The following is a 144,179-nucleotide window of genomic DNA, read 5'->3' on the forward strand; positions in this document are numbered from 1 at the left end:
ATAAAAAAGAGCAGTGCACGAAAAGGGGACGGGAAGGATGTTTAGGAAGGGTTCAATGTGACACAAGGCAGACTGTTGAAAACTGAGACTATTATTTTGGGACAGGGTCACCCGGGCTTCCTCAACTCGCATCACCATGCCTTATACTCACTAGTCAGCTACTGAAACCCCATAATTGTCTGTTCCACTGTCTTTTTTTATGAATTCATCATATCGTGACCTCTTTTTTTTTTTGCCTTTTCCTGTATCGCCTATCATTCATCAGCAGTAAGATGCCTGTCATCCCTTTCAACGCTCTTTCCATAGCAACCTCGTGCATCTTAGCAAAAATTCACCTAGTTCCACACAAGGCCATATTCTTTACCAAGAGAGGGTTGAGCATCGGGATATTTTTTTCCACAGCTCCTCGAGCTGGCTGGCAAAGCACAAGAGTTGGTCTGTATGTCTGTGGCTGCCCCGGCAGCACCGCTTCCCCGGCAGAAATGACTTTTTATAGACTTGGAGACGAGAATGACTGAATGGTAACGCATCTTCATTAACTGAGGCATGGAAGTGACTCTCCGGAAGCAGTCACAACCCGACAGAGTGGTCTCCAAGGGTTCAGGGATCTTTCAAGTCCTTACAAAAATGTTCGGCCCTGACTTAACATCTTACAAATGAACAAGCAAAGGCCCTTGACAGATCAAGTGATATTCCGATCCATCTAAACTATTTTACTCAAGTGGAAATTGTGTATTAGGTTACTGAATGCATCAAAGCAACACACAACGCGTTTTGATATTTACATTATTTGCATATCGAATAGTCTGAAGAGGTTGTGTTTACAAGCCTATTAGATGTGTAAATATGGCCTACCTGTTATTTTTATATGATGAAATCCAAGGTAGAAAGGATTATGGCTTTATTTGACATTTAATCAGTCACTGAGCTGTAGCCTATAACACTGCTATTATTATGTTATTAATGAAAACAGACATTTCGACAACAACTAATATTGCATCATTCTATTGGAATACATTCTAAAATATTTCACTGAATATTTTGTACGTTATGAAATAAAAATTCCAGAAGTTCCTCTGTAACCTTTTAATGATTTCTAAATTACACCTGACCGACTCTTGGGAATTGTCTCCCGTTAGTCGAACAAAACGAAATATATAAAGGTTGGATGGGAAAAACCACGCCTTTCAAGAGATGGTGACGAGCACCTGTGACCCCAAGAGCATCTTAACCACACACGCACTATATTCTTCAGTGTCGTGTCGTGCCAGAGTGAAGTAAGGACACACGTAGCAGAAAAGAGAGCAAACTTACCGTTAAATCGTGCTCTAGTCCAGGGATTCAAATGAATAAATAGTACAGTGCGTCCCACTGTAGCCTACAAACAGAGAGCAGTGTCGTGTGAGAGACGAGAACAACATAAACACGCGCGTGAGATAAAAAAAAAATTCATTCAGGTAAATAATTAAAATAAAGAGTGATGCCTGAAAAAGCTTACAAAAAGCTTCGGTTTTAGAAGGAGTGGAACATGCGCCTGATTGCGGACTTTTAGGCGACTGGAACTGGAGAGATGTAAGATTTGTTTAAAGCCCCGCATTTCCATTTAAGAACGTGATTGTGTTTGCAAAGATCCCTTTCAATCTTCGCATCTCCCCCTCTCTACCCCTCAGCGTCTCCGAGGCTGCTTTGCAATTCATAGAATTGGTAATTTGCTATTGGGACAAAACGTGAAGGGAAAACTAATCAGATCAACCGGGAGAGGAGTGTGGAAGAAGCCAAGAGGGAAAAACAGGATTTTCCCTCTAAGTTGCTGTTTAGTAAAATGCTTCGAGAGAAACGCTATAAAATACCTTCTGCTTTTCATCAGCTTTGCATATAGGTCCACATTGTCACGGGTGGTCAAATTTAACGTGATATTTGGAGATCATTTTATTTGACAACCATAACTTTTTAAGAAGGTACTCTTATAGTACTCTTATACAGTTTAGACATTGTATTCATTTAGCAGACGCTCTTACGCAGAGCGATTTACGGTTACACTTATAACCACAATTTGAATCCTGACACACATTATCATCCATGGCCTTGTTAATTCAGCATAATACAAAAATGTGCAGATTCATGTTACAATTTTCCAAAGCCCAATCCAATGACAAAAGTATAAGTTCGTGTGTGTGTGTGTGTGTGTGTGTGTGTGTGTGTGTGTGTGTGTGTGTGTGTGTGTGTGTGTGTGTGTGTGTGTGAGAGAGAGAGAGAATGATAAGCCTTGATGAGGAGATCATAAACTCGAATAAAAGGTTCTCGATAGAACCACAAAGGGTTCTATGCTTGCTTCATATATGGCACCCTTAAGGTTCTATACAGAACCGAAATAGGTTTAATATTGAACCCTATATGGAACCCAAAGTGAAGAAGAACCCCTGGTGTTCTGATCAAATAACCATACAAAAGGGTTCTATATAGAACCTTTAGGTGTGACATATATGAAGCAAGCAATAGAACCATTTTTGGTTCTATCCAGAACCTTTTTTTCTAAGTGGTTAACATTGGAAATGTCATAAACAATTGGGATAAAGCATTAAAGGGTAGCCGTTATTGTTAAAGAAAACGCGTTGAGATTTGTCACACCTCACCATATTCAAAGAAATATCTACATCACACAGTGCTTATTCACATGCATCTCTTTTTGTGGGTGGTTGTAATTCTGGAACACCACACTATAAGAATACGAATCTACTTAAATAGGGGAGCGCTGCAGTTAGTCATCACTGACTAAAAGGATATCAAGGTGGAGGGGGGATTTTGTCACCCCATCAAAAAGATCCCCGTACTCCCCCACGTGGTTATTTGCAAAACAACCCGAACGAACCCAACGAAACCCAATCATTTCCTACTTTTATCCAACCCTCTCCGCCCTGGCTTGGAGAGAGAGGACGGATGAAAGAATGAGAAAGGGGCGACCAATTGCGAGTGACTGGGTTCTGTGCGCCTGCGACATGCAAACAAGCAGCCCACGAGAGAGGGATAACAGAAACCTAGGTCATATCCAGAGACCGTGAAGTTACCAATACCCTAAAACATAAATGTAATATATAGAATTAACATGTTTCTATATATAGTATATGTGAAACAGAGCCCTATTCGTTATGTGCGTAAAATGCGCTCTGCAACGTAGTCTATGCCTCTTGTGGGCTTGAATCCGTAAGGAGCCAATACAAGCGAAGAGGAGGCGTGTCTTAGCTCTTCCCCAAGACCTCCCAGAGCAGGTTGTTGCGTTTTTAGCTCTAAAGCCTCCAGACCTCTGAAGTACTCGTCAGTTTTCGAAGTCGGAGCCATGGCTACAACAGCTCAGTATATTCCGCGGAATAACTCATTACCGTCCAACCCGCTCATGCATCCGGATTCGGACAGGATGCACCAGGGGACGACCTACAGAGAGGTGCAGAAAATGATGCACCACGAGTACTTGCAAGGGCTAGCGGCGACCAACACCGGACATCCGATGAGCCTGACGCACCACCAGTGGCTGCCCACCTCCAACACCGACTGGACCAGCGGCACCCATATCGGGCAACAGGAGCACAACAAAGCCAGCGTTCAGGCGAGCCGAGAGGACCTGAGCAGCGGCTTCCACCATAGATCTCACCTGGTGCACCAGCAAACGCAGAGTAGCCACCATGGGTCGTGGGCGCCAACCACGACGCACCACTTGTCCCCGCTGTCCCCTGCCTCCAACGGTCACCAGTCGCTAGTCTACTCGCAGCCGGGATACACGAACCTCAACGCCATGCTAAGTCCCCAGCCCGCCTCTCTGCACCACGGCATGCGGGACCCGCTCCACGACGACACAGGTAGCCATGACAACCAGATGGAGTCCCCCCAGCAGGCGTTCAGCCACCACCAGGACCACTCAGACGAGGATGCGCCCAGCTCCGACGACCTGGAGCAGTTCGCCAAGCAGTTTAAGCAGCGAAGGATCAAACTGGGCTTTACACAGGCGGACGTGGGCTTGGCCTTGGGTACCCTGTACGGAAACGTCTTTTCTCAGACCACTATCTGCAGGTTCGAGGCACTGCAGCTCAGCTTCAAGAACATGTGCAAACTTAAGCCACTGCTAAACAAGTGGCTGGAGGAGACAGACTCAAACACGGGCAGTCCCACCAATCTGGACAAGATTGCTGCGCAGGGCAGGAAACGAAAGAAGAGGACCTCGATTGAAGTTGGGGTGAAAGGGGCGCTGGAAAATCATTTCTTAAAATGTCCCAAGCCCTCTGCCCATGAAATCACCAGCTTAGCCGGCTCTCTTCAATTAGAAAAAGAGGTTGTCCGTGTTTGGTTTTGCAACAGAAGACAAAAAGAGAAAAGAATGACGCCGATAGGGGTCCCTCATCCGAATATGGAGGACGTATATTCTCAAGCGGAGACACCCCCTCTTCACCACACATTACAGAGTCCTGTGCAGTGACTGTTTTCATGAACAATCCTACAATTTCGGGGGAAACAAGAAAAAAAAGGGAAAGGACTATGGAGTTAACAGTATTTCATTTTGTTTTACTGAGAGAGAACAGAGACATGGCAAAGTTGGACAGACAGATGAGTTTTGTCCCAGTAACCGGAGCTTGTGTTACAACAACAAATAGGTAGAATGGAAAATGGTTGAAAAGAAAAACATACACTATTACTGAATTGATTTCGTTCACATTTTAAATGAAACAAATATCTTTATTTACCAAAATTCTATGGAGGAGATAAAGTAAATTCGATGTTTCGTGGCTGTTCAAAGGGAAACGATTAAATGTTGCAAGTGGTGTCTTGAACTGATGGCGCTCACCACAGTGCGAGGTGGTTGCCTGAAAATGATCAACAAAGGAGACACACACACACACAATGAACATTTTGCTTTTCAGGCTTAAAACCGATTAACCAATATTTCTAATTATTAGCCTATTCTTTCGCTTTGTTCTATTAATTGTGATGTTTGATTTGTTTGGAATATTTTAACTTCAGTGTCTGTTCTGTTCTGAAGACTGTTTTTATTGTTTCTCATTTTATTAGTGTACCGTAACTCATCAGAAACGCCTCCCTTACGCCTACTGTTGACACAACGTCATCTGGCCAGAGGAGTTTGTGAAAAGAGGATGGAAATTACGGCACCCGTTGATGACAAAAATCCCCACACTTAAATGTCAGATGCATTTCAAAATTGACGAATGCAACAGGACAGCTTACGTCTGGCAGCCTTAAAACATGTACGCTTTGCAGATAGCAACAGACGCTAAAAAGGGCAATATGGATGAATACTTTATGAAACACGTGTTTCTTGTCGGTTTTTGGTGTTTGTTTTGATTATTATTTTTCCTTTTGTATGGAGCACTTATTCTTTCGTTGAACTGATCATTGCAATTTTATATTAGTTTTGTTTTCAGAATTTGTTTTGAGGTAGGCCTTTACTCACTATTTTCATGTTTACAGGTTCCTAAAATCACTCCAGGGCGCCGTCAGCAACTTGCATTGCTAACTGCCAAGCTATTCCAACCACCTTTAGAACGAGATTGGTTTAATACGAAATGAAAGTGATATTCTCAGGTAACTTCAGTGCCCCAGGTCGAAGTGTCACGCTGTTCTCATTCTTTATATCATAATAAAAAGTAGAACTCGAATTCTGTACCTTCTGTATTGATCTGAAAGGTAGCCTGTGCTACACCCCATTCATTTATACCATTCCTATTATTGTATTATAACCACTATATACGGAGAAATTCAGAACATTCTCGAACGAAAAGTGATGAAGGGACCTGTTTTAGATATATTTATTTTTTTCGGATATGGAGAAGAAAGGAAAAACTGATTAACTAGCCTACTCGTGCGTTGCGTGTCATTTCTCAAGGGTCTGGTACATTCTGATGGACAGTAGCCTATAGTGCAATTGCATACTGCAGACAGTGCTATTCGATACAGCGGGGAAAAAACTTTCTTCAAAAAAATATTTGAAATAAAATGTTGCCAGGATTATTTCCGATGTGTAAATATGTCGAATATGTAAACATGTATTTGTTCTGAGATACATTTTTTTGGTTTGTTTTGTTTTTCCGGCAGTTTTGTACACTTACTAATTCCAAGAAGATATTTTAATATGATTTCATTTATGAATCTGACCATTTATATATATATTTATTTCCTAAATGTGTTTGGAGCTTTTTGTTTGGCTCGGTTAATGGTTATGTTGCAGTGGATTTCAATATGTTTTGTTTACTACATTGGTTGTATGTTGATTGCTAAATGTAGACTGCAAAGTCACATTTCTCCTATTTATGTTATAGTAATATTTTATTACTTACATAAAACGTATATACAAGAAAAGGTATTTTGTCTTCATTCAAAAACCAAACCGTTTTCCTTTGTTGCTAACTATTGTGAAACCACCAGATGAGAAGAAAAAAAAGATACAAATGTATGTGGTAAACAAAAATCCAATGCACTAAAATAGTGTGTTGTTCTTAACCCCTCTGATTTAAGCCGTCAGAAAGTGTTGACGACAACATGTGTTCACTTTAAACCAGTATTCCGTTATGTAATTGGGATTCATTTAAATCAGAGGCTGTGTACATGTGCTGTTTTAAAGGGAATAGACACAACAGTATGTTTACCTCGGGCATTCATATCCGCATCAAGTCCACACAATCCCTGACGTTGTTCACATCTCTGTGTAATCGCAGTATTAAATTGTGCAATATTATTACGAAAATAGTGTCTTTTATTGACTGATGTACCAATTACTATTAATATTATTATGATTATTAGTTAATAGTGTCATATGGTAATAACAATGTATTGCCAGGTAAATAATAGTATGCTACATAGCAGCAATGTATCAGACTTGCTCTTGGTGCGCACCAACATGCCGATTGTAATCTTATTTAAAACTAGTAGCCTACAGTGTTGAGGTACTTATAAAATATGTCCTAAAATAACACCGTCTCTTGTATCTTAAACTTCTGCTTTGAGAACAAATAAAGTGCCTGCGAGGGATTTCTGAGTGTCTATAATCATACTAATAATGACCAAATTATGGGTTGTTAGGATATTAACTAGATATTAACAGTCCAAGACCACACACACACACACACACACACACACACACACACACCTCTCCAAGTGTTCAGAATAAGTATAGGCTATAATACAAATTGGTTTTTCGTTTTAAACATCACGCTGATGTTATTAAATAACCTGTGAAAGGCTAGGTTGAAGTAGATCAAAATGCAAAGAAATAGGCTCGCTAGCATTTGGATCACATAAACACACCAGCTCCATTAAAACACGCACAGTAGACTATGTGGCGCTATAGGCTACAGCTAACGCAGGCCTACCGATAGCCATGTAAGAATAATTATCAATCTGGACACAATTAGTTTGTATTATCTTTTGATATTGATATTAATAAGATAAAGACGACGCAACTTTACTTTCTGGGAAGAAAACGAGATGCGGGTGGACATTATGCTACGGGGAAAATTGTTAGATGACAAGCCGTTCTGATTCAGCAAATGTAGGCCTAATGTTGCAACTCATTCGCCAATGTCATTGCATCTCACCAGTTTCAATGCCGCAAATTACAGAGAAGTCAACAACAATTTGCTTTAAAAACAGTCAAACTTGTCCAAAATTTCAGAGTTAGTCAAAAGTTCAAGGAAGCGTTTAACATCAAACTATATGAATTCAGCGCGAAGTATTGTTATGTTTAGCCTAATATGTTCAGTTATAGCTCTAGAACTTAATCAAGATACTGTACATCTGTGGTGTCCATATTTGACATTAGCACAATAAGAAATGTCGATTTACGTCTTCTGTGATTTACTCCACATTATATTAAGACTGTTTTACTTTAGCCTAATCCTAGCCAGCGATAGGCCTATTTTTAACAATGCATCGCATAAACAAATGCTATGGATTGAAAACATTTATTTTAGCCTTCAATAAAACCGAAAAGGATCATTTACATTACTTGTTTGAATAAACCCTAACAAAAGCACGAACAATTGTTTTGAACAGCATATAGGTTATCGATATCAACTTGAGTGAAGGCAAACTTTTTGTCAGATAGGAATTCTTGAAGTGATGTTTAGAGACGTTAAAAGTTGTCCTTCAGGTAGAAAACCTGAGAACATAAGATTCACTCTCTCTCTGTTGGTGGGCCTATACAATGTCCTTTTATACACATGTCATCAAGGATATCCTTTTGTTTCCCTCCCACTCTTTGATACAATTTCATAATGCCAAGCGATTATGCATATTGACATTTCCACGTATTTCAGTCATCCAAATGTAGCTAATGATCTTTAGGCGCTCCTTGTAAAGTCATAAAAGCGCTCGGATTCTATCATCCAATAATAAATATTATATTGGAGATTAATACAAAACTGATCAATTAGACGCACACATAGGTCCCTATAACTTCACATACGAATATATATAAGATACTGTAGGCTTTGAGAAGTGTCAGCTCAAACTGTTGTAAATGAGCCCAAATATGGCTTTACGATATTGAAGCATTTTGAAGAGAACGGCGAGTCTCAAGCGCCCCCAAATGGTACAACTCTGTTCCTACAACTGTAAGAGCTCAGGCGAGTCACTGAGCAATTTGTTTAAAATATATTGGAAGAATAATACACAATATTATATCTGCATCAGTGGAGGCTGATGTCAAGTTCTACCACATCAATCTCGACAAACCATTTCTGTATGGACATCACTTTGTGCGGGGATAATGTCATGATGAAACAGGAAAGGGCCTTCCCCAAACTGTTGCCACAAAGTTGGAAGCACAGAATCATCTAGAATGTCATTGTATGCTGTAGCGTTAAGATTTCCCTTCACTGGAACTAAGGGGCCAAGCACGAGCCATGAAAAATAGCCCCAGACAATTATTCTTCCTCCACCAAACTTTACAGTTGTCACTATGCATTGAGGCAGGTAGTGTTCTCCTGGCATCCGCCAAAACCCAGATTCGTCCTTCAGACTTCCAGATGATGAAGCGTGATTCATCACTCCAGAGAACGCATTTCCACTGCTCCAGAGTCCAATGGCGGCGAACTTTACACCACTCCAGCAGACGCTTGGCATTGCGCATGGTGATCTTATGCTTGTTTGCGACTGCTCGGCCATGGAAACCCATTTCATGAAGCTCCCGACAAACAGTTATTGTGCTGACGTTGCTTCCAGAGGCAGTTTGGAACTCGGTAGTGAGTGTTGCAACTGAGGACAGACGATTTTTACTTGCCACACGCTTCACCACTCTGTGGTCCCGTTCTGTGAGCTTGTGTGGCCACTTCACAATAACAGCACTTACAGTTGACCGGGGAAGCTCTCGCATGGGCAGAAATTTGCCGAACTGACTTGTTGGAAAAGTGGCATCCTATGACGGCGCTACGTTGAAAGGCCATTCTACTGCCAATGTTTGTCTATGGAAATTGCATGGCTGTGTGCTCAATTTTATACACCTGTCAGCAATGGGTGTGGCTGAAATATCCGATTCCACTAATTTAAGGGGTATCCACATACTTTTGTATATATAGTGTACATGGTACACAACAAAATAAATTCAATCTATAATCAGCATTTGACTGATAGGTCCTAAACATGTCGTGAGGTGGTTCTGTAGCAGAAGATTCTTTGTGCATCCCAAATGGTGTCCTATTCCCTATATAGTGCACTCCTTTTGACCAGCTCTGGTAAAATGTAGTGCACTATGTAAGGAATAGGGTGCCATTTTGGACACTGGATGTGCTCAAAACCCAACTAAACGGCCTGTCTGAATCACATATCCACATTGGATCCACACTAGACACCTGGGATTTGTGAGTTATTCGTTTCATAGGGAAGACACAGTCCTTAGAGAACTCTCCCGCCAGCATCACTCATTATCTGTTGGGGAACTTAAAATGGTGCCACGTTTGGACCTAAACCATGCAATACTGATCATACTTTTGTACTGGAATATGACTTTCAAAATCCCCACAAAAATCATGAAGCACAGCCGGGATGATGATAAAAACTCCCCCATCAGTCGTCATCCAATAAGCCAGATTCAACTGATGCAAACAGAGAAAGTGTATTAAGCATACAACAAACACAGTACGACCTTTGGAACATCGTCATCTGTCCATATGGCTAAAGTGCATGCTGAACATGCTGGACCTGAACTAAATGAGATGCACCATCAGTAATGCCACATAGGCCCGTATTGAAGTGCAGTTGCGTGGACCCAGGAAGTGGAATTCAAACCAGCCCACAGCTGATGCAGTAGGAAGGTCAACGATGACATAATATGACTAATTACCTTTCACTAGTTCCCCATTTGCTATTTAGCTCTGCTGTGTGGCATGGCACAGGATGGACATCACCAGCACTAAGGACTTCCTGACACTATGCCTGACACTATAGGGAATAGGATGCCATTTGGGAACTTTACGTAATAACGTAAACATTTTTTTTTTTTTACTTGGTCAATGATGGTGGTGTGTCCATTGGAAGGAAATTCAAGAGACATTTCACTCCTACATGACAGTTTGTCAGATGTTTTCAGATGTCGTGGGACATGGTTTCATCTTGACATTAGACTACTTTATAGAGGTGTGAAAACATCTGGTAAACTACTATTTGAAAGTTTAATGTGCCTGGTACTTTTCGGACCGGGCTAGTAGATGATGTGCCAAACTAGCCCACCAGGCGAGTAACATTTCATATTTTCATAACATTTCATATTGCAAAGATTTTGGACCTTTGGCTTGGTTGAATACCATCCGGGCTAGTAGAAATTGTGGAGTAGTTACCTATTTGGGTCATACAATAATCACCACCATTTTGTCTCATTAGTCAAGTCAGAAGTTAACTCTCTCTCCTAGCCTGGTCCCAGATCTGTTTGACAATGACCATAGGTTCGATTTAGAAAGACAGCACAAATATATCTAGGACCAGGCCCATTCTCTCCCTGTCCTCTCCTTCCCATAACATACAGTACAGACTGACTGGTGCCAAGCACCATTTCGAGAGTAGTGCTGGAGCCAGCACTAGGCATTTGAACACAGCACACAGATGCCTGCCTGCTTGTCTGCCTGCCTAGCTCCTTCATCAGGGAAGTATCATCAAACACAGGAGATGTGGATTAGCGATGATTAGCAGGGATTAAAGCTGGTTAATGGTGGAAAAATACATTAGAAACCAGCGGCTCAGGGGGGGATTTTGCTCGCACTAGAGGATTTGCATTGATCCGCAGCAAATGAATGAGGATTAGCCGCATCTATCTGCCAACAGATAAATAACATTAAGCGTATTATACGGCGTCGCCTGTTATTAACAACGTTACAAACAAGCACAACAATGCCGGCAATTATGGAAATAATGGGCTTGAATAATGCTCTTCAGTGCGATTCTCTCCCAACTCGCTGAGGAGGAGATACAGTAGCTAAGAGGATGCTGAAGACCTATGCTCCTGAGAAGGCTAAGACCCCCAATACTAGATTGATACTACAACAAGGCCCTCAGGTATTCATTGTATGTTATTGCTTGGTACAGTAAAGTGTTTTTCACATTACTGAGCCAAGCTGAACCGAGCTGATGTGGCCTGGTTAGGCATACACTATATCTGGAATCATGCCGGAAAGGACAACGTGAAAAGAAAATATCAGAGCCAACACAGTTCGGTTGGGGATGCTAGTGTGAAAAGGATATTAGAGTATTATGGGGTGTTCAAGTGTCCATTGTACAGTCTCTTTGGTGCACTAAGTTAGCTAAATTGATCATTCAGGAAGACAGTCACTATAGATGTAAATTCGATATTATTCACTCTGAACTACACTAACAGCCATTTACAATTTTTTTTATTAAAAATAAAAACTATAATTTCTTTAGTCTCTCTGTGTTTCATAATTTTCCTTCAATTCGCAAGAGGCCGAATGTATCTCACAGGAGAACGCATCCGAGCGAGCAAAACAGAGCCCCTCTGTCTCTCTACGTGTAGACCATCTATCTGATGCTGTCCGGTCCAAACGAGTATGACATTGTTGCCGCCCGTAGCATTAAGGCAAGGGAAGCCAAGAAGCATTTGGCCTCCCTTGTTAAAAAAGTATAAAAAATTGGTCATCCAGTTTTGAGTTAAACTGAGCGAGCTCAACATTGAATGGTTCTGGTGCACCCAAAAAAAGTGTCAAGGGATTTTGGCATCACACCTATCAAATCCTATTGAGAGCATACATCATTGACAGAAACATTTGAATTGTTTCATCTTGTTGTATTGTTTTCCTCCAGTGGCTAGCTAGATTAGGAAATAGAGATTTGGACTTGTGGTTTTACTTAATTCTCCGTACTGGCCAATGATTATAACGGCGATTCTGATCCAACCATTAATTCATACATTGTTGTGCCCCTGGCCTGAGAGGATGGAAGTTAAATATGTAGCTAGATGTAGAAGGCTAATGTTAACTAGCTAACGTTGCCCATGAATGGAAGTTAGGCTAGCGAGCAAGCATTTTAGCCAGGTAGCCTAGGACAACAAGAAATAAAAGTGTGTACTGTATGACAGAGTGATAGACCATTTCATCAACATGAAAGACAGGAGGATGACAATGGCGTTTCTCTCAAGGAGGGTAAGTCAACATGTGTTTCTGCTTGCACAAACGCACACACACACACGCGCACACACACACACACACACACACACACACACACACACACACACACACACACACACACACACACACACACACACACACACACACACACACACACACACACACACACACACACACACACACACACACACACAGAAATCAGAACCATGGACAGCCACATCAATTTAGCTTAAATTGTTTTTGGTATCTTTTAGTTGTCACTGTACTAGACTAAGCAGAGGTAATTTGATGATGTTGAAAAGTTGAAATGGTGCTGGAATAGTGGAGGCAGCTCCTGTTTTCTTTGAGACTTGTGGTAACTCTCCGTGGTTCTAAATCAATAGTTGTTTAGTGATCCGAAAATGTGGGAAACATAAACTTGCTTGACCATGCTGTAGCTCATGTAACTGTCTGTTACAGGCAATATGTTTTGTGGACTTCACTTGACAGAGGTTACTATCTGGTTTTGTGACAAAACAAAGATATAGTTTAATTTATTCTGCCACTGTGTCTTCTTATTGTCTCGGCCTTTATAGGCCTATATATCACGGTCGCATGGCATATGAATTAACAGGTTAAAGAGCAAACAATGAAATTATCACAACACATAGGTTGTAATATGGCTTATTTTTTGGTCACAGTTAAGAGATTGAGTGGGTAAAATGCTCCATATAACCTTATCCTCTAGCCCAGGCAGGTGAGAGTTCCAGTGGGTCCCCCTCTCTCTTATCCTCCAACAGTTCTCTTCCCCCTTTCTCGCAGTTTATGTAATAAATACTGCACTCCCACTTTGAGATCCAAAGATGGGGGGTGGGTTTGGAGGCAGAAAGATGGAACAATACATTTTTTTCATTAAAAAACCCCGATTTTTCTCGCACCTCATGGTTTCTTCTCCTCTGAGCAACTTGAAAGATTGGCAACAATGTGGCTACACAGTGAAACCCTAGTTACCATATGAAACGCTCCACAGACCCAGTGGTGAATCGGAGGAAAGAGTAAGGGAGGAAAAGTGCTGTGTTATTTATGATGTCGGGCCTATAGCAGTGGAGGCTTCTCAGAGGAGGAAGGGAGGACCATCCTACTCTGTAAATTTCCGAAAAATGTAAAATAATAACTTTTATATAAAACTATACTAAGTATTCAAGTCACCAAATACCTGATTAAAACACATTGTTTTGCAATTAAATTGTTTTGCAATTAAATTCTACAGTAGTCTACAGTAGTACAGCACCCTCTAGCATAGCACCATGGTGTAGCTGGAGGACAGCTATTTTCTGTCCTACTCTGTCAACATTAACTTCAACACCAAACCAAGACACTCGTGCTCCTCACCCCTTTGCTTAGACCTACATGGCAATTATGACAACTTCCGGAGGACATCCTCCAACTAATCAAAGCTTTTGCACTATGAACCAGCATGTTGTCCATCCAATCAAAGGATCAGATAATTAATCTAGTACTATGCATGTGTGATTTAGAAGCTTGGTGAGTTGGTGACATTGTTGGATAGATTGAGAGATTGAAATAGTGAATAGTGATAGTTGAGCATTTTTAGTATATTATCCAATTCAAATGAGTTTCATCAAACTACTGGAGACGGAGGAAGTAGATTATACAGTGTATATAGAGTATTCAGACCCCTTGGATTTTTCCACATTTTGCTAAATTTTCCCCTCATCAATCTACATACAATACTCCATAACGACAAGGCAAAATAAGGTTTTTAGACATTTTTGCAAAAAAAATATACAAATAAAATACCTTATTTACATAAGCATTCAGACCCTTTGCTATGGGTCTTCACATTGAGCTCAGGTCCATCCTGTTTCCATTGATCATCCTTGAGATGTTTCTACAGCTTATTTGGACATGATTTAGAAAGGCACACACCTGTCTATATAAGGTCCCACAGTTGACAGTGCATGTCAGAGTAAAAAACCAAGCCATGAGGTTGAAGGAATTGTCTTTAGAGCTCAGAGACAGAATTGTGTCGAGGCACAGATCTGGGGAAGGGTACCAAAACATTTCTGCAGCATTGAAGGTCCCCAAGAACACAGTGTCCTCCAATATTCTTAAATGGAAGAAGTTTGGAACCAACAAACCACTCTTCCTAGAGCTGGCTGCCCGGCCTAACTGAGCAATCAGGGGAGAAGGACCTTGGTCAGGGAGGTGACCAAGAACCCGATGGTCACTTTGACAGAGTTCCAGAGTTCCTCTGTGGAGATGGGAGAACATTCCAGAAGGACAACCATCTCTGCAGCACTCTACCAATCAGGCCTTCATAGTATAGTAGCCAGACAGAAGACACTCCTCAGTAAAAAGCACATGACAGCACGCTTGGAGTTTGCCAAAAGTCACCTAAAGACTCTCAGACCATGAGAAACAAGACTCTCTGGTCTGATGAAACCAAGATTGAACTTTTGGCCAGAATGCCGAGAGTCACGTCTGGGCGAAACCTGGCACCATCCCTATGGTGAAGCATGGTGGTCGCAGCATCATGCTGTGGAGTTGTTTTTAGCGGCAGGTGATTGGGAGACTAGTCAAGATCAAGGGAAAGATGAACGGAGCAAAGTACAGAGAGATCCTTGATGAAAACCTGCTCCAGAGCGCTCATGACCTCAGACTGAGGCGAAGGTTCAACTTCCAACAGGAAAACAACCCTAAGACAAAGTAGGCATGGCTTCGGGACAAGTCTCTGAATGTCCTTAAGAGCCCCGCCAAAGCCCGGACTTGAACCCGACATTTCTGGAGAGAGCTACAAAATAGCTGTGCAGCAACAATCCCCATCCAACCTGGCAGAGATTGAGAGGATCTGCAGAGAAGAATGGGAGAAACTCCCCAAATACAGGTGAGCCAAGCTTGTAGCGTCATACCCAAGAAGCTGCCAAAAAATATGCCAAAGGTGCTTCAACTAGGTACTGAGTAAAGGGTCTGAATACTTATGTAAATGTAATATTTCTTTTTTTTTATACATTTGCAAAGATGTCTAAAAACCTGTTTTCATTATGGGTTATTGTGAGTAGATGGATGAATGTAATAAGAATGTAATTCATTTAAGAATAAGGCTGTAATGTAACAAAATGTGGAAAAGTCAAGGGGTCTGAATTCTTTCCGAATGCACTGTATATTCTTTTCTTGGTTTTCTAACTTTATTTTTGTGTCCATTTATTCAATTTATTTATAGCTAGCTACCAGAGTGCAGTTTTATCCGCCAGAATGGCTAGTTAACGCTAACGACAATGTAGTGGATTTTTTGTTGAAGACCCCTTTAATTGTCCACATCAGATTGAAGCTTCTGGGAAAAAACTGCATCGATCCTGTGTTGGACAAAGTTCTGTGAATTCAAACTGCGCAACACAACCAGAAGGTAAGAAGAAACAAGGATGTTCTCAAGTGGCTTATCGACGCTACTGCATTTTTGGACATGTAAGAGTTGTCTTTTAGGGGGCACGATGAGAGGGAACATTCTGCTAACAACGGCAACTACAAGGAGCTTGCAGAGGTAATTGCACGTTACGATGCTTTACTTGTTGAACATATGGAATTTTCTACTGTCGTCTCTGGGATGTCGAAATCAATTAAGAATGATTTGATAGCTGCCATGGCATCATCCATAAGCTTCAAATCAAATCAAATCAAATGTATTTGTCACATACACATGGTTAGCAGGTGTTAATGCAAGTGTAGCGAAATGCTTGTGCTTCTAGTTCCGACCATGCAGTAATATCTAACAAGTAATCTACCAATTCCACAACAACTACCTTGTACACACAAGTGTAAAGGAATGAATACGAATATGTACATAAAAATATATAAATGAGTGATGGCCGAATGGCATAGGCAAGATGTAATAGATGGTATGGAGCACAGTATATACATATGAGATGAGTATTGTAGGGTATGAAAACATATAAAGCAGGTGGCTAGTGATACATTACATCAGGATGGCAAGATGCAGTAGATGGTATAGAGTACAGTATATACATATGAGATGAGTAATGTAGGTTATGAAAACATTATATAAAATGGCATTGTTTAAAGTGGCTAGTGATACATCTAATTACATCAAGATGGCAAGATGCAGTAGATGGTATGGCGTACAGTATATACATATGAGATGAATAATGTAGGTTATGTAAACATGATCTAATATAAATAATATAAAGTGGCAAGTGATAAATTGATTACATCAATTTTCCCATTATTAAAGTGGCTAGAGTTGAGTCAGTATGTTGGCAGCAGCCACTCAATGTTAGTGATGGCTGTTTAACAGTCTGATGGCCTTGAGATAGAAGCTGTTTTTCAGTCTCTCGGTTCCAGCTTTGATGCACCTGTACTGACCTTGCCTTCTGGATGATAGCGGGGTGAACAGACAGTGGCTCGGGTGGTTGCTGTCCTTGATGATCTTTTTGGCCTTCCTGTGACATCGGGTGGTGTAGGTGTCCTGGAGGGCAGGTCGTTTGCACCCGGTGATGCGTTGTGCAGACCTCACTACCCTCTGGAGAGCCTTCCGGTTATGGGCAGAGCAGCTGCCGTACCAGGCGGTGATACAGCCCGACAGGATGCTCTTGATTGTGCATCTGTAAAAGTTTGTGAGTGTTTTTGGTGACAAGCCGAATTTCTGCACCTTCTTCACCACGCTGTCTGTGTGGGTGGACCATTTCAGTTTGTCCGTGATGTGTACGCCGAGGAACTTAAAACTCTCGACCCTCTCCACTACTGTCCCGTCAATGTAGATAGGGGGCTGCTCCCTCTGCTGTTTCCTGAAATCCACGATCATCTCATCATCCATCATCCAGTGCATTTTTTCGCATGCCAAATGGGTGAATCCACAGAAATCAGCTGTCGCTTGCAGTTGTCAGTTGTTGTCAGGTATGTGAATGATCAACGCTTTATTCAGGACAGTTTCTTGGGATGCTTTGATGTGTCAAGTGGTCAAGATGCGAGTGTGAGTTTAACTTCATGGAGAAACGTGTTGTCGAAACCTATGAAGACTCTACTGTAATAGAATGTCTCTGCTATTTGTATTTACATCTAAGTCCCCTCCTGTTCCCTGATTAAGAGGTGATGACCACTCCACTCACGTTACCAGTGTCAACTCTCTCCTGACATGAACTAAAGCCATGTCTCATGTGTTCTTTCATCCACTGGCGCATTGAATGTTTCCTCTCCAAGCCACGTGGCCCTGTCAATTTTCTCTCATTAATGTATGTAGAGTCAACCACATACACAAATACAATCACATTATTACACATCAATGTGATTTAAATCCTTGCTTGGACTAACTCATTCTTAGCTCTTTTTTCAAACTGTGTTGTGTTGTAGTTTTTTGTCTTCCCAGTCAAATCCTGTTCTGCCCTCAGTGGAAGAGTTCAGCCTCCGAACACCTCAACCACTGTCCTCCACCAAAGCCAAGCCTCTGAACACCTCAACTCGTGCCTCGTACCCTCACTCAATCACTGCTGTGATCGCTTCCCAACACTGAATAAGTAGTCCTCTCATTCCCATTCCCCATAATATTTTACTATAAATGCCTTCAAGAAATGTTTTAGGTTAAAATAATTTGTCTTTGATGATTTTTTTAAACACCCTTTGCTGTCTCCGTGTGGTCCATGCCTATACCATGGGTCTCCCATCCTCCTCAATTTTTCAAGTCACCAGCCTCTGTTGGCCTGTAGCTATATGGTTCATCCTTCATGCAGACTCCCAAGGTATAGATCTATAGAGAGAGGGGTATAAGTGCAGGTTTAAAAAGTTCCTCTCCCCCCTACCTCCCATCTCTCTTTTGATTTTCTCTGGGTTTTGAAGAAGAAGAGAAGACGGTATCCGGGCTTCATGACTGTGAGGGGTGCCTTTCAACCGCAGAGCTGTCTTTCAGTGTGAGAAACAATTGAAAGGAGAGGTCACAGCTATTACCAACCCTCCTATAGCCTGCAGGCTATGCTGTAGATACAAGAAGATATTCACAACTAGAGGAATGTTTGAAGCATTCAAAGCCACCATTTTGACTAATTCAGCTTGATGTTTGGAGAATAGTAGTACTGTCCTGCCCTACAAAGGCAAAGTGCACTAACTGCAAATTCGGTCCTAAATATTTGATCTGTTGTAAGGTCCAGGTGTAATATCTGATTAAAGTGGTATTTCGTTTCCTGACACAAGAACAAGCCAGACAATCAGAATGAATCCTAAAGTACTAAATATTGCTCTCTGTCTGGACAGAAACAGACCTTGAAGTCAGATTTTGCAGTTCAATATTTTACGTAGTTCCTGCACTTTCCATTTGTAGGGCAGTGTAGGGCAGTGCCCTACAACTGGATCTATAAGAATAAGGAAGAAGTGTAGAGAAAGTCCTATTGTTATACACTGAGTGTCCAAAACATTAAGAACACCTTCCTAAAATTGAGTTGCACCCCCCTTTGCCCTCAAAGCAGCCACAATTTGTCGGGGCGTGGTCTCTACAAGGTGTCGAAAGCATTCTGCAGGGATGCTGGCTCATGTTGACTCCAATGCTTCCCACAGTCGTGTCAAGTTGGCTGGATGTCCCTTGGGTGGTGGACCATTGTTGATACACACGGGAAACCGTACCCCGTTCAAAAGCACTTAAATATTTTGTCTTGCATGTTCACCATCTAAATGGCTCACATACACAATCTGTCTCAATTGTCTCAAGGCATAAGAATCCTTCTTTAAAACGGTCTCCTCCCCTTCATCAACACTGATTGAAGTGGTTCCAAGAAGTGAGATCAATAAGGGATCATAGCTTTCACCTGGATTCACCTGCTCAGTCTATGTTATGGAAAGAGCGGGTGTTACTAATGTTTTGAACACTCAGTATCTAGTCTTACTAAAGAGCAATAGTAGAGAATATTTGCTTTCATTACCCTGAAATTTCTCCCTGACCCATTGCCCCCTCTCTATTCACACATGCTGTGGAGGCCATTAAGACCGAAGTCCAAGGTTGCAAAATGAATAGTTTGCCTATAAGGCCTTTCTCCCCTAAGAGCTGCTTGAGTCGGGCGTTAAAGGTTGCCCCCGTACTTTCCCTTCAAGCGTGCCTTTTTCCCACGGCCATGAAGGAGTGACTTTAACCACAAGATTAGCTGTGGAAAAGAAGAGAAGAAAGAAAGCAATGAAAGAGGGGCTTCTTTGAAAAGATACGGCAGTAAACAATAAGGTCATCCGTGCATTCTCAGGGCCGATCCCCATCAAGGATATTCATAAACATGGCAATTCAGATTTGTCAAATATATAGGCAGCCACGACAAAAAGAAAAGTTACACACGCTACATCTGGGCAATGTGTGTCAAAGGCCTTTCAGATGTTCTATCGGAGGAATCATGCAATATAACCTGAGTACATAGAATTCACACAAAATTATAATACACACATCTGAATGAAAGGTCTGAAGGAAATAACAAAAGCTACAGAGCATGTTTAAAGTTCATAACCCAAATATTTGGCATATTATATACCCCTAGAGTCTATTTACGCACCGGTGCGTCAATTGAAGTAATAAAATAAAAAATCCCTATCAATATCCGTCAGTTTAAGCTACAGATATCTGTTTTCTTTGCATTGGCTTTCGTCTCAATCCACTGCATCCGCCTATGGCAGCCTTCCGCATCTGCGGTGGAAGGTGGCCGAGCTACAGCTGTGTTTGTCCGACCATGGGACATCCCGAAAATCGTTCTTCTCACGAAAATGTCTGTAGCGTCTGAACTGTCTGAGCAACAAACTAATGTGACGCCACAAGTGTCACAGGACTTGTCTGAGGTAACCGGTACCAATTTAACAAATGACTGGCTTTCGTCATAATCCACCGCATTCGCCTATGGCAGCCTTCCGCAGCCTTACATACACTAAGTTGACTGTGCCTTTAAACAGCTTGGAAAATTCCAGAAAATGATGTCATGGCTTTAGAAGATTCTGATAGGCTAATTGACATCATTTGAGTCAATTGGAGGTGCACCTGTGGATGTATTTCAAGGCCTACCTTCAAACTCAGTGCCTCTTTGCATGACATCATAGGAAAATCAAAAACAATCAGCCAAGACATCAGAAAAATAATTTTCGACCTCCACAAGTCTGGTTCATCCTTGGGAGCAATTTCCAAACTCCTGAAGGTACCACGTTCATCTGTACAAACAATAGTACGCAAGTATAAACACCATGGGACCACGCAGCCGTCATACCGCTCAGGAAGGAGACGCGTTCTGTCTCCTAGAGATAAACGTTCTTTGTTGAGAAAAGTGCAAATCAATACCAGAACAACAGCAAAGGACCTTGTGAAGATGCTGGAGGAAACAGGTACAAAGTATCTATATTCACAGTAAAACGAGTCCTATATCGACATAACCTGAAAGGCCGCTCAACAAGGAAGAAGCCACTGCTCCAAAACCGCCATTTAAAAGCCAGACTATGGTTTGCAACTGCACATGGGGACAAAGATTGTACTTTTTTTTTTTTAAATGTCCTCTGGTCTGATGAAACAAAAATAGAACTGTTTGAACATAATGACAATCGTTATGTTTGGAGGAAAAAGCGGGAGGCTTGCAAGCCAAAGTACACCATCCCAACCGTGAAGCACGGGGGTGGCAGCATCATGTTGTGGGGGTGCTTTGCTGCAGGAGGGACTGGTGCACTTCACAAAATAGATGGCATCATGAGAAGTATAATTATGTGGATATATTGAAGCAACATCTCAAGTCATCAGTCAGGAAGTTAAAGCTTGGTCGCAAATGGGTCTTCCAAATGGACAATGACACCAAGCATACTTCCAAAGTTGTGGCAAAATGGCTTAAGGACAACAAAGTCAAGGTATTGGAGTGGCCATCACAAAGCCCTGACCTCAATCCTATGGATAATTTGTGGGCGGAACTGAAAAAGCATGTGTGAGCAAGCAGGCCTACAAACCTGACTCAGTTACACCAGCTCTGTCAGGAGGAATGGGCCAAAATTCACCCAACTTATTGTGGGAAGCTTGTGGATGGCTACCCAAAACGTTTGACCCAAGTTAAACAATTTCAAGGCAATGCTACCAAATACTAATTGAGTGTATGTAAACTTCTGACCCACTAGGAATGTCATGAAAGAAATAAAAGCTGAAATAAATCATTCTCTCTGCTATTATTCTGACATTTCACATTCTTAAAATAAAGTGGTGATCCTAACTGACCTAAGACAGGGAATTTTTACTAGGATTAAATGTCAGGAATTGTGAAAAACTGAGTTTAAACGTATTTGGCTAAGGTGTATGTATACTTCCGACTTCAACTGTATATATGTATATACACTGCTCCAAAAAATAAAGGGAACACTAAAATAACACATCCTAGATCTGAATGAATGAAATAATCTTATTAAATACTTTTTTCTTTACATAGTTGAATGTGCTGACAACAAAATCACACAAAAATAATCAATGGAAACCCAATTTATCAACGCATGGAGGTCTGGATTTGGAGTCACACTCAAAATTAAAGTGGAAAACCACACTACAGGCTGATCCAACTTTGATGTAATGTCCTTAAAACAAGTCAAAATGAGGCTCAGTAGTGTGTGTGGCCTCCACATGCCTGTATGACCTCCCTACAACGCCTGGGCATGCTCCTGATGAGGTGGCGGATGGTCTCCTGAGGGATCTCCTCCCAGACCTGGACTAAAGCATCCGCCAACTCCTGGACAGTCTGTGGTGCAACGTGGCGTTGGTGGATGGAGCGAGACATGATGTCCCAGATGTGCTCAATTGGATTCAGGTCTGGGGAACGGGCGGGCCAGTCCATAGCATCAATGCCTTCCTCTTGCAGGAACTGCTGACACACTCCAGCCACATGAGGTCTAGCATTGTCTTGCATTAGGAGGAACCCAGGGCCAACCGCACCAGCATATGGTCTCACAAGGGGTCTGAGGATCTCATCTCGGTACCTAATGGCAGTCAGGCTACCTCTGGCGAGCACATGGAGGGCTGTGCGGCCCCCCAAAGAAATGCCACCCCACACCATGACTGACCCACCGCCAAACCGGTCATGCTGGAGGATGTTGCAGGCAGCAGAACGTTCTCCACGGCGTCTCCAGACTCTTTCACGTCTGTCACATGTGCTCAGTGTGAACCTGCTTTCATCTGTGAAGAGCACAGGGCGCCAGTGGCGAATTTGGCGATCTTGGTGTTCTCTGGCAAATGCCAAACGTCCTGCACGGTGTTGGGCTGTAAGCACAACCCCCACCTGTGGACGTCGGGCCCTCATACCACCCTCATGGAGTCTGTTTCTGACCGTTTGAGCAGACACATGCACATTTGTGGCCTGCTTGAGGTCATTTTGCAGGGCTCTTGCAGTGCTCCTCCTGCTCCTCCTTGCACAAAGGTGGAGGTAGCGGTCCTGCTGCTGGGTTGTTGCCCTCCTACGGCCTCCTCCACGTCTCCTGATGTACTGGCTTGTCTCCTGGTAGCGCCTCCATGCTCTGGACACTACGCTGACAGACACAGCAAACCTTCTTGCCACAGCTCGCATTGATGTGCCATCCTGGATGTGCTGCACTACCTGAGCCACTTGTGTGGGTTGTAGACTCCGTCTCATGCTACCACTAGAGTGAAAGCACCGCCAGCATTCAAAAGTGACCAAAACATCAGCCAGGAAGCATAGGAACTGAGAAGTGGTCTGTGGTCAGCACCTGCAGAACCACTCCTTTATTGGGGGTGTCTGTTGTCTATTCCATGTTGTCTATTCCATTTGCACAACAGCATGTGAAATTTATTGTCAATCAGTGTTGCTTCCTAAGTGGACAGTTTGAATTCGCAGAAGTGTGATTGACTTGGAGTTACATTGTGTTGTTTAAGTGTTCCCTTTATTTTTTTGAGCAGTATATATATCCAGTAGTACAATCATTTTCAACCCATTGCCTATATTCATATACTGTATAATGTTGTTCACGGTACGGGTGTGAAAAACCACAAATTGTAAATGGACCTTAAAGAGGCATCCCAAAGATGATCCGGAATACCGTGCTGTGCCAACCTATTCACGAGTGCTGTGTATTCAATTATTGACGTGTGAATTCAATAATGCTTGTCCCATATTGTCATGAGTGCTACACATATGCATGTCCTAAATTATCACTTGTGCTATCTATTAAGCTTGTTTACCAATGATATGCTCAGGGTTGAAAGTAAGGAGGTACAGTCCGGTACGGTGTCCCGGCAAAATAAATAGGGGGGTACACCAGTAAAAACTTGAGTGTATCACAATAATGAACACAAAATGCCAACAGAACTATAGGCTATTTCACCATCATTTAACATTACTGCATGTCAGCCACATAAACATTTTTTAAAAATGTACTTGCAACCGGGTGGTACACACTCTAAATTGAATTGTGGTTCAACGAGAACAGTTACATTTTGCCAAAGTGGAGATGAGTGGCCAAGACTGAGACGTGCGTGGACAGCAGTGGACGCATCAATTCGGGTGTAGGCCTAATGACTATCCCAGAATGTTATTAAAATACATGTTTAGGTGTTTTGTAACAGTTGTCTCTTTCTATTCATCAAATTGCGGGTGTGCAGTGTTTTGATGCTGGAATAATTTTGTGAGTAGACGAACATGCACAGGTAGCTTACAAGACTGCGTTGAAGAGATTGTTTTACAGTCAGATGAAAACATCATGAACGGTTGTGTTATGCCATATTAAAAGGTAATAAACTCAGCAAAAAAAGAAATGTCCTCTCACTGTCAACTGCGTTTATTTTCTGCAAACTTAACATGTGTAAATATTTGTATGAACATAACAAGATTCAACAACTGAGACCTAAACTGAACAAGTTCCACAGACATGTGTCTAACAGAAATGGAATAATGTGTCCCTGAACAAAGGGGGGGTCAAAATCAAAAGTAACAGTCAGTATCTGGTGTGGCCACCAGCTGCATTAAGTACTGCAGTGCATCTCCTCCTCATGGACTGCACCAGATTTGCCAGTTCTTGCTGTGAGATGTTACCCCACTCTTCCACCAAGGCACCTACATGTTCCCGGACATTTCTAGGGGGAATGGCCCTAGCCCTCACCCTCCGATCCAACAGGTCCCAGACATGCTCAATGGAATTGAGATCCGGGCTCTTCGCTGGCCATGGCAGATCACAGGAATTGCAGGAAATCACGCACAGAACAAGTAATATGGCTGGTGGCATTGTCATGCTGGAGAGTCATGTCAGGATGAGCCAGCATGCAGGAAGGGTACCACATGAGGGAGGAGGATGTCTTCCCTGTAATGCACAGTGTTGAGATTGCAGGCAATGACAACAAGCTCAGTCCAATGATGCTGTGACCCACCGCCCCAGACCATGACGGACCCTCCACCTCCAAATCGATCCCGCTCCAGAGTACAGGCCTCGGTGTAACACTCATTCCTTCGACGATAAACGCGAATCCGACCATCACCCCGGTGAGACAAAACCGCGACTCGTCAGTGAAGAGCACTTTTTGCCAGTCCTGTCTGGACCAGCGACGGTGGGTTTGTGCCCATAGGTGACGTTGTTGCCAGTGATGTCTGGTGAGGACCTGCCTTACAACAGGCCTACAAGCCCTCAGTCCAGCCTTTCGCAGCCTATTGTGGACAGTCTGAGCACTGATGGAGGGATTGTACGTTTCTGATGTAACTCGGGCAGTTGTTGTTGCCATCCTGTACCTGTCCCGCAGGTGTGATGTTCGGATGTACCGATCCTGTGCAGGTATTGTTACATGTGGTATGCCACTGCGATGACGATCAGCTCTCCGTCCTGTCTCCCTGTAGCGCTTTCTTAGGCGTCTCACAGTACGAACAATGCAATTTATTGCCCTGGCCACATATGCAGTCCTCATGCCTCTTTGCAGCATGCCTAAGGCACGTTCACGCAGATAAGCAGGGACCCTGGGCATCTTTCTTTTGGTGTTTTTCAGAGTCAGTAGAAAGGCCTCTTTAGTGTCCTAAGTTTTCATAACTGTGACCTTAATTGCCTACCGTCTGTAAGCTGTTAGTGTTTTAACGACCGTTCCACAGGTGCATGTTCATTAATTGTTTATGGTTCATTGAACAAGCATGGGAAACAGTGTTTAAACCCTTTACAATGAAGATCTGTGAAGTTATTTGGATTTTTACAAATTATCTTTGAAAGACAGGGTCCTGAAAAAGGGACGTTTATTTTTTACATGTTAAAAGTTATTTGACAAATCTTTATTGGGCCTACTTTGCCCACAGAGATCATATGAAATTAATAGGGGTTCTATATGTGATTCTATGATTACACCTATGTCACACCCTGACCTGAGAGAGACGGTTTATTTCTCTATTTTGTTAGGTCAGGGTGTGGGGTGGGCATTCTATGTTTTGTATTTCTTTGTTTTGGGCCGAGTATGGTTCCTAATCAGAGGCAGCTGTCTATTGTTGTCTCTGATTAGGAATCATACTTAGGCAGCCTTTCCCACCTGTGTTTGTGGGTAGTTGTTTTCTGTTTTGTGTTTCTGTACCTGACAGAACTGTGTGCTTTCGTTTCCCTTTGTTATTTTTCTTCGAGTGTTTGTTTGATTTAAATAAATAATAATGAACACGTGCCATGCTGCATCTTGGTCACCTCTCTACGACGATTGTTACAGAACTACCCACCACAACTGGACCAAGCAGCGTGCCCGGGAGCAGATGGATTCCTGGTCTCTGGAGGAGTTGGAGGAGAGGATAGACTGGACTTGGGGCCAAGTATTGGAGAGATACAGAAGCCTGCCGGGGAAGCAGGTGAAGGCAGCGAGAGAGGAACTAGCACGGCAAGGACAAAAGCACGAGAGGCAGCCCCCTCCAAAAAAATCGGGGGGGGGGGGGCACACGGGTAGATTGGCGGAGTCAGGGTTGAGACCTGAGCCAACTGCTCATGCTTATCGTGGTGAGCATGTGCCTGCTCCTCGCACTCTCCCTCCAGTGCGCCTCCACAGCCCAGTACGTCCTGTGCCTGCTCCTCGCACTCTCCCTCCAGTGTGCCTCCATAACCTAGTACGTACTGTGCCTGCTCCTCGCACTCTCCCTCTAGTGAATCTATTCAGCCTGGTATGCCCTGTGCCTGCTCCACGTACCAGGCTGTCAGTACGTCTCCTCAGTCCTGTGAGACCAGTTCCGGCTCCACGTAAGAAGCCTCCAGTGATGATCCATGGTCCGAAGCCTCCAGTGATGATCCATGGCACAAAGCCTCCAGTGATGATTCATGGCCCGGAGCCTGTAGGGATTATCCATGGCACGAAGCCTCCAGTGATAACCCATGGCCCGGAGCCTCAAGTGATAATCCATGGCAAGAAGCCTGTAGGGATGATCCATGGCCCGGAGCCTGTAGGCATAATCCATGGCAAGAAGCCTGTAGGGATGATCCATGGCACGGAGCCTGTAGGGATAATCCATGGCAAGAAGCCTGTAGGGATGATCCATGGCCCGGAGCCTGTAGAGATGATCCATGGCACGAAGGCTCCAGTGATAATCCATGGCCCGGAGCCTCCAGTGATGATCCATGGCACAAAGCCTCCAGTGATGATCCATAGACCCTCCCCTATAGGTTCAGGTTTGCGGCCGGGAGTCCGCACCTTTGGGGGGGGGGGGGTACTGTCATGCCCTGACCTGAGAGAGACAGTTTATTTCTCTATTTTGTTAGGTCAGGGTGTGGGGTGGGCGTTCTATATTTTGTAATTCTTTGTTTTGGGCCGAGTATGGTTCCTAATCAGAGGCAGCTGTCTATCGTTGTCTCTGATTAGGAATCATACTTAGGCAGCCTTTCCCACCTGTGTTTGTGGGTAGTTGTTTTGTGTTTTGTGTTTCTGTACCTGACAGAACTGTGTGCTTTCGTTTCCCTTTGTTATTTTTCTTCGAGTGTTTGTTTGATTTAAATAAATAGTCATGAACACATGCCACGCTGCATCTTGGTCACCTCTCTACGACGATCATTACAACCTATGCCAATCCGGATCGCGGAAGTTCAGCTTTACAGCGTGATTGAAATTTAAACGGTAAACACTGCATATCTTAGCTCAATCGGAAATTACCTTTACATTTCTATGAAGGTATCTGTAACGCTTCCGCTTTTGTACCACCACTTTTAAGAGACACTTTCTACCTTTTCCAAATAAAGTATTGTTCATTGTGAAACTTACCTGGTTGTCTGTCATACTTCCTGAAATTGAACTGGGGCGGCATGAAAATAACCTGAGTTTGACCATATCTGACACCCAACCACACACGCACGCACACACTCGCACGCACGCACGCACGCACGCACACACACACACACACACACACACACACACACACACACACACACACACACACACACACACCAGTCAAAACAGAACAACAACAAAGATTCGAGCAAGGAAATAAATAAATAAGGAGGGAGGGAGGGAGGGAGGGAGGGAGGGAGGGAGGGAGGGAGGGAGGGAGGGAGGGAAAGAATTGAAGAAAAGGAGAGGAAGAGAGAGACGGAGCAAGAGATGAAATGGAGACCTGCCGCTGAGCTCAAGGATGCTGCGTGCGACTCGGTAATTAGAAATGTAGAAGGGTGGGATGGGAGGACAGACAGGTACACAATGTTAGACTTCCCCTTCCCCCGTCACCACCCTGTGACTAGCATGGAGATACAGAGAGACGGACAGCAGACACAGAGACAGACACATGGGCAACAGAAGCACAGACAGACAGAAAGAGAGAAAAAGATAGAGAGGTAAAGAAGGAATATATGAATATGGAGAGAGTTGGGCTCATAAATATTCAGAGTTCAAGACACTTATGAAAACTGATGATGATGAAAACCCCAAAGCCCAAATAGACACTAAGGCTTTGGAGAAGAACAGGGAAGGTCTTAGGTAGTAGCAAGGGGTGAACTGAGACAGAGACCTGAAACAGGGAGGCATCATACAGCTTTGGAGGTCAAGTATGAGGATGGACAGAAAATATCCCAGAAACAATGCACTAACACAAACACAGAGAGGAATGCCTTGTTCTGGAATCAGCTGTTTTACCATTACTAAAAGCATTACAAGGTCAGCTCTAAGCACAAGGACAAAACCTTCCCTTTAAAAGCACTACTCATATCCTCGAGGCATAGGGACATAACACAAAAGAGGAGATGGCCTCTTCTTCTCCTCATAATGAGGAAAGCCCAATTAAAAAGGCTCCAGTCCTCCTACTCCTCCTCCTCCTCTCTCTCTCTATCCCTCCCTTTTTACTCTCCTCCAGTGCCCTGTTATTGATCACCTTTAACCTCGGCTTTCAGCGGTGTCAAAACTACCATTTAGGGGGTTCCCCAGGGCTGCTCGTGAGGGCCGCGCGTCAATCGCACCCCGACCCATAAATCATTACAGGGCCTGTGAGTGTCTGACGCCCGGGGAGGATGAGGGGGATGGGGGGGGATGACATTCAGAGCCACCGCTCGTGGGACTCCCCCTTCACGGCCCCCTGGGGTCAGGGGTCAGCGGCGGCCCATGGATCAGGGACCCAGACGCCCCCGCCAGGTCCCGACACACACACACCCCAAGGCCCAGCGGTGGCACCTTTTTGATTTTTAAATAAGACAAAGGTCAGGTGGCGAAGGCGCCCCATCCCTGGCCCCGCCTCATTGGCGTTCCCTACGTGACACATCCTCTTTATTCATGACTCTTCATTTCTTGGAGCTTAAGTTACCTCTACAGCAGACAGCATGGAGGCAGGGGAAAGTTAGCCAGACCAACCTGGAGAGGGAAGTTTAGAGACAGACAGACAAGGTTTTTAATGTGTCTTGAATTATCTGTCGTCTGATCATGATGCTAAGGGTCCATTGTTATGACACCCTATCTGTCTGGTTGTGGATCTAACGGTCCATTGTTGGGACCCTATCTGTTCCTCTATCTGGTCCCCTCGCTCCTCTCACCTCCTCCAGGGCTTGAGGCGCCTCATCGCCTGAGTACTCGTCTGTCTGCACGTAGGCTAAATGCCGCCCCCTCTCCAACAACCCCTCCACCCCTCCTTTATTCCACCCCTCCACCCCCAAAAAGCAGCACATGTGACCGATCCACTCCAGTGACTCAGCTGTTGCCAGTGCCCATCCCACTCCCTTCCCCTCTTCTCCCTCTCTCATTCTCCCCCTTTCTCCCCTCCCTCTCTGTCTCTCCCCCCCCTCTCCCTCCGTTCACTTGCTGCTCCCTGCATTGTGGCATGAAGAGATGACCCAGTAGGAACTACAGTGCTTTGCAAAAGTATTCAGATTTCTTCACATTGTATTGTGTTACAAAGTGGGATTAAAACTTATATATATATATATATATATATATTTTGTGTTACAAAGTGGGATTCAAAGGCAAAGGTCGAGAGACATGCGTCCTCCAAAGCACGACCCTGACAAAAGCATGACCCTGCCAAGCTGCACTGCTCGCTTAACCCGGAAACCAGCCGCACCAATGTGTCAGAGGAAACACCGTACAACTGGCGACCGGCCCGCCACAGGAGTTGCTAGAGCGCGATGGGACAAGGACATCCTAGCCAGCCAGACCCTCCCCTAACCCGGGTAACGCTGGGCCAAATGTGCGTCGCCTCAAGGGTCTCTCAGTCGCGGCCGGCTGTGACACAGCCCAAGATCAAAACTGGATCTATAGTGACGCCTTAGATCGCTGCACCATTCGGGAGGCAATAAAACATTTAAAACTAAAATATAGTTGTTGCATAAGTATTCAGCTCCCTGAGTCAATAGATGTTAAAAACACTTTTGCCATCAATTAGTCTTCTTGGGTAAGTCTGTAAGAGCTTTGCACATCTGAATTGTACAATATTTGCCAATTATTATTTTCTAAATTCTTCAAGCTTTGTCAAGATGTTGGGGATCATGGCAAGACACCAATTTTCAGGTCTTGCCATAGATTTTCAAACATGACGCTGTCACCCCCGTGCTTCACGGTGGGGATGGTGTTCTTCGGCTTGCAAGCCTCCCCCTTTTTCCTCCAAACATAATGATAGTCATTATGGCCAAACAGTTCTATTTTTGTTTCATTGAGGTTTTGGAGCAGTGGCTTCCTATAGGACTTCCTATAGGACTCGTTTTACTGTGGATATAGATACTTCTGTGCCTGTTTCCTCCAGCATCTTCACAAGGTCCTTTGCTCTTGTTCTGGGATTGATTTGCACTTTTCGCACCAAAGTATGTTCATCTCTAGGAGACAGAACGCGTCTCCTTCCTGAGCGGTATGACAGCTGTGTGGTCCCATGGTGTTTATACTTACGCACTACTGTTTGTACAGATGAACGTGGTACCTTTAGGCATTTGGAAATTTCTCCCAAGGATGAATCAGACTTGTGGAGGTCTACAATTTTTTTCTGAGGTCATGGCTGATTTTTTAACATTTTCCCATGATGTCATGCAAAGAGGCACTGAGTTTGAAGGTAGGCCTTGAAATACATCCACAGGTACACCTCCAATTGACTCAAATGATGTCAGAAACTTCTAAAGCCATGCCATCATTTTCTGGAATTTTCCAAGCTGTTTAAAGGCACAGTCAACTTAGTGTATGTAAACTTCTGACCCACTGGAATTGTGATACAGTGAATTATAAGTGAAATATTCTGTCTGCAAAACATTTGTTGGGAAAATTACTTGTGTCATACACGAAGTAGATGTCCTAACCGACAGGCCAAAACTACATTTTGTTAACCATAAATTTGTGGAGTGGTTGAAAAATGAGTTTTAATGACTCCAACCTAAATGTATGTAAACTTCCGACTTCAACTGTACCTATGTAAATGTGATATTTCAGTTTGTTTTAATTTAATTAATTAGCCAAAATGTCTAAAAAAACATTTTTTGCTTTGCCATTATGGGGTATCGTGTGTCTGAAGAAAAAAAATGTATGTAATCCATTTTAGAATAAGGCTGTAAAATATCAAAATGTGGAAAAAGTCAAGGGGTCTGAATACTTTCCGAATGCACTGTATATGTGTTATCTAACGCTGTTCTTTTCTATTTATGTGACACTTTCTGGTCAATTGTATTGTTTTTTAGCCTAGATTCATTATGATTTGAACTGAGCATCATGAACATGTTCTAAACATTTTATGAAAGTGTTATCATGGTGTTGTAATGCGTTCTGTGCTGTGAGCTTGTTTTCATAAGCCGGTGTCAAGAGACAAAAGGTGAGACGGCGAAGTTGGGGGATGGTAAGGGTGGTATGAATAAGACGGGTCTGGATTTGGTACCCATTGTTGGGGGATCTTTACATGTCTCCCCACCCACTCTTTCCCCACCTCTGTCCCAATGGGATGACCCAATTCTCTGCCCCCCTACCTCTTTCCCAGTGGGACAGCCCAGCCAGGGGGAGTAGGGTTCGGACGGGACAGGCCGTCACAAAGATAATTAATTGGTGTGACACCTCTTTTGGTACGCATGGCCACAGCAATTAAATGGTGTCCCTAGGCCCTCGATCGGTGCAGCCATTATCATGTGGGTGACAACACTGCAAATTGGGCCTTTCCATTCAATATGTTGGCTATATGTGTGGGAATATGGTTGTACATGCGTGTGTGTGTGTGTGTGTGTGTGTGTGTGTGTGTGTGTGTGTGTGTGTGTGTGTGTGTGTGTGTGTGTGTGTGTGTGTGTGTGTGTGTGTGTGTGTGTGTGTGTGTGTGTGTGTGTATACGTACGCAAGGTGCATGCAGGGAAGTGTACAGGTTGTGGAAACAGGACCATAGGGAGGATAGGACCAAGGAAAGGAGAGATGGAAGCGAGTAGGGTTTCTCAATGGGTGCCTCCTGAGATAGCCAGCGTGTGAACATTGTCTGTGTGTGTAGTATGGGGGGGGATCTGGTGGCTTTTATATAGCTCTCTCTGTCTCTCCCACTCCCTCCAGCCATCAATTAGTGGGCTTGGGTTCGTGAAGGCCTCACGTTATTTCACAGAAGCCTTTGTTTCTGGCGCATTGATTCGCTCTATCCTCTCTCTCTGTTTCTCTCTCCACCTATCTCTCTCTGTGTGAGCGGGCGCCCCAGCGTTTGAAGGTTAAGATAAGACACAAGGCAGGTTACTCCCGCTCCTCCTCGCTTCTTTACTGGGTTTGGGCTCGGTAGGGCCAGGGCCTCCCTGGGAAGAGGACCTGAAGCAGAGTCCAAAGAGCTTTTAAACAGAGGAACACAGATGTGGCCACCAAGAGCAGAGCCCGTATTCACAAAGCACCTCAGAGAATAAATGTGACTATATGGACAATGGGTACCTAATCCAAGATTCACACTCTGAAACGCTGTGTGATTACAGGCCCAGCGCTTCAACATATAGCTCCATCAGACACACTTCAAAACACTCTGTTTTGTAATTTAATACGATGATTGTAATAGAATTTGAATTACTTGTCAGCCGAGACCCAGCAATGCAATAAAGTGCACTAGTATGTGAGCAGGACTGCTTGCACACTGTTTAAATAAAGGCACTTGCGTAAGGTATAAATTAGCCTTTACTGTGGTATTGTGTCCCTGTCCCTCTCTCACGTTCTTCCAGCCTGTTATCCAGCCTAGCCAGCTGTTTTCCCTAGAAGGTGAAATCAGACAGTGTGTGTCTAATGAGGGGCTAGACATCACCACCCCTTAACCCTCCATCCCCACTCCCCCACCCCAGACACTGGGACAGGGAGAGGGGGTCCCAGCCCCATCCATCACAGCCTCTGACCCGCCCCGCGGTGCTGAAAAGACCATGGTTATCACTCACCCCTGACATGGCCATCGATGGTCCCCCTCTCCCTCTCTCCTCCTTTCTCCTCCACTCATTCTCCCATAGCTGCAGTCATTCCGACGGACCTTTCACCTCCTGTCATCTCTCCCACCTACCTCCATCACCCCTCCTCCAAAATGCCAGCACTCTCAACAGATTGGTGTTTATTGGACAGAATTAACAAATCATAATACGATCAAATGTTGGGAAAACCCCAGCAGGAACCAATCACAATGGTCAAAATATGAGGACACCATTTTGAATGCCCTCTGGTTATTAACCAATCAGAATAATACAAAACGCCAGAAAACCCCAGAAGAGACCAATCGCGATGCTCAAAGTAGTAAGAAGACGAGAACACCATTTGGAAAGAGCTAATGTGAGTACACATGTCACGGGTGTGAGGATTTGCATGTTTAATTTCAGAAGCATTTCTATTCGATGATTAGCCTGTCACTCGTTTACTCGATTACATTTGGCATAGTCGGCAGGATGTTACATATCTGCTGTTGGGTTTGGGTGCGCACTTTGTTTATGACTGAATTCGGGAGTGTTATGTTTCGAGAGCACTCAAGCTGTTCTGAGTTGGTGTTCCCAGAGACGAAGACCTTATTGTCCCCAAGCCCTCTCCCCTTTATTACATATGTATGTGTTGATTGCAGGAAAACAACAATACAAGTGCATGGCATTACCACTAACAATAACAGTGATGGTTGCTCTCCTACTCGGCGTTGGCTGGTTATCCGGCAGACCCCGGTGTTGCCATCCGACTGGTGTGAAATGTTGCCAGAAGGGCCAGCTTCAGAATATTGTGAATGGGAATTGAAGTTCATCTCTCATTAATGTTTCCGTTATATATGAGATAATGTTGAAATGAGAGCTTTGAAGTCAATGTTTGGTCAAACAAATGAAAACCTTGGAACTCAGGTGAATGTGTGTGAATATGCAACATGGTCTCATTAAAATATTGCATAATAGTGATGTTTAACCATTGCGGTTATATGTCATGTAAACAGACATATTCGTTATATGTCCTTTCCATATTCGTTTTTTGTCACTTAGGTGACATATGACTAATTAGTTAGAATGTTGTGAGTATACGAATAATACTCTACATTGGGCCTATGCTGGGTAGATGTGTTAAATTGATACAGTGCCCGCAGAACAATGGGCACACATGACGTCCTCAATCTTAGGGTTCAGAGGTCACCTAGGCCACCCACGTCAACAAGCTGTCACAAGTGAGAGTGGAATGCGTCAGTCCAGACCAAAACCTTAGCTCTGCCACTCCTCGCACCGCCATCACGATACACCCAAAACTATGCAACACCCCCGTCAGCACTTAGTCCTAAGACCCCTTAGTCCCAGAGACCTCCCCACCCACCCTTTCTCCCCCCTCTGGCCCATTCACACAAAACCACACATGGGCGTGCGCAGACAACAGCCATCACTGATGCCCTTCTGATTCTTTGCCTCTGATTCTCCTGGCATCTGGGTGGAGGGAAAAAGGTTAGACTGTTTGTGTGTGCCTCAGAGAGAGAGAGAGAGAGACAGAGTGTGTGTGTGTGTGTGTGTGTGCGTGTGAGAGAGAGAGAGAGAGAGAGAGAGAGAGAGAGAGAGAGAGAGAGAGAGAGTGAGTGAGTGAGTGAGTGAGTGAGTGAGTGAGTGAGTGAGTGAGTGAGTGAGTGAGTGAGTGAGTGAGTGAGAGAATGTGAGTGTGTGTATGTGTGTGTGTGTGTGCGTGCGTGCGCATGTGTGTGTGCCTGGGCGTGTGGTGCTTGCTTGCGTGCATGCGTGCGTGTGTGTGTGTGTGTGTGTGTGTGTGTGTGTGTGTGTGTGTGTGTGTGTGTGTGTGTGTGTGTGTGTGTGTGTGTGTGTGTGTGTGTGTGTGTGTGTGTGTGTGTGTGTGTGACTGAGGTGACGAGCATTCGGGGGGAGATGTCCCACAGCAGTGGCTCATGAATGGCTGCTGTTGTGAGCGTGGCGGGGAAACGCGTCGGAGGCCTGGCCTACGCACAGCAGCCACTTGAATGGGTGGAATTCAAGATGGCCGAATAGACGAGCCGATGCGCGCAGACTGAAAACAATGCACCCTCACACTCTCTACTTCTCTCTCACTTTATCTTCCGTTGACTCTCTCTCTCCTCTCTTTGACACTAGCTTCTCATTATTTCATTATTCTCCTTCCTTTTCTGTATTTTCTGCTCTCCCTATCTTTTGTAGTTCCATTGTAACACCTCATTTCCTCAATAAGGGGATTCAACACCTTGAATGTATGGTTAATCAAAAAAGGTTGATTGATTGATTGATTGGCCTATTTCTTAAATAATAGATCCATATAGAAAGGAGAAAAACGCACACAAGATGGATTTGAAAGGCTGTGATGTTCCTTTCTTCTTGGTGCTTGCAATGAGAAATAGCTGAACCATTAAAATAAAGTAACAGAGAAGGAGGGAGAAGGGAAACCATGCTGTAATTGATTTGAAGTGGTCATTTTATGATTGATCTGCTGATTAGCTGTCTTAGCGGTCTTCCCCTTGTTAACAGCAGACATACGCCTTCACTCAGGGGATGTCAAGCAGGCCTCCAGTGGTTTACACCCCTTTATCCTCTCCCCACCCAACCTTCCTCAATATTCCTACCCCCCAATGGTAGCCTACATCCACCATATGACCATAAAAGGAAGAAGAGACAGGAGGATAGGACAAAAAGGCTACTCCCATTAAACATCTGTCACACTATCCTAATATTTACACTTGCGCACACACTAACCCAACAGGTCAAGGGTGACAGATCTACCCCAGGTCAAACAATGTGGTAACTATTTCCATTTAAGTGGTTATAGGTCAACTCTCTCAGATTGCAGGTGAAAACACCAGACAAGAGAAAGCCGAGAGGAATTAAGTCCAGAGAAATTAGGAAGATCAGTCAAGTATAGACATGAATTCTAAAATGACCGACAAGTTTAAAGATATAGTATTTCCTTGGGTCAGGCACCTCAGATGTAGCCATCTCCACTGGCAAGCACCTGGTAGTGAGAGGAGGACAGCCAGACTGCAGAGCACTCCATTCTCTTTTCCTCACAGACAGATACAGTACATCAACACCACCCAAGCACTGTACAGACATGGAAGAAAAACGGAAAAATAGAAGAACAGGAGATTTCAAGACGTAAAAGAGCAGCGTGTTCAAAGAGATTGAAAAGGGAGAGAAAAAAACAAGTCTTGTTTTGAGGGGCCATTGTTCCTTGGCTGGGTCCTGGGCGTAGGCGGACCAGTGTAGATTAGAGGGAAACATTATCTCTCTCTCCACTCCGGCCGGGGCCAGTTTACTGGCACGGGCCCCGGCTCCTCTTGGTAATTGAGTCTCTGAGTGGCCCTTGTCCACCGCAAACAAAGTAGCGGCTTGTTGGAGAGGGCAACTCTCTGAGGGTGACTCCCTGCTCTCTCCTCCTCTCTTCTCCCCTCTGGGCCTAGACCCGCCACAGGGCTACCGGAGTTCAAGCGTGGCCACGTGTTACCCATTAACCCTCCCACAATGGACCTCTTGAGTCACAAAATTTTGGGTCCCATAAAAACATTATTGTCCAGCTCCTGGGATCATTTGTCCACTCCACAAAGGAATAGAGAAAACCAAAATGTTAACCCGGCCGGTCTCATCCGGGCGCATTTTTCAAATACTGCCCCCCCAAACCCCCGCCCCATTGGACCGCATTGCGCCCACTTTGACGTCCTTCCCAGTGCCGGTGCCCACGGAGCTCTGCCTCCGACGCCACGGAGCTCTGCCTCCTACGCCACAGCGGTCAGAGGAAAGGTATGTAAAAGGTTGCCCTGGTCAAAGATCTGCTGCTGCCTATAAAATGCCATTTTGTCCTTATTTTGCCCATTAAAAAAAACAAAAAGACAAAATGCTCCTTTGTTTTCTGCAACCATCACCAGGTGGTTTGATTTATACATTTTTGGACCCCTTTTTACTGAACGTTCCTGGGAAAAAAATATCCTGCCCCTTTTCAGATACATAAGTATGTGAACCCATCAGGGTTAGCCTCTGATGGTCGTTCCTCCTTCTCTCTTTAAACACAACCACTTTATATGGCTGAGATCCTTTATTGTGTGTACCTGCCTGCTGAGTGAATGGGCAAGGTCATGCCACCCTATTAACCATATTAAAACCTGGCCCCATTATGGTAATTCAAGTTAAGGTTGCTTAGCGCCCGTCAATTAACCCTGATGGATGACTCTATGATTAGCAGTGAAAGGTACAGTGCTGCCTACACGCTGCTTTGCTTTCACAATCCTCTTGACGAGTACTGTGACCTCAGTCATGTCCACTCAGGTCAGTTCCCAGCTAGAATTTCTGGTCACCTCACGTCTGCATTTCCTGAACGTTAGTATAGAAACGTTATAAGAAGGTTAAATGGCGGGTATTCAAAACATTTCCCAGAGAGATTCCCAGGGATCTTCGTTAACACATTCTAGAAATGTCAAAAACAAACAAAAATCATCTCCAAGCATTGTTATAACCATTATGGCATGTCCTTTAACTAAAGTTGATCACATTTATGGAACACTGTCATGCTAACATTAACCAAATTGTGACCTCTTTTGAATGTTACCAAGCATTGTAGGAACCTTCACTGTTTGCTGGGGTTGGACCAGAATGTCTGTTTACTAAATTGGAAAAGAGTCACATCAAAACTCTGAAAACTGCTGTAGACCATGCCTCTGTCACACACATTCTATCAACTCAACAAACATTTTGTCAACTCATGGTAAAAAAGTGGTGTTTTATGATATAGTGCACATAGGGGTTATATTACAGCAAAGGAAGCACTTTTCTCCCAGGCATTTGCCAGACGACATCAATAGAGTAGTATATCAGGAGGTACGGTGGAGTGGTTGGGTCTCTGTTCTAGAAATAATGGGTCTGTGTCCTAAATGGCACCCTATTACCTTTGTAGTGTACTCATTTTGACCTGGGCCCATAGTGCACTATGTCGGGAATATGGTGCCATTTGGGACGCGGCCTAGGAATGGGACTTTAGATACTAAGATGATTATCGAAGTGATACCTACCTGACTTCAAGCCTTGTTTTACATCTTCCGGCTGAACTATAACTGAAGATACACAACTGACAATGACAAAAGCATCAAACAATTTCTCCTAGAATAAAAATATAGTGTTTACAATTGGGAAGCTTGTCCTGTTTGTATGATAGAACCCCCCCCCCCCGCTGACACACACACACCGTTCTCCACCCCATCCTCCCCCATCCTCTCCTCCTCTCGGAGCGGCCCTGACTGGGTCCTTCTGGGAGGAGAGCGCATTCTCCTTTCATCCCCTGTTAGAGGACAAACATCAGTCCCATCTCGCTGCCCATCCATATTCATGAGCCTCTTATAAATATCTGATAGCAGCCTCGCTACAGCTGTTTAGCTCCGAGAGCAACGTAGTGAGCCCTGCTATACGCACACACACACTGAGACACGCACACACACACAAAAAGACAGAGACACACATACACAGGCACACGCACAGTGGTCGGAGGAGGCCTGATCTTGGGCCTTCATCTCCCCAAAGCTGTGCCTGCCATCGTGGCCCCCTGATAGCATCGGCTCATTGTCGGGGTATCGCCAGTGCTATAATTAAAGCGTAAGTGTGACCGCCAAATGAGAGAAGAATCCTTAAGTGCCGTATTTACCTTCCTCTCTGACAGCCCTGGTGCTTATCAGAGAGCTGGTGTTTTATTAAAGGAGCCGGGAGAGAGAGAGAGAGACAGGGGCTTCTCAAAGACCTAGCTATCGCCCGAGTTGCGCACACACACACTCTCGCAGGCACGTACATACACACACACACAAACACACAGACACTTGAATGGTCGTTACTCATCTAAACTAGAGGAGAGGATTTTCAAGTGTAGCTGCCTACCTTGGAGGCTTTTCAGAATTTTGACATAATGAACTTGGGTAGTTTGTAACTACACTGAACAAAAGAATAAATGCAAAGTGCAACAATTTCAAAGATTTTTCTGCGTTCCAGTTCATAGAAGGAAATTGAAATAAATTCATTAGGCCCTAATCTATGGATTTCACATGACTGGACAGGGACGCATCCATGGGTGGGCCTGGGAGGGCAAAGGCCCACACACTTGGGAGCCAGGTCCAGCCAATCAGAATAATTTTTTCACCAAAAAAGGGTTTATTAGAGACAGAAACACTTCTGAGCGTATGGAAAATGTCTGGGATCTTTTATTTCAGCCCATGAAAACTGGGACCAACTCTTTTCATGTTGCGTTTATATTTTGTTCAGTATAGATTCATTCATCTGTGCTTTCTGTGCAACTAGCTTGTTTTAAGTATCATGTAGGCTACAATGGGCACGTTCGTTTTGCACCGGGTGGGTGGAGATTTCACTTTAGAAACAATGGAATGGCCTAAAGTGAGAAAAATCCGTCCACACAGGGAACCACTACCTTGAGATGTAACTGCAAAGTGCAAACAGAACATGGGGTTACAATAATTAAGTTTTACATGAGGTTGCTGTTTTCTAGACAGAGTTACAATTACTGTGTTGTTAGCCAACATTAACCTTGGCCTATTCACGTCATTTCCAATAAATCTCAGTGCATTTTATTCCTTGCTTTTTATTTCCCTATAGATTTGTGATGAAAAGCCTTGCCACCATTTACAATGCAGAACTCATCTGAGAGGAAAACAGAAGGGCCCTCTACCTCAAGCTTCAGATTAAAAAGGTGATATGCACACGGCATACCTCCATATCTCCGCTCGTCTGCTAGCCTAGTGGTTTCCCATCCTAATCACATCCCTGGAACTGATACAGAGTGAGAGAGAGAAAGAGCAGAGAGAGAGAGAGAGAGAGAGAGAGCAGAGAGAGAGGGAGCAAGAGAGAGCGAGAAAGAACGGCAGAGAGCGAGAGAGAGAAAGAGCAGAGAGAGCGAGAGCAGCGAGCGGAAAGAGAGAGAGAGAGAGACAGGGGAGGGTGGGTGGTTGGTTGGTTGGGAGAACATGAGAGAGCGAGTAAGAGGGGACAAAAGAGAGAGAAAAGGGTGAGGGAGAGAGAGAGAGAGACACCGAGATCCTGAGAAGGAAAAGAGAGAGAGAGAGGCTGAGATACTGAGAAAGGAGAAGCAATCTGGAAATCAAATGCCAACACAACTGCCTCGCGTTCTGCCGAGGCACAGATATTGGTGACAATGACAATATTCAAAGGTGACATTGCAATCAAGGGGACATTGGACAAATGCTGGCAACAGTCTGAGTCTTACAGGAGGGCGACTAGGAACACAACCAACTGCACTTCTGAGGAACTTTCTGTTGGTTTTCATGTACAGATACCGCTTCCAGTCTCCTCTACTCCAACTCATTAGAAACATTAGAATTGCTGATGCATGCAAGAAAAATTCATTTTGCTTCGGTCTCAAGAATATCTTTGTTCTTTTTCCAATACAAATAGAAGGACATTTAAATATTGTGCTCTCCCTCTCATGTATGTGTGTACGTGCAAGCGCTGTTTGAATGTGTGTGTGTTTGCGTCCACCTGCACGTTTTTTTCACTAAGAGTATTTAAACTTAAAGATAAGCACCATTGTACCCTGTGGACCAGAATAATACTACAGCATCAACATAAACCAGAGGAGGGGCGGGTAAAGCGGTGAAATGTACACCACAGCAACGATTTTTTTTATTTAAAGGAACTCACTCCGGCTTTAAACTTACTGTTCAAAGTTGTAATAGTAGAATGCGCAAGGTGCAATTTCGAAATTGGGTATTGCATCATCAGTTCCTCTTGTCATGTTACTCATTGCATAGCTTAGAGAGCTATTTATAACTCCAGATCAACTAGCCCATGTCAGCTTATGTTTTTTTATTTGTTTTTTTTTAGCCCATAGATATTGCTGTAATTTTTTTGTCACTCAAATATCACATAAATACACAGTAGACATGTCAAAATGTATAGAATTGCAAGAAAATGTGCTTTAAAACGGCAACATTTTCTTTGCACCCCATGACAAAATGTGTAGAATTGCAGGAAATAAGCTTTAGACCTGCACAATTCTCACCACCAACCAGAGGGATGTGAACAGTTTGTGTCATGAACAGTGCTTGTACCCATAGAAATACACTTGGCGTGGGTGCATGGGGGTGCATGGGATTTTCCCCAATACTGGAGTGAAACACTATAGTGTAACTAAGTTCAAAAAGAGCAACACAGAGGTGTGGTACTGAAACTAAGGGAGAATATGCAATTACAAGACGTCAGAGTGAACTAAAGACAAACAAATACTCACTACCATGAGGGTGGAAGCAAAGTTAAGAGAGGGAAAGAATAAGGGGGCAGGGGTAAAGAAGAAGAGGTATCAGACAGGAGCTGGAGAGAGACAGAGGGAATGTAAAAATGGGGGATTTGTTAGGAAGGGGGGGATGAAACAGAGGGAGGATGAGCGGAGTGGAAGCAGACAGAAAGAGAGTGAGAGGAAATGAGGTGAGAGGTGCCGGGAGAGAGAGAGAGAGAGGGAGAGCATTACAGGCACATAGAGAGAATAGAGGATAACAGAGAGCGAGAAGTAGGGAGAGGAAGGAGGGAGAGAGCATTACACATACACAGAGAGAGAGAGAGAGAGAGAGAGAGAGAGAGAGAGAGAGAGAGAGAGCGACAGAGAGGAGAGAGTAGAAGACAGAGAGAGAGAGAAAGAGAGAGGAAGTGTTTCTAGAAGCTAGCTAGCGTTGTTTCTTATTACCGATGCCGAGCGCCTTCCTTGGCTCCTCTCCCACACCTCCCGGCTCATTACAGCCTGGGCCCTTGCTGCCAGCGCGCCCCCATCCCCTATCCCACTGTACCCCCTACCCCCCCATAATCACGCCCGCAATCACAGCCTCTAATTAGGTTAATTAATTTGTATCAGCCCTTGTAGGGACCTGGCTGATGAGGCAGCCATAATAGCGTTAGCGCTTGCCTCTTTCTCATAAAAAGAGAGAGAGAGAGAAAGAGAGAGATAGGGGGGATAAGCGTTGTCTATTTAAGACTGAGACAACCCCGCCACCTGGGACGAGACAGGGCCATAAACCATGGGGGATCGTCCCACCAAGACCCCCCCTCCTTCCCATACACACAACATCCCTCCCTCCCAACCTGTCCCTACCCCCAGTACTCTTAATATTCATAGACCCATGGTGTGATATCATCTGTTGGTGCATTCACGTCCATTGGGCATCATGTCCATTGGGACGGAAGCATTCCTATATTGGTGTTTGGTGAGAGAGAGTCAGAGTCAGAGAGACAGAGAGTGAGAGAGTGAGAGACAAAGAGAGTGAGACAGAGAGACAGAGACAGAACCATATGATTATCATATCATGTGGTGAGCCTTGGTGCGTGGTGGACGTCTTTGGCATCGTTGTGATGTCGTCAGAGACCTCCGAGGCATCACATTACAATCAGCGGCTCGGCTCGCCACTCATCAGGACACTGACGAACACACTGATTAAAACAGAGATCTGATTACAGCAATCACACCCGTGCCACGGTGTCGCAATGCCCTGCACATACACACACACACACACACTTACACATAATCGCAAACACATACACACACAAACTGATAGAACGAAAGAGATTAGATCATGTCATGTCAGATCATGAGGAAAATGAGAGGATGGGGGGGGGGTAGAAAAGAGACTCAGTTAGAAAGTGGAAAACAAAAAACAACTAGACCTTGATGCTTCTCCAGGACCCTGGTAAGGAGGCCTGAGTGTATGTCTCTGTACCCCTGACAACTCTCTCGCTCTCTGGGGTGTTGACGCTCTCTCTCTGAGACAGACACCCAGACAGACAATGACACAGGGGAGCCGGTAGACAAGGACAGATCCGGTAGTTAAAACGTAATGAACACGTCCCTGAGGCACGCGCCCAACGTCACAGGAGAATGATGGTCTGACGGTAATACACGGGCAGATGGGTGCGCTCCATGCCCAGTTCTACACCCCCCCCCGCCTCCTCCCTCCCGCTGTACATTGCTCCCCCCGGCCCATCCTGTCCCCTCACCCGCAGTGTACCCCCTGTAGGTCTGATGGGGCGCTGGCGGGGGGGGGACCCCTATCGTGATTTAGGCTCCCATGCAAATTTAATCAATTCGAGTACCTCTCGCCAGCCAGCCCCGTAGCTCATTAGAGGCAATTTAAAGGGGGATCTGTGATCCCCACCTAACACACACACACACACACACACACACTGAGCATGCACACACATGCATGTGAGCATGCACACAACACTGTCAGGGTTGTAAAAGATTTTCCTTCAGACGTCTTCCCTCTGGCACGAAGCCATCCTGAGTGCCAACCCCCGCCCGCCCCCTCGGTCTTTCCAGTATCCACTACTTCAAACACACAGTGACACCAAACTCAAGTTAAAGGGAAGAGATTTAACGATAAAGCCTAGCTAGATACTATCCTCCTCTCTCCAATCCATTCTTTAACCCCCCTCTCTCTCCTCAACCCCAGGCTAACTCTTTCTTCTCTCCTTTTTCTGTCTCTCGCTCTCTCCTCCTCCCTATCAGTCTCTCCAGTGTAATTGGAGGATCGATTAGCGCTATCATTAACCATCTGTTAACCTCTCCTCCTACGAAGGCTGTCTTTGAGCAAGAGCAGAGCTGAGCAGCCAGAGCAGAGCTGAGCAGCCAGAGCAGAGCTGAGCAGCCAGAGCAGAGCTGAGCAGGTAGAAACTCCAGTGGAGTGGTAGAGTGTTGGGTCCTGCAGGGATCAACTGCTAGTCATGGGCTCCCGAGTGGCGCAGCGATCTAAGGCATTGCATCTCAGTGCTAGAGGCATCACTACAAACCCTGGTTAGATTCCAGGCTGTATCACAACCGGCCATGATTGGGAGTCTCATAAGGCGGCGCACAATTAGCCCAGCGTCGTCCGGGTTAGGGTTTGGCCGTAAATAAGAATTTGTTCTTAACTGACTTGCCTAGTTAAATAAAGGTTAAATAAATAAATAAAATAAAAACTCAACGCAGGCCATGGGGGTTGCTTGGGACTACTACACTGATCAAAAATATAAGCGCAACATGTAAAGTGTTGGTTTCATGTGCACACACTTGTACATCTCTGTTAGTGAGCATTTCTCGTTTGCCAAGATAATCCATCCACCTGACAGGTGTGGCATATCAAAAAGCTGATTACAGCTGTCACACCCTGATCAGTTTTCACCTGTCCTCGTTATTGTTTCCACCCCCTCCAGGTGTCGCTTGTTTCCCCCAGTGTATTTATCCCTGTGTTTTCTGTCTCTCTGTGCCAGTTCGTCTTGTATGTTCCAAGTCAACCAGCGCTTTTCCCCGTATTCCTGCCTTTGCTATTCTCTTTTTTTCTAGTCCTCCCGGTTTTGACCCTTGCCTGTTCTGGACTCGGTACCCGCCTGCCTGACCATTCTGCCTGCCTTGACCACGAGCCTTTCTGCCACGCTGTACCTCGTGGACTCTGATCTGGTTTTGAACTTTTGTCTGTCCACGACCATTCTCTTGCCTACTCCTTTTGGATTATTAAACATTGCAAGACTCCAACCCTCTGGGTCTCGCCTTGTGTCATAATACAGCATGGTCATTACACTTTAAAATGTGCAGTTTTGTCACACGACACAATACCACGGTTTTAAGGGAGTGTGCAATTGGCATGCTGACAGGAGGAATGCCCACCAGAGCTGTTGCCAGTGAATTTAATGTTAATTTCTCTACCATAAACCGCCTCCAACATCATTTTAGAGAATTTGGCAGTACATCCAACCAGCCTCACAACCACAAACCCCGTGTAACCATGCCAGCCTAGGACCTCCATATCCAGCTTCTTCACCGGCGGGATCGTCTGAGGGGTATTTATGTGTGTAATAAAGCCTTTTGTGGGGAAAAGCTAATTCTGATTGGCTGGGCCTGGCTGTCAATTGTGTGGGCCCCTGCCCAGTCATGTGAAATCCATAGATTAGGGCCTAATTTATTTCAATTGACTGAACTGTAACTCAGTAAAATCTTTTAAATTGTTGCATGTTGCATTTATTTTTTTGTTCAGTATATAAGGTTTATATGAAATGTCAGTTTAATTAAGGATTTTTAAGCCTTGAGACAATTGAGACAATGTATGCCATTCAGAGGGTGAATTCAGTTTCCCATGTGTATCAAGAATGGTCCACCACCCAACGGACATCCAGCCAATTTGACACAAATGTGGGAAGCATTGGAGTCAACGTGCACCAGTTTCCCTGTGGAATGCTTGACACCTTGTAGTGTCCATGCCCCGACGAATTGAGGCTGTTCTGAGGGCAAAAGGGGGTGCAACTCAATATTAGGAAGGTGTTCTTAATGTTTTGTACACTCAGTGTAAAATCAAGCCGTTTTGATGGCCATTGAACACAGACACTTAGCTTAACACACCCTAAAGGTGTATGTATTTTTCCCCAAAACATGACTGTATAATTAAGTAATAAGGCCCGAGGGGGTGTAGTCTATGGCCAATATACCACCAATAAATTTGATTTTCTTTGAATTAGAGCTGGAAAAATAAGTGTTTTGCCATACCCATAGTATGCAGTCTGATATACCACAGCTGACAGCCAATCAGAATTCAGGGCTCAAACAACCCAGTTTATAACAGCACATATTAAACTGGTATACAGTAGGCCTACATACAAACATATTCAACTGGTATACAGTAGGTCTACATACAAACATATTAAACTGGTATACAGTAGGTCTACATACAAACATAATAAACTTGTATACAGTAGGCCTACATACTGTCATGTTCGTTGGAATGATTGGACCAAGGCGCAGCGTGAGTAGCGTTCCACATCTTTTATTAGAAAGTGGAACTAAGCAAAAAAAAAAAAGAATAAAGAATAAACGAAACGTGACAACAATGCAACTACACATAAACAATATCCCATAACCCACAGGTGGAAAAAATGCTACTTAAGTATGATCCCCAATTAGAGACAACGATAACCAGCTGCCTCCAATTGGGAGTCATACAAATCACCAAAACATAGAAAAACTAAACTAGAACCCCACATAGAAAATAATAACTAGAAAACCCCCCAGTCACGCCATGACCTACTCTACCATAGAAAATAAGAGCTCTCTATGGTCAGGACGTGACGTACCCCCCCCCCCTGGGTGGACCCAGCCATGGACCCAGGCTGAACACTGTGCCTGGATTGGGAACCAACGCAGAAGAAGACTCTGGCCTTGGAGCTGGACTGGACGCCGTGCTTAGACTGGGCATCGACGTAGGGGAAGGCTCCGGCCATGAAGCGGGACTGGACGCTGGACCAACGCCGAAGAAGACTCTGGCCTTGGAGCTGGAGGTCCCGAACCATTGACTGTCTCAGGAGGTTCCGGACCGTGGGCCATCTCAGGAGGTTCCGGACTGTGGGCCGTCTCAGGAGGTTCCGGACCGTGGGCCGTCTCAGGAGGTTCCGGACCGTGGGCCGTCTCAGGAGGTTCCGGACCGTGGACCGTCTCTGGAGGTTCCGGACCGTAGACCGTCTCTGGAGGTTCCGGGCCGTGGACCGTCTCTGGAGGTTCCGGGCCGTGGACCGTCTCAGGAGGTTCCGGGCCGTGGACCGTCTTAGGATGTTCCGGGCTGTGGATCATCTCAGGAGGTTCCGGACTGTGGACCGTCTCAGGAGGTTCTGGACTGTGGACCGTCGTTGGACATTCCGGACTGTGGACCGTCGTTGGAGGTTCCGGACTGTGGACCGTCGTTGGAGGTTCCGGACTGTGAAACGTCGCCGGAAGCTCTGGACTGGAAACTGTCGACGGAACGCCGGAAGTTCTGGACTGGGAACTGTCGCCGGAAGCTCTGGACTGCCGACCGTCGCTGGAGGCTCTGGACTGCAGACTGTCGCTGGAGACTCCGGACCTTGAATCGTCTCTGGAGGCTCCGGGCCATGGCTCATCACTGGAGGCTTTGAGCATAGAGCTGGCACAACGCGTCCTGGACAGATGACCACCTTCACACAGCAAGTGCGGGGAGTTGGCACAGGACGCACTGTGCTGTGAAGGCGCACTGGGGGCACAGTGCGTAGAGCTGGGACAACGTGTCCTGGACAGATGACCACCTTCGCATACAAATATATTAAACTGGTAAACAGTAGGCCTACAGTACATACAAACATATTAAACTGGTATACAGTAGGGCTACATACAAACATATTAAATTGGTATACAGTAGGTCTACATACAAACATATTAAACTGGTATACAGTAGGCCACATACAAACATATTAAACTGGTATACAGTAAGCCTATATACAAACAAATTAAACTGGTATACAGTAGGCCTACAGTACATACAAACATATTAAACTAGTATACAGTAGACCTACAGTACATACAAACATATTAAACTGGTATACAGTAGGGCTACATAAAAAACATATTAAACTGGTATACAGTAGGTCTACATACAAACATATTAAACTGGTATACAGTAGGCCACATACAAACATATTAAACTGGTATACAGTAGGCCACATACAAACATATTAAACTGGTATACAGTAGGCCTATATACAAACATATTGGTATACAAATCAAATTTCAAATCAAATGTATTTATATAGCCCTTCCTACATCAGCTGATATCGCAAAGTGCTGAACAGAAACCCAGCCTAAAACCCCAAACAGCAAGCAATGCAGGTGTAGAAGCACGGTGGCTAGGAAAAACTCCCTAGAAAGGCCAAAACCTAGGAAGAAACCTAGAGAGGAACCAGGTTATGAGGGGTGGCCAGTAAACTTCTGGCTGTGCCGGGTGGAGATTATAACAGCACATGGCCAAGATGTTCAAATGTTCATAAATGACCAGCATGGTCAAATAATAATAATCATAGTAGTTGTTGAGGGTGCAACAAGTCAGTAACACAAGAGTAAGTGTCAGTTGGCTTTTTCATAGCCGATCTTTGAGAGTATCTCTACCGCTCCTGCTGTCTCTAGAGAGTTGAAAACAGCAGGTAGCACGTCCGGTGAACAGGTCAGGGTTCCATAGCCGCAGGCAGAACAGTTGGAACTGGAGCAGCAGCACGGCCAGGTGGACTGGGGACAGCAAGGAGTCATCAAGCCAGGTAGTCCTGAGGCATGGTCCTAGGGCTCAGGTCCTCCGAGAGAGAGAAAGAAAGAAAGAGAGAAAGAGAGAATTAGAGAGAGCATATTTAAATGCACACAGGACACTGGAAAAGACAAGAGAAATACTCCAGATGTGACAGACTGACACTAGCCCCCCGACACATAAACTACTGCAGCATAAATACTGGAGGCTGAGACAGGACGGGTCAGGAGAAACTGTGGCCTCATCCGATGAAACCCCCGGACAGGGCCAAACAGGTAGGATATAACCCCACCCACTTTGCCAAAGCACAGCCCCCACACCACTGGAGGGATATCTCCAACCACCAACTTACCATCCCGAGACAAGGCCGAGTATAGCCCACAAAGATCTCCGCCACGGCACAACCCAAGGGGGGGCGCCAACCCAGACAGGAAGACGCACCCCTCCCAGGGACGGCATGGAAGAACACCAGTAAGCCAGTGACTCAGCCCCTGTAATAGGGGTAGAGGCAGAGAATCCCAGTGGAGAGTCTACATACAAACATGTTAAGTGCAATATTCAAGAAACAACGTTATATATAGCTGTGAATTGAAACTTGTTGCGTCCCTCTTCCTCTTAACCAGGCTGCACGTTCATGTTCCTAAAACAGTTCAGAGTCAGTGTCATGCCCTGCAGCTGTGTAAATGACATAGGGCGCACCCCCGCCCCGCCCCATTCCTCACCCCCTCCTATAACTGGTGACACGCAAGACCTTAACAAACCTCCAGGGTATCAGAGTGGGGGGCACACAGGATGCCCTGTGCATGTCGGAAAAAAGAGCTCAAACTACCAAACAATGCAGAGGAAGAGGAATCCTACATCAATATCTTCCAAATCGGAGGATCACCCTCCACCCACCGACCCCCCTGCTCCCCCACCAACCCACTCCAGCCTACCCTCTCCAGGCTCTGGCTGAATGAAAGGCGGGCTTCAGGGGGAAACAGTGGACTGTCTGTTGCGGCCGGACAGAGGGACAGAGGGGTCCCGGAACTGCGCACACAGCGGTATGACCGCTGTGGCCCATGCCGCCCCCTCCTACCACCACCCTCACCGCCCCTGGTCCTGGTCCTGAAGGTCCTGACGAACGCACACTCCTCTGGTCATGTGACGCAGAGAGAAAGAGGTAGGGTAAGAGGGAGGAGAGAGGGATGGAGTAGGGAGGAAAAGAGAGGAGGGAGAGGAAAAGACCAATAAAGGGAGAGTGAGGGAGAGAGAGAGAAAGAGGGTGGGAGGGAGGAGGGACGTCAGTCACACCGCCACCGGGTAGGACAGGACTCATGCACAGAGGGTCAATATTGAAATGCCACACAAGGATTCATGTTAAGTAGCTCTGTGGCTGTGTGTGCGTGCGTGGGTCAAAGTGCGCTACATCATCGTGACTTATCTCGATAATCTTGAATATTATTGACTATTGCTCATGAAAATTTGAATTCCAAATCTAGCCAGAAGGAAACACTTCTTATTTAGTATTTTGAGGAACCAAAATATTCCATCGGTCTGGTTTTATTTTGATACCTCTGGCTGTGTAGAAACAGGTGAAAAGTTTGACCTCTTTGACTATGTTGAGTTGTGTTAAGGCTATGGTGTCCATATTAAGACTATGTTGAGTTGTGTTAAGGCTAAGGTGTCCATATTAAGACTATGTTGAGTTGTGTTAAGGCTATGGTGTCCATATTAAGACTATGTTGAGTTGTGTCTATGGTGTCCATATTAAGACTATGTTGAGTTGTGTTAAGGCTATGGTGTCCATATTAAGACTATGTTGAGTTGTGTTAAGGCTATGGTGTCCATATTAAGACTATGTTGAGTTGTGTTAAGGCTATGGTGTCCATATTAAGTCAGTCTCAGAGTCAAAATAATTGGAGCTGCTTCGTATGAGGCCTAACCTAAAGGCCTAACCTAAAACATCACTCCCCATTTCCTTTTGGCCTCTCCTTAACAGCCATCTCACCTTTGCTATGGTCAGCACCACAACCGCCAGACCCAAGCTCAGTCCTCCACCCCCCAGGCCTGGTGACATTTGTGCAGGGCTCCCTCTGTCCTCCCATGGGTCCCAGGAGAAGCTGATGGATGGGGCCTGTTTATGAAGCTGCTGCCACCACAATGATCAATCAAGCCTGACTCAGAGTGATCTGGGCTCAGGGCCTGCAATTTTCTGTTTGTGAGAGAGCTCAACACACACACACACACACACACACACACACACACAGATCGGCTCTTTCTCAAACACACAGCAAATCTCTTGCAGCTCCTTTCCTGATGAACACACAAACACACACGTTCACAGTACATACAAACACGCACAAAGGTGTGTACATGTGCACAAACACACACAATCTGACTCAGTTTCAAGCAATGAATCTAAATGGATCAATTTCTAGAGTGGGATGTTTTCCTTTGAGTCGATTTGAATTCTTGATAGCAACACATTTAAAGTTCTGGAATGGCATAGTCAAAATCCAGACCTAAACCTGATTCAGATGTTGTGGCAGGACCTGAAACGTACTGTTGATGCTCAACAACCCACAAATGTCACTGAGTTAAAGGAGTTCTGTATGGAAGAGTGGGCAAAAATTCCTCCACAGGGATGTGAATAGACTGATCAACAACTACACGAAGCGTTTGGTTGCAGTCATTGGCACAACCAGTTATTGAGTGTAAGCGGTCAATTTTTCACACAAATGTTTTTATTAATTTGTGAAAATTAGAAGAAAAAAAACATAACTCCAATTTGACATTATGGGGTATATTGTGTGTAAGTCAGTGACAAAGTGTCTACATTCAATCATTTTAAATTCAGGCTGTAAAACAACAAAATGTGGAAAAAGTGTATGAATACTTTCTGAAGGCACTGTAGCTAGCTACATTGACTAGCTAGGTTCACAATGTAAAAAGCAACTTGTGAAATTAGAGGATGATTTAGTACAACCACTAGCAACATTTGAATGAATATTTACGAAAACCTGTAACAAAGCTATTGTACTTACGCATAATCGATGAATATGGTACGGTAGAGTAAGGGAAAATAGAGTAAAGAGGCTCTTCCCCTCTGCTTTCAAAACAACATGCTCTGTGTAGCAGGTAGAATGTCACATTAACACGACACTGATGGCAAAGCAACGCTTATAGTGGAGCTGAAGTGTAAAGGGGCAATTTGGGTGTTGCATAACTTTGTTAATAAAATAAAGAAAATCATTATTAACATTGTGTTATTTATTCACTCAGGTTCCCTTTCTCTAATATTAGGTTTTGGTTGAAGATCTGAACATTCAAAAATCTCAAATTTGGATTTCCACCGGTCTAATATCCATTGCTTGTGTCTCTTGGCCCAAGCAAGTCTCTTCTTCTTATTGGTGTATTTTAGTAGTGGTTTCTTTGCACCAATTCGACCATGAAGGCCTGATTCACACAGTCTCCTCTGAACAGTTGATGTTGAGATGTGTCTGTTACTTGAACTCTGAAGCATTATTTCGGTTGCAATTTCTGAGGCTGGTAACTCTAATGAACTTATCCTCTGCAGCAGAGGTAACTCTGGGTTTTCCCATTCCTGTGGCGGTCCTCATGAGAGCCAGTTTCATCATAGCACTTGAATAAACTTGACTGACCGTATTGACTGACCTTCATGTCTTAAAGTAATGATGGACTGTCATTTCTCTTTGCCTATTTGATCTGTTCTTGCCATAATATGGACTTGGTCTTTTACCAAAGAGAGCTATCTTCTGTATACCAACCCTACCTTGTCACATCACAACTGATTGACTCAAACGCATTAAGGAAAGAAATTCCACAAATTAACAAGGCACACCTGTTAATTGAAATGCATTCCAGGTGACTACCTCATGAAGCTGGTTGAGAGAATGTCAAGTGTGCAAAGCTGTCATCAAGGCAAAGGGTGGCTACTTTGAAGAACCTAAAATATATTTTGATTTGTTTAACACTTTTTTTGTTACTACATGATTCCATGTGTTATTTCACTGTTATTCTACAATGTAGTCAATTTTAAAAATAAAGAAAAACCCTGGATTGAGTAAGTGTGTCCAAACTTTCGACTGGTACTCTATATCAATGACAATTCTTATTAGTCTTATGTTATGTAGACCATAATTGGTCTTTAAACAACGCAAAGAAAATACTAACTACACTATAACGTTCTTGAATTGAGCAGTCCTGAGCGGCGAGAGCAAGTTAAGCACAGCTGTACTTACTTCAAATCTTCCATCTAGACCCTCTGCCAAAATAAAGGAAACACCAAAATAAAGTGTCTTAATAGGGCGTTGGGATACCATGATCCAGAACAGCTTCAATACACCTCGTCATAGATTCTCAAGTGCCTGGAATTCTATTGGAGGGATGCGACACCATTCAACAAAAAAAATCTATAATTTTGCGTTTTGTTGGTGATGTAGAGCAGGCGCCGCTCCAGAATCTCCCATAAGTGTTCAGTTGGGTTGAGAACGGATGACAGACGGCCATGGCATATGGGTTACATAGTGTTCATGTTCTTCAAACCATTCAGTGACCACTTGTGCACTGTGGATGGGGGCATTATCATCCTATGGGGGCATAGCCATGGTAGCCAAATGCCCCGAATAATGGCGTGCCCAATATTTTTTATACATGACCTTAAGAATGATGAGGCTGGGATGTTAATTGCTTAATAAAATCAGGAACCACACCTGTGTGTAAGCACCAGCTTTCAATATACTTGGTATCCTTTATAATATTTACTCAAGTGTTTACATTATTTTGGCAGTTACCTGTACATTGATGAGGTACACTAGTGCCATCTACTGGTCGTAGAACTGAACAGCATGAGATTGATAAAATGCTCATATGAACCTATAAAAATGACATTTGGCATAGACAAGATTGAGGCTTTAGAAATTGGTCTCAAAACAATTTATTCATACAATAATCAAACTTATATCCTTTGATAAATATGTACAAAAACTCTGCATTGCTGCAACCATAGAGATCAATTTATGCCTCTAACAACAATTGAGGGTATTCCTTGACCATTTCACTTGTCCATATCCACATGAATTGCAATAGGAAAACCAAAGTCCACATTATTGTCCGATGAAGACCGACTGGTGATTGTATAACAGGCCACAGAAATGTCTGGTTAATGATGCGTTTCCTGTTCAAAGAGGTTAACCTTTCTCATCGCTTCCTCTTAGCTTCATACTTGTAGACGGCAGAGGCATTGACCGTCTCTTTGCTCACCTTCACCTTCTTGTTCTTATCCTGGACAGAGAGGAGACACCATAGAGATGGTAATACTGTTGAACATTCTATTGTTTAGTGTGTCATCGTATTCTGTGGGAGACACACACAAGCACAACGAGGATCAAAGAAACCTCCAATATAGTTAACAAGCAGGCTGTTCTTTCTATAAGTAGATGCCCCTTTGGGACAGTGGATAAAATCAGATGAAGTAGAACAGAACCCAATTGAAAAGCCTAGAATTAAGCACAACTTGTCCACCAGAGGGGGGAAATGTACCTTTGGCTTTGCTGACATGTGACACGCCTAGAAATACCCCATCAATACAATTATCATGGGGAAATCCATGTCTTTCCCAACCACCGTCTCAAGCATTACAAATCATTAAGCTTCTATGGCTTGTAGTCATCCCCTACTCACATGTAGGTCTTTGCGGGTCTGGATCTTCTGGCCAATGACAAACATCTTCTTCTCCCGGTCAATCCGCTGGGACAAGATCTTATACTGGTGCTTCCTCTGTCTGGCCAACTTCTGCAGAGAGGAAAACATACACAACCATCAATACATGTAACAGAGAAATACCCTATAGAGAGCTGAATAACCATACACCATCATCATCATTTATGCTAACAAAGGCCTTAAATGAAAGACTGGAATGGTCGCAAATGTACAAACTCTACCCACCCGGTGCCCTGGGTGAGATAAAACGAATGTACCCATTGCTGAGGAACAGTGTGGCTGTCAGGCTACACAGGGACAGTCCTGACTGACCTTTATACTGAGAGGTTCCACGGCGCCCTGGATGGTCTTGCTCTCCAGCGTATGGAGGGTGGGCCGGTTGTACACTCTGTCCACCAGCTCAGGAGCTGTATCCAGGTGGCTGGCCAGGTCAAAGTCCGCTACTGTAGTGGAACACAAAACCAGGAGATATCAGGGCTCTGTCAGTTTCAGATGGTCTTTAAAAAACAGTCTTCAGTTAAAAGAAAGATTCACCCATTTTGAATGTTCTATCATATTTGTGCATCTCTGAGCGATGTTCTATCGATTCCCGGGGTCATTTCACGTTTCATGTGTATCTGAGCTATTTGCCATTCAAGCAGGCAGAGATACAGCCGCTGGACCAGACATTTTTCCTTTAACTATTCATAAAGCGTCTCAGAATGAGAGTGCTGATCTAGGATCAGTTTTGCTTTTTACATTGTAATGAATTACATTACAAGGACAGGGGGACATGATCCTAGATCGGCTCTCCTATTCTTAGACGCTTTATGAATATGGGCCCTAATTCCTTGGTGTACAAGAAGAATGTTTGTATGTATGACAAAAGTGGAAGGCCTTCTGTATGACATATCCAATGCAATACTACAAAATAACACTGCGCAGTGTGTATACACTTTGCTTGGAGTTCGTATTAATGTATTCCTCTACCTTTTTGCTTCGAGTCCATGTAGAAGGTGTGCCCATTTCTCTGTTTGCCGTCAGCGTCCAGGAGATGGAGTTCCGATTTCAACCTCTCAATTTTCTGAAGGCAATTCAAAACACTTAAGCCTGCACTTTCACCACTGTATACCACCATTGACAACTTCAGTGATTGAACTAAGTGGGTACAAGAAAGCAACAGTCTGCACATTGCACTCCATGGGATAAATTGTTGTTCAATTGTTTTTCATAGGCTCTTAAATGGTGCCGACTGGCATAGATTCCCTCACAATTTCACACTGTACATTTTTACAGGAAATGGTCATTCAAGAACATAAGGAATAGTTTATTCCAGTTTACAAGGCACCACAGTGAGCTCTTACCTTGCCCTCAGCCACTCTCTTCATCTCCACATATCTGATATCCTGCGTCCTCATCACCTTCCTCTGTTCCTCTGTATTTTCCTCCTCTGTTCCTTTAGCCTTATTTGCCACATGCACTCCATCCTTTCAGAACACAAGAGGACCAGAGATGGACACAAGAGGACCAGAGATGAGGGGATTTTATTATCAGACTGCAGAAATGGCACAACAATGAATCTATCATGTTTTACTTTCATTCTTATACCAGCAAGGATGAAATATGGACATGGTAAAACAGTCAAACATGAATGACCATATATAGGTTAGCTATTGTATTAGCCCGAGTGTCAGTCTGTTTGTGCCATCATGCCAACTGATTATCACGCTTGACAATGAGCAATGGAGTTGGCAAGTGCACAAATAGATCCGGGACCAGGCTACTCTTGTATAACCTGGTCCCAGACCTGTGCGGTCTTACTCCATTGTGTTTGGATTGACAATGACCAGAGGAGTTGACAAGACAGCACAGACCTGGGACCAGGCTAAGCAACATCCCCTGAGTGATGACTTACCTTAAGCTGAGAGCTGACCATCTTGAAATAGAACTCATCAGGGTTCTTGTCCAAGGCTTTTTTACGCAAAGCAGCAAGGGTGTTCTGTTTTTTGTGGTAGTCACTGAAAATGTCCAAAAAAGGGTATAAGATCAGCAACCAAATCAAATCTGTACATGGACCACACATCGTGTGGTAGCACATGTGACACATGTGACAGTTCAGCAAGGTGAATAAGGGGTGGGTATAATTTGTGTAACGTTCCAACAGGAATCTGTTCCAAAAACGTAGTAAATAACAAGGTTGCCAACAAACAACACATATAAAGTTGTATAGCGGTCGAATAAGATACAGGGTAAGGAGCGGGCTATTTCATACATTTTTTTCACTCACCACGTTTATTCCGAAAAATGTCTGTCCTCACTCTGGTAGCCTATGGACAAACATTAAGAATAAGCTACGTGATGAGTTGATGCCTGTTCGGCAGCTAGTTAGCTAGGTGAATTGATCGTGCTACTGTATGCGTTGTTTGTTAGCAACCTTGTACTTTACGAAGTTTTTGGAACAGATTCCTGTCGGAACGTTCCACAAATTATACCCACCCGTGAATAAGTGTTAATAGAATATCTATGAATTAGATTGACTTACTCTGCACGAAGTTTGTAATCTTTCTTCTTTTCAAGATGTCCCAGATGTTTTCGAAAACCAGGCTGTGGCACAAAATGAAACAGATTATTAGTTAGTTATTACAGTAGGCAACAGGAACCAAATGCACATTATCGCTAGCAACATAATGCTACATGTCAACAACCACCAATCAATACTTTACACATTGGTAGCTAAACAAACAACAACAACATTGCTTCCTGGAAAGCTAACGTTAGCTAGCTAAAGTAACAACTATCTCATCCTTAAAAATGATTTTTTTTTAAACTATCTCATCCTTACCTGGGATCTTTCTTTGTGATTTTTTTGTTGGGACTTCAATGCCTTTCTAAACGATGACATATTGACAATTTTCAAAGTAAAAAAATCTATCAACTGTCTGGCTAACGACAAAGCTAAGATGCAAATGCCTCAAAATTCTTCCTTAGTAAAACACGTGGGTATACAGGAAGCGCTACTTCACTTTTCATTTAAGAAGATTCGCTATTTCTTCTCTCCGCCCGCTACCACATGTAGTACAAATCAAACCAATGATATCATGGTGAGCTCTCTTGATGTTATGGTGGGTGAAATTAGTGCTGACGAAATATTAATATATGTTTAGAATTTCCGTTAGTGTCATTATTCACATCAACAAAATACACATCAAACTTTTGTTGACATTATCAGATGTGGTTGTTGCAATATTCGCAATTAAACAGCAGGTGACAATGTTGCACACATTTTGACAATTACCCAGGCACACTAAACTGAGGGGCTTAAAATATGTATTATTATGCATGTATATTGTTATTAATGTCAATTTTCAGGGTGCATTTAAAAAGTAGCTTTAACTTCCGTTAATGTGAGGATAATCAAATAAAAATCTGTGATAAGACAACCAAATAAGCCATTTAGCACAGTAAATCCTTAAAGTTTTATTGCGTTGAAAGTTTTACATAAAATGTTTTACTGTGGCTTTAAAATATAAACTTTGGCAATCTTTCTTCAAGCAGACCAAGGCAGATGCCAACATCCTGCTAGAGACACTAAGCACACATCACCACATTAGCTTTATATGGACTGTTTAAGCATCCAACACTGGGATTGTCTGGTCTGTTCTGTCTCATGCTGCACAATGCCAGGCTTGGAACAAGGAAGAGCTCCATAACAAACCCAGGTCACTTCACTAGTCAGTTTATATGTCTTGGCCGCAGTTTTGATGCTCCAAATTACTTTGGTCACTGTAATGAAGGCCTGCCTTTGCCAAAGAAGTTGTTTAACACTAACATATAATATGTTTGTGTTTTTCCAACATGAGTTCTTTATGTTTCCTGCTGGGGTCCAGACCCCATTATGATTCATATCCAAATCAATGGTTTCAAATAACCTCAGTGACAAACATCAGTGACAAATGCCTTTGTTGATGGACACCTGAGTGGATCTCGCTCCTCTCATTTTTACTCTCACGTTCCCCTGGCCATGTTTCCGTTTATGATGTGGGAAACATGTAAAAATAGGTAATATACTGTACCAGTCAAAAGTTTGGCCACACCTACTCATTCAAGTGTTTTTCTTTATTTTTACTATTTCCTACATTGTGGAATAATAGTACTGACAGCTTTGCACACTCTTGGCATTCTCTCAACCAGCTTCATGAGGAATGCTTTTCCAACAGTCTTGAAGGAGTTCCCACATGTGCTGAGCACTTGTTGGCTGCCTTTCCTTCACTCTGTGGTCCAATTCATCCCAAACCATCTCAATTGTGTTGAGGTCAGGTGATTGTGGAGGCCAGGTCATCTGATGCCGCACCATCATTCTCCTTCTTGGTCAAGTAGTCCTTACACATCCTGGAGGTGTGTTGGGTCATTGTCCTGTTGAAAAACAAATGATAGTCCCACTAAGCTCAAACCAGATGGGATGTCATATCGCTACAGAATGCTGTAGTAGCCATGCTGGTTAAGTGTGCCTTGAATACTAAATAAATCACTGACAGTGTCACCAGCAAAGCAACCCCACACCATCGCACCTCCTCCTCCATGCATCACGGTGGGAACCACACATGCAGAGATCATCTGTTCACCTACTCTGAGTCTCACAAAGACACAGCGGTTGGAACCAAAAATCTCAAATTTGGACTCATCAGACCAAAGGACAGATTTCCACCGGTCTAATGTCCATTGCTTGTGTCTCTTGGCCCAAACAAGTCTCTTCTTATTATTGGTGTATTTTAGTAATGGTTTCTTTGCAGAAATTCAACCATGAAGGCCTGATTTACGCAGTCTCCTCTGAACAGTTGATTTTTAGATGTGCCTGTGACTTGAACTCTGTGAAGCATTTATTTGGGCTGCAATCTGAGGTGCAGTTAACTCTAATGAATTTATCTTCTGCAGCAGCGGTAACTCTGGGTCTTCCTTTCCTGTGGTGGTCCTTTTCCGGATTGACTGACTTTCATGTCTTAAAGTAATGATGGACTGTCGTTTTTCTTTGCTTATTTGAGCTGTTCTTGCTGTAATATGGACTTGGTCTTTTACCAAATAGGGCTATCTTCTGTATATTACCCCTACCTTGTCACAACACCAGTGATTGGCTCAAAATAAATTCCACAAATTAACATTTAACAAGGCACACCTGGTAATTGAAATGCATTCCAGGTGACTACCTCATGAAGCCGGTTGAGAGAATGCCAAGAGTGTGCAAAGCTGTCATCAAGGCAAAGGGTGACTACTTTGAAGAATCTCAAATGTAAAATATATTTTGATTTGTTTAACACTTTTTTGGTTACTACATGATTCCATATGTGTTATTTGATAGTTTTGATGTCTTCACTATTATTCTTCAATGTAGAAAATAGTACAAATAAAGAAAAACCTTTGAATGAGTAGGTTTGTCCAAACTTTTGACTGGTACTTTATGTCAAAACATGTGGGGCCACAGTGCATGAACCAGAACCATGTCGGAAATTACACACTCCCCATCTCTCTCGCACAAAAATATTTATTTTTCATACATTCCATATACTGTCACGTGCATTGAAAGCATGCTCTTCTCCTCCGTGACGTGGTTTCATGGCCACAGCATTCCATGGAGAGGATAAGGGGGCCACAACACCTCCTTGGGGAACACCGCTCTCTCTCGCTCCACTTCCTGATACAATAATCCAAGGAGAGACCAGGCAAAGCCACAGTGGCACCAGATCCCTAATCCCTAATCTCACGTAAACTCTCGCTTTGGGAATGCGGTGGAAAAAGCTCAAGAAGGAAGAGGGATATTGCACTATTCCACAAACCATTTTTTTTTTCTGGGTCGCACTCTCTGTGCTCTGTCCCCAATGACCACAAAGAATGTGTTTAATATGTGTAAGATTTGCCCAGCGAGCAGAATATTCTGCGGGTGATGAAGAAACCTCTGAGTTGGTTCAGTGTTTCCACATTATGTCACCCACTTGTTTTTCATTTTCATCTCTAATGACCCTACTGCTAGGGGTCCGCCTCGGGGCCACTGTGATATACTAGCCCACTAACATGAATCTAATTACCAATACACAGACAGCACTTCAGGATTTACAGGTTCTGACTAATCAGCACTTATTGTAAGGGATAAATAGTAGAATGAAGATTGTGAGTCATAACAAGTCGATCCTAGAGTGGGAGGACAAAAGCATTCGCCAGGGGTCAGGGATTTCGGAATACCCTTATGGTGGCAGAACTATGTCCTGTTTTTTTTTTAATATGACCCTGTAAAAATAACAGCAGTGACATAAGCATGCTGGACAGTGGCTGAGTTCAGGACTCTGGTCCTGTCTCCGCTGGCCCTGACCATTGCAGGGCCTTTTTTACAGCAGGCCGACCCCATCAGAAAGATTCCTTGAAAGGAGTTCCTTAGTGTGGTTCCAGATCTGTTTGTGCTGTCCTGTGGGCTCCTATGGTCATTGGCGTGACAATGGCCATAGAATTTGGCAAACAACCCAAACCGATCTGGGACCAGGTTAGGAGTTTAACATTTTAGTCCCCCAACCAAGACCACAGTATTTTCCCAGTGCAATTACATTAAATTTCTATGAGGAGACCCAGCCTCTAAGACATATAGTGTGAGACGTAGCATTCTTCTTGTCTTTTCTCCCCGTCTCCCCCTCTGTTCCTCGAGAGCCAGCAACAGTGAGTGCACCCCTGGACGTGATTCCCACCCTCACTCTCCGACCGCAAAATTCCTATAAAACGTAAATCGTCTACAATTAACTGTTAAATCTGCTACTGAATTTCTCTGCTTGAGGTTGTGGTCTATATTAGTGGATTACCTGTTTTATTATGGAGCCTCGGAGTGAGGTAGAGTGGGTTGTGGATGTTGTAAGTCTCCAAAATATGTCTGCAATCCTGAGGTTAAGACAGTTCATCTCAGGCTTCAGCTCAAGTTGCTGTGAGCTCTAGGCCTGGGGTTCCCTTATTGTCTTCTACTTATGCATAGCCCTACATTTAATTTTTGGACAAGCAACCAATTGGATATTGCGTTTGGACAACTAACCACCACTTCTTAGACGTGGTCAAATATATGTGGTCTTAGACGTGGTGTATAGATAGCTACTCTAGCCTATGGTGACCCATTATGGCTAACTCTCTTGGCAGATGCGACAACACCCTTCAGAAATTAACATTTTATTTAGCACATCACATGACAGTCACCTGGCTGAACTCATAACAGGTCATACCAGGTCGCATTTCACATCCAAATCTGATTCTAAATTGAATCTAAAACTCTAAATCTACATCAAAGGTCAAAATGTGTCCTGACAGTACTGGACTCTGGTGGAAAATTGGCACTCGTGTTATTTTTGCTGTGACGGTTCCCAACCCGACACCACACACACACACACACACAAACACGACAGGCTGGGTGCAGAACAGGGTCAGCCGCAAAGCAACACCCCTGGAGCAGTTTGGTGGATAATACCTTGCTCAAGGGCACAATGGCTGTACAATTGGTGGTACCTGAGAGATAAATGCCAGCCTCCGATTGCCAACTTACTCCATAATTTTCCCATCAGCACTGGTAACCCCCCCCCCCATCAGGAAATGTATCATACTTATATCTCTAGAGTCATAGGGCTTCAATTAACCTCTGTGCTTGTTTTCCAAAATTGAGACAGAGAGTTGTTCTGTGTTGGGGTATAATATGGATCTCAACATCTCTAGGAAGAAGATCACTTTTTCCCTGTGTGAATAGAGCGGCTTCTATTCTCTAATTTGTTGTGCAGGACTGACAAGCATCCACCTCGGTGTGTAAAATAAGCATTTATAATTAGGGGACTGAGGTGTTGAGAGGTCCTGACAGTATCAGAGACCACACTCTTCCAATTGTCTTGCCTTTGAACTGTGAAGACTGAGGAGTCTCACATGTCTTAGGAAACATGTGAAGAATCCTTGTTTATCAATCCTCATCCTTTTAAGAATTGAGACACAATAGTTCTTTCCATAAGGTTTTGCAACCCATGATGCAGGTTGCAAAATATGAATAGGATTTCTATGGCTTACATCACGTGTGTCTTCTTTACCACATTAAATACATTCCACTGAATCTAACAGTAACATAATCAAAATCAAATCAAACTGTATTAGTCACATGCACCCGAATACAACAGGTGTAGACTTTACAGTAAAATGCTTACTTACGAGCCCCTAACCGACAGCGCAGTTCCAAAAAATACGGATAAGAATAAGAGATAAAAGTAACAAGTAATTAAAGAGGAGCAGTAAAAAATAACAATATATACAGGGGGTGCTGGTACAGAGTCAATGTGCGGGAGCACTGGTTAGTTGAGGTAGTATGTACATGTAGGTAGAGTTAATTAAAGTGACTATGCATAGATGACAACAGAGAGTGGCAGTGGTGTGGAGAGGGGAGGGGAGGAAGGGGGGCAATGTGAATAGTCTGGGTAGACATTTGACTAGATGTTCAGAAGTCTTATGTATTGGGGGGTAGAAGCTGTTTAGAAGCCTCTTGGACCTATACTTGGCGCTCCTGTACCGCTTGCCGTGTGGTAGCAGAGAGAACAGTCTATGACTAGGGTGGCTGGAGTCTTTGACAATTTTCAGAAACTTCCTCTGACACCACCTGGTATAGAGGTCCTGGATGGCAGGAAGCTTGGCCCCAGTGATGTACTGGGCCGTTCACACTACCCTCTGTAGCCGAGCAGTTGCCATACCAGGCAGTGATGCAACCAGTCAGGATGCTCTCGATGGTGCAGCTGTAGAACCTTTGCGGATCTGAGGACCCATGCCAAATCTTTTCAGTCTCCTGAGGGGGAATAGGTTTTGTCGTTCCCGCTTCACAACTGTCATGGTGTGCTTGGACCATGTTAGTTTGTTGGTGATGTGGACACCAAGGAACTTGAAGCTGTCAACCTGCTCCACTGCAGCCCCGTCGATGAGAATGGGGGCATGCTCGGTCCTCTTTCTTCCTGTAGTCCACAATCATATGCACTCTTGCTTCAATGTCAAGACCATATTCACCCAGTTACTTTTCCCAACTACACTATCTTGTTTTCCATTTATGTACATTGATGATTTCGAGGCAGCACTCAAAACCCTTTCTTTTAAAAGTTGCTTTTAAGAATAATAAAAGCAGTGCTCAAAATGGTTTCCTTAATTCCTTTTTTTATTATTATTTGAAAACATAGATTTATGTTATCACATCCATCTTTTTGTTGACCAAGTCCTCAGTGAACTGGTACTGTTGGCACCCAGTTGGTACTCATGCCTAGTTATGTAAAAGTGGTTTGGGCTGAGTGCAGAACCATATGAAACGGTGATCTGCTAGAGCTAGCCTAGGCACTTGTCTCCGTGTAGTCTAAATAAAATGTGACGATCAAAGCACACCAGTTCAGACCAGAACAATACCATGGTGTAGGGTGATGCATGTGTCAACATCATGTTCTACAGGCTCAGCACAGCTTGCTGATGAAACACTTGGATTAACCTCTCCACTATTCCAGGGAGTGTATTAAAAGTTTCTAGAAGTGCCGATCGAGGATCAGGTACCTTCATGTCCTTATAATCTTATTCATTATTATCTAAAAGGCCAAACTGATCCTAGATCAGCACTTCTACTCAGAGACATGTTTTTGCATACCGGCCCAGATCTCAGGTGAGTATTTAATTTCTACCCCAAGGACATATAGCTGTTGACATTTATATCGAGAACGCTCCCTCTTGTTGACTCATATAGTCAAGATGAGACAAATGAAAAAAAGAGGGGAACAGAAGTGAGATAATTACCCATATTGGGGCAAAGTGCGCCGGATAGATCATGCCTGAGTTAAGAGAAAGAACAGCTGTGCAGATTTGGGAAAATAAGAGAAAGTACTGATACTGGTCACACACATACATCCACACATATAGGTTTCAATTTAACACGTGTAAAAGCTATCAATAAACTTACAACAGCAAAAAACGTAATGAAAGAATGACCAACGATATGAAAGCAATACCAATCGCCCAGGGTCTATTATGCACTTGTTGACAACATTGGATGAACTCTACGCTATGGCAATTCAAGTCCATAACACAAAACGATACAGTAGTAGGCTTACTGTTCATATTGTTGTTCAAGTTTGCTATGTAAGTGTTGCGTGTATCCTAGTACCTGTTGTCTGTTATCCCCACCTACCTGTCGTGTGTGTGTAGCAAAATAGTGATGTCAGCTGTAGCCTAGATTTCAATCAAATCACCATTTCCATTAAGTTATTTTTGGGAGAACTTGCATCTGTGTAAGGTGTGAATATACTTTGTTTTCAGCAAAAACAACTTTATCACTGTCAATCAACAAATAGGCAAATCCATCAACACTACATGTCTATTCATGTAGTGTCAGGTGACATTGGAGCAAACAGTCTGGAGTTCAAATTTGATATAAACTAGGCCTATGCTGGGGGAGTAGGCCCCGCTGAGGAAGGGCTACTATAATATGGCCTACATAATGGATGGGCAACCTTGATGCGGGTGGGGGCCACAAAACATCTGCATTTATCACGAGGGGTTGCAGTGGCTCTGTGTACCCACATTTAATATATCTGAGTGAGAGTGACTAAGCAAATCAATGGGGGTCCTGGTCAGTAATTCAACCATTATTAATACAAGTTTGGATAGCTGTCTAGACTAACTACCAAATCATAAAAAAATGTGAGCTGACATGGGCGACTTGAGTGACTGTCAGTGACTGACATAACAATATAAAAACTGCTGAGGCATAACCAAATTTAGGAATTGCACCTAACTCCGAAGGTTCGAAGTTAGAAGGAGGAGATTTTTTCTCCAATATCGGGGCGGGGTCTTGTGACTAACTTCCTCATAGACAGTAGAGCCGGTGAACTCTGTCACTCTTCAGCATCGTACAGTTAGAGGTCCGAGTAGACTGCAGTGAAAAAGGAACGGGAAAAGTTGTACAGTATAATAATCTGCCACTGGAGTAGCGACCGGTAGACCGGCTGCAATTCTCATCAGTTGAATGTCTGGTGACACAGGGCGAGAGGTGGGCTTCGATTGTCAAGTCGCAAAGGTGCATTCAACAGCGGATATAACGTCGGGTAAGCGCAATCACCCATTCTACCTACAAGAATGAATTGCAAACTTTTCGCCATCGTATCGCCACTGTCCTTGGGTAGGCCTACGCACACGTTTCTTATTCTTTGGTTTTCATCAATGAATCCATGTACATTCTTTCTTTGTAATCATTCGTTTGTGCTATTATGAATCTCATTCATTGCGCATTTGAGCCTGACGTCAGTAATGTAGGCCTAATGTGCTTTATTGAAGTAAATACTAAGTTCAGCAGTGCTCCGGGATTCAATGAATGAATGAATGAATGATACAGCAATGCGTATAATCCATGTCAGGACAGGAAGAAAGGATCACCAGACAATTTAGAAATAGCCAACTATGTAGCAGTTTGTCCATATTATACTAATGACATTAAGTAACCTGAGAACAACTGGAAATTGAGACTAGACTATACTTATAAACGTTAGCTTTCTGCTGGGCAATGCAACAAAGGGAGTTATTAAGTAATGCCATAACAGCATGTACTCTTTTGTTTTCACATGTCAAGCATAAGAGCCTCATAGAATGGGATCTTTTGACTAATGATGTGTCAATTTCAATATGAAGTTTCTACTTTTCACATTTCTAAAGCAACAAACGGTCAATAGCTCCCACCTAAACGACTCCAAGTATCTCCTTTATAAGTATACTAGGAAAGGTGACGTAATAGGCTATATCTCTTCATTTGTGAATTTCTCCAAGTTTCAGTTGGTTGGAGAGATATTTAATGTCTTATACATGGTTAAATACTGAGTAAGACATAATAACAATGTCTTCTATACAAGGGTCTAGAAGTGCTGAGATAATTGGAGGTTCTCTAGACTTTAGTGTCCCTGAACATGCTCCAGTTGCACTGAGGAAATATGAAAATTCTTGCCACTTAGCACCTTCAGTAATTACACACAGTGATAACTGGGACTGAAGACAGAGGGAGCCATGAGGGAAGGATTGCAGGGAAATGGGGACTATTCTTGTCACAGGGAGTGCTGGCCTGTCCAGTGCCCACAGATGGGTTGCATCCCAAATTGAACCGTATTTCCTACAGTGGAGGCTGCTGAGGGGAGGACGACTCATAGTAATGGCCGGAACGGCGCAAATGGAATGGCATCAAACGCATGGAAACCATGTTTGATCCCATTCCACTGATTCCGCTCCAGCCATTACCACGAGCCTGTCCTCCCCAATTAACGTACCACCAACATCCTCTGATTCCCTATAAAAATGGTCAAATGTAGTGCACGATGTAGGGAATAGGGTGCCATTTGAGACGGAGCCATGGAATACTTATCACCACTATTCCCTCTGTTTTCCCTGGCTTTAGTGCTACATGTTGAACCTTAAGGCTGTCATCAGGGCTGGCATGTCTAGGGCATCCTAGCACTGATGCAGGTAGGTAGCTGAGCAGTTCCCTCACATTTTTCTTTACATTTTTAGTCATTTAGCAGACGCTCTTATCCAGAGCATACAATGCATTTTTTGTATTTTTTCCCCGAACCCACAACCCTGGCGTTGAACACACCATGCTGGCATTGCAAACACCATGCTCTACCAACTGAGCCACAGGGAAGCCCTCCTCATTGACTCGGTGGTCAGTCCCCAAGGCTGAGCAGTTCTGTGGCCATGTGTTTGGGATGGGGATGTCTATGTCGCTGTGTTTTGAGTTGTGAATTTTCATAATTGCATTGTACTGTAAATGCTAGTCATATTTAAGGTTGAACTTCCCCAAAATTCCCTAGTTTTCCTAAAATCCTGGTTAGAAAACTTCTGGAATCGGTATGGAATAAGCAGGAAAACCTGGGAATTTTGCATCACTAGTCATGTTGCTGTCTCATCTGTTGCCGTTTCACACGTTACATCGGGCGAGAAAGGGAACATGTGGTCACTGGAAGATACATCATACCCTTAAAATAGCTGTGTTACCAGGCTTACTGTGAGTTCCAGACCAACTAGGTAAGGCTCCTGCACAGTTGGTTCTCCCTTGCATGCTTCCTGCCTCCTGCCCCACCTGGGACAACTTTAGAGATCCCTGTTTTTCTACACTCAAAAGACTACAATAGCCACAAGGCTGTTGACAACCAAAGCAACCATTATTGCAGTTGTTTAGCAGTTAACCCATTTCCTGTAGTTTGTTTCAAGTAATAATTTTATTTTCAATTTCTACTTCAAGTGGAGCACACTTTGTTAATAACATATAAAATAATGTCATTCAAATAATTTGACTCACCCACATAAGTATACCTGGATGCGCATGTATCCACTTTAAAATAGGGTGTGCTTTGTTTGGGCTAATGGCTAGGTTCCAAGGTGGCGTAGCAGTCGGACATCTGTTTTGTCTTGTCCCGTGTATATATAGTTTTCTTCGTATATATTTTTATTCTCAATGTCCATCTACGGATTGAAAATACTCTTCTGCAATCTTTTATTTTTTACACTTTTAGAACCGGAACCCCCATCAGAAGCTAGCCAGCTACTAGCTAAGAGTCAGTTAGCCACTGCTAGCAGTCATCACCATTAACTCGGACATCAGCCAGCCTCAGCCCGGTCAATTCCTGCCAGTCTGCACAGCGCAATATTAACCCAGAGCATATTGGACTGCTTTTTCTCTGCCACATCTCCGGATTCCTACAGCAAGCTCTGAACCTTTACACCGGATCATCGCAGCTAGCTAGCTGCTATCCGTGTGGCTACTCCTGGCTACCGTCTCTGTCCCGAAGCAAGCACCAGTTAGCCTGGAGCTAGCCTCGAGCTAGGCCCATCTCCGGGCTAGCCGAAGAGGTCCTTCAGCCAATTCTTGGGATACAATGCCTATTTTGCAAATTGGCCTGGACCCTTTTACTGCCGACACGGAGCCCCGCCAATCCATCACGACTGGTCTGCCAACGTAACCGTCTGAAGGAGTTTCAACAGGCTCTTCCGTTGCGACGTACCCCGGAGGCCCATTTGCTAGCCCTGGCCCGCCATGCTTTCCACCTGGCTACCCCTACCCCAGCCAACCTCTCAGCACCCCCTGCAGCAACTTGCCTAAGCACCCCCCCCCCCGCTTCTCCTTCACCCAAATCCAGACAGCTGATGTTCTGAAAGAGCTGCAAAATCTGTATCCCGACAAATCAGCAAGGCTAGACAATCTAGACCCTCTCTTTCGAAAATGATCTGCCGAAATTGTTGCAACTCCTGTTACTAGCCTGTTCAACCTCTCTTTCGTATCGTCTGAGATCCCCAAAGATTGGAAAGCTGCCATGGTCATCCCCCTCTTCGAAGGGGGAGACACTCTAGACCCAAACTGTTATAGACCTATATCCATCCTACCCTGCCTTTCTAAAATCTTCGAAAGCCAAGTTAACAAACAGATCACCGACCATTTAGAATCCCACCGTACCTTCTCCACTATGCAATCTGGTTTCCGAACTGGTCATGGGTGCACCTCAGCCACACTCAAGGTCCTAAACGATATCATAACCGCCATCGATAAAAGACAGTACTGTGCAGCCGTCTTCATCAACCTGGCCAAGGATTTCAACTCTGTCAATCACCGCATTCTTATCGGCAGACTCAATAGCCTTAGGGGCCAACCAAAGTTTGGCTATGAACCGAGCGTGAACCATCAAAGTTCCCCCATTTGGTTGGGGCGTCACCTCACCTTAGCTGAGGAACGCACCCTTAACCTCTCTCACTAAAGTGTCAGAGGTCTGACAAACTACAGTGTTCTTTAAAGGAGCTCCTCTTCTGGGTGTGTCAGTGTTGAGCATCTGTTATACTGTACTAATCTAATTTATAAATCGGCACCATTCCAATTACACTATAGATACTTTTGTATGTGGACACCTCTTCAAATTAGTGGATTTGGCTATTTGAGCCACACCCATTGCTGACAGGTGTATAAAATCGAGCACACAGCCATGCAACCTCCATAGACAAACATTGGCAGTAGAATGGCCTTACTGTAGAGCTCATTGACTTTCAACGTGGCGCTGTCGTAGGATGCCCCGTTTCCAACAAGTCAGATCGTCAAATTTCTGCCCTGCTAGAGCTGCCCCGGTCAACTGTAAGTGCTGTTATTGTGAAGTGGAAACGTCTAGGAGCAACAACGGCTCAGCCGTGAAGTGGTAGGCCATACAAGCGCACAGAACGGGACCACCAAGCGCTTAATGCATAAAAATTGCCTGTCCTCAGTTGTAACACTCACTACAGAGTTCCACACTGCCTCTGGAAGCAACGTCAGCACAATAACTGTTCATCGGGAGTTTCATGAAATGGGTTTCCATGGTCGAGCAGCCGCACACTAGCCTAAGATCACCATGCGTAATGCCAAGCGTCAGCTGGAGTGGTGTGAAGCTCGCCGCCAGTGGTCTCAGGAGCTGTGGAAACGCGTTCTCTGTAGTGATGAATCACACTTCACCATCTGCCAGAAGAACGCTACCTGCCCCAATGCATAGTGCCAACTGTAAAGTTAAGTGGAAGAGGAATAATGGTCTGCGGCTGTTTTTCATGGTTCGGGCTTGGCCGCTTCGTTCCAATGAAGGGAAATGTTAAGGCTACAGCATACAACAACATTCTAGATGATTCTGTGGTTCCAACTTTTGTGGCAACAGTTTGGGGAAGGCCCTTTCCAGTTTCAGCATGACAATGCCGCCGTTCACAAAGCAAGGTCCATACAGAAATTGTTAGTCGAGATTGGTGTGGAAGAACTTGACTGGCCTGCACAGAGCCCTGACCTAAACCCATCAGACACCTTTGGGATGAATTGGAATGCTGACTGCAAGCCAGGCCTAATCGCCCAACATCAATGCCCAGCCTCACTAATGATCTTAAGGTTGAATGGAAGTCCCCCCAGCAATGTTCCTAAATCTAGTGGGAAGCCTTCCCAGAAGAGTGGAGCAACAAAAGGGGGGCCAGCACCATATTAATGCCCATGATTTTGGAATGAGATGTTTGAAGAGCATGTGTCCACATAGCTTTTGGTATTGTAGTGTATGTCTTCTTAAAAGATCTCATAAATTATTTTAAATAAGAAAATAAGCAATTGATTCATAAACAAGGATGGAAATAAGTGTCTTACCACTAAATCTTATGCAAAAACCTTAGATTTAATAGATCAAGTACACAGCTTGTTTCATAAACACGGATAGAAATAATAGTACTCGTTGATCTATATTAAATTACATTTGGTTTATGAAATTAGATTTGATGGGAATTAGATTACTTTTAACATTGATCTTCATTTTTCCATAGCATCACATTGTCACTTATGAAAGTCAGAGGGTCAAAGATCATACCCCCAAGACATGCTTACCTCACCCCGTTATTGGTAACGGTGAATGATCTTTGACCCTCTCTAGGGCCTTATTAATTCAGTGCTGCGAAAAATGCAGACGGAATCACAGAATCAAGACATTAAAACGCAATTCAACAATATTAAAACATTTATTGAACATAGGAAATCAACTAAGTGTATTAGAAAATGCATTAAGATGCCAAAGATTATCATAAGACATGAACAAAATGCATCAGTGATTCATATTTTCCCATAAACTTTCTGAAGCGGCAACGGCACAGGAATCCCCCCCGTCTGAATTTGCGCATTTGTCAACCACTTTGTGTAGCCATTAGCGATGATGCTAATGTAAGACAACCTCTTCTGGTAGATGGAAAGGTTCCCAAAAACCTTCTCAATTAAATGTTAACTACAAAGTAGCCTATGCCTACCTGGCAGAATGATATGATTGTTTGTATCAATCCAGTGGCCATTTGCAAAATCTGCAATCGCGTCATGAGCGTTACAGTAACATCGCTAACCGAATGGTCTCAGGATGGTGCACAGTTAAATTAAAGGGCAACTACACCCAAAGATGAACGTGTCTTAGATTTTTACAGGCCTCAAAACTGGTCACCTGATGTGATTTAAGCATGGTTGTGGACTTAGAACATCCAAACCTGAAAAAGCAGGGAAAAACCGAAACCTGAGGGGGAAAAAACTAAGAATTTGTGGTGGAAAACTAACGGAATCAGGCATAAGATTTGACTGATTTTGTAACTCCAAAATAACACAATACATGATTTACCAATCATTTCTCTTGGGCACAAAATAAACTGTAAAAAAAACAATACAAATGCATCCAACAAGTTTGTAGTCACAAGCTTGATGTAATCATTGTGTGCTAGGAAAATGGGACCAAATACAAAACTTTTGACTACTTTATTTAATCTTTAGTAGTGATTGGAAGTTCATCTCTTTTTAATGACTCATATCTTCTTTTGACTCATTTTGTTACTTTGAGTCAGTAATGCCCAGAGCATGCAGGACCCCCTACCTGTGAACGATGAACTTAAAACTCTAAAGAGTCATGATTCTGCAAGCCTCACGTTCACGTTATTGGAGCTGTCATTTGTGACATTGTTTAAAGCGCACTATCATTTATTGATTGCTAGGCATACAAATAAGATAATTTCTTGACGCATTTGAACAACTCTTGGCAGAATGCATTGCTTGACTGCCGTGAGGGTGATTGGCACCATATCGTTCGCGAACTGCAGCACCCCAACGATTCGTTCTCGAGTTCGAATTTGTTGCGCAAAGGCTGTGTGTATGTTTTGGTTCTACAAATCTGTGTCCATCGTAACATTCAATAATAAATTTTTGCACCATGCGATCAATTATCAGTTCTATAAATGTATAAAATAAAATTGTGTGTATTTCAACCCCCTTTTCTCCCCTATTTAGTGATATCCAGTTGCGATCCAATTACGATCTTGTCTCATCACTGCCACTCCCCAACAGGCTTGGGAGAGGCAAAGGTCGAGTCAGGCGTCCTCTGAAACATGACCTGCCAAACCGCGCTTCTTAATTAACATGCGCCCGCTTAACCCGGAAGCCAGCTGCACCAATGTGTTAGAGGAAACACCGTTCAACTGACGACCGAAGTCAGCCTACAGGCGCCCGGCCCGCCACAAGGAGTCGCTAGAGCACGATGAGCCAAGTAAAGTCACCCCCCCCGGCCAAACCCTCCCCTAACCCAGACGACGCTGGGACAGTTGTGCACCGCCCTATGGGACTCCCGGTCACGGCCGGGTGTGACACAGCCTGGGATCGAACCCGGGTCTGCCGCGCCACTCGGGAGGCCCATGTATTTTCTTCTTTATGCTGCCTGCAGCTTGATCTTTTCCCTGCGCACATCTATGACAGACAGCTGTTGGTCGGAGCACGGCTCCTGAGCCACTGAGCCGAAGGAGTGCGTATTAAGTCGTTCAAAAATAATGAATTGTTTGCGAACTGCACATCACTAATCAATGTCAGTGTCAATCATTTTGATTTAAAGAAAGGATTAGTTGTTAAACAAAATCTCTTTCTCTGAGCTATTTTATTAGTGTAAAATCAAAAAAATTGGCATACAATAGCGCTCATTATTTGAATTATTTATTTTATCTAGGGTGTCAATCATTTCTGACCCTATATGGACAGTGGTATTTCAGCTCAAAGCCATGTACTGCCGTCAACTTTGAATAAAACCGCTCTTCCTCTCACTTGTACACCACAACTGGGGTGCCAGATAGCCTAGTGGTTAGAGTGTTGGGCCAGTAACCGAAAGGTTGCTGGATCGAGTCCCCGAGCTGACAAGGTAAACATCTGTCGTTCTGCCCCTGAACAAGGCAGTTAACCCACTGTTCCCCGGTAGGCCGTGATTGTAAATAAGAATTTGTTCTTGACTGACATGCCTAGTTAAATAAAGGTTGAATAAAAAATAAACTCAACTTCCTCCTATGAAGAGCTGTGTGATCTGTAGTGTCCTGCTGTGCCAACAAGGCCAGTCTGTTGGTTTTACAGTGACTTTTTTTCACAGAGGGCAAAAAAGCCAACATGCGCTATGTAGTGTCTGGCATTCCTGCCTTGACCCAGCTTATGGAGTATATCATGTATTTTGCCAAAACAGAGCACTATCTATGGCGTTTAAGTGACCGGTCACCTTCTTTGTAGGTCTCTGTGTTTTGCTGAAGGTTAGTAGTGCTCTGTTTTGGAGTGGTGCCATGTTTAAACTTCAGTGGGACCATAATGACTTGTAATCAAATGTATTGGTCACATACACACATATATTTTGCAGATGTTATTGTGGGTGTAGGGAATTACTGGTGGGTGGGTTTGGAGGCTGACAGTTTCTAACCCATAGTACAATGATGACGGACAATCCACAGTCAAGTGCAGGTTGCTAAGGACTGGAATGTTGAATTGTAGTGACAGGTTTGACGCTGCACACCTTTCATTCCCTCTTTCTCCAACTCTGAGGAAGGTTCCTGTAGCTGTTACTTTTTGCGGTCTGCTTGCTGTCTATTTGCTGACTCTCAAACGCTAAGGGGAATCGTTATTGCGGTATGTGAAATATTGGTTAAGCTACCCAGGCAATATGAACACTAGTTTTACAGAAAAAGATAACATAATAAAGGTATTGAGCACACAAGTGGTCCTGAAATGGACCTGTCAAGCATTACTTCCAAAGCAGGCTTTTCTTTCTGTATCCTATACCCTCAACCCCCATTTCCCTCTTCCTCCTGCCTTCCTCTGGTAGCCAGACTAGCCACTAACCAGGCACCCTTCAATTGAGTGTGGGGGTGCGTGGCAGGCAGCTGGAGTGTGTTTGGCCTGTCTGTGAAGGGGGGGGGTGACCTCATGTTTCCTGTGGGGGTGGGTGTCCAGGTGCTGCAGTGTTATTGTGAGGGTGCACGGCTTCCTCCAGCGGCTGCTTTGTTGGTAAATGAATGAAATACGATCCTGAGAGTTTGACCCTCTGCGGGAGGCAGCGTAGGTGTTCCCTGCTGCGCTGTCTCTTCTCCTCTGTCTCTCTCTCCTCTCCCTCTCTGGTATAAAGGTTATTTATGCCATATGTCGTTCTCTTCCATATAATGTTGTTCACCTATTTCTATTATAAATGTTTATTTTGTCCCTACTATGACATCAAATAATCCTTCATCTCTACCCGATCTTGTCAATGCATGTCGTGCAAGAGTTTGGCTATTCCAAAAACATTTGCGGTTGGAACTGCATGACGTCAGCTACAGCTCCATAGTTCTTGTGACGAAGCAGATGTTTAGGTAAACGATTCCTGTCAAGTCATCACCCCCCCCCAGTCATGTATCCGGCTCTGTGAGTCAGCCATGACTGGTTCCCTGGCTGCGCCCAGGCCTACAGTAGGAGGATGTTGTCTACTGCAAGACAATGAGAAGTATAGATATTGAGATGTTGAAAGGCATGTAATCATAATTAGTCCCCTCCTGCACAAAACAATCATGTGACATAGCAAGATTTTATCCTGTATTTTAAGCCTGATCCAAAAATAAGAATTAGACAAATGAAAGCAATTGGCTGAGGATGATTCTGGACCATCTGACATAAAGAGGACCGTTTGATATAAAAAAAAAAATAAAGATTCAAATCCAGGCATATCACATGATTGCGCAAAACACATGGCCCTAGTCATGACGTGAGACGGACTGTCCAGTTAGTATCAACACCCTCCCTCGTGATTTAATGTTATCCTGTTAGAAAAGGTTCATCATTTTAGTGGCACGTCTATAGTGAGGCAACCTGCCTTCTCAGTTGAACTGTTGTGAAACAAAGTGAGGACCGTGTTCAGTCAGGCTTAGGCAGTCTGATGGTTGATTTCATCTTTTGGCATGCATGACTATCCCCCTCGCCTAAACTTGCAACACTGTTAGAGAATGTGCCCTAGAACACTGGCAGCCACACCGCAGTGCCTTGTCAGTTATAAACATCAATCTTTGAATAAATGGGGCCATATATATTTTTTTTCTTTCTCCAGCAAACATGCCTCCAAAACCAACAAGCAAGTCACATCAAGCCGTGTAAAAGTGCACAAGGCACACATTGCAAGTTTGAGGACAAATTGCAGCGGGTTTTGAGATAACGAGTAATGTGATGTGTATTATGAATTTCATACATACAGTAATGGTTACATAGGGATGTGGCTAATGACTAAATCATAGGATAGGCCTGTATGATTAGCAGAGGCACTTGGGGGGGGGGTGTGTGTGTGTGTGTAATGTAGTCAAATAATAATTTATACAGCGTGGTAGGGAGTGTAATTTCATCTTGCAACAAACCTGAGAAAGACAGTGTGTTCAGGCCTCTTTGCTACTGTTCACTCAGCAGCCCTATGTCCTCCATTGAAGTGGGAGTGTATATGTTCTACAGATATATTCGCCATACAGTAACTTAAACATCCCTTCCGTAGCTGTCCCTTGTTACTTTGGCAACTCCCAAAGCATTTATTTCGAGGACCGTGACCTACCAGAAACCTTCTGTCTGATAACAATGAAAGGAATAACAATGAGGAAGATGGGTGAAGTTTTATCGAGAAATCCATTGATCAATCAAACACATCAGCCCAAACCTTTTTCTGTTTGCTTTCTTCTAATGGTAATAATACATGGGTTATGTCTAGCGTCTTTCAAGACCAAGACGCTTCTGCTCTGTGAACTTAAAGGTGGCTGCCAAAAAAACACATCTGTGGGACAGACTGTCCTGAAGGATCACCCACCCGTGATAAGCATGTTGTATCTCTTGTCATCTTTCAGTAATCCTATTCTCGGCTAGATTTACACCTCCCATAATGTATGTGACAGAAGTCATTGTTCATCTGGAGTGTCATGGATTTTGTCTTCTCCTTTTTTGGGTTGCTCTCACTCACCAAGCATATGGCCTAATTGGCCATCACTTTGAGGCATTGTGGCTTGCTATGATCCCCACCACAGAGTGATTCTCAACAGCCCTGAACAAGGCCCAGCACTGTTGCTAATGCTAACGATACAACCAGAGAGCATTAGAGGGCCTGACGTCTTTCCACAACAGCATGTTCACAAGGCTTTCTCATAACAGTGATGTCCTGGCGTAGCAATTTGCCTGCAATCCTTGTTTGTTCCAACATGCCATCAACACCACTGCAGAGACTTTGTCTTTTATATGGCTCGGCTACCCACCTTGCCCCAGCACTCGCGCGCACACACACTGAGCTAAGTGCCAAGGCTGGTTTATTAGGCTTGATTGCTTCCCAACACTTAATGAGCCTAGCCTCCCACCACATCTGCAAGAAATGAAACCAAATGACTGTGACATCGTCACAGATGTGGAGTAATCGGAGGTGTCTGTGTGTGTGTGTGTGTGTGTGTGTGTGCATTTCCTTGAATTTGTGTGTTTGGATGTATGTGGACCCCTTTTGTGCAGATACTGAACCCTGTACCATAGGTTGTTACTCAGCACATCTTTTCTGAAGGGGCTGTGTGAAGTGTGTACGTGCGTAAATTCCTCAACCCAAGTTATGGATTGGCTCCCCCTAGCCGACCCTGGACTGACCCGTCTTGCATGAATGTTACTTGTACAGATTAGATATGCATTTTCTCCTCTGTTAAATTCATATGGCTGTCTTGTTTATTTGGAGCACAGCTGCGAGTGAGCGTGTTCCCCTCTTTAAGTAAACACAGGCAAATCCTTGCTCCGCATGATGGAACTGGTGGGCCATCAAGAATGTGACTCCTTATCTGGGTATCTTCAGTAGCCGCCTCTCCTTTTCTCTCGCGCTCCTTTTTCTCTTCCCATCTCCATAGTTGAATAGACAGTCGAGTTCTCTCCTCAGAGGAGGCAGGCTAAGACAGGCCAGACCGACCTGCCACATTCACACATTCCACTAAAGGTGTGAGCGTATGTCACTCCGTGGACCGTAAATCGAAGTGTATATGATAAGTTGCCCAAGTCCAACATAAACATAGGGGAGTGTTTACTTGGCAGCAGCATGGGTACATGTTGGTACTAATGTGCAAGAGTCAGGCAGAGTAGAGGGGGAGCCATCGCAATGCCTTGCACTTGCAGGAACCATAAATGGGAGAAAGTGTCCTTGGCTTGGCTATAAAAGAACACCAGCTCCTGGTTGATGAGGAGAAGAAGACGGAGGTGATTTACGACAGGACGAGCAATGGCGATCCACTGCCAGGGATCTTGAATGAAGGGCTGCAGAAAGGAGATGGAGAGAGGAGTGGCCCAAGAGGAACACCGTTAAATCTCGAAGGCACATCTGTCAGTGGCCTGTCACAGCATGGCTTAATCTGAGGTTACTGCAAGTCCCTACTGTTTAGTTGATGTTCAGTCCATACTAATGCTATTGACTCTCACCTGTAGGGGTTTGTGTTAGGCACTAGGCCGGACAAATTCCACTCCCTTTTTTCTGCATGTTAGACTCAGTAATATGACGTAGATGCAGAAAATAAACAGCGTAGTGGGTAAATTTCCGCAAGTCTTGCATCTCTCGCATCTCTCTCATCTCAATCTGCAGTGCTGCACAAGGCGAAGTAATTTAGCGGCGTCTACCTTTTTTTAATTCAACAAAGAGCGGAAGAGAACGTTGTAATTTTATCAGACACACTTGATTAAACTCTTTACTTTTTACTTTTAAGGTCTTTTGTCAAACAGTCGGCTGTATGAGATCATATGACTAATGTACTCCAAAGAGTGTAATCTGTTTGTTTGATAGGGCTCGCAGAACCAAAGGGTGGATTAAGCCCAGGATGTTTGTGGATAGTTGAATATACACTGTGAAAAATGTTACCTAGTTTCAACTAATTATTATTAAGTAACAGCTTTTTTTTAACTTTATTCAACTTTTCTGTTAGTGTTAGCTAAACTTAACCTTTTTAGTTGGCCCAAACTTGGCACCAATTTGAGAAGTCAGGCAAAACTTCTGTCAACATAAAATGTGTTTGCTCAACTTGTCTTGTGTTCATTCACCTATTATTTGGCCATCTTAATTAAAAAAAAAAAAAGTCTATACATAACTAAAAATATCAACGCAACATGCAACAATTTCAAAGATTTTCCTGTGTTTCAGCTCATATTAGGAAATCAATCAATTTACATAAATTCATTAGCTCCTAATCGATGGATTTCACATGACTGGACAGGGATGCAGCCATGGAAGCCAGGCCGACCCACTGGGGACCAAGACCCAGCCAATCAGAATTAGGGCTTTACTACAGACAAATATTTCCCCCTCGCAGGTGGTCCTGGGCTGGCGTAGTTACACGTGTTCTGCGGTTGTGAAGCCGGTTGGACAGACTGCCAAATTCTCAAACAACGTTGGAGGTGGCTTAGGTTAGAGAAATGAACATTCAATTCTCTGGCAACAGCTCTGGATGACATTCTTGCAGTCAGCATGCCAATTGCACGCTCCCTCAACATGAGACATCTGTGGCATGTTGTGTGACAAAACTAAACATTTTAGAGGGGCCTTTTATTGTCCCCAGCACTAGGTGCACCTGTGTAATGATCATGCTGTTTAATCAGCTTCTTGATATGCCACACCTGTCAGGTGGATGGATTATCTTGAAAAAGGATCAAATGCTCACTAACAGGGATGTAAACAAATTTGTGCACCAAAGTTGAGAGAAATAATGTTTTTGTGCATCTGGAAAATGTGTGTGACATTATATTTGAAATCATAAACATGGGACCAACACTTTTTTTAAATGTTGCGTTTTATCTTTTTGTTCAGTGTAGTTGAAACAACAACAAAAAAATAATTCTAACTCATTCCAGAGCAGAGACCAGAACATCTAACATGTTTAGCAGCACAGATGGGACCCAGACCTGGGAGCCATGGAGGTTCTGTTGATGTTGTTGTGTCTGCTGTTGTGCACATTTCTTTGAGGTTTCCAGGCCCGTTAGACGCAGAGTAATGTCCAGACTTTCTGGTTCTCTGAGCAGGACTTTTCTAAGTGTCTTGCTCCCATCGATCAAGACATATTTTTGTGACGTCATTCGAGAGGGAAGAGCGTTGGAGGGTATCTTTGGGGCGATGTCTTCATTTGAAGGGGAATGTGACATCCATAGACTCCAACAGATTCTGTTTCTATGTTCATGATGACATCACTCCCTTGACCATCAAACACCAAGCTGACCCTTACTGCAGATGGAACCCTATCCCTAAACATGACCACCGACTTTGACCGTGACCCTGAACTGAAAGGTTTAGAGGACCTTTGGTCAGAGTGAAATCGATAGTTTCCTAGCTGCATTCCTGTTTAGGATTATTACACTTACGTAGGCAGTATTCTTGAATCAGTTTCAATACAATGCTTAGGATGTAAAAAATACTAATGTTGCTATAATGCTCCATTGGTGTGGGCTGGAATATAATCGCTGCTTTGCACTGTTCAGGTATCCTCAAAAGGTGTAGAGCCGGGGTCCATGCATGTTGCCATCTCCATTCAGACTTAATGGGGGTTGCCAGATTACCTCTCTACTCTCCACTGAGACAAAGTCAAAGCTGTACATTCTCAACGCATTCGCCCATTCCTCTCGAGCAAAGTCTGGCAAACATTATTAGTTGTTTGTTCTCTACTTTTTGACATACGTTAGTAGTTGTTGCACTTTAAGGGGAGCAGGAGACCTAGGCATCCAGCATCAAACAGAACCACATCCAATGCAAGTGCAATGAAATTAAATCAATGAGTAGAACAGACTGCTTGGAAAGCAGTACAGCATAGGGCCAATGACACCAACACCATGACTAAACCCCGAAAATATTTGGATTGGATTTGAAAAAAGTCATCAACATAAGGGCATTTAATCTTTTTTTCACCCATTTAAAAAAATATATATAAATCAATGATATGGTAACACTTTGTTGTTGAATTCACAACTCAACCAAATGTAAAATCAAAGCTCGACGTTGAACTGACGTCTGTGCCCAGTGGCACTATGATGTTAAATATGGCTTTCGGTCTTAAGTCGGCATAAAGATGATATGGATCATAGGTCAGACCACGTCATACTTCTCTGTTGAACGCAGAGATAATTTGTGTATGGTGTATATGTGTGCTCCTACACATTCTTGTGTTTTTGTGTGTGGGTGCCAGCTTTTTAACCTTTACAGTGTAGCCAGATTGAATGGTGTTTACCGTGGGGTGCCCTTTTTATGTCACCATCTGTGGTTGACTGTGATGCTGTGCAAGCTAGCAGCCCACTAATCAGGGCTGTGCAGTAGATCTCGTTAATTTACACCTTGTGTGACAAACATGTACTTTTAGTTGATCGATGGAGACGCCAGGTTTAGTCAGAGCAGTGACTAAACCTGGCGTCTTTGACTACACACCTTGTCTGTCTGCCAGGTTTCTGTCTGTTCCCGTCTCACTGCTAAAGATATTTTCCTGTTCCTACTAGTGTTGCACGGTATACCGAAACTTCTGTACTTTTTCGTACTAGAACTTGTTACTTTCGGTACTTCTGTGAAATCTCACGTCGTTTACTGATTTGGAGAGGATCAAGTCTGTCCTATAGCGCAGCCGATGTCCCCTTATAGCTTGAGCGCGCCGTTCCTGCTTCACTTACTCATTGCTAACTGTAGCCTGTCCTGAGGAGCCACTGCACTCACTGGGAATCTTGGCTACATCATGTTAGCCCCACACTTAAGCTGCACAGAAGTTAACACACTTGAATAATGCAACACGGCATGTTGAAACTGTTAATTACTCTTCGCAAAACAATGTTCATTACAGGCTTGAACACTTTACAATGAAAGATATCGGTAGCTTCCAGCTTTGTAGGACAACTTTCGAAACATAACTAAATAATAAAAACATACTGTTGAAATCCAAAGCTCATAGTCATCAAAAACTTTATTCATGTCCTTCATCTCCCCTGATCATTCCCAGTCAAGATCATCTTTGCTCAATCCTTGAACTGACTGTGTATGTGAATAAGCACTCACTTTTATAAAATAAGATACTGCTTCTTCTATGCAAATGTTGTTGATCAGTATAATAAACTAAGTCCCAAATGGAAAGGAAACTGTTTTTTCATCTGTAGCCCCATGAAATCAGTCAATACATGCTCAATAACACAATGCATGCACACACTTCTATTGAATATGCATTCACCGGTATTGTGAATAGGCCTAGGTTACATCTTGATTTACCCTGTTTATCAGTAGATTTACCATACGAATAAATCAATACCGTAGTTGTATTGGTAAAAAGAAAATCAAATTGATTGTATAATTGATTCATTTAAAATGCATACATTCAAAATTCAAACATTTTCTTCAAATGTAATGACATTGAACTAAAAAGATCTGTCTGGATCAAGTGCAATTCTGTGACTTTAGGTAATACGTCTTGTTTTTTGCCGTTGTATCGTTTTGGTATCAAATATTATCGAGTATCGTGATGCCAACCTGGTATTGGTATCAAAGAAAGAATTCTAGTATCATGTCAACACTACTTCCTACTCTGTTAATCTGTTCTTAAGTCCTAGTCTTGAGGTTTCGCCTATACTGTTTCCTATAGCCTACTGTCTCCTAAAGAAGAGACATGTATAGGACCAGAGTAAAAGAGGGAGTTGAGAAAGAGCGGGGAGATTGTGGTTGATAGATTGAGAGAGATAAGACATGTCTGATTGGGACTCAACGTAATTCAACTCTACTATCTGTGTTTACCGAAACACCTGTGCTTGCTTACGTTGTCTCTTTGTTTAACCAAAGCGCTGGGTGGACTTTGCAGTGAATTAGGCGGAGAAGACGAATAGTGTTTTGCATGGCTGCATGATAAAGAGATCCCATGTGACACAGCGAGATAAGAGTGTGACGGATTGTGGCTCTCCTCTGGTAAAGTCAACTGGATTTCTTAGATTGGGCTCTCCTTCAAGCGCTATTGAACACTACAATAGTCAAGTCCAAGAAACTCCCTGTCCATTCGCACCAAGGTATATCTGCTATTTTTGATAATGATTATGATGATTAAAATGTGTCTACTGAGAATCTACTTATAACAACCTGCCCCTCCCCAAATATATTCAATGACAAGGAAGCAATGACCTGCCCTTGACCTGGCTACTACAAGTTCTGACTCATTTTCCTCAGCAGTGGAGACAGAAGAAGGGCGGGACCAGAGTGAATGAGCATGGAGAATGTGCCTGCATTGCAAAGTCCAGCAGATATTGCACCTTATAGACATAGAATAAGGAGTTTCATCTCTGGGCCCATGAGCTACCATCTTTCATCCACAACTATGAACATGGTCCAGGTTCTCATGTTGGAGAAGGGCAGAGAGATGGAGAGGTAAGGGGAAGGGTAGCAGAGGGGAACGGGGTGGAGTCCTTGGAATGGCAGCTTGATTTATGGACACTTTTTGAAGTGTGCTCATTCCAGCCGTGTGTGTGTGAGAGCCGGGGCGTTCTCCCCACGGTACGGAGAGGGGGAAAAAATGACCAGCGGGTCGCTGACCCCCACTGGCTGCACCACTCACATATGGACTTCCTGATTTTTGTGGCAATTCATCAGCATGCATTTGACCTCCGAAGCTAAAATGAGCAATGCAGTCTTCTCCAACAGACACGTGACATTCTCTTCTCTCGGGTCCTATGTGAAGGTCAAAGAAAATGAGAGAAGGGGGTGGGAGGAGAAAGGAGGTGGTCCTTTTTGATGGGTCTGATGGGGATCGTAAAATTGGGTCAGGAGAGGCGTGTTTCGGCACAAGCCAGCAGTCTTTCCTCTTTCTTCCCTCATGCTGAACTCTGGAAGGATGTTTCGTAACTGTGTGGTTGTGTAAGTTTTGTCATTATTCCCTAGTGGCCTAATGCAGATTTTTTTTTTTCCATGGCTGGTGTGTATAAAAATTGTCACTTTTCCCTGTTATGACAGCTTCAATGAAATCACTGTTTGAATGAACACAGCTTTCATTGGTCTCTTATACCAGTGAGGAGGGTAATTTGGCAGGATTATGCCTATTAAACCCTAGTGCTTCTTATCCCAGTCTGGTCCACTCTCTGTCTGGACTGATTATCCACTCCGTGTGCTTTGAAGACAATGACCAGGATCTGCCCACTTTGTTTTTAGTGCTCATTTCCTAAATATATCAAGTTATTGGATCTTATCGGGTTCATTCATGAGTGGAAGAGTTGGAATTGTGAATATGAGCAGTAATTACACTCAATGGGAAGTCCCAAAAAAAGAGACTTTGTTTTCATCCCTGTTCCCTATATAGTGGCCATAGTTTGACCAGAGCTGTATGTGCCCTTGTCAAAAATAGTGCACTATAGAGAATAGGTTGCCATTTGGGACTCAGTTTAAACAAACTGCTGGTGTGTGTATGCAGCTGCTCGCCGTGTCTGGTCTTCCTGCACAAGTCACCCATTGTACCCCAATTTTGTATTTTTGTCTTTGAGCCCTCTATCTTCCCATTTTAGCCTTTCAGTGTAAAGAAATTGTGTGTGTGAACTTTTGCATGTGCTGTATATGTTTGTGTGGACAGTGGCCTGTGTGTTTCTTTGTCTAGTTGCTTGTCTCTGCGTCAGGCGTGTTTATACAGTACATGTCTGTTTTTCTTTGTGACCGTGTGTGCATGCCTGTGTCGGTGTGTTTGTGTGCACATATAGTACTCGTGTGTACTGGGATGGGATCTGTGAGATATCCCAGAGCGATCTCTGTTTAGGGGGACAGGAAGGAGCAACTGGCCCCCGCATTGTCGTTGACCCCATGCTAGTCATAGGGGTCGCCGTCCAGCAGGAAAGGAACCCACTTATGGCCTCTCCTACAAACACCAGAATGAAAGAAAGGGTCATTACGTTTTTATGAGTGGAAAATTAAAATTTGAGATGTATCAGACGGGCCAACTGGGGGAATGGGACTGTCGACATAGAAATGCCTGTCGCTCCACCACCATTATCACACCCAGTTATTAGGCCTGTTCTGTTTTTGTTCAGTAGTTCTTTAGTACGCTGCTTTTAATATGCTTCTGTTACACTGTCCCTTACTGTACTGACATGGATTGACCTGTTCCTCATGTTCTGGCGGCTTTTGGCCAACTTTTCTAATGTTGCATCAGTTTTGTATATTCATTTTATTTTGGGCACCTTAGATCCAGCTCCTCCGCCAAAGACATAATGTGGTTTTATCGGGGCAAAATGAATGAAGTCCGCCCACAAGTCATGTACAGTATCCCCTGACAGTGAAATAGTTCATCTACGAGCATGTGCCTACTCATTCAGTGAAAAAATGTATCATACAGTACATTGAGTGAGATGGTCAACATATTTCGCATTGCCACAGCATCACCTCCAGAACGCTGGTTGCTGCCCTCAGAACTCCGGGAGGACAAGAAGCAAGGGAACACTTCACTGCCAAATGTTTTATGGTGCCAGGGAATGAGGGCACTGTTTGCACGTCTCCAAGGAGACCTTACTCTGTGAAGAAAAAAAGGACCTCTGGATATTACTGGAAATTACTTTTAACGGTGATTCATCCCAGTCGTTTCCCATTTGGCAGGTTCCCTCAGCATTTTCTGGACATACGTGATGTTTTTTCCCCACAAATAAACCCATCTTTTCAAGGTTGTGGAGCGAGAGAGAGAAAGGGAGGGTTTTTGGTGACAGCAATTTACTCTTGTGAGTTGCAGAGAACACAGCTAGGGTAGATGAGGTCAACTTTGGTACTCATTACAAGTGTACTTACTAGGACCGATATGGAACACTTCTAATAGGACATGTCTCCGATGCCTATACCTGCAAGCCACAAAGCCTCCAGATAGTCCCTATGTAGGTTTGAAATAGAGAGAGCGAGCAATAGGGAAAGAGACCCTTGCCACATTGACCAAAAATCTGGCATCTTAACCCAACGATCAGGTGCCACCATAGAAATCATGAGTGGCCATGTGTGTGAGAGGAATAATTGCTTGCAGTTGTGGCAAGCAGCAATTGCGCGTTGCCATCAAAGGGTGCTCAAATTGCTGACTGTGCGGGCTCTGAAACTCTACACCAGCTCCTTGATGCCCTCGCTAACTGTGCTGAGTCGGCAGAATCAGGCGACCACCTGGGAATGGCCAGTTTACAGGAGCCATTTTGGCTCTGTGCCGCATGGTCTAGCCTTGGTTTTTGGTCCCTGTGGGTTGGAAATAGCCATGGACCTATAAAAGGCGGTAGGGCATGAGGGGATGATGTCAAATCAACTTGCTGATGTATTCATGAATACAATGTGCTTACTCTGTCATGCTAAATGGTCTGTGTAGCATTTGACTAGCCAACTTTTGTGTCAAAGGTTAAGGGAACTACACAGATGACCATTTTGGTAAGCAAATACAGAATGTGAAGTGTCATTCAGGTCAGATCCCTAGAAACCAGGAAGGATGGAATTTGCATTGTCCGTTACAGACGAAAGGAAATCCACTGCTCTGGAAAGGAAGGATAAGAGGCAGCATGGATCTTTCACCACTGTCTCTGCATGATGGACCGGGCTCTGAGAAATGCCTTTGTTCTGTATATCAAGTTCCCGGTGTCCTATCTCAGCCTTGAGACCAGTCCTACTACAGCAGGGGTCTCCAACATGTTCTAGCTACTTTTAAATGATGAAACATGTCACAAGCAGCTCATTAATTATTTTCTAGCTTTCAAATAGGCACTATTTTGTCATTTCACATTCTGTTTTTCTCCATTTTATTTTTCCTGTTTTGGGGGAAAAAAATCAGTTATTCACTCAAAATTACAAATATTCATAAAGAAAACAATGACATTGGATGTTCTAAGTCCATGTCAATGCTTAAATTGCATCAGCAATTTTTTTTGAGGGCTGAAAAAAATGGGGAAAACGCATTTAGATTCTTTTTTGTGTAATACCCCTTTAATTGTGCATTTAGTGAAAGAGGAATGTGCTGGTCTAGGGATGTTTTTACTGCTGCATATATCCAGTGGTGGGAAAAGTACCCAATTGTCGTACTTTAAAAAAGTTAAGATGCCTTAAATGACTCAAGTAAAAGCAAAAGTCACCCAGTAAAATACCACTTGAGTAGAAGTCTAAAAGTATTTGGTTTTCAATATACTTTAGTATCAAAAGTAGAAATAATTTCAAATACGTAATTTTAAGCAAACCAGACGTCAATTGTCAGGGTGAATTTAAAAAAACAACATTTTTTTACGGATAGCCAGGGTCATTTGGGTTTAGTGAATCCGCCAAATCAAAGGCAGTTGAGATGACCAGGGATGTTCTCTTGATGATTGTGTGAATTGGACCAGTTTCCTGTCCTGTTAAGCATTCAAAATGTAACAAGTACTTTTGGGTGTCAAGGAAAATGTATGGAGTAAAAAGTACATTTTCTTTAGGAATGTAGTGAAGTAAAAGTAGTCAAATGTAAATGGTATAGTACAGTTACCCCAAAAAACAAGTTAAGTATTAGTGTATTTTTACTTAAGTACTTTACACCACTGCATATATCATGACAGAGTTTTTAAAAAGACAAACGTGTGCCGCACACAGACATACAGGGGCAATATTGATGGAACTTAATTTGCAGATGTTGTGTTACGTTTGGCTTTTAAGCCAATTCTGGCTAACTAGGAGTGGGATAATGTCAATGTCAATTTGATTGGTTAGTGCTTGAGGTGTCTGATACTTGAGATTTGTTTAGGACAGTTTGCGCTGGAACCCATGCACTTTCAGAATTGATAGGTGGGCTGCGAGCTACCGGCGTTCGACCTGTTGGAGACGCCTGTACTACAGCATAACATGTGTGACTGAATCCATTTCTATGACTGGATCACTCACCTCCAAATGAGAAAATCACAATTTCCGTACCAATATCCAAGTGTCAATAAGGCGCCACAGTTCAAAAATATGACAGATTTTGTGTTTTGTTTCTGGCTCCAGACATAACAGCCTTGTCTGGTGACTGGGGAGGTTGTTGTGTCTGGTGACTGGGGAAGCTGTTGTGTCTGGCTGTAGGTACAAACGAGGGGAGCGGGGAGGGAGGTCGAGATGTAAAACACTGGCAGAGATGAAACGCCAGTGAAGATATTGCATAGGAGGACTCCCTCCGTTTCCCCTTCTGAAGATTGGTGCAAACACCATCCTCTCCAGAGACCAGCTAGGCTGACCTGCTGCTGAATCACTCTATAAGGGAGCCAGAGTGTACTGACCTACTGTAACTAAATATTCTGGTCCTAATGCTCTAGTAGCGCAATTCTCCTTTAGGTGGGAGAAATGCAATACTTTTTCAAGGATCAAGCTAGTGCGGCGTGTTTTTGTTCTGTTGCAAGCATTATTGAAATTTGGCGCACAAAAAAATAACTACAGCCTTCGACAGATATTGAAACAATCGACTTCCCATGGTATCTTCACGTCTGCATTTGCACCTTGCTCCAATGAAGCCTCAGAGGATGATACTGAGCCAAACCCTCCCCTCACTCTGCCAGTGTCTGTAGGGTTCTGCTTTCAAAGAGATGAAAGAGATGTCCTGGCCTATCCCCTGGATTGGAGTGCAGATGATGACAGGCAGCCCAGCCAGGGGGAGGACAGGACATTGATGGGATGGCCATGTTTGGTAATAAATCTGCACGGTGCCGCTGGTCAGCCGGAAACGGGGGAGCAAGGACACTCCTGGGAATCAGGGCCATTTTTGTTTGTTTGTTCAAGGAGGAATAATATACTCCACCTTCTCATACAGTGGCTTCTGAATAGTACTCACCCCACTCCATATAACACACTCCCTACCAATGTCCACTAGGGCCCTAACTGAGAAGATTTGCTGTAATGACTGTCAACTTGCTACATGCTTCCTCCTTTTTTCAGACATTGCTCTCTCTCGCATTAGCATTTAAGTCTATTCTCTTGTTTATAACGTCATAAGCTTTCTTTTATTACCATGACTAGATTTGTATCCTTTTGTTGAAAAATTCTCTATATAGTCTTTTCTCTCAGCTCTTTAGTCTCTGCATTCTTTCACTTCCTATATTCCCCTTGCAATGCTGACAGTCTTGTCATTATCTTCCCATCAACTAGTGTTTCCCACTCAGATCTAGGCCGATTTATATTTTCTCGCCTGCTACCTGTCTTTGTCACTTACTGTACATCCCGCTTTCTCTTTCTCGCTCTCTCCGTTTTTGCCTCTGCCCTCTTAACATTTACCGGCAAATACCAGTGCTGCAGAGAAAGTAAAGACAGACCTTCCTGCATTCTCCAGGCAGTGACTGTCCAAAACCTCCTTTGGCATGCTGGAGTTGACTGCATACTTCCCCGAATCCAAACCAGATGTGAAATTGTAATGTATGGCAGCGTTTTTTTTCTTTTCTTCTTTCTCTTCAAAGGAAGACAAATGTGGTCCAAAAACGTAGTCTTTTGACCATCCACACAGTGATATAAAAATACATCCAGATACATTTTCCAGAATCTAAAGCTGTCCTTCATGGTTGGGTGAAAAAGCACCGTAGGATTTAGGATCATTTTTCTGTTATTGTTTGGTGTTGGGGGAGCGTTATGGTAAGCTTGGATAGACAGTTCGCAGAGGGGGGATATATGAAAGTTGCATTTCGGACTGCTTTACTTCTGAGAGTAGCTATTCATTCTTTCCTCACAATGAGCATGTCCTCTCTTGGCAAGTAAGAATGTGGCTTTATCACAATGTACTCTTTGGCATTTACAGAAGTCAGTAATAGGCCTACAGCAATTACTGATGAGAGCTGCGTTACCTCCTTTCCTGTGGTTTACTGACATTCTCCATAAGATGCTTTAAATCACCATGAAACTCCTGTTCAATGTTAATCCCCATTTTTCCCTTCAGGGCCAGTAAGCATATATCCGTCTACTCACTGCGCAAAGTAAACCCTGCTAACCTTCTAGCGGAGGTTTGTGTCCCACATAGGCCTGTCTTTTCCTGGGTTTCCTCTGCCTCTCTTCAAATCTCTAAATCACATCTCTCCTCAACACCTGCTCGCTCATTAAAAGCTAAGAGAAGAGACAAATTACAAAGGCCCTGCCACAGGTACTCATTTGGCCTCCTTTATGTTTACGACACTCTCCCTCATTGGAGCCCTCGGTGTCCTCCCACCACCACACCAGGCTGTGTTTAAATGCTCAGGGACAATGACCAGTTAGGCCTCCTGTGTCTGGTCCTCTGCCCAGCCCTCTTTTGGTGAAGTCAAACCCTCCACATAGGAACAGTGTACCCCTTTCTCGCTACTGAGCTAAACTAAGCTGAGCTGTACTGGGTCTGCCTGTGTACGCTTCCAGCGTAGTTGATGAAACCATGTGGAACGGACGATATGAGAAGAATGAAAATATCTGAGCCAGCACAGTATGGCTTGAGTCAGCTTGATAGTATGAAAAATGGTCAGTAGAGACAAAGCATCTCGTTGGTGTTATTTTAGGGATCACAGAGAATAGCGATGGCCACAGCAGTAGTGTTTTAATGGGGCCTACTGATTGTAGCCTCATGAAATGTTTGAGGAATAAGGATGTTGTTGGGTGGGCCAGGTTGTTCTCGTCTGAAAGTGGGGGAGAAAAGATGTAGAAGTGGCAACTCTTCGGCTGGAGCCTCCGTTTGTTTACCGACGGCGTCCGATCTGTGGCTCCACGCCGAGGCTGGAAGCGTAAACAGCAGCGGCCACAGATTGCGCAATGGCTATGTAAGCATCCCGACCCGTGGAAGCTATGGAGTGCTGGGGTGGAGTTGGCCTGTTCCAACCACACTTAAGGAAATGTTGGTTTGACCTACCGAAACGCATCAGTTTAAGATGGTGTTCCATTGAACTTGCCACCTCAATAAAGGCATTTTAATCATGAAGAGTGAGTGCCTTTGTCCTCCTTGTTTTTTTTAATGTTGGGTACTATTGGAAAGCAGCTAGCTAGGTTCTGCGTCATCCCCATGTGCATCGTCATTCATCAGTTAGAAGCGGAAAGCGTCTTTGTGGTCTGTGTCTGCACATTGGGTTGTTCTGGTGACTGTTTTGTAAGCATGGTGTTATCTCGTTTTCATGAGCAATTTCCTCTGCTTCCTCGGACTTCATTGGCTCACCCCTTCCTCATAGTTACTGTAGTGTCTTTATCTGATACAGCGAATGCCAGCGAGATCAGCTCACAACTAGAAAGTACAAACAGATGTTGCACATGAAACGTATCCCCTAGTTTGACTTTGTTGCCTCATTGTGCCTCTAGTCTCTCTTGTCAACCGACTTGCATAGGCTGAGTTACAGCGGCTTCAGGAAGTATTCATACCCCTAGACTTATTCTGCATTTTGTTACAGCCTAAATTCAACATGTATTAAATATATTTATTTTTTTCTCACCCATTTACACACAATGCGCCATAATGACAGTGAAAACCTGTTTTTAGATTTTTTTTCTTCACATTTTTGGAAAAGGAAATGCATAAATATTCACACCGCTGAATCAATACTTTTGTAGATGCACCTTTGGGTAAGTCTCTGAAAGCTTTCCACACCTGGATTGTGCAACATTTCCCTATTATTTTCTAAATTCTTCAAGCTCTGTCAAATTGGTTGTTGATCATGGCTAGATAACCATTTTCAGGTCTTGCCATTATATTTTCAAGTAGATTTAAGTCAAAACTGTAACTTGGCCACTCAAGAACATTTACTGTCTTGGTAAGCAACTCCAGTGCAGATTTGGCCTTGTGTTTAAGTTTATTGTGAATTCATCTCCAAGGGGAATTCATATCCCAGTGTCTGGTGGAAGCAGACGGAACCAGGTTTTCCTCAAGGATTTTGCCTGTGCTTAGCTCCATTCCGTTTTATTCTGAAATACTCCTTAACGGATACAAACATACCCATGACATGATGCAGCCACCAGTATAGGAAAAAATATGGAGTGTGGTACTCTCTGTGTTGTATGTTTGGGGCAAATCCAATGACTTTTTGTCCTGAATACAAAATGTTAATTGCTTTGCCAATTGTTTTGCAATATTACCTTAGTGCCTTGTTGCAAACAGGATGCGTGTTTTGGAATATTTTTTAATGTACAGGCTTTCTTCTTTTCACTGTCAATTAGGTTAGTATTGTAGAGTAACTAAAATGTTGTTGATCCACCTGTGGTTTTTTCCTATCACAGCCATTAATCTGTAACAGTTTTAAAGTCACCATTGGCCTCATGGTGAAATCCCTGAGCTGTTTGCTTCCTCTCCGGCAACTGAGTTAGGAAGGACACCTTTATATTTGTTGTGATTGGGCATATTGATACACCATCCAAAGTGTAATAACTTTACCATGCTCAAAGGGATATTCAATGTTAGTTTTTTTAATTTTAACCATCTACCAATAGGTGGCTTTCTTTGCGAGGCATTGGAAAACCTCCCTGGTCTTTGTGGTTGAATGTGTGTTTTGAAATTCACTGCTCGACCGAGGGACCTTACAATTATCTGTATGTGTGGGATACAGAGATGAGGTAGCCATTCAAAAATCTTGTTAAACACTGTTATTGGACACAGAGTGAGTCCGTGCATCTTATTATGTGACTTATTAAGCACATTTTTACTCCTGAACTTATTTAGCCTTGCCATAACGGAGGTTGAATACATATTGACTCAAGACATTTCAGTTTTATGAATTTTAAAATCAGACTAACACAACAAAATGTGGAAAAAGTAATGGGATGTGAATACTTTTTAAAGGCACTACTTATCTAGCACGACTTACAGTAGCTAGATCATTCTGTACCCAAAAGCCTAAAAAGGCAGTTGAACCTGACAGCCCGTTGATGTCCTGATGTTAACCGAAGTGGCTAGGCAAATGTCCAGTCATCTTGGCCTCATAGTTTTCTCTATGGAGAGGGTAGTCCTTGAGAATTATCAAGTGTTTAAATCCCAAAGGACACTGACCTTGCCTTGCATTCCAGTTTATGAGTAAAGGGATTGTAATCCTAATGACAGTCTAGCACAAACAGACCATTAAAATATTGTGTAATTCACGCCATTGACATTTATCATTCGTCACCAAATGGAAAGTCTTATCTAGCTGACACGGCATGATGCATTGAGTAAATAAGACCGGGAGAAGTTCCCCATTTGGCGAAGTTCTGAAATGGCCATATTGCCATTGGGCTGTAACACAAATTAACTTTTCTCGATATGCTCAACTGGGCCTTAAATGATATAGTGAAGTGTCCAGTGCTGTATTTTCTACCCATCTCAAAGCCAGCCAAGGAGCTTTACTCTGTCTGGAAGACATCCAGACGGTAGAACTGAGGAACACAATCTGGTGGGATGTGTTTATCCAAACCCATCGTTTCACTTTTCCTCTGCTCTGATTTATGACGTGTCATAGGTTTCAGATCCCACGCCAAGATTGGATTTCCCTCTAAATGTCACCCTCTTCTTTTCTTTTTCTATCTATTCCATTTGGTTTCTTCTTAATTTCTCCTCACTCTGTCTTTGCCTTTTGTCTCTGTCCCTCTCATATTCCCCATTCTAGCCAGTTTAGTGACTGCAACAATTGTCATGTTTAATTTGACAAATACTAAGCAGGTTAATATTAACTAGAGGTCGACCGATTAATCGGAATGGCTGATTTTAATTAGGGCCGATTTCAAGTTTTCATAACTATTGGTAATCAGTATTTTTGGACACCTTTATTTAACTAGGCAAGTCAGTTAAGAACACATTCTTATTTTCAATGACGGCCTAGGAACGGTGGGTTAACTGCCTTGTTCAGGGGCAGAATGACAGATTTTTACCTTGTCAGCTCGGGGATTTGTTTTTGCAACCTTCCGGTTACTAGTCCAATGCTCTAACCACCTGCCTTACATTGCACTCCACGAGGAGCCTGTGTGGCAGGCTGACTACCTGTTACGCGAGGGCAGCAAGAAGCCAAGGTAAGTTGCTAGCTAGCATTAAACTTATATTTTATAAAAAACAATCAATCTTAACATATTCATTAGTTAACTACACATGGTTGATGATATTACTAGTTTAACTAGCATGTCCTGCGTTGCATATAATCGATGTGGTGCCTGTTCATTTCTCATCGAATCACAGCCTACTTTGCCAAACGGGTGATGATTTAACAAGCACATTCGCGAAAAAAAGCACTGTCGTTGCACCAATGTGTACCTAACCATAAACATCAATGCCTTTCTTTAAAATCTATACAAGTATATATTTTTAAACCTGCATATTTAGTTAATATTGCCTGCTAACATGAATTTCTTCTAACTAGGGAAATTGTCACTTCTCTTGCGTTCTGTGCAAGCAGTCAGGTTATATGCAGCAGTTTGGGCCGCCTGGCTCGTTGCGAACTGTGCGAAGTCCATTTATTCCTAACACGATTCTGTGCTTCCAACTTTGTGGCAACAGTTTGGGGAACAGTCCTGTTTCAGCATGACCCTGTGTAAAAAAATGAGGTCCATACAGAAATGGTTTGTCGACATTGGTGTGGAAGAACTTGACTGGCCTGCACAGAGCCCTGACCTCAACCCCATCGAACACCTTTGGGATGGACTGGTAGGCCGACTGCGAACCAGGCCTTATTGCCCGACCTCACTAATGCTCTTCTGGCTGAATTGAAGCAAGTCCCCACAGCAATGTTTTAATATCTAGTGGAAAGCCTTCCCAAAAGAGTGGAGGCTGTTATAGCAGCAAAGGGGGAACCAACTCCATATTAATGCTCCTGATTTTAGAATGAGATGTTTGACGAGCAGGTGTCCACATACTTTTGCTAATGTAGTGTATATGCATTGATGTTTTTATATACACCAATGGTTAGTTCAATGTGTGTAAACTATATTCCTTTGGGCTGCAATAGGAAGCCATCTTTGTTTCCCCTCTACTCCATGTCTTTGTGATGTAGGATAACTATTGGATAGACTCAGACGAACTGAGGAGTGGTCATAGACTGTACGGAAGTACTCCGTGCACATCAGACTTGCCTGACCTATCAGACTTGCCTGACCTACTGCAGAGCGCTGAGTGGTAATATCCCTAAGGAGACCATTGGTTAGCTCATGTCTAACACACAACCACTCCCAATATTCTGGTAGTCTATCCTTTTTTTATTTTCTCACACTTTAAGATGTCCATTTAAGGCCATTCATGTCCTTCGTATATGTCCTTGAAAAAGAACAACAACTGGTCTCATTCCCAGTCAGTAAAATAGAAGAGGCATTTTGAAACCAGGAGCGCACATTCTTGTCGAAGTTAAAACAGTTGTAGTCGGTAATAATAGCAAGGTTTTGTTGACCTTGTTTGAGTCTCCTTTCCACACTTTGGAAAGGAGACTCAAAGATACAGCAGCATTGATTGTGGTTAACGTCCGTGTATGTGTGTGCGGACTGTCTCGTGGGTGTGTGCCTGTGCTTGTTTGTATGTGTGTGTATATGTCATAGAGTACACACAGGCAAGCAAGAGCTTGAAGTCTACACAGAACACCTGTTGGGCAAAGTACACAGGGCGATGTCGCCGTCTAGTACGTCAAGGGCTCTCCTTGCCATGTTTACACCGGCTCAGCTCCAGCAGCCTAACGCTTACTCACCAACACTCTGATCCACTCCAACAGACTAATCCTCAACACATGATTATAGATGAAATGTCGAGAAATGACACAAGTAGAATAGCTATAGAGTCACATTTTTCAGCCCCTAAGACATGCATGTGTTTCCCATAAGATTCACACACGTTAGTAGTGTGCACTCCGGCTATAGATAGGCCTGTAATGCACTTGGTTTATTTGGTTGTCTCGTAAATATCCCCCTTATATCCACACTTTGAAATCCTTTTAGAATAACTTTCTCTGCTCATGCTCCTCATAACATTTTCCTTCACAACAACTTGTCTCATCAATGGTATGCCGGTGTTTTTATAATTGTGAAACATTAGACGGTTATGTCATCATTTGCTTGTGTAGCATACTTCGTGGAACTCGCTACAGTCTCCTCGACAGCCGGGGACCGTCTCTCTCTCTCATCTGTTGATGTAGCACACTGTCTACTGCTTTGTCTGGCAACTCTGACCGTAGCCAAACAGACGTTTTTACAAGCGAATACTCTCATTGGGCGTTGGGACAGGGGAAGAGTGCTAGGGACTGTTCCCAGCACGGAGTGCAACGGCCGGCTCGTTTTGGAGTGAACCGAAGCGTGAGCAAAGTTTGGGCAGGGGATTAGCGGGCTGTCAGTGAAACCGGACCGAGGACTGGGGTTGGTGTGAGGGAGCCCTAACTAACCCATCTCTGGCGCACATTTACATTTAAGTCATTTAGCAGACGCTCTTATCCAGAGCGACTTACAAATTGGTGGATTCACCTTATGATATCCCTTATGATATCCCCCATACCCCATCCTGAGTCAGAGCCTGATCAAACGGCATATAGTGCTGACTGAGGTGGCAGCAATGAGTAAACCACTTGCATATACCCATAGAGATAAAACAATAGAGGCAGATTGCTAGGGTTCTCTCTACACATAAACCTCTCTCTGTTGGGTCTCCAATCAGCCCGCCAACTCGTCTATCGGGGGGGTTGTGATGACTAGACTAGACCGACCTTGATGTTCTCTAGCTATCTCACCGGATGTTCTGGCTGAGAATGAGAAACTTCAACTCCAAACAACCGCCTTGAAAGAGTTAAGAAAGACAGAGGAAAAGGCAGTTGTGAGAAGCCACTCCATTTTACCTACAGTGTATATAGCATTTGCTGCATCTGGATGCGTTTCCATCGAGCTAAATGTCTTTCAGGCAGTTGCTAAAGGGAATGTATGTAATATACCAGAATGTATTACTAGTGGAGTATAAGTGACCTTACTGTAAGATATGATGGCATAAACATAATTGTCGTTGGTCGTCCTTGGTGGGGGAGGTAGTGTTTTCCTAGAAGTCTCTGTTAGGGGACTCTGTTATTCACTACTCTAGTGTTTGGGAATGTTATGAGCAGAAAGTGGTTTTTCTTAGTCACTGCGCCCCAAGCACAGAGAATATGGACTCCTCCTTCCGGGAATCCGGGATACACTGTGAGAAATAGTCTAGATCGTAGTTCACTGAGTACCACTTCCACCCCCTACAACCTTCCATCCTCTCCCCCCCCTCGTCTGCGCAAACAGCAGCCCCCTCATCTTTTTAGGGGGTGGTGGTGATTGAAAGGGAGGTTGTCTTGCTTTGGTTTCTGGATTCAATCACTTGTGGAGCCCCAGGGTCATACACTGACGTCATGCTCTCTCGCTGTGAGAGCCGGGTCCTGTGGCATCCGGAGTTCATTTACCCGTCAGGGCTGTCCGCTCGCCCCTCACGGATTGTTACTCTTGCATTTCAATACTACAAGACTTAGTCAAAACAACCCGTTCTGTCCTACCATAATATGTATTTATGTATTGGGCTGTGGAATATCGACAAGTGTAAAGTTCCCATCCGTAGTTTAGAGCCCTTTGGAGCCACGGGCTGCTACCTAATCTTAACTGATTGCTGGCAGGCGGGTTATTGTAGCTCAAGCCCTCGTCTCCCCAGGGGCCATAAATAGACTTGTAGTTTGGATGTTGGGACAAAGCAGCCTGGATGGGCCATGCAAGGGGGGAAAAGTGGGCACCAGAATGCCCTGGATGATCCATTCCAGGTACCGAAAGCTTGTATCCTTGGCTGTTTAGACATCTCCGACGCAATATTGGTCCAGCCTTCACAGAACTAGTGCTTACATCAAACTTAAGTGCTTTCTGGCCGTACTTTGAACGACTTGTTTGCAAGCTACTGATACAAATGAACAGGGCAATTAACAGATCCTCCATTTATTTTAGATGAAGGATGATGTCAGAACACAGGCTAACCTATACTTTAAGTACTGTATGAGTATGCACATGCCTGGTCTCGTTCGCCTGTTTGGAAAGCAAGGCTAGCGCATACCTGGTGCGGCAGATATGTTTTGGTTTGATGGCGCAGCCTACGTCTTAGCCTCGTGTCATATGTATAGACAAGTCATTGGCATGAAGCTAGCTAACATTTTACTTTGGCACGCTGAAGAAAGTATTGAACCGTGAGGTTGCAAGATCAAATTCCATCCAATCAACCGTGTTCGGTTTCTCCAAGGTGGTTGTCAGTGATGCGAGCCCCAAGTTTAATGACTATGAAGTGAATAATGGTTGAGTCTCTCAGGTCCTCGGGGGGATAGGTATCAGTTGCCTCATTAGTTGTAGAGATGTGGTAGCCTTGTGATGTGAAACAGAGGCAGCAGGACTCCCCAACAGTAACGCTCCCTAATTTATGGTTCTGTTTATTGAAGGGGGAGGAGAGGGGGTTGAAAGTGCCTCTCCAAAATGGGTAAAGGGGTGTCATTTCAGAGAGAACACATCAGTGGGTTATTTATGAACATTAGGAGCAGGTGAATACATTTTTATCTCGACTCCATCACGCGACTCATTTAAAGCCTTTGTCTCAGGGCAATTCCACATCAACAGAATGTTGATACATTCAAAAAAATATGTCAAACAAAAACCAATGATTGCAAAGATCAACAAATCCTAGAACTCTATGCACAAGGACTACTTTTAACAATTTCCACAAACACATTTACTTGAACAGTGGAATTGCCCCTCACCGAGAGCTGAAACAGTTTAGGTCTGATATTGTCTTTGATCCAGTATTGTGTGTTAATGGTGATTGCTGTGTGTGTGTGTGGGTGTGTGTGTGTGTGTGTGTGGACACAGGCAGCACTAGACCTCTAAAGTCTTGATTCATTATCTTATCAGACATTATTATTATTTCTGGGCGGTTGTAAATGGATACCCGGCTGCTTGCTCTGCCAGAGTGCTGTATCACTTACCACAGGGCTTTCCTTCAGCAATGCTGTAGTGTTTTGGCAACCAGATACCATTTGCCATAATGCGCAAACACTATTATTGTGCACTTTAGTGTGTACTTCAGCTAAGATCTAGTATGCCATCAAACTGCTGTTCCTGTAAAAACTGAAAGTATAAATATAACATTACAGTATATGTTAGGGAATATACACTACATGACCAATAGTATGTGGATACCTGCTCGTCGAACATCTAATTCCAAAATCATGTGCATAATTATGGAGTTGTTGCAAGCACAGAATCGTCTAGAATGTCATTGTAAGCTGTAGCATTAAGATGTCCCTTCACTGGAACTAAGGGGCCTAGCCCGAACCATGAAAAATAGCCCCAGACCATTATTCCTCCGTCACCAACCTTTTACAGTTGGCACTATGCATGGGGTCTGTAGCGTTCTCCTGGCATCCGCCAAACCAGATTCGTTCGTCGGACTGACAGATGGTGAATCATGATTCATCACTCCAGAGAACGCGTTTCCACTGCTCCAGAAGAGCCCATTGCCGGCGAGCTTTACACCACTCCAGCCGACGCTTGGCATTGCGCATGGTGATTTTGGGCTTGTGTGCGGCTGCTCGGCCATGGAAACCCATTTCAAGCTCCTGACGAACAGTTATTGTACTGACGTTGCTTCCAGAGATAGTTTTTTAAGTCGGGAGTGAGTGTTACAACTGAGTGAAGTTACGCGCTTCAGCAGTCCCGTTCTCTGAGCTTGTGTGGCCTACCACCTTGTGGTTGAGCCGTTGTTGCTCCTAGACATTTCCATTTCACAATAACATCACTTACAGTTGACCGGGGCAGCTTTAGCAGGGCTGAAATTTGACAAACTGACTTTGTTGGAAAGGGGGCATCCTATGTTGGTGCCATGTTGAAAGTCACTGAGCTCTTCAGTAAGGCCATTCATTAATTTTTTCTTTTACACTTTTTCTCCACAATTTCGTGATATCCAATTACGGTCTTGTATCATCGCTACAAACCCCCCAACGGTCTCGGGAGAGGCGAAGGTAGAGTCCTGCGTCATCCAAAACATGACTCATCAAACCGCACTTCTTAACACGCGCCCGCTTAACCCGGAAGCCAGCCACACCAATGTGTCGGAGGAAACACTGTTCAACTGACGACCGAAGTCAGCCTGGCCCGCCACAAGGAGTCGCTAGGGCGCGATGAGCCAAGTAAAGTCCCCCCCCGGCCAAACCCTCCCCTAACCCGGACGACACTGGACCAATTGTGCGCCGCCCTATGGGACTCCCGGTCACGGATGGTTGTGACACAGCCTGGGATCAAACCCGGGTCTGTAGTGCCTTTGATGGAGTGCCTCTATGGAGATTGCATGTCTGTATGCTCGATTGTATACACCTGTCAGCAACGGGTGTGGCTGAAATGGCTGTATCCACTCATTTGAAAGGGTGTCCACATTTTGTGGATGGGTGGGTAGGTAGGTGGGCGGGCAGGCCGACCGGCCTATCCTGGATTTGTGTTTTCACCAGTCGACTGTGATGAGTTTGACATGAGGGTAGTAGGTCTTCACCGCTGTATCGGTTGGTGGTCCACACAGATTTCCATCTCTTCCCAACATAAATATATGCATTTACCGTTTCATTCCTTTTAATCTCACAGACCGTAGATTCAGAGGGGTTGATAGTGTTACGGAGGAGTGCAAGCAAAGCCCAGAGTGATAGCTCTGTGCAACGCCGTTGTCCGTCTCTGTGTGAGTGCATCTCGCTTTCATCACACAGCAAACAAAAGTGAATAGCCGTTTTGAACTACCTCTCATGAATGTCTCTCTCCATCTCCTGTTCCCTCTGTCCTCTTTCTCACCATGTCTCTCTCGCTCCATCTCCTGTTCTGTGTCCTCTTTCTCTCCCTGTCTCTCCATCTCCTGTTCTCTCTGTGTCCTCTTTCTCACCATGTCTCTCTCGCTCCATCTCCTGTTCTCTGTGTCCTCTTTCTCTCCATGTCTCTCGCTCCATCTCCTGTTCTCTCTGTGTCCTCTTTCTCTCCCTGTCTCTCCATCTCCTGTTGTTTCTGTCTCCATCTCCTGTTCTCTCTCTGTCCTCTTTCTCTCCATGTCTCTCCATCTCCTGTTCTCTCTGTGTCCTCTTTCTCTCCCTGTCCCTCCATCTCCTGTTCTCTCTCTGTCCTCTTTCTCTCCCTGTCTCTCCATCTCCTGTTCTCTCTCTGTCCTCTTTCTCTCCATGTCTCTCCATCTCCTGTTCTCTCTCTGTCCTCTTTCTCTCCATGTCTCTCTCGCTCCGTTGAGTGTTAAGGTTTAGTTCAACTTCAGTTCAGTTAAAGGTGAACAGTAGAAAGTGAAATGAATGACCAACAGCCAGAAAAATGCTTGCAAATGACACATTTAACAAACAAAAACACTACAGGTGTTAACATTAAGTTCACTGATGGGTACGGTCTCTCCTTTCTCCAACTCCCTCTCGCCACCCTGCATGTCTCCCTGCCTCCTTGCCGCTCGCCTTCCCTTGCACTAAGGGTTCATTTTAAAGGCTCATGTTCATTCCGACACTGCTTTTCTATTGCAGGGATGGAACAAGTCACAATGAGCGACCGGTTCGACTGCGACAACTGCAAGGAGTCCCTGTATGGACGCAAGTACATCCAGGCAGACGGGGGACATGGGGACAACCCCTACTGCATCCCCTGTTACGACAGCCTGTTCGCCAACACCTGCGACGAGTGCAAGGAGCTAATCGGCCATGACGCCAGGGTAGGACTTTCATTTTGGCTCCACTCGTGGGTCATGTTCATTAGTGCATGCAATTCTAGTTGAGTCATTTCAACACTGCAAACTGTTGTTACGTGGTAATGAGTGGTAGTTAGGGGTCGTATCTCGATAATTATGCATTCTGTATGGTAAATGAGGCAGTTGTCTTTCATGGTCTGAATGTGGCAGGGCAAGGTTTAGGCAAATTTAACATGCCATTACAGATGTTTTCCAACCAAGCTCAACTAGCCAGCCTTGCCGTGTCAGACCATGAAATGTTGTGTGAGGAAATGTCTCCTTGTTCCCCACAATGAATGCAGTTTTAATATTTCCTTAATGGAAAACACAAACAGGTGAAGTTGATCATTTGCTACAATAAGAAGAGGGAGTGGATGCGGTGGGATAAGCGATGAGGGTGTGTTCTTGGCTAGCGCACACACAGGAGGCCAATGAGTTATCATCGACACCCTCAAAAGCAGCAAACAGACAGTAAAGCCTGTGTTTGTCTTCGACCACACAAACTGTTGCTGTTCCCTGTCTGGAACTCACGCGCATACACTCACACATTCTCTATCCCTCTCTCCTCTTTCCCATCTCCTCTCTTACCTATCACCTCTCCCCTATTCCCTCTGTTCATAACCAGAAACCTCAGTGTTAGCTTGAGTTCTCCAGGTACTTTCAGTGTCAGGATGACTTGGGAGTCACCCAGAGTTTGTTTTCATTACAGATCCGGAAACACTTTAAATTAGATGTATAATGCACTCTTTTCAGATCATTTACAATACTTGACCATGGTGGTCACAGTAGTTCACTGGTCATTTGAAACAGGTCACCAACAGGGTCACCAATGCAATTGTATCCTATGTAAATGTGTAGCCAATAACTTCTACATAACATCCATTACATTGTGTGGCCTACATTACACTCCTTTCCAGGAAGTCCTAGGAATTTGTGTCAATAAATTGTCTTGGATGAAAGAATAGAATAGTACTTTATTGTCAGTCTTGCGAAGGTAACCAGTGCAGTGCCCCTGGAGCAGTTTAGGAGTTAAGTGGCTTGCTCAATGGCACAACGGTAGTGGACAGTAGCTTTGATTATGATCTCGACTGTTGCCCTTGTTGTGTCTCCAGGAGCTGTTCTACGAGGACAGGCACTACCATGAGCACTGTTTCCGTTGTTTCCGCTGTGACCGCTCGCTGGCGGACGAGCCCTTCACCAGCCAGGACGAGGCGCTGCTGTGCAACGACTGCTACTGCAACGAGTTCTCATCCAAGTGTGTGGCCTGTGACAAGACTGTCATGCCAGGTACTGGAGGGAGGCATGGAAACACTATGCATGTAACACTGGAGGCTGGTGGAGGGAGAAATTGCTCATTGTGGGTGTTTTCCATTCATTCCTTTCCAGCCGTTACAACGAGCCCGTCCTCTGATTTTTAAAGTGACACCAGCCTCCACTGACATGAACACAATCACTCCTAGCATATATATTTAACATAAGCTACACTACGCGACACAAGACTAATCATGATCTCCCCCATGTCCTTGGAAATGTTGTCCTTGCGTCACCCTAGCACTGTTCATAATTTCTGCAACTGAGTGTTTAAGATGGTCTGAAGATATAGGCTACTGACCATGAAAAGCACAGAGGCTTTGTCGTATGAAGCTTGAGATCTAGAGAAAAATCTTTGACAACAAAACATTTGCACCTAGCCAGAGAAAGAGAGAGCGAATGTCAGAGAGACAAAGAAGAGCGAGCGAGAAGAAATAGTTAGCGAGCCAGCGCGGCCGGGGCAGAATGTGACAGAGTAATTGCCAGTTTTCCTTACTTGCTGTCTCTGAGCCAAATCCCCGTGCCTTGGAGAGCGGCCAAGTGTCTGACGATAACGAGATAAGCCAGTAAACTATTTCAGCACCACTATCTATCAGCCAAAAACGAAAAGTCATAAAACAGCAAATGATTCCAGGAAGAGTGTGGTGGAGGTGGTCTTTTTTGTTGTTGTGGTTATTTCTCTTTTAGTTTAGACAAAAATTCCCATTACTGTATTCAGTATGCATTGATGGTGTTGGATATCTGAGAACCCTCGTTCAGTAATGATGGCAAAGATAAATATGTCATGTTTCCAGAGCCTGGAAAATAATTACATGTTTTAGTGCCAACCAGATTGGGTACCGTAAATTCCGGACTATAAGCCGCAACTTTTTTCCCACGCTTTGAGCCTCGCGGCTTATAAACAATGACGCGGCTAATATATGGATTTTTCCCGCTTTCAATTATTTTTTCTCCAAATAAACACATTCTGTGACGTGCTCAGTTTTTTGGCGGCATGAAGCTTTCATTAGACCAATGAAATTGCCGAACAGGTTAAGGTCAAACAACTTTTGTTTACTGTTTAGATTAAATCGAGGGCTCTCAAACTTCCCATCATTCTGATTACGGTAGTCATTTTGTCACCCTCATCATGGCAAAGACACAGAGAAATGCATATGATGCAGCTTTCAAATTGAAGGCGATTGATCTGGCTGTTGGAAAAGGAAATAGAGCTGCTGCACGGGAGCTTGGTCTTAATGAGTCGATGATAAGACTTTGGAAACGGCAGCGTGAGGAATTGACTCTGCAAAAAGACAACTAAAGCTTACTGATAATTTATTTTTTGTTACAAGCCGTGTTTCGTTAAAGCCTGTGTGAAGTTCATTTGTTTCAATGTACCGGTAGGCACCTGCGGCTTATAGACATGTGCGCCTTATTTATGTTCAAAATAATACTTTTTTTTAAATTCAGTGGGTGCGGCTTATATTCAGGTGCGCTTAATAGTCTGGAAATTACGGTAATATTATTTGGTCAAACTTTATTTGGATGAAGAATTTTTCTTTAATGAATCGAACGAGAGGGATTTACTCCAGACACCCGAACAGGCCCTCATCCCCAGGAGAAAGAGACGGAGGTTTCGCAGAAGGAGATCGGGGTGCCTTGTGAGGATCCGGGCGACGAGTGGCTAATCTGCCTTTGCCATCGATACTATTGGCCAACGTACAATCGCTGGATAATAAAGTGGCTGAACTAAAAGCACGTATATCCTACCAACGGGACATTAAAAACTGTAATATCTAATGTTTCACCGAGTCATGGCTGAATGGCAACATGAATAACATACATCTGATGGGTTATACGCTGTATCGGCAGGATAGAACAGCAGCCTCTGGTAAGACAAGGGGTGACGGTCTATGTATATTTGTAAAAATTGTCAGACTCTAGCCACCCTAGTCAGACTGTTCTCTCTGCTACCGCACGGCAAGCGGTACCGGAGCGCAGAGTCTAGGTCCAAAAGGCTTCTAAACAGATTCTACTCCCAAGCCATAAGACTCCTGAACAGCTAATCAAATGACTACCCAGACTATTTGCATTGCCCCCCCCCCCCCTTTACACTGCTGCTACTCTGTTATTTATGCATAGTCACTATAACTCTACCTACATGCAGTTGAAGTCGGAAGTTTACATACACTTAGGTTGAAGTTATTAAAACTCATATCAACTACTCCACACATTTCTTGTTAACAAACTATGGTTTTGGCAAGTCTGTTAGGTCATCTACTTTGTGCATGACACAAGGTATTTTTCCAACAATTGTTTACAGACATTATTTCACTTATAATGCACTGTGTCACAATTCTAGTGGGTCAGAAGTTTATATACACTAAGTTGACTGTGCCTTTAAACAGCTTGGAAAATTTCAGTCAATTGGAGGTGTACCTGTGGATGTATTTCAAGGCCTACCTTCAAACTCAGTGCCTCTTTGCTTGACATCATGGGATAATCAAAAGAAATCAGCCAAGACTTCAGGAAAAAAAGATTGTAGACCTCCACAAGTCTGGTTCATCCTTGGGAGGAATTTCCAAACACCTGAAGGTACCGCGTTCATCTGTACAAACAATAGTACGCAAGTATAAACGCCATGGGACCACGCAGCCGTCATACCGCTCAGGAAGGAGACTCATTCTGTCTCCTAGAGATGAACGTACTTTGGTGCAAAAAGTGCAAATCCATCCTAGAACAACAGCAAAGGACCTTGTGAAGATGCTGGAGGAAACGGGTACAAAAGTATCTCTATCCACAGTAAAACGAGTCCTATATCGACATTATCTGAAAGGCCGCTCAGCAAGGAAGAAGCCACTGCTCCAAAACCGGGTCTTCCAAATGGACAATGACCCCAAGCATACTACTAAAGTTGTGGCAAAATGGCTTAAGGACATCAAAGTCAAGGTATTGGAGTGGCCATCACAAAGCCCTGACATCAATCCCATAGAAAATGTTTGTGCAGAACTGAAAAGGTGTGTGCGAGCAAGGAGGCCTACAAACCTGGTTCACTTACACCAACTTTGTCAGGAGGAATGGGCCAAAATTCACCCATATTATTGTGGGAAGCTTGTGGAAGGCTATCTAAAACGTTTGACCCAAGTTAACCAATTTAAAGGCAATGCTACCAAAATTTTTTCACACATTTCAGAAATTGTCAAAAACTGAGTTTAAATGTATTTGGCTAAGGTGTATGTAAACTTCCGACTTCAACTGTATTACCTTGATTAACCGGTGCCCTCGCACATTGACTCTGTACAGGGTACCCCCTGTATATAGCCTCGCTATTGTTATTTTACTGCTGCTCTTTAATTATTTGTTACTTTTATTTCTTATATATTTTTCTTATCTGCATTGTTGGTTAAGGTCTTGTAAGTAAGCATTTCACTGTAAGGTCTAGAATAGAGCATTTCCATATTGCCGTGTTTGATGATACTGTTATTTTTAAACCGTCAGAATTGCTATGTGTGATTGAGATACTTTGCATAATTATACTTAACTTAACACCTGTTGTATTCGGCGCATGTGACAAATACAATTTGATTTGGATAGTCCAATATACAGTACCAGTCAAAAGTTGGACACACCTACTCATTCCAGGGTTTTTCTTTATTTGTACTATTTTCTACATTGTAGAATAATAGTGAAGACATCAAAACTATGAAATAACGCATGGAATCATGTAGTAACCAAAAAAGTGTTAAACAAATCTAAATCTATTTTATATTTGAGATACTTCAAAGTAGCCACCCTTTGCCTTGATGACAGCTTTGCACACTCTTGGTATTCTCTCAACTGGCTTCATGAGGTAGTCACCTGGAATGCATTTAAATTAACAGGTGTGCCTTGTTAAAAGATAATTTGTGGAATGTCTTTCCTTCTTTAATGCATTTGAGCCAACCAGTTGTGTTGTGACAAGGTAGGGTTGGTATACAGAAGATAGCCCTATTTGGAAAAAGACCAAGCCCATATTATTGCATGAACAGCTCAAATAAGCAAAGAGAAATGACAGTCCATCATTACGTTAAGACATGGTCAGTCAATCTGTAAAATGTTAAGAACTTTCTTAAAATGCTGTCATAAAAACCATCATGCGCTATGATGCCTGGCTCTCATGAGGACCGCCACAGGAAGGGAAGACCCAGAGTTACCTCTCCTGCAGAGGAAAGGTTCATTAGAGTTTCCAGCCTTAGAAATTGCAGCCCAAATAAATGCTTCACAGAGTTCAAGTAACAGACACAACTCAACATCAGCTGTTCAGAGGAGACTGTGTGAATCAGGCCTTCATGGTCAAATTTCTGCAAAGAAGCCACTACACTACTAAAGGACACCAATAAGAAGAAGAGACGTGCTTGAGAAATGGACATTAGGACGTGCTTGAGAAATGGACATTAGACTGGTGTAAATCTGTCCTTTGGTCTCATAAATCCAAATTTGAGAGTTTTTGTTCCAACCGCCGTGTCTTTGTGACGCAGAGTAGATGTACGGATGATCTCTGGTTGTGTGGTTCCCACCATGACGCATGGGGGAGGAGGTGTTGGGGTGCTTCGATGGTGACACTGTCAGTGATTTAATTAGAATTCAAGGCATGGCTACCACAGCATTCTGCAGTGATACGCCATCCCATCTGGTTTGGGCTTAGTGGGACTATCATTTGTTTTTCCACAGGACAATGACCTAACATTCCTCCAGGCTGTGTAAGGGCTATTTGACAAAGGAGGAGAGTGATGGAGTGATGCATCAGATGACCTGGCCTCCACAATTACCTGACCTCAACCCAATTGAGATGGTTTGGGATGAGTTGGACCGCAAAGTGAAGGAAAAGCAGCCAACAAGTGCTCAGTATATGTGGGAACTCCTTCAAGACTGTTGGAAAAGCATTCTATATATATATATATATATATATTTATATTTTTTGGGGGGGGTTACTACATGATTCCATATGTTATTTCATAGTTTTGATGTCTTTACTATTATTCTACAATATAAATAACCCTTGAATGAGCAGGTGTGTCCAAACTTGTAACTGGTACTGTAGATCTACAGATACTTTGTTGATGGTCATACTATCTTTAGCATCTAGGGTTAGATTTAGAATAATGGTTAGGCTAAAGGTTAGTGTTAGTGGATAGTTCGTTGAAATGTTGTTGACAGTTATTGAACATCTACTGAACATCTACAAACCATATACTGTACTTGGGAGTTGGGAATATCCAAATAAAGTGTTACATATTATTCTGATATTGTGCGGTCACTAGTGGCTGCTTGTCTAGGGTGGAGTTTTGAGCTGTCAAGCTTCACTTGGTAAAGCTCAGGTGTCATTTTCCTTAGAACTCCAAACCAAACTTAAATCGCCTCAGGAATACCCCCTAAGCCATTTGAATGGAATCCTGAATCCTCAGAAGCACTCGGTCACTTAGATGGATCTGATAGAACAAGACCTGGGTTCAAATACTATTTGAAATCTTTCAAATACTTTAAGCATTTGCTTTAGCCTGCCTGGAGTACCAGGTGGGCAGGGTTTGCAAATGTCTGACTTTTCTATTGGTTCCATTGCAACAGGCAAGTTCAATCAAGCACAGCTTTAAGTATTTGACATTGTTTCAAAAAGTATTTGAACCCAGGTCTGGATTGAGCTACAATAATGTCGGTTGCCAGGGATATTCAGCCGGGCGGGGATGTGTTGTGCACTCTTGACAGGGCTTTTTCTTTTTGTTCTCACTCAATTTTCCCTTCAACAAAATATTTCTTCAACAGTGGGACATTCTGTTGCTATTATTGCTGTCAACTGCCATGCATCTTCTGACTTGGACCTTCTCTTTAGTTTTTTATGCTTTCTACTTCAATATTGTCCTATTGATAAATATCTCCTTCTTTCTCACTTCATTTGTCTCTCCTATCGCTCTATCTCTACACTCCCAGGCACGAGGAAGTTGGAGTATGGTGGCTCCACATGGCACGAGGGCTGTTTCATCTGCCACAGCTGTGAGCAGCCCATCGGCTCCAAGTCCTTCATCCCAGACAAGGATGAACACTACTGCGTGTCCTGCTATGAGGATAAGTTCGCCCCGCGCTGCACCCGCTGCAAAAAGGTCAGTGTGGAAATTTTCCCCAAATTCCCTCTTTTTATTCGACAGAATTATATCCCTGCTTATTCCTTATTTCCTGATTCTGGGAACCAAAGTGGTTAAGGAGTTGTGTGGCAAAAGCCTTAAGAGAGTTTCCATTCTGTATTATTTTTTTTTTAATCACATATTTTGAGTGCATTCCATTCTATAACTTTGACTTGTGGTCTTTGACTAACTATGATGACCTTTGACCCTCTCTTCCCTCCAGGCCCTGGCTAAAGGGGGCGTGACATATCGGGATGAGCCATGGCACAAGGAGTGCTTTGTGTGTACTGGCTGCAAGGTGCAGCTGGCAGGGCAGCACTTCACCTCGCGCGAAGACAACCCCTACTGCCTCAAGTGCTTCGGCAGCCTATACTCCAAGAAGTGTGAGGCCTGCAGCAAGCCTATCACAGGTAGGGTCAAAGGTCATAGACAGCTATTATGACCCAGGAGCAGGGGACAGTTGAGAAATTCGGCTATAGACATGTATTTTGTTCTGAGGATGCAGATTTACTGGGTAACTGTTGGCCATGTTCCAGGCTGCCTACATAGCAGTCACGCACCAAATCGCAAAAAGGATGGATAACATGGCATTCAATCATTGGTTATTTTTACTCGTGGCTACTGCATTGCAGATAATCTGGAACGCGGCCATTGATTACACATGTTTATGTATGGGAGGAGACCTCAGTGGCTACTTGCTGTTTGTTAAATAACTATTTAAATGTCTAAAATAACACCTTCCTGTCTTGTCAAGGTTTTGGCGGAGGGAAGTACATCTCGTTTGAGGAGCGCCAGTGGCACCAGCCCTGCTTCACCTGCACAGAGTGCTCCGTCTCTCTGGTGGGGGCAGGCTTCTTCCCCAATGGAGACCAGATCCTGTGTCGTGACTGCAACACCAACAGCAATCTATAGACTACACACACACACACCGTATCGCCCCTCTCGTCACACACGCCCGCCTAGGTCAACCCCATCACTGCCAAGGTTGTTAACACAGACCCACAGACTGCCTCTCAGGTCATGCCCACACACACACACCTTGCTCACTAGACCACAGCTCAATCCCTCATCCTCCCTCAGTGCTTTCTGCTGCATGCTGTCAAATACCAGAGCTAAGCATCAGGCTACTGAAGCACAGACAGAAATCAGCCAGCCTAAAGTTGATCTAACTTGGCAGAGGCACGTTTTCATGACCAAATAGATCTACATTTCCTTCACCTGTATGTATGGGGTGACTTTTAGGTCAGATTATGTTTGGTTTAACAGAGGAAAAGGTATTGTCTTTGGACAGAACTGAACCGTTCTGAACATCAGCTGGACAATTTTAAAATTATTAATGGTGTCATTTGATGGATTGCCAATGATCTACCAACCAAAAGAATGATGTACCAAAGAAATGTAACTTCTACCATCAAAGAATTAACTGGTATTGGGGGGGACCATGGATCCGAATTCACTGAAGAATTGAATTCCACTATCGCTACTCCAATGTTCTGTATTAGAGGCTGTAGCATTTTAATATGTGAGGATAACATTGACCAACATGCAAATAGTCCATCGAACATTTTTCAAAATCATACAATTTTTGATGTCGTTGCTATCTAGACTGGAGCGGGGAGATCCACTCCAAGGCTTTCCTTCTCCACAGTAAGACGTGACTATGTGGGTGGAAAAAAAGGGTTATGTGCCTTTTTAAAAATGCCATACTTTATATAGTATGTATTATCAAACCAAAGAAAAGAAAAATGCTTCCAGCTATGCAAACTTGCTCGAATTTTTGTATGAACGCATCACCGCTAATCTATGAAAGCCACACTTTGTAAAGCAGCTACAGAACACCATTTACTACGTTGTAAATATGTTATGCAAGTAAAGTATGTTTGAGTGATTCAATGCTGATAATTGCAGTTTTGTGCATATGACTGTTCTCCTATGTCAATTAGGTTTCAAGCAGTATTTGCTGTCATGCTTTAGTTGTTACTTACTTTACTTTACTTAGCCGTATCATGATTATTTGAAGAGAATAATATGTTGCAGTAGTTTGTTTATGCAGTTGTCAAACACTGCTCCAGAAAGTTCATGTCTTTATAGTATACTAAAGAATAGGTCCAAGAGATGGGGGGGGGAGAGATGTTGAGAGAACGTGAAAAGAAAGATGGCTTGGTGGTGCTGGAGAAAACCAATGAAGTCAGTTAAGGCATAAGCGAAACGCTGTTATGTATTTGCACTATGGCTAAAATATTCCCCTCGCTACCATAATCTGAACATACGAATGCAACTCAAGCATTTATATATGGAGCAACACCTAAACCACTCTGCCTTTTTTAACAACTATTGTTTACTTTTTTTCCATGTTGACACTTCTCTATGATATTTTTCATCAAGCATATTTCCTTTTTTCGCCTTTTGTATTTAATCTTTCTGTTACTATCGCTGTCGTTTGATAATGAATGGGCTAGTCCCAAAGAAGCTGAGCTGCATTTCATCAACTAAGTGGTATGCATGTCTTTACCAGACATGGGTTCAAATACTATTTGAAATCATTTCAAATACTTTAGCTGGGCTTGATTGAGCTTGTCTGGCCCAATGGAACCAATAGAATAGTGGCAAAACTACAAACCCCACCCATTTGCACTTCAGGCAGTCTAAGGCAAATGCTAAAAGTATTTGGAAGATTTCAAATCGTATTTGAACCCAAATCTGGTCATTACTTGTTTGCCTAAAAATGTATATTGATTGTTGCTGTTGATTGTTTGTCACTTATAGAAAAAATCTAAACAATATCTATATTTCATTATTTTGAGCTTTGATGCTGGCAAGTCAGAGTTGGCAAATGTGCTTTTTATGATTCTAAAAAAGATGGAGAAACACCATCTGTGTGATGGACGAGTTGATTCAAATCAGTTGAAAATATATAATGTTAAATTGTTAATTTGTATGACCTGTTTATAAAATGTTATTAAAGAAATCTTAGAGTAACTTTCATTTAAAAAATTGTTTTTTTAAAATGTTTAATCAAACCTAATGGTTAAGACTTAGTTATTGTGAAACACCTCAATTCTGGTCTTAATTTTGACAGTTCGTTGCAAAAGTCATATTTTGGTCTTTTAGTAGTAAATTTTGCTCTTTGGTTCAACTCTACCATTGAAACCACCTACAAGGTGCCTCTAAGTCATCTCAAGACAGGTATTTAGTATGAAATACACTCGCTTCTATATGAGCTGGTGGTACCACCACAAGGCTTAATTTAAATGGTCTTGGTAAGTGGAGTGTGCCAATTTACATATTGCATGATGCTTCCTTGACTAGACTACTGACGTTACAAAGTTCAAAAGGAAGTAAGGCACATTTCCGCATATGACCAAATTGAACGTTTTTGCTTACCGTTTCATACACATGTGCTTTTACAAATAAATAAACATGTAGGCTAAAAGGATTGTTTATTTGTAGCTACATTCATCATAAGAAATAGATGACAATGGTGGTCATGTCAACTAGTTATATTTTTTCCAAAACCGCTGACTGATTGGTGGCGCAGGCCTGTATTTACAATATTCATCCCATGCCAACGCAATTCTAATTCTCAAAAGTGAACATGCCTGTGAGATGGGTAGTAGTTGTAGGTTTTTATAGTACCCAAGACCAATCTGTGAGTTCATTTGACCATTAGAAAAAGAGGGATTGTGTAAATATTGCAATGCAGGTTGGATTGAATTGAGCCCATCTTCAAGGTGACGATTGCACTTTTCTTCCCAACACCATACGTGTGAGTCCACATTTCAAATATTTGTGTGCCCAATGAGGGATTTGAATTAACTCTGCAAGTGGCAATAGATGTCAGGAACTTGGCACCTTACCATGTAAGCTAACTGTCCAAAGCCATATCTACTTCCGATGCACATTATTTTATTATCAGAATGTGCCAGTGGACTTCTGGTAAGTATGCTTTAGTGAAAAAGTGTTGGAATTAGGTACAACTAAATTTACCCACCCCCAAAAATGAATATTTGAGTAAATCCCGCCACCCACAACTTCTCACCTGAATGCATTTTTTGTATTTAATGAAGGGGTTGGGCAAAGGCTGAAATTGGGATTGAGAGTTACCCTAATGTGTGAGTTGATGTTGTGCTAGTGATCTTATACTGTATACAGTAAGTCATCCAGTTCGGCACTTGTTTGTGCAACTAGCTTTAGACAGTTAATGTATGTAATTTAAATTATATTTTGCTGGCAGTATAGTATTATGTGCAGATTCCTACTTCTTTGTTGGCCGAGGTTCAGTGTAACCCAACCACTGGAAACCTCTAAGCCTGATTCCGTGTATAACACAAGGGTGTAGGAACTACACATCTTTGCTATGACTGTGTGTGTATGTATGCATGTATGTGTGTTTATGCTGAGTAGGCCATTTCATCGCCTTGATAAAGCACACGGGCCAATAACAAACAGACCGCCAGATACTCTCTCCTGTGGGCATTGGTTCAATGTCTTTCTCCCTCCTCCCGCCTTTCAGATTTTTTCACCAAAAAAGGAAATGGAAAACTTCGCTCATGGGAGGAGAGGAGGACTGGAGGGAGTGAGTGAAAGAGGGAGGATGAGCACATCTGGAGCTGCTCCATGGTAACTTTCACTCAGGGCCAGTTGCACACACATGGCCCCTCAGATTTATGGGAAGATGACTTTGGGTAGCGAGGTGAGGGCTGATCGGAGGGGTCAGAGCAAGCCCATATGACTGAGTTGTTTATATAGAAGCTGACCTTAAACATGGTATAGGCTACACAAGACTCTGGGGCTCTAAGAAGTTAGACTATTTGTATTGACTGAAAGTGGTAGGGATGGAATGTAATAAATACACAATCTAGCAGGGAATAAAAAAAGATTCAGAGTAGTGTGGTATTAGTATATTGTATACCTTGTTCTATAGTGACGACCTTATCCACATCGACGGGACCGCAGTGGACAAGTTCTTCGGCGTACACATCACTGACAATCTGAAATGGTCCACCCACACAGACAGTGTTGTGAAAAAAGCGCAACAGCGCCTCTTCAACCTCAGGAGGCTGAAGAAATTCAGCTTGTCCCCTAAGACCCTCACAGACTTTTACAGATGCACAATTGAGAGCATCCTGTCATCAAGGACAGCAACCACCCGAGCCACTGCCTGTTCACCCCGCTATCATCCAGAAGGCAAGGTCAGTACAGGTGCATCAAAGCTGGGACCGAGAGACAGAAAAACAGCTTCTATCTTAAGGCCATAAGACTGTTAAATAGTCATCACTAGTTGGCTACCACCCGGTTACTCAACCCTGCAACATAGAGGCTGCTGCCCTATGTACATAGACATGGAATCACTGGTCACTTTAATAATGGAACACTAGTTTAACACTAATAATGTTTACATACTGTTTTATTAATTTCATATGTATATACTGTATTCTACTGTATTTTAGTCAATGACACTCCGATATTGCTCGTCCTAATATTTATATATTTCTTAATTCCATTCTTTTACTTTAGATTTGTGTGTATTGTTGTGAATTGTTAGATACTACTGCACTGTTGGAGCTAGAATAACGTCAGCTAAATATGTGCTTGTGACCAATACACTTTGATTTGATATGTCGGCTCATTTGGAAATGACCTTCACATTTCTATCGCGATATCTGTAATGCAAGACTACACAGTGTCTGAGTCTCGTGCCGTGTCTCTCAAGCTAAAATATACAATCTCCCAATTCCATGTCACAAGTGCTATAAGAGAAACCATCAAACGTATCCCACGCTGGGCCTCAAGTTGAAGTAGGGCTGAATTTAGGTCAGTGTCCAGATCCTAACTTGAGATAGTTGTGGACAATTTAAATTTCTGGGCAAATAAAATCAAAATAAATCCAAAACAGACAGTAAAATAGACTATTGCCATTTAGCAACCACCCAGATGTTTACAAACAACCTTGGCCTTCCTAATATTGTCTACAGATGTTTTTAGATGGTTCACAGTAGGACACAATGAAACAATTCAGGTTTGGCATCTGTATACTGTAAAGGCTAAGCTTCCCACCTGCGACTTGAAAATGCAATCCTCTGGCAAACAATCGCCATCTTTCTTTACCGCACCTATTACCAACATTAGATTATGTTCAATTAGGAAGGTTTTCTTGGAAATAGAATTGTGGAATTGAATCACAATGAATGTCTGGTATCTAGCCACAACTGGCAAATGAGAGAACAGACTCTCTCAAGGTTTCTACCACAAACAGGAATTGGGAAGAGCACAAAAATGCATCATCTCTTCTCTCTCTCTCCTTTGTCTCTCCCTTCCATTGAATTTGTTTGCTATCCCTTTCTCAGTTCCAAGCCGAATCATCCTTGCCCATCTAAAATGCCTGGGAAACAACTCAGGCCAGAAAGCTGGACAAACATCTAATAATGCAGTGTGTTGATGAGTTCATGTTGCATAGGCATGATAAACTACAGTATGGGCTTTCACTTGGTTTCTTAGTAATGTCCATTAGAAAATGGCTTCACAAGTCAGTTCTCACACGCATCCACGCTACTCAGAAGTCCTTAGTTTCTGATTTAACATACACGGTTTGATTTCCACTGATGTGGGGAAAGGAATGACAGTTAAGGAAATAATATGATGCCTCTGACTCAATGTCCAGAATATTTCATTTTAACAAACTAGATTTTTTTTTTTCCTTCTTAAAACTCTAAGCTTTGGTGGGGGGTGGGGGTACTAAGCTAACATATGGAATGTATTTAATATGGTCATACCATTAATCATTTAGCTATGAGTGTCACGCGGAGCGGAACAGGTGAACCCAAGAGCGGACTCAGATGGGGAGACTGGGATGAGGTAACCGAGGTATTTATGGAAACACGGGGGTGGGGGATTGAGTGCAGGCCAGGGGAAGCTCAGGCGGGTTGCCGGAAACCAGGTGCTGAGGCTGGAGCAAGAGGTGTTGGGACAGGGTAAGCAGGTCCAGAGGGGAATCTAAGGGAACGTAGAGTGGGGAATCCAGGACAGAGTAGGAGGACTGTCGAGAAGTCGGACTGGAGACAGGGACCAGAGTCAGAGCGGGCAGAACTGTAGCGGAGAGGAAAACGGGAACAAACGGCTAGAAACATGTACTGACTGGACAGATGTTATGAAGTGGCAGGACTGAGTATTTGTAGAGGTCTTGATTATGGAACAGGTTGCAGCTGGTGGGGATCCGCTCTGTCTCCGCCCACACAATCACACGCACAGAGAGGGAGAGAGCACTGGGGGAGTGGCGGCAGGTTAAGGAGACACCAGATGAGCACTAGAGGGTGTGGCAGAAGCAGATGTGATAATGAGTTTTTATTTTAGGGCCCCTTTAGGTGTCAATTTTTTTAAATGTATTTGATAAATATTGAATTAGGCCTTTACTAATATAGCCCAGAGAAATTTATTGAATAACATATTCATAAATGGCAAAAAATAAATCTTAAGAAACAAGGTTTTGAAGTGCTTGTCCTACTGTATATCTAGAAGATATAGTAAAGCTCAGGAAATGTTTATTTATTCAGTTTTTACACATTAAGCCCTTTTTTGGGTAGGCACAAAATACCTTCATACTCCATTTCTTTTTACCAGTACCGGTTACCTTCAGATGAGTCCTGTGACACTTGTGGGGGTCATAGAGCAGAACGGAGAACACCATTGTGTTTGTGAGAATCTCCCCTTTCCACATTTGTTTATAGGTCAAACTGTTCGGACGCTACAGACGTTTGTCTGAATGTCCAGAATGCCAGAATGTCTCCTGGTCTGACAAACACCGCTCTAGCTCTGTCACCTTTCACCGCAGATGCGGAAGTGCGACACAGGTGGATGCGGTGGATAGAGACGCATACAATGCAAAAACATACAATGCACCGATGTGTCAATCGACTTCAGGGGGTTTACACAAAGGCAGTCTATTGCTCTACACCTCCAGCTAAGGCACCTCTGGTGCACATGTGAGTTTCATCCCACTAATAATTCTACTCATCGCACTTCCAGCACGTGGCACAAAATCCTTTCCCCGACAATAAAGGGCATAACGGGTTATTATAAAGTCCATAAAAGTAGGAGGGAGGCCTGATTTTACACTAGTTCCAGTGATCTTCAGGCCTTACAGGAAGTCGGGTCCATAAAGCCAGCTGTATAGGGTGATAACAGGCTCCATGTTGTTCCCATTCTCATTATCTTAGACCTACAGGATCAAGACTGCCGGTTACTAGACCAGTCAACATAGTGTAATAGTGTAATAATAATTTTTTATTAATAGTTTATAAATATACAAATACATAGTGAAACTTCATACTATACTTGTAGTGTTTCAACCACTGAAATTGAATGAGTATTTGAAATCCAAATCCCTCAATTTGGATTTGTTGTAAGTGTAACACTTGGGTAACACAATTGTCGTTATTCAGTTAGGTTGATTTGATAAGCCGAAAACATTACCCTACTAAGAAACCTGTCGAAGAATAATAGTTCTGACTTTTGAGATTGTGAAAGCAGTTTTCCAACAGCAAATTGAATGAAACAGCTTTTTCTTTTAAAACTGCTGCATTGTTGAAGCAGGTGGTTTCATGGAAGACTGATAAAGTAGAAAGTAGGAACCAAAGCGTGTTATACTCAAGAGGAGGGGAGGGGACATAATTAACGTCACACAGGAATTACATTACACACAGATCACCATCTACACAGCAGCTGTTCTTTGCATATGATTTTGGCTCATTTGAAGGGAGACATTTTCAGAGATGAAAATTACACCATTCACACATAACACTGGAATTGTAGAATTAGTCCACTGGTAGACAGTCGCAAGTCAGACATGATCAAGGACGGATAAACCAGTCTTGTCGAGACATTTTGTCTGTTCCGAGAATTCACACATACAGACAGTCATTTCTTTTTTAGCTCTTAAAGATAACTATTGGTGGAAGTTCTTTCCCCAAGCAGACAGTAGCCTGATTGCTGTAATGCCATTAGCCTGTAGCCATTAGTCTTGTTAGCTACCAAACTTCTAAGCCAAAAACATTGTTCTATTTAACAGACAGAAGACTGTGAGGTCATTGGCTGTTTGAGGCAGTACTAATGATCAAAGGACAGTGGTTAAGTGTTTGGCTTGTGCTGCCACTGTATTATTAGCTGTGACAACAAATTAACCTCTAAGGCCTACACATTCACACTATGAACAAGACGCCATGTTGGGGAAAGTATGGGATCATGACCATTAAAAAAATACAGCCTACTAAGTTCATTGAACAAGTTGCTAAAATCCCAAATAGAGGACAATCATAAACTACTGTCTTCTCATTGCTCATGGACCAGTTGGTCAATAGTTTAGTCTGGTGATGCCTACAGTATCCATATGGCTGTCCTAATATGGACACCATACCAGTGTCAATTTCTCCTGTGATACTCGATGACTGACGATGATGTAATCTGAAAACCTCAATCTGTCCAGCCACTCAAACAGCTGCCTTTTTCTCAGTAGTAACTCCTCGCTTTGCCCTGTGTGAAGTCTGTGCAATGTCTAGACAAGCACACCTAAATATTAGTAACTGAGATGGTGTTACTAAATGTGTCTGTAATGTGCCCTGAAACAAACCATAAAAATAGAGGCCATAAATTATGCCATGGCTGCTCCTGATGCTGGGCCTAGGGGAACGGCCATGGAATGTGACGAGATGACACCATCACCATCTGATCTGACACACTTGTGTCCCCTGGCAGCACTGAGGCCACCTGCCATGCCTGACCCAGAAACAGACAGCGCTATGAGAACAAATGGGATGGGCCATTTCACCCAAGCATTTGGGTCAGCAAATGCTCACACAAGTTTGTAGTAAATGTCTATAGACATTGCAATGCCATGATGTCATCAACTACTTGTTTAGATACCAGTAAACAAGATAACATCAGTGTTATCAACTTTTTATTGTTTTAAATTAACTAGGCAAGCCAGTTAAGAACAAATTCTTATTTACAATGACAGCCTATCAGGGGACAGTGGGTTAACTGCCTTGTTCAGGGGCAGAACAAGATCTTTTTACCTTGTCAGCTCAGGGATTTGATCCAGCAACCTTTCGGTTACTGGCCCAATGCTCTAACCACTAGGCTACCTGCCGTGTTAATACCAATGCAATAATAACTTTGCGATAATAGCATTATAACCTGTATTGGTTCAACTGAGATGAGGAATATTAAAGAGAAAAGCTGAGCACACATGAGAGAAACTTTGTTGGTTCGCAAAAAGATGACTTGAAGATACCTCAAAGCTGTCTTCTTACTATCTCTTCCAAAACAAATGATAAATCAGGGTTTGTTAGTGATCATTTTTGATTCTATCTGAAATGATGGGTCATGCGGAGTACCATCAACCCCCAGTTGAACATGAGAGAAGGAAGGAACAGCACATCAGAAATCATCTCAATGTAATTGAAGAACCCTATAGACTGTAACCACTTTTGGGAAAATTGGAAAACACTAAACAAACAACATGAAGAGTTACCTATCCAAAACGGAGATGTATGGGTAAACCACTTCTCCAATCTTTTTGCCCCTATAACAAAGAACAAGCAGCAAAAACATATACATGATCAAATACAAATCTTAGAATCAACTATTAAAGACATCCAGAACCCACTGGATTCTCAAGTTACATTGAATGAACTACAGAACAAAATACAAATCATCCAACACAAAAAGGCATGTGGTGTTGATGGTACTGTATCCTCAATGAAATTATAAAATATACAGACCACAAATTCCAATTGGCTATACTTAAACTCTAACATCATCCTTGGCTCTGGCATCTTCCCCAATATTTGGAACCAAGGACTGATCACCCCAATCCACAAAAGTGGAAACAAATTTGAAACCAATAACTACCGTGGGATATGCGTCAACAGCAACCTTGGGTAAATCCTCTGCATTATCATGAACAGCAGACTCATACATTTGTTCAGTGAAAACAATGTACTGAGCAAATGTCAAATTGCCTTTTTACCAAATTACTGTAAGACAGACCACGTATTCACCTTGCACACCCTAACTTGACAAACAAACCAAAACAAAGGCAAAGTCTTCTCATTCTTTGTTGATTTCAAAAAAGCTTTTGACTCAATTTGGCATGAGGGTCTGCTATACAAATTGATGGAAAGTGGTGTTGCGGGAAAAACATACAACATTATAAAATCCATGTAGACAAACGAGTGTGTGGTTAAAATAGGCAAAAAAACATTTCTTTCCACAGGGCTGTGGGGTGAGACAAGGATGCAGCATGAGCCCCACCCTCTTCAACATATATATCAACAAATTGGCAAGGTCACTGGAACAGTTTGCAGCACCCAGCCTCATCCTACTACAGTCTGAAGTCAAATGTCTACTGTTTGCTGATGATCTGGTGTTTCAGTCCCCAACCAAGGAGGGCCTACAGCAGCACCTACAGTTGAAGTTGGAAGTTTACATATACTTAGGTTGGAGTCATTAAAACTCATTTTTCAACAACTCCACACATTTCTTGTTAACAAACTATAGTTTTGGAAAGTCGATTAGGACATCTACGTTGTGCATGACACAAGTAATTTTTCCAACAATTTTTTACAGACAGATTATTTCACTTAGAATTCACTGTATCACAATTCCAGTGGGTCAGAAGTTTATATACACTAAGTTGACTGTGTCTTTAAACAGCTTGGAAAATTCCAGAGAATTATGTCATGGCTTTAGAAGCTTCTGATAGGCTAATTGACATTATTTGAGTCAATTGGAGGTGTACCTGTGGATGTATTTCAAGGCCTACCTTCAAACTCACTGCCTCTTTGCTTGACATCATGGGAAAATCAAAAGAAATCAGCCAAGACCTCAGAAAAAAAATTGTTGACCTCCACAAGTCTGGTTCATCCTTGGGAGCAATTTCCAAATGCGTGAAGGTAGCACGTTCATCTGTACAAACAATAGTACACAAGTATAAACACCATGGGACCACACAGCCGTCATACCGCTTAGGAAGGAGACGCGTTCTGTCTCCTAGAGATGAACGTACTTTGGTGCGAAAAGTGCAAATCAATCCCAGAACAACAGCAAAGGACCTTGAATATGTTGGAGGAAACGGGTACAAAAGTATCTATATCCACAGTAAAAAGAGTCCTATATCAACATAACCTGAAAGGCGGCTCAGCAAGGATGAAGCCGCTGCTCCAAAACCTCCATAAAAAAAGCCAGACTACGGTTTGCAACTGCACATGGGGACAAAGATCGTACTTTTTGGAGAAATGTCCTCTGGTCTGAAGAAACAAAAATAGAACTGTTTGGCTATAATGACCATCATTATGTTTGGATGAAAAAGGGGGAGGCTTACAAGCCGAAGAACACCATCCCAACCGTGAAGCATAGGGGTGGCAGCATCATGTTGTAGGGATGCTTTGCTGCAGGAGGGACTGGTGCACTTCACAAAATAGATGGCATCATGAGGCTGGAAAATTATGTGGATATATTGAAGCAACATCTCAAGACATCAGTCAGAAAGTTAAAGCTTGGTTGCAAATGGGTCTTCCAAATGGACAATGACCCCAAGCACACTTCCAAGTTGTGGCAAAATGGCTTAAGGATAACAAAGTCAAGGTATTGGAGTGGCCATCACAAAGCCCTGACCTCAATCCTATAGAAAATTTGTGGGCGGAACTGAAAAAGCGTGTGCGAGCAAAAAGGCCTACAAACCTGATTCAGTTACACCAGCTCTGTCAGGAGGAATGGGCTAAAATTCACCCATCTTATTGTGGGAAGCTTGTGGATGGCTACCCGAAACATTTGACCCAAGTTAAAAAATTTAAAGGCAATGCTACCAAATACTAATTGAGTGTATGTAAACTTCTGACCCACTGGGAATGTGATGAAAGAAATAAAAGCTGAAATAAATAATTCTCTCTACTATTATTCGGACATTTCACATTCTTAAAATAAAGTGGTGATCCTAACTGACCTAAGACAGGGAATTATTACTCGGATTAAAATGTCAGGAATTGTGAAAACTGAGTTTAAATGTATTTTGCTAAGTGTATGTAAACTTCAACTGTAGATCTTCTGCACAGATTCTGTCAGACCTAGGCTCTGACAGTAAATCTCCAAATAAGGTCCAGTTGCCAGGACCACAAATACAAATTCCATCTAGACACCGTTGCCCTAGAGCACACACAAAACTAGACATACCTCGGCCTAAACATCAGCGCCACAGGTAACTTCCACAAAGCTGTGAACGAGCTGAGAGACAAGACAAGAAGGGCCTTCTAGGCCATCAAAAGGAACATAACATTCGACATACCAATTATGATCTGGCTAAATATACTTGAATCAGTTATAGAACCCATTGCCCTTTATGATTCACCAACCAATAATTCACAAAATGGGACCAACACCAAATTGAGACTCTGCATGCAGAATTCTGCAAAAATATCCTCTGTGTACAATATAAAACACCAAATAATGCTTGCAGAGCAGAATTAGGCCGATATTCGCTAATTATCAAAGTCCAGAAAAGAGCCATTAAATTCTAAAACCACCTAAAAGGAAGCAATTCCCAAACCTTCCATAACAAAGCCATCACCTACAGAGAGATGAACCTAGCGAAGAGTCCCCTAAGCAAGCTGGTACTGGGACTCTGTTCAAACACAAACAGACCCCACAGAGCCCCAGGACAGCAACACAATTAGACCCAACCAAATCATGAGAAAACAAAAAGATAATTACTTGACACATTGGAAAGAATTAACAAAAAAACTGATCAAACTAGAATGCTATTCGGCCCTAAACAGAGAGTACACAGTGGCAGAATACCTGACCACTGTGAGTGACACAAACTTAAGGAAAGCTTTGACAATGTACAGACTCAGTGAGCATAAAGTTGCTATTGAGAAAGGCCACCGTAGGCAGACCTGGCTCTCAAGAGAAGACAGGCTATGTGCACACTGCCCACAAAATTAGGTGGAAACTGCACTTCCTAACCTCCTGCCAAATGTATGACCATATTAGAGACACATATTTTCCTCAGGTTACACAAATACACAAAGAATTTGAAAACAAACCCAATTTTGGTAAACTCCCATATCTATTGGGTGAAATACCACAGTGTGCCATCACAGCAGCAAGATTTGTGAACTGTTGCCACAAGAAAAGGCAACCCATATTTATGTTTATTTATTTTCCCTTTTGTACTTGAATTATTTGCACATATTATGACATTTGTAATGTCTTTATTCTTTTTGAACTTTTGTGAGTGTAATGTTTACTGTTCATTTTTATTGTTTATTTAACTTTTGTTTATTATCTATTTCACTTGCTTTGGCAATGTTAACATATATTTCCCATGCCAATAAAGCCCTTAAATTGAATTGAGAGAGAGAGGAGAGAGAAATGGATATTTGGGTTAAGGTGGGGCGGGGGCATGATTTAAGAATCTGTGTTAGAACAACATTACTACTGTACTACATCACGAATGCAAGGTTGAAAGGTCGGCAACAAAAAAACATTAAATGCAAGGTTGAGTGACAGTGACAAACCAACGATCTGTGCAAAACAAAGGAACTGGTGTTGTCCTCAATGAGTGAATGTCAGACAATAACAAACGATTTAGAAATTGGCTAGTACAATCTGGCGGAAAGGCAAGATTATATGGTTGTCGCCCTCTACACAATGGTGACTTAATTGTACTGTATGCTTACTGGGAGACAAAATGAGACTGGGAGACACAGTAGTTGTGTTGTCACCAGAGTTTAGATGAAAAAAAAGTCAAAACAGCATAAAAAGATTACCTTTGAGGAGCCTGATCCTAGATCTGTTTGTGCTGTCTTGCCCACTCCTATGGTCAATGTCATGCCAGTGACCATAGAAGTTGGCAAGGCAGCACAAGCCGATCTAGGATCATGCTAACTTAGGAGTGTTGCCTCAGTGAAACGTGGCACCAGACGTGCTCTGTATGGGAGTGGGACGGTCACGGGTGTAAAAACAGGGAACGCATTCCGAGGGTTTACTTATCATTCCAAAGAGGCTCTCCCCTGGCCTGTCTCAAGGCTTTGGGTTAGCCTGGGTGTCTTTAGCAGACGTGACTCGACCCCAACGTGTCAGACGATAGGTCTTTCTTCCCAGTAACTGTATATCCATGCCTCACCGACCACCGACCACTGACCAGTAACAGCATGTTTGTTTCCAAAGAAATTGTGGTTGTTACCGAAGATATGAGGACAAGTTTTATAGTGAGTCAGTAACTACACCAAACATGTCTATGTACTGCCAGACTTTGTACCGTTTATGAAATCATAATTGTTACCTCAGCAATATGAGGACAAGTCAAAGCTTCTGTACACTGGAACAAGAGATAGGCTTAGTTGCACAGTGTAGAGTCCGTAACTACACCAAACATGTCTGTGTACTGTACCAGCATTGATATATGGATGGAGCGGCAAAGGGAGCAACATCCTTAACAATCTGCTTTGTAACATGGTGGTACCTGTACTAATATAGGAGTTCCATGGTTCATAATCCAAAGTTAAATCTAGAATTGGCTTCCTATTTCGCAACAAAGCATCCTTCACTCATGCTGCCAAACATACCCTTGTAAAACTGACCATCCTACCGATCCTCAACTTCGGCGATGTCATTTACAAAATAGCCTCCAATACCCTACTCAATAAATTGGATGCAGTCTATCACAGTGCCATCCGTTTTGTCACCAAAGCCCCATTTACTACCCACCACTGCGACCTGTACGCTCTCGTTGGCTGGCCCTCGCTTCATACCCGTCGCCAAACCCACTGGCTCCAGGTCATCTACAAGACCCTGCTAGGTAAAGTCCCCCCTTATCTCAGCTCGCTGGTCACCATAGCAGCACCCACCTGTAGCACGCGCTCCAGCAGGTATATCTCTCTGGTCACCCCCAAAGCCAATGACTGGAACAAACTACAAAAATCTCTGAAACTGGAAACACTTATCTCCCTCACTAGCTTTAAGCGCCAGCTGTCAGAGCAGCTCACAGATTACTGCACCTGTACATAGCCCATCTAAAATTTAGCCCAAACAACTACCTCTTCCCCTACTGTATTTATTTATTTTGCTCCTTTGCACGCCATTATTTATATTTCTACTTGCACTTTCTTCCACTGCAAATCTACCAAATCTACCATTCCAGTGTTTTACTTGGTATATTGTATTTACTTTGCCACCATGGCCTTTTTTTGCCTTTACCTCCCTTATCTCACCTCATTTGCTCACATTGTATATAGACTTATTTTTCTACTGTATTATTGACTGTATGTTTGTTTTACTCCATGTGTAACTCTGTGTTGTTGTATGTGTTGAACTGCTTTGCTTTATCTTGGCCAGGTCGCAATTGTAAATGAGAACATGTTCTCAACTTGCCTACCTGGTTAAATAAAGGTGAAATAAATAAAAAATGTAACCTCTACATGCAGTCCTCTACATGCAGCACCAAAGAAATTAAATTGGAGCTACCAGATACATTTAAATAGAGCTACCAGCAACATTAAAATAGTGCTACCAGAAACATTAAACTGGAGCTACAGTAAGTCAATGTATAATTGTATGGAGAAAAACACAAGCTTCCCTAGCCCCAAACTGACAGGGTGGATAGGGTGCCTGATGCCTGATGTTGATCGCTCCCAACTTCTCCATTCGCTCCCGTCTGAGGTCAAGGAGTTGGGCTTCCTTGCAGATCCTCGGCTGTGGTGTGGGAAGCTTCCGTACTGTCCCATAATGAGTTCTCTCTTTGGCATTATTTTCCCAGAGGCAGGGATGGATGGATGCAGCCTTGGGTCCAGACAGCCAAACCTCCAGACAGAGGCACTTTGTTGTGTCAGTAAATGGCTACAATCCGAGTGGTAGCATTGTCCTCTAAACAACATGGTCATATTGACAGACAGACAGACAGACAGACAGACAGACAGACAGACAGACAGACAGACAGACAGACAGACAGACAGACAGACAGACAGACAGACAGACAGACAGACAGACAGACAGACAGACAGACAGACAGACAGACAGACAGACAGACAGACAGACAGACAGACAGACAGACAGACAGACAGACAGACAGACAGACAGACAGACAGACAGACAGACAGACAGACAGACAGACGACAGAAGACGACAGACAGACAGACGACAGACAGACAGACAGACAGAAGACAGACAGAAGAAGACAGACAACGAAGAACGAACAGACAGACAGACAGACAGACAGACAGACAGACAGACAGACAGACAGATAATGAGTTCTCTCTGTGGGGAAGACTAGGCCTTGTTTTTCCAGAGGCAGGGATGGATGGATGCAGCCTTGGGTCCAGACAGCCAAACCCCCAGATAGAGGCATCTATTCACCTTGATACTATCATACTAATCATCCACTGTATGTTTATGGGAGTGAGTCACTGCAAAAAGGTCCAGTAAACCTCACATGATCTGAAAGCATATGGAACTATAGAATTGAAGGAAAAAGCACAACGTAAAGTAAATAATTAAGTAAAATCATCCTTGAAGAATGCAAATGTTTAACATATGACAAGAAGGCGGAACAAATACAAATACTCAGATTCCATAATCAACGTGTTTAAATTACTCACAGACCAAGTATAGGAGCTTTTAGATAATGGCATCAGAACGTTTGAATACGGTTTGAGTAACTGTTCACACGTGTTGTTTTGTTACCGTCCCATCCCACTGCATTTCATACATTATGCAGACATCTAAGTATGCAATAGACTGGTCTCAGAGCTGTTTATACTGTCTTGGCAACGTCTATGGTGATTGTCACGCGAGTTGACAACACCGCACAAACAGATCTGGGACTAAGCTATGTATGCATGATTTTCCAAGTAAATGCTCTACACAATAAAAACAAATGTGTCTAATTAGTACCAGATAGGGGTTCTTTGGCTTGTAACCATAGCGGAACCCTTTTTGGTGCTATATAGAACCCTTTTTTGAAGGTTCAATAAAGAACCATGCTCATATGGTTCTGAATGGAACCTGTATGGTGCTATAAAGACCCCTTTCCTAAGGTTCTATATAGCACGAAAAAATGGTTCCGCTAAGGTTATAACCCCTTTTGTATGGTTCTTAATAGAACCTTTATGGAGAATGGTTCTATAAGGAACCTTTTTCAATCTGAAAGGTTATTTGTAGATAATGTTGAATAACGGTACAGGGTTTCTTGTTCTGGTCAGCCATATAATATTGTTAAAATTCCATAGGTGTGTTAATATTGTGTTAATTGACAAGTTGAGTCAAGTGAACTACCTCTGAACAGCTGGGAGTCCCTGACGAAAGAATTGAGAAGCACTGACTGATTTAGTCAAACGTTCATACGCAAGTCTTTTACAAGACACCATCACTGTTTGGCCATAGTCATATATAACTTTAATTGCATAACACAACACATTTGATAAACTGGAATGACACTCTCACTCACGATTGCACAAAAAGACCTATGAGCCAACCATGCCCCCAAATATTCAAATGAGCCACCTCCCCTACATTTCAATTATCACCAAAAGAGCAAAGAACCCTTTTGTGAACTCAAAAAGTAAATGACTTCTTGTGTATTAGCATTTTTAGCCACATACAAACATAACTTTGCAAACATAAACCCCAGTTTACCCATAATGTCTTTGATCTCTCCAGTATTGAGTTTCCTCAAAAAAATTAAGGCCATCAAATTAAGGCCAGCGAGACTTTGAACATGAAGCATTATCAATCTGAAACAATTTTGGGGAGGGTGTTTAATTGGTCTGTGACAAGTCTTCACACCCCTTGACTTTTTCCATATTTTGTTGTGTTACAGCCTGAATTGAAAAAGGCTTAAATTGAGATTTTGTGTCACTGGCCTACACACACACACACACACACACACAATACCCCATAACGTCAAAGTGCAGTTATGTTTTTATACATGCTTACAAATTAATTCAAAATGAAAAGCTGAAATGTCTCGAGTCAATAAGTATTAAATCCCTTTGTTATGGCAAGCCTAAATACATTCAGGAGTAAAAATGTGCTTAACAAGTCACATAATAAGTTGCATGGACTCACTCTGTGTGCAATAACAGTGTTTAAAAATGTTTTATGACTACCTCATCACTGTACTCCACAGTCGAGGTCCCTCAGTCGAGCAGTGAATTTCAAAAACAGATCCAAACACAAAGACCAGGGATGATCTTCAATGTCTCGCAAAGAAGGGCACCTATTGGTAAATGGGTAAAAAAGATAAAAGCAGACATTGAATATCCCTTTGAACATGGTGAAGTTATTAATTACACTTTGGATGGTGTATCAATACACCCAGTCACTACAAAGATACAGGTGTCCTTCCTAACTCAGTTGCCAGAGAGGAAGGGAACCACTCAGGGATTTCACCGTGTGGCCAATAGTGGCTTTAAAACAGTTACAGATTAATGGCAGTGATAGGACAAAATTGAGGATAGATCAACAACAGTGTATTTACTCCACAATACTAACCTAAATGGCATAGTGAAAAGAAGGAAGCATGTCCAGAACAAAAAATATTTCGAAACATGCATTCTGTTTGCAATAAGACACTAAAGTGGAATTGCCAAAAATGTAGCAAAGAAATTAACTTCATGTCATGAATACAAAGTGTTATGTTTAGGGAAAATGTAACACATCACTGAGTACCACTCTTCATATTTTCAATCATGGTGGTGGCTACATCATGTTATGGGTATGTTTGTCATTGACAAGGGCTAGGGAGTTTTTTAGGATATAAAGAAAAGCAATAGAGCTAAGCACAGGCAAAATCATAGAGGAAAACCTGGTTCAGTCTGCTTTCCACCAGACACTGGGAGATGAATTCAGCTTTCAGCAGTACAATAACCTAAACACAACACCAAATATACACTGGAGTTGCTTACCAAGATGACATTGAATGTTCCTGAGGGAAGATTATTGTCTGGCAATAATCAACAACCAATTTGACAGAGCTTGAAGATTTTTGAAAAGAATAATGGGCAAATGTTGCACATTCCAGGTGTGGAAAGCTCTTAGAGACGTGCCCAGAAAGACTCACTGCCGTACTCACGGCCAAAGGTGATTCTAACATGTATTGACTCAGGGGTGTGAATACTTATTTAAATGAGATATGTCTGTATTTCATTTTCAATACATTTGAAAACATTTCAAAAAACATGTTTTCACTTATGTGGTATTGTGTGCAGATGGGTGTCCAATCCATTTTGAATTCAGGCTGTAACACCACAAAATCTGGAATAAGTCAAGGGGTATGAATACACTCTGAAGGCAATATAAACCTATATCTCATTTTCGAGGCATGAAAGAACATTCGGTCCAAGAGTAACAGTGTTTCTTCGAGTGCCTGTGACACAAATTAAGACATTTTTAATAACCTTTATTTAACCAGGGGAAACCATTGAGAACAGGGTGTAATTTCCAATGGTGCCCTGAGTAGAACAGTTCAAGCAATGTAAGCAACAATTCAAGCATGATCATTACAAAATTACAGTTACAACATATTAAATAAATCATGTTACATTCAAAAGGGTATTAGAAACAAATACACTGCTCAAAAAAATAAAGGGAACAGTTAAACAACACAATGTAACTCCAAGTCAATCACACTTCTGTGAAATCAAACTGTCCACTTAGGAAGCAACACTGATTGACAATACATTTCACATGCTGTTGTGCAAATGGAATAGACAACAGGTGGAAATTATAGGCAATAAGCAAGACACCCCCAATAAAGGAGTGGTTCAGCAGGTGGTGACCACAGACCACTTCTCAGTTCCTATGCTTCCTGGCTGATGTTTTGGTCACTTTTGAATGCTGGCGGTGCTTTCACTCTAGTGGTAGCATGAGACGGAGTCTACAACCCACACAAGTGGCTCAGGTAGTGCAGCTCATCCAGGATGGCACATCAATGCGAGCTGTGGCAAGAAGGTTTGCTGTGTCTGTCAGCGTAGTGTCCAGAGCATGGAGGCGCTACCAGGAGACAGGCCAGTACATCAGGAGATGTGGAGGAGGCCGTAGGAGGGCAGCAACCCAGCAGCAGGACCGCTACCTTCGCCTTTGTGCAAGGAGGAGCAGGAGGAGCACGCAAGAGCCCTGCAAAATGACCTCCAGCAGGCCACAAATGTGCATGTGTCTGCTCAAACGGTCAGAAACAGACTCCATGAGGGTGGTATGAGGGCCCGACGTCCACAGGTGGGGGTTGTGCTTACAGCCCAACACCGTGCAGGCCATTTGGCATTTGCCAGAGAACACCAAGATTGGCAAATTCGCCACTGGCGCCCTGTGCTCTTCACAGATGAAAGCAGGTTCACACTGAGCACGTGACAGATGTGACAGAGTCTGGAGACGCCGTGGAGAACGTTCTGCTGCCTGCAACATCCTCCAGCATGACCGGTTTGGCGGTGGGTCAGTCATGGTGTGGGGTGGCATTTCTTTGGGGGGCCGCACAGCCCTCCATGTGCTCGCCAGAGGTAGCCTGACTGCCAATAGATACCGAGATGAGATCCTCAGACCCCTTGTGAGACCATATGCTGGTGCGGTTGGCCCTGGGTTCCTCCTAATGCAAGACAATGCTCGACCTCATGTGGCTGGAGTGTGTCAGCAGTTCCTGCAAGAGGAAGGCATTGATGCTATGGACTGGCCCGCCCGTTCCCCAGACCTGAATCCAATTGAGCACATCTGGGACATCATGTCTCGCTCCATCCACCAACGCCACGTTGCACCACAGACTGTCCAGGAGTTGGCGGATGCTTTAGTCCAGGTCTGGGAGGAGATCCCTCAGGAGACCATCCGCCACCTCATCAGGAGCATGCCCAGGCATTGTAGGGAGGTCATACAGGCACGTGGAGGCCACACACACTACTGAGCCTCATTTTGACTTGCTTTAAGGACATTACATCAAAGTTGGATCAGCCTGTAGTGTGGTTTTCCACTTTAATTTTGAGTGTGACTCCAAATCCAGACCTCCATGGGTTGATAAATTGGATTTCCATTGATTATTTTTGTGTGATTTTGTTGTCAGCACATTCAACTATGTAAAGAAAAAAGTATTTAATAAGATTATTTCTTTCATTCAGATCTAGGATGTGTTGTTTAAGTGTTCCCTTTATTTTTTTGAGCAGTGTATATACAATCAATGAAAACATTTTTTTTTAAATCAGATCCCTAAAATTCTCCTTTTGTGACCGAAGAATCAAGTTTTAGAGTGACCTGTAGGACTGAGGAGCATTGTAACTGAAATAAGTTTTCCTTAAATCAGAGGAGACTTGCAGACCCTCTAGAACTAACCAGACTTGAGAGCGAGTCTTATAGCTACATTTCCAATTTAGAAGTGAGGTGAGGTTTTATGGGAGTTTCTGGAGAAGTGCTTTACTGTACATACCAATAATAGCCAATGTTGGGTAGTCAGAGACTACCAGCCAACAGAACTATATGAGACAATGATGCATATGGAAATTATCACCAGTGATAAAATGCAAAGCTGAGTAGTAGACTGAATCTATAGGTTTTAACACAGAGGCTGTCGCGTGCATGTAGATTGAGTCGCAATAGTCATTTACTGGGAGGAGTGTTGCTTGAACAATCTTCCTCCTATTTTCAAAAGTGAGACAATTTAGGTTCCTCTCAAGGCACAGATATGCACGCAGGTCTTTAGGATCAATTTTACGAGAAATCTAGAGGTTTTCAGGGAAACCAACATTATTCATGTAAAACGTGAACAGTAAATGGCCTAGTATTGAGCCTTGTGGCACTCTTTTGGTTATGTTAAGAAAATTAGACTGAGCTCCATCAGCAGATATATATTGAGTTCTGTCATACAGGTCATTTTTAGACGCAGGCTGCTTGGTCTAGACCTACGTAGCAAAAATACTTTCAGATCAATATAAAAGGGCAGCGCAATGCTGTTGTTTTTAACTACTTTATGTCATTTATGACTAGAGAAGCAGCTGAGATGGTGCTGTGTCCTGGCCTAAAGGCCTGACTGGTGAGAGTTCAGAATATATATATTTTTTTCTAAAAAGGACCGCAGCTGAACATTTACCAAGAGTGCTAATATTTTCGCTAGACTTGAAAGTTTTGAGATTGGGCGATAATTATTAAGATCACAGGGATCACCACCTTTATGGATCAGGAAAACAAGGGCCGACTTCCACACCTTAGGAATAATACCCAATAGAATGGACAGAAAAAAAAGTTGTGTCAAGGGCTCCACAATCAGAGGTGCAGCAAGCCGTAGAAGACACAGGTCAAGCAAGTCTGCCCCAGTGGGCTTTTTAACATCAATGACAAAGAGAGTGTCCAGAACTTCCCTAGTCGTGACTTGCTGAAGAGAGAACAGTGGGTCACCATTTACAGTAGCAGGCAAGTCTGTGATTGAACAGGGGTGCATAAGAGATGCCTTTCTGTCATGAAGTCTTTTCAGAGTTGTCCTTATTGCTTCTATTTCCCCTTTCAAATAAATGGCCTGCTGCTATAAAATGTTGGTTGAATGCGTCAGTTATTTCAGTTTAGCCTTTTATAGTACTGGAGTTAAGTAGAACCTCATTGGCCAGAGAGGTGTGGCTGCTTCTTTTTAGTGATTTAATATCCTTCCAAAACTTAGCGGATCACCACAACGGTCAGAAATGGGATTAATGAAAGAGTTTGACTTAGCCCTTTTTATCGAAGTAGTACATTTGTTTCTAAGACATACTGTATAAGGAGATAAAAATGCAGGTACATTTGACCGCTAACCAGGTGACACATCGTGGTCACACACAGAGGATTAAATTCAATTAAATGTTACTCAGTCCGTTGATTCTGTGAAATCCCCTTGTTAGCAGGATCTAATGTAGGTAAATGAGAGCGAGACAGGCACTGCATCTGTGTAATGCCGAGGAACTTAAAACTGCTGACTCTCTCTACTGCGGTCCAGTTGATATGGATTGGGCTGTGTTCCCTCCTCTGCTTCCTGAAGTCAAAAATCAACTCCTTTGTTTTGCTGATGTTGAGGGAGAGGTTGTCATCCTGGCACCACAATGCAAGTTCACCCACCTTCTCCCGATAGGCTGGCTCATCGTTGTTGGTTATCAGCCTACAGCTGTGGTGTCGTCAGCAAACTTGATGATGGAGTTGGTGTCGTGCAAAACTAAGCTGTCGTAGGTGAACAGGGAGTACAGCAGAGGGCTTAGGACTCACCCCTGGGGGGCCACTGTGTTAAGAGTCAGTGTGGAAGAGGTGTTGTTGCCAATCCTCACAGCCTGTGGGTCTGCCTGTCTGGAAGTCCAGGATCCAGTTGCTCTGAGCTTGGTGACGAGCTTGGAGGGAACAATAGTGTTGAATGCTGAACTGTAGTCAATGAATAGCATTCTCACATAGGTGTTCCTCTTGTCCAGATGTGTTAGGGCTGTGTGAAAAGCTATGGAAATGGAATCTTCCGTGGATCTGTTGGAGTGGTAGGCAAATTGGATTTGGTCCAGTGTGCTGGCTTTGATGTGGGCCATGACCAGCCTCTCAAAGTACTTCATGATGACAGGGGTGAGTGTGGCGGAGCGATGGTGTCGTCACACACAGAGAATAATCCATCACATTGTAACCTGGAGAGAGGTCACCCTGAAGTATGATCGTCTCAGTGCTGTCATGTTGCTAAACAGGGGGCCAACACCAGATCTTCCACAGATGGAAAGAATAAGATGCATCCTACTGATACTTTATCTTTCCCTGCCGTTCTGTTTACCTTCCTGTGTGAGGGGTATAAATGGTGACCAAAAAGCACAGCAGGTGGTGATATGGACATGAAAAAAGCTAATTAGTTAATGAAAATCAGGTGATCAATACAGTTGCATGGTCATCAATATGAATCTCAGAACAACAAAAAGGTTCACAAAAATGTTTATTATATTCTGCCTACCCAGGGTGATTTCTGCATTACTGACCATGTAATCTGTTTGTAGAAATGATATACTGAACAATGCATGTCATATATATTCTGCACAAATATGACTTTATACTGTGTAATTCAAGTTTACCAGCATTTATCGTAGCAACCGTTGAGTAACAATTCGTAGTGACTGTAATGATTCCATGTGGTGTGGGACACTCTAGTGGTTAACTGTAACATTACACTCATGACAGTAGGACTTCCCTGACAGAGCCATTCAGTAATATCACAGATAGAACAATGAGACAGATATTTCACCGGATGTGAAGCATCCGCTTGGCGTTTCCACTCACTGTTTTCTATTGATAGGTCTTTGTACATATCCATAAAAATGATGCCGATTCATGATTTCAACTGGCTGAGAAACGCTGCCAGCCTGTCTGTCTCGTCCTGACTCCCGGCACATTCATTACTATGGAACACCTGGAGATCCAATTTAAATATTGAAACAATGTTGCAAATGTCGGAGAGCCACAGAGAACACCAGTACCTGCGCACACCTGAAAACAAATGCAATGAGCGCTCTAAACAGCTGACTGACAACAGAAAACAATGCTAAATCAACGGATAAATCTTATGCGTTGGAATAAAGGCTTTTTTTTTTACCAAGGGCGCACGGCAAACAAACAGTGAAAATGAGGAAGTACAAAGGAAATTTATGCGTTAAGGAGCTCTGCTGAGGCAAAAATTCAGCACTACTGGATGAGCAGTAGCACATAGAAATAAATGGTTTAAACCATGACAGAGGTGGCGGTGTTTCAGTGGATGGTTTTACTTAAATATTTACCTCTGTAAAACATATTTACCACTGCATTTTAAATGAATAGGAGAATGGTTAAATTAGCACTATTTAGAGACCCCCCAAAGTTTGACTTTTGTTGCATGTAGGGGAGCTAATTTCTCATTCAGGGGAGCTGAACCTCCCTGGATCCACTGTAATTCGCACCATGAATGCTCCTGTGAAACGAGGCCCGCCCCATGCATTTATGAAAGCAATTGTTTCCAAAGCTCAAATTATATCTCACTCTTTTTATAGTTCTACTGGATGATGTTAATACATGTTATGTTTATTGTAGTTTGAACTACTTTGGGGTCGTGACTCTGTTGTGTGTGATATACGCTGCTCATTGATAACAACTCTTTCCTGCTACAGGCAGTTGGTTGCCTAGTGATTGCAGCATTGTAACTTCGATGTTAATAGTTGGCAACGATGTTTCGTTTCCAAGTGCTACTGACTAAGCTCAACTGAAATGAACCAATTGCGCATGATACACATCATTACTATACTGTAGTTTATCAATCCATTCCAAATCTTTATATACTAAACAAAAATAGAAAAAATGTAAAGAGTTGATCCCATGTTTCGAAAGCTTATTTTTCTCAAATCTTGTGGACAATTAGTTTTTTTCCCCGTTTGTGAGCATTTCTCATTTGCCAAGATAATCCATCCACCTGACAGGTGTGGCATATCAAGCAGCTGATTAAACAGCATGATCATTACACAGGTGCACCTTGTGCTGAGGACAATAAAAGGACACTCTAAAATGTGCGGTTTTGGCACACAACACAATGCCACAAATGTCTCAAGTTGAGGGAGCATGCAATTGGCATGCTGACTGCAGGAATGTCCACTAGATCTGTTGCCAGAGAATTGTATGTTAATTTCTCTATCATAAGCCTCCTCCAATGTTGTTTTAAAGAATTTGGCTGTCTCAAGTTGAGGGAGCATGCAATTGGCATGCTGACTGCAGGAATGTCCACCAGATCTGTTGCCACGCAAGCCCAGGACCTCCACATCCGGTTTCTTCACCTGTGGGATCGTCTGAGACCAGCCACCCGGACAGTTGATGAAACTGGGTTTGTACAGCCGAAGAATTTCTGCACAAACTGTCAGAGACCGTTTCAGGGAAGCTCATCTGCATGCTCGTCTATCTTACCAGGGTCTTGACCTGACTGCAGTTTGCAGTTCGGCGTCGTAACCAACATCAGTGGGCAAATGCTCACCTTCGATGGCCACTGGCATGCTGGAGTAGTGTGCTCTTCACGAATGAATGGTGTATGGCGTCTTGCAGGCGAGTGGTTTGCTGCTGTCAACGTTGTGAACAGAGTGCCCCATGGTGGCAGTGGGGTTATGGTATGGGCAGACATAAGCTACGGACAACGAACACAGTTGCATTTTATTGATGGCAAATTGAATGCACAGAGATACCATAATGACATCCTAAGGCCCATTGTCGTGCCATTCATCCGCCGCCATCTCTTGTTTCAGCATGATAATGCAGTCCCCATGTCGCAAGAATCTGTACACAATTCCTGGAAGCTGAAAATGTCTCAGTTCTTCCATGGCCTCCATACTCACCAGTCATGTCACCTATTTAGCATCTTTCGGATGCTCTGGGTCGACGTGTACGACAGTGTGTTCTAGTTCCCGCCAATATCCAGCAACTTGAATAGGTGTGGGACAACATTCCACAATCAACACTCTGATCAACTCCATGCGAAGGAGATGTGTCGCACTTAATGAGACAAATAGTGATCACACCAGATACTCTGGTTTTCTGGTCTACGCCCCTACCTTTTTTTTAAGGTATCTGTGACCAACAGATGCATACCTGTATTGTTGCATGTTGCGTTTATATTTTGTTCAGTATACTATACATGACAAAATATGTTCATCTTGTCTAGGGCGGCAGCAGAACTTCCCACGACCAGACCTGACAAACACAATAATTTGCCTCTAATTTACTTGTGTTTGCAGTGGACCTTGGCCTGCTCAAAGTGAGCCGCTGCAGTTGGGAAGTCAAAACTGTCCAACTCCTTAGAGCAGCTTGTGATGTGCGTCGACCTCATTACTTTGTCCTCAAGAAGGAGCGATCTTGAAGCCATCTTTACTCTGTTACGGAGAAAGAATCCCTTCTTGATGGGGATAATCAAAACAATCTTCGCCAATTTTGCCCAGTCGGGTTACACTTAGCTGAAGTCCCTTATGAGGACCTCAAGTCTTTTACATGAGTAAAAATAGAAACACAACGACACTAATTTCCAAGCACTTCAAGGATTTATTAGCCTATGAAGTATATTTGCCTTTGAAGTTTAAGCCCATCGACTGGTATATCCATCAATGAATAAAAAGCCATTTTGAAATTGATTTTTTTTCTCTCTCTCTCTCTCTGACAATTTGGCCAGCAACTATTGTATTTAGCGGTTTTTCCTATTTTGTTGTGGGGTTTGGATCTACTAAGCTAACATATGGAATTGTTTTAAGATGGTCATACTAAGGATCATTTAGCTATTTGATTTTGAGTTTTAGGACGCCTTAAGCTATCCCCCAAAAAATAAAACAATTATTTTATGAAACATTGAATTTGACCTTACTGCTATTAACCCATAGAAAAACATTGAATAACAGCTTCATACATAGATAAACAGATAGTAAAAGTGTGTGTGCGTGCTAGACAGATCGGATGTACCAGCTTGTGGAGAACACCATTGTGAACACCATCTGGAGTACACCATCGTGAACACCATTGTGTTCATTTAGAGTCCCATCGTTCCATAGATGGGCAGTGGTGGAAAAAGTACTCAATTGTCATGTGTAAAAGTAAAGAAAATGACTCAAGTAAAAGAAAAAGTCACCCAGAGAAATACTACTTGAGTAAAAGTATCTGGTTTTAAATGCACTTAAGTACAGTGGTGGAAAAAGTACTCAATTGTCATACTTGAGTAAAAGTAGGAAATAAAAGTAAATGCTATACATCAAATTCCTTATGTTAAGCAAACCAGAGAGCACAATGTTATTATTTTATTTTATTTATGGACAGTCAAGGGTACACTCCAACACTAAGACATCATTTACAAACTCATTATTGGTGTTCAGTGATCAGAGGCAGTAGTGTGTTATATTGATAGGTGCGTGATTTGGACCATAATTCTTTCCTGCCTGAGTATTCGAAATGTAACGAGTGCTTTTTGGTGTCAGGGAAAATGTATGGGAGTAAAAAGTACATATTCTTTAGGAATGTAGTGGAATAAAAGTTAAAATTGTCAAAAATATAAATATTAATATACAGATACCTCAAAAAACTACTTAAGTCCATACATTTATTTTTACATAAGTTTTGCTGGACAAACCGTTCGGCGCTACAGACATTTTTGTGAGAAGACCAATTTTCAGGATGTCTCATGATCTGACAAACACCGCTCTAGCTCTGACACCTTTCACTGCAGATGCGGAAGGGCAACATCGGCAGATGCAGTGGATTAAGACGCAGCCCATGCAAAAAAACAGATATCGCTAGCTTTAACCCTCCTGCTGTGTTCTGGTCGAATTGGACCGATTTACAAGTTCTCTCTCTGAAAAATGTACTTCATTTAATCTGATTGTCATAAGGTTCCATGACTTTGTCCACACAGGGCATCTGAACACACATTTTGATGATTTACATTACATTTTGGATGTTTTATTTAACTTTTGTACACCTGTGGTGTTCCCGGTCAAAAATGACCGGTCATTAGAAATGAATGGTTGAGACTACAATTAGTGTATAAAATTTAGTTCAGGCACATGCCCATTCATCAGATGGACACACTTCCTCTCCCAGACTCCCACATACATGTGTGTTTGAGCACACACACACCTCACTCCACTTCTTGGCTTCCATGGCAACCCCCAGGGAACCTTTCCCCCATGGGAACCACACCTGTTGGCATTCTCACAAACAATCGGAACATTGTTTCAATAATATATATAATTTTTCTCGCAGCTCTGGTATATTAAGCTTCTTTGAGGCCTTGCTCACAATTCATTCTGTGGCAGCACAATGACCAAGCGATATACTGTACGTGAGGCTGTTGATATTATCTTTGATCATGACACTGGTGAGGAGGAGAGAATCCTTGTTAAACTTTGACACAAAATAGTCTGTGATAAATAGCACAATATGTTTCATCTGAGTATTTTATAATTTAAATAATCCACGCATTGTTTTTTTACGAGTTGTATGAGCTCAGGTCAATGAGGCCTACAGGCCATAAATAGCAAATAGAAATTCAAAAAATGTAATGTTCACAAGAACTTAATTTGATAAAAAGATCTAACTGTCACGTCCTGACCAGTAAAGGGGTTATTTGTTATTATAGTTTGGTCAGGACGTGGCAGGGGGTATTTGTTTTATATGGTTTTGAGTATGTGTTTATGTAGAGGGGTGTTTGATTTATGTATTCCGGGGTTTTGGTCATTGTTCTATATTGTACCTTTCTATGTCTGTTCTAGGGTGTTTAATTCTATGTTTAGGTATTTGGGATTGGGGCCTTCAATTGAGGCAGCTGTGTATCGTTGCCTCTAATTGAAGGTCCTATAATTAGGAGTATGTTTGTTTTGGGAATTGTGGGAGGTTGTTCTCAGCACTTCTGTATTTAGCCTGTAAGTAAGTAAGTAAGTAAGTAAGTAAGTAAGTAAGTAAGTAAGTAAGTAAGTAAGTAAGTAAGTAAGCAAGCAAGCAAGCAAGCAAGCAAGCAAGCAAGCAAGCAAGCAAGCTAGTTACTTAGTTACTTAGTTACTTAGTTACTTTCTTGTGTAGTGTTCACAAATAAAGTAAAGCTGAGCACTCGATCCGCTGCGCCTTGGTCCATTCACTACGACGACTGTGACACTAACACAACATTAGGTGATAATATATGTATTATGGATTTATAATCAGCTGTAATGGGGTGGTCATTTTGGACCGGGAACACAGAATTAATTAACATGAAACGAACACAACAGGAGGGTTAACTGATGTGTTTTATGCAGATTTTTTTTCTAATGCCAATTCGATTTCTGCAGGGCCATGGACATCTACTCTTATGAAACACCAGGGGATTTTAAAGTCAATCCTATAGTTGACTAGTAGCCAGTGGAGTTCAGCAAGGATGTTAGGTGTCGTCACGCATGCGGTACTTTTGTGTGGACCCATCTGTCTCAATCAATGAGAGATATGAAATAGACAAGATTGCGGCACACATTGTTGGATTACATCATGGATTTACTTTAATAACGGAGCTTTTTGCTAAATTCAGACTCACCACCTGCAACTGGACAATGACACTTTCGAGAACGAAGATAGTATCGCCAATACCAGGTTAATTGAAAAATCTCTGCCGATATTTTGTATAGGCAAACCTGTAATTCCCAGTAATGGATACCAAAAATCTTTGACTACATCACATATTTTGTAACAATCTGTAGCTAGTAATAAATACCCTTGGGGTACGGATACCTTGAGAACAAAGTTCAATCTCTCATGTCTAGATTTTGCACTGACCTTCCGTGATGTCAGTGTCAACTCGTGGGCACGTTCAAGGTCGTTGTTATTTTCAGCGTGTTGAGCAGATTCTTCTTCGATGAGGTTTAATGGCGGTTGGCATCCAACATATGTTGCATTACCGTCACCAACTAGACTGGAGTAAAAATCCATTATGTTTTGTAACCCTACACTCATTAAAAACCCACCACCCTATTACACTATTTAACCCTATCTGGTCCTACACTGGGCCAACGGCCTGGGAAGATGGAACACCACCTCTCAACACTCCCTGTAACTCTTCTGCAGTAAAATCTCGTAAACCCAAGTACCATAACTTCTATGGGCTACGTGGGACGCTAGCGTGAAATATCAGGGCGGCAAATTCAAAACAACAAAATGTCATAATTCAACTTTCTCAAACATACAACTATTTTACACCATTTTAAAGATACACTTCTCCTTGATGTAACCACATTGTCTGATTTCAAAAAGTCTTTACAGCAAAAGCAAAACATTAGATTATGTTAGGAGAGTACATAGACCAAAATAACCACACAGCCATTTTCCAAGCAAGGACATGTGTCAATAAAACCCAAAACACAGCTAAATGAAGCACTAACCTTTGACGATCTTCATCAGATGATACTCCTAGGACATTATGTTACACAATACATGTATGTTTTGTTCGATAAAGTTCATATTTATATCCAAAAACAGCATTTTTCATTGACGCGTGATGTTCAGAAAATGTATTCCCACCAAAACTCCTGGTGAATGTGCACATCAATTTACAAAAATACTCATCATAAACGTTGACAAAATATATAACAATTATTTAAAGAATTATAGATAGACTACTCCTGGATGCAACCGCTGTGTCAGATTTTAAAATAGCTTTACGGAGAAAGCACATTTTTCAATATTCTGAGTACATAGCTCAGCCATCACAGCGAGCTATACAGACACCCGCCAAGTTCGGGGCAACCTAAACTCAGAATTAGTTATAGAAATATTGTCTTACCTTTGCTGATCTTCGTCAGAATGCACTCCCAGGACTGCTACTTCCACAAGAAATGTTGTTTTTGTTCGAAATAATCCATATTTATGTCCAAATACCTCCGTTTTGTTCATGCGTTCAGGTCACTATCCAAAGGCATACCGCGCGAGCGCAATACCAGAGATGAAAATTCAAAATGTTGCATTACCGTACTTAGAAGCATGTCAAACGCTGTTTAAAATCAATCTTTATGGTATTTTTAATGTAAAATTGCGATAATATTCCAACCGGACAATAGCATATTCATTCAAGAAGAAAAAGAAGGAACGGCACACTCGCGTGACGGCGCATATCTAATCCCTTTGTCCACAGGCAGTCCACTCAGTAACTGAGCTCCTATTATCTGCCCAGTGACAGGAGAATGCTCAAACCACTTTCTGAAGGCTGTTGACAGCCAATTGAAGCCTTAGGGAGTGCAACGTCACCCCACAGACACTGTAGTTTCGATAGAGAATCAAAAGAAGAACTACAATTCTCAGACTTTCCACTTTCTGCTTGGATTTTTCTCAGGTTTTTGCCTGCCATATGAGTTCTGTTATGCACAGACACCATTCAAACAGTTTTAGAAACTTCAGAGTGTTTTCTATCCAAATCTACTAATAATATGCCTATTCTATTTCTGGGCCAGAGTAGTAACCTGTTTAAATTGGGTACGTTTTCATCCGGCCGTGCCCCCTACACCCCAACAGGATAACAGCTATTTTCTGTGACTTACGTTCCTTACCCGCAGTACAGATAACCATAGCAATGAACGCTAAGCCAATAACGTTGTATTGGCACAATTCTACTATTCACCAGGTGCCTCTTAGGATCCCTCCCCATTATCCCATCTTACTCTACTTTTTCACTGCCTCAGCTTATGACACCTTCTGTACAACTTTAACTCTGGAATCCTCAACTTGCCTCTCTTGCACCAGACACCTCTGATCCCCAGCAACATGGGCACCCCTACAATTAACACATACTGCTTCTTTCACCGACACTACACATTCTTTTGTCTCATGCACTTCTCACATCTAGGAACCTCTGTCCTACAGAAGCTGCCTCATGCCCATAAGCTTGGCACCTGAAACACCCTAATGTGTTTGGCAACAAAAGCCGGTAAGGGATAACTGATATATCCTAACATTACCTTTTCGGGTAAAGACTCAACATCAAAACTCAATAGAATAGTCAGTGACTCTTCAGTTTCACCACGCTCACCATCTTGTCTGCATCACAAATGATCACAAATCCACTTTGGGTTACCTTCACGATTCAGCAGCACTCAACTCCGTTTTCCCAGACCCTGAAACGACATATGGATCAGCCAAAAGGAAGGGGTCCACCTTCTCCAAAAATGTCACTCCCACTGGACCAGAATCATCCGCTTCATGACTACCGTTATGAGGCTCAGGCTCAGTAGCCCTCGCCACACCTTCCTTCCCAAGTAATTAATCCTCACTATCATCCAATTAACCTTCAGAGCTACTGGAGTACTGCTCAACCCGCTTGTACTTGGCGCCCCTCACCCACCCACCTCCCTCGGAACTCAACTCTTTTTTTTCTTCCTCACTATCCATATTCGCACTATAAAACTATATTTTTCCTCTCAGCCATTGCAGCCAGCTGGCCTTTAACCTCGAGTATATCGTCTGAGCCTTCCAACCTCTTTTTATTCTTTCACCCCATCTTTCAGATAGTATTTGGAAAGCTAACATATAATAGCAAACACTACATTTCGTTCTTATTCTTGAGCTGGCTTGTTTCTCCTGCTTCCCCTTGAAATCCCAAACCACCTGACCAAGACATTTTGCTCAGATGGGCAGGGGCCTCATTTATAAACCATGTGCGCATGTACATAATATACTCCACAATATGTGAGCTCTAGTTTTGATCAAGAGCTGCTGCTCACCGATTTGATAGCGCAAACGTAGACACCCCCAAAACATCAGCTAGGCGGGTGTCGGTTATCGCCATTTAACACTTGATCTGCTTGAATCTAGGCAATAATTAATGCTTGCAAATTACAAATGTGTAACGGTCGTCGTACGTAGTGGACCAAGGCGCAGCGGGTTGAGTGCTCATAGTGACTTCAACACTGAACAAACAAGACAAGACAAGAAACCGACCGAACGAACATGATTGCAGGCTAAACACACAGCTATGCAACAACAACTTCCCACAAAGGGACAAGTGAAAACAGGCTACCTAAGTATGACTCTCAATCAGCAACAACGATGTACAGCTGTTCCTGATTGAGAGCCATACCAGGCCAACAAAGAAATACACAACATAGACAGAAAATAGAAATACTAAATAAAGAACATAACCCAAAAACCCCAGAATACTCTAACCAAACACCCCTCTACATAAACACATATACTAACAGACCCCGAACCACATAAAACAAATAGCCCCCTGCCACGTCCTGACCAAACTACAATAACAAATAACCCCTTTACTGGTCAGAACGTGACAAAATGCAATTTTTCATAGATTTTTTATCTCCATTTTTTATTTTATTCTTCACGATTGACTGATCCCTGTTGATGACCCCGACATGACTCAAAGGGCCCTCAATTGCAATGCCCTTGTGAATACGGCCTTTTGGCTACTAGAGGCCTCTGTCGTTCTCTTCCCTAGATTGCAGGGTGATGACGCAAAGTCACATGGAGCACAACAGTATGGATCCTATGTACAGCAGCCTATAGACCAGCAGCACTGGGAATTGGGAAGGCTCAGAGATCTGTATGTAATGATGAGATGCTTATGTCTCCACCCTAACAATGGGAGTCGTTGTCCCAAGAGCAGGCGACAAGCATAGGTCCAAAATAAGCCCATAGAAACGCATTGGGCTTATTTTGGAACGATTTTGGCGAGAGTGAAACCTCTCTCTTCGCCTCTTCCTCTCTGGAAGGCTATAGCGAGGATAATAGGCTTACAGTAGGCGACTCTAGGCAATGCTTGCCAACGTTTTGTTTTGTATAATTATTGCAATTATGCCAAGGCCTATGCATTAAAATGTACAGAGAAACTATAGGGCTAATGCCACTGTAAAGCACAAAACATGAACAAAGCCACAGTGATGTAGTCTTCTGTGTGCAATTAATGGATTATTCAGTTGACAACCAACAGGGGGTGATATAGGCCTGTGTAATTTCAATCATTTATGCCAGGTCATCAAAGTGATACAATTGGGGGTGATTTCTAGTCAGTTTTTCTGAATATAACTTGCTTGCCTATAATTAACCTGGAGACAGATTCTTTATCTATCATATTGTTACTATAATAGGGTTTCCTATGCCTAATTCAGAGGCAAACATTACTTCTTCAATATACAGGTAACTGCCAAAATAAAGAAAACAAGTAAATGAGGAATATGAAGTAAATTGAAAGCTGGTGCTTCCACACAGGTGTGGTTCCTGAGTTAATTGAGAAATTAACATTCCATCATGCTTGGTAGCTGCTTTATTTGTTGTATTATTTTTATAATCGATCTCTGTAGAGGGAGCAGCTGTTTTTTACATCTTGTGTATATTTATTCTGAACACATTTCAGTTTGTTGGTAATGTCAATAGCAAGGCTTACCTTGGCATGATGTTTTGATAACCATGTTATTCTCTCTCAGAGAAGGTGAGTTTTATCAATATATTTGCCTTGATAACATAACATATACAGTGGGGGAAAAAAGTATTTGATCCCCTGCTGATTTTGTACATTTGCCCACTGATAAAGAAAGGATCAGTCTATAATTTTATTGGTAGGTTTATTTGAA

The 144,179-nt window shown here is 43.1% G+C and overlaps 3 protein-coding genes and 1 long non-coding RNA gene across 6 annotated transcripts in view; 2 read left to right on the forward strand and 2 right to left on the reverse strand.

Annotated features, from left to right (window-relative positions):
* Positions 1-1,659, reverse strand: part of LOC106582987 (uncharacterized) — an 8,903-nt gene extending 7,244 nt beyond the window's left edge. Inside the window, exon 1 of the long non-coding RNA XR_001323419.2 lies at positions 1,315-1,659. This is a non-coding gene — a long non-coding RNA (uncharacterized lncRNA). The remainder of the gene's footprint in view (positions 1-1,314) is intronic.
* A 1,507-nt stretch (positions 1,660-3,166) lies between these two features.
* pou3f1 (POU class 3 homeobox 1) lies at positions 3,167-7,029 on the forward strand. The gene has a single exon (XM_014166662.2). It carries the CDS (start codon positions 3,335-3,337, stop codon positions 4,463-4,465), a length of 1,131 nt encoding a protein of 376 aa, XP_014022137.1. The 5' UTR covers positions 3,167-3,334; the 3' UTR covers positions 4,466-7,029.
* Positions 7,030-53,413: 46,384 nt separating this feature from the next.
* On the reverse strand, positions 53,414-57,282 carry utp11 (UTP11 small subunit processome component). Its single transcript, XM_014166677.2, has 8 exons — positions 57,036-57,282; positions 56,736-56,797; positions 56,109-56,211; positions 55,558-55,680; positions 55,184-55,277; positions 54,527-54,657; positions 54,176-54,286; positions 53,414-53,776 (listed from the first exon to the last, which is right to left on the reverse strand). The coding sequence occupies exons 1-8, from the start codon at positions 57,093-57,095 to the stop codon at positions 53,693-53,695; spliced, it is 768 nt and encodes a 255-aa protein (XP_014022152.1). The 5' UTR covers positions 57,096-57,282; the 3' UTR covers positions 53,414-53,692.
* A 7,778-nt stretch (positions 57,283-65,060) lies between these two features.
* Positions 65,061-109,292, forward strand: fhl3a (four and a half LIM domains 3a). Of its 3 annotated transcripts, none has more exons than XM_014166691.2 (6): positions 65,061-65,310; positions 100,446-100,630; positions 101,758-101,932; positions 107,900-108,069; positions 108,314-108,500; positions 108,845-109,292. In XM_014166691.2, the coding sequence occupies exons 1-6, from the start codon at positions 65,232-65,234 to the stop codon at positions 109,000-109,002; spliced, it is 954 nt and encodes a 317-aa protein (XP_014022166.1). In that variant the 5' UTR covers positions 65,061-65,231; the 3' UTR covers positions 109,003-109,292. The 3 variants fall into 3 exon arrangements, with proteins under 3 accessions (XP_014022166.1, XP_014022174.1, XP_014022178.1); XM_014166699.2 differs by lacking the exon at positions 65,061-65,310 and adding an exon at positions 65,362-65,384; XM_014166703.2 differs by lacking the exon at positions 65,061-65,310 and adding an exon at positions 90,282-90,549.
* Positions 109,293-144,179: the final 34,887 nt, after the last annotated feature.

Source organism: Salmo salar, chromosome ssa02 (assembly GCF_905237065.1).
Source record: "Salmo salar chromosome ssa02, Ssal_v3.1, whole genome shotgun sequence".
NCBI lineage: Eukaryota > Metazoa > Chordata > Actinopteri > Salmoniformes > Salmonidae > Salmo > Salmo salar.

Excerpts from the sequence above, each read along its gene's own strand:
- pou3f1 (XM_014166662.2), top strand. The coding sequence starts at position 3,335 with ATGGCTACAACAGCTCAGTATATTCCGCGGAATAACTCATTACCGTCC.
- utp11 (XM_014166677.2), bottom strand. The coding sequence starts at position 57,095 with ATGTCATCGTTTAGAAAGGCATTGAAGTCCCAACAAAAAAATCACAAA. Across the intron at positions 55,278-55,557 it reads AGAGAGTGGCTGAGGGCAAG|AAAATTGAGAGGTTGAAATC; the intron begins GTAAGAGCTCAC and ends AATTGCCTTCAG. Across the intron at positions 53,777-54,175 it reads AGACCCGCAAAGACCTACAT|GATAAGAACAAGAAGGTGAA; the intron begins GTGAGTAGGGGA and ends CTCTCTGTCCAG.
- fhl3a (XM_014166691.2), top strand. The coding sequence starts at position 65,232 with ATGTCTGGTGACACAGGGCGAGAGGTGGGCTTCGATTGTCAAGTCGCA. Across the intron at positions 101,933-107,899 it reads TGACAAGACTGTCATGCCAG|GCACGAGGAAGTTGGAGTAT; the intron begins GTACTGGAGGGA and ends CTACACTCCCAG. Across the intron at positions 108,070-108,313 it reads GCTGCACCCGCTGCAAAAAG|GCCCTGGCTAAAGGGGGCGT; the intron begins GTCAGTGTGGAA and ends TCTTCCCTCCAG.